A 144,179-nucleotide genomic window follows, 5' to 3' on the forward strand; every position below is an offset into this window, starting at 1 on the left:
CCTTTTTTTTTTGCATTTCGGGTACACACCTGGTTTTGTTTGTTGCTAAAACAGTCCCCGAGCACTCTAAAGCCACTAATGATAACCCTCTATTTAAATATTGTTAAGACGAGAACACTGAATTCACTAGTCTGAGCCTCCCCCTATGCCCAAATCACATAGAAAATACGTTACCACTTTAGTCGCTAAAAGATTCATGATAGAAACGAAGAGAAACACTTACTGAAACTAAGCGAGCACTAACCTTGTGTGAAAATGAAGGAAAATAAATGGATTAGGGAAAAATCAAGAAGAAGAAAAAGAAGAGAAAGATGGAAAAACTTAGAGAATTTTAGCAAGAGGAGAGGGAGAAGAATAAACGGCAAATAAAATCCTAATAACTCCCAAAATCGCTTAATCTTCTCCCCTAATTCCCACTACACATCCATTACTCATAATCCCCCTATTACATAACTCTATCCAAAATCTGAGCAAAAAAAAACATAATACCCTTGTCTACATAAGGATTCAAACACAAGACCTCTACTATAATAACACACCATTTAACCAGTAGACTAGTAGGCCCATTCTAATGTAATTTACCCAACAATCAAATAAAAGCCTACTCAACAAAAGTAAGGCCTAATTCATTCAAAATACCAAAATTTTCCCAAGCAAAAGCTTGAACTTGGGACCTCCAAACACTCCCAGAACACATAACTACTAAGCTAAAAGATATTTGTGTCATATTTTCACAATAATGAAATTAGAAATTTTGGGGCGTTACATTATTACTTGATTCAACTCTTGCACAAATCGCATATCATTTCACACATGACAGTGCTCAATTGAACCCTTTAAGATATGAAATCGAGCAAACTCAATTAATGGCTTTAATCAACCCACCAAGAAATAATCATTGGCAAATTGAAGGATGATGAATGAATTCCCATGACTCCTTAAAAAATTTGATAAGAAAACTACTTTTAAAAATCACAATAAAAAAATCTTGCACAAAGAAACTAACTCTCAGAGTTGGTAATTTTAGTAATAAACAAAACAATTGCGTCTCTAATGAACATGAAGGGCCTTTACATAGGCTAGATAAGTACATCCAAATAAAATTGTCAAGTATCTTGAAACTTTAATTAATGTAAGCAAGAAGTAATTTTAAACTAAAATAGTCATAATTTCCGTAATAATCCCGTCCAAAAATTCTGCTCACATAGTCATCATTAAAACTGTCATCATTTGAGCTCTTGAACTCAAAATTGAGTGAATAAAAGTGCGTTTCGAAGTTAAGTGATAGATCTTAGAACTCTATGTAGACATATCAATCGAAAAATGTCTGGATCCCATCCAAAAAGTCACCGCAAGTTAACTAATTTTTCAAGATTAAAATTTGGCAGCTTCGGTGAATGGAATTTAATAAAGTTCACTCCATCCATTCATGTATCAACTTGCATTGGTAACAAGTAAAAAGAAAAAAATCTGTAGAGAAAATAGTTGAAGAATTTATGATAATTTATTCAGATCTCCTTTTCTTCTAGTCTTTGCAAGCTTGAAGTTTCACTTGGTGTGAGAGAGTTGTTCCTTACCCTCTAAGTGATTTTTTTCTTTTCCTTTCTCTTCGATCTCGTCACCTATGGGTGTTCAAACAATTGATTCAGTTAATACCTGAACAATACTATCATTAACTGAAATTTTGAAACCCTTAATCGTTAATCAGACCAATTTTTTTAAACTATTAGCCAGCCGGATTGATTTCGGTTAATTTGAGCGGTTAACCAGAAATTATACATCGTTTATTTTTGTTCAAACAATTTTAAAACAAAGAACAATCCATGACAATTGTTTCCTTGTTTTTTATTGAAAAAATTAAAAGAATTAAAAAAATAACATAATAACAACACTAAATTAAAAACATAATAGCATTCATTACATTACAAAGCATATATATATATATATATATATATTTACTTTTCTTCACTTTTAGTTTAATTTTATTTTTTTCAAATATTTTTAGTTTTCATATTTTGTTAAGCTTATTATAAGAAAACTTATAAATCCATTAGTTTTTATATATTTGGTTTGTATAATGTATTGGACTTATCTCTAATATATTTGGCCTATAATATACTTTTATTGATTTCGGTTAATTAGTTGATTTCAAACTAAACTAATTGGAAAATAAAATCTTCAAAAACCTTTAACCAACTCCCAACTAAATTAGATTTGATTGCTTAATCAAATTAATTAGGTTTGATAAACTAATTCGTTAAAACCAAAAAATGCACACCCTTATCATCACCTTTATTTTTAGGGATTTTAATCATGTTGCTCCACCTGATGCAGAAGTTGAGGTGGAACGAACTGCTTGCTACCAAAATTTATGAATTATAGAGCATGCTCCACCGTATTGAATCAAATTCAGTGGAGTGGAAGACTTTTCTTCACTACTTTATGCTCTATGCTCCAAGTCTTCTATTCTTTTTCAGAGACCTACAATGGGAAAATAAAAAATAAGAAACAAGTCTGAATTAACTTTGAAAATTAGAAATTTTCAACAAAATTGAAATAAAATATAATTAATCCATAAAAACTATAAAATGCAATAAAAACAAACCTAAATACTAAAATTACCTCCTAAAATGCTATGGAAACTATACTAAAATAACTCTAAATATGATAGTTATCAGAAGCGACTTGAATAAGCCAATCGAGTAGATGATTTCAACTATTGCAAATAGCATCAGTCGATTAACCATCCTCTTGAGAAGATCATAGAGTTGAAAGAAAAAATCATACAATTCCATGAAGAAGAAAAAATCATGTTTGAAAAAGAAGTGGCATTATCAAACTTGACATCAATGCTTTGGTTTCTCAATACAATATTATGGACTGATTCATCAAATTTGGCTCTTTCAATCCTATTACACTAGCTCTAAGTAGAAGTAAGATGGTGAATTTCGAAGGGATTGGGGGCAATCATCTATTTTTGGAATATCAGAATGGTCATGATTGGACTCAAAGAAGCCAATGAAAAGCATCTCTCCTAGGTATAAGCTTATATTGTCACATTGCTCCTAAGCATGAGCTTAAATTGTTCATCCTAAATGATGATGCTCCTAAGCATGAGCTTAAACTGTTCATCTAATGCTCCTAGAAGGAGCCTAAACTATTCAACCCAAACGATCATGCTTTAAGCACAATCTTAAACTATTCATAAAAAATAAATGATGATCCAATGAAACACGAGCTTACACTATTCATACGAAATAAATGATGACCTCCTAAGCATGAATTTAAATTGTTCATACATAATAAATGATGATACTCCTAAACATGAGCTTAAATTGCAGTCCAAAAAAAATTGAACAACATTATAACTTTATCTTTTAAAAATGAAGGTACGTAGATAGCCTGGTTTCATTGCCAAGTTCAGTCATTGAAACAAATTCTTGAAAGTAGGAAGCAAATAAAATTTCAAGACTTGTCCCCTTTCTACGCCCAACAAAATTCAGAATTCATCATTTGTTGTTACTGTTTATCTCTAACTAAATTAATGAAAAGAGAAATCAAGAAATTAAATCTTTTTAGAACTCTCTTATAAAGAAATCATATTCTTTAAGGATTACTTTATCTCTAATTAATTAAATTAATAAGATATGAATAATAATAATAATAGAGTTTAAAATCTTATAGAACACTCAAATGAAAATGTTAAATTCTACAAGAACTCTCTTATATTGAAGTGATTGACACTCAAATCAGTTTAATCAGTCTTTGGAGCTATTAACTGACTTTTCACCATTGATTTGAAAATCATAACCCATCAATTCACTTTAAATGAAACGAGATCCACGAGTGTTTGGTGTTATATTTTAAAATGTATTTACATGATTGTTTATTAATTTTATTTGTTTATATTTAAATCAAATGTAATAAATTGTTGAATTTATATACTTCTTCTTACAACAATATATGGACTATCTTCCTACTTCTCTTTTAATTTAATTTTTGTAACTCTTCACAATTTATTTTGAAAACATTAAAAAACCTAAATGATTAAATTAAGGCTCAACTTTTCACTAACCTTAGTTTATTTAGTCTAACTTTTCACAATTTAATATACTCATTTCATGTTTCATACCAACAACTTTTCTTTTTGCTGAAAAGAAAAAGCAACTATACTTTCTTTAATCCCAAAATTAAGGCTTTATGAATGAAAATAATATTATATTAACTATGATAATTAAGTTTTATTTTTAATATGATTAATATTGTATATAATAACTTTAAATATGCTTCCACTAATGAGATATACTAAAGAAAAGAGTAACTTTCTTTTTAGGATAACTAATTTCAATTAATCTATCACTAAGTAATTAATTAAGTTAATGTCACAAGTGAATCGTACATCATATACCAACTCAATTGGAAAATGTCTTTAAATTATTTTTAAATTGTAACAAATATTATTATTAAGATGTTTTTCTTTTATATTTTCTATAAAATATATTAAAAACAATTAGAATAATTTTAAGAGAAAAAACTCATACACGGTAGAATTTAATCTAAAGATATCAAAGTTTTAAAGCCTCAACTTTAACCTTTCAACCGAAATTCCATTAGTATATAAATATTTTATAAATATAGATTTTATATAAAAAAGTTTATGTAAACTTTGTTTTAACCCGCATCACAAGTATACCATATTTAGAGATATTCATAGCTAGGCAGTCCACTTTGGGTCAAGAAGTTTGTAGTTAGGCAGCCCACTTTGGGTCAAGAAGTTTGTAGTTAGGCAGCCCACTTTGGGACAGGATTCAGCTTACGTTTTTAATCTTGGGCTTTAAAAATAATGTTCTATTAATATTTATAAATTTTATAAATTTAAATTTAATTATATTTTTTAAACAGTAAAATCAACCATTTATATGGGCTAAATTGAGTTAAGTTCGGTTTGCATCAAGCCTTAACTTTGACCAAATCCAACTAAAAACACCTCTAACCATAATCTACTATTGTTTTTATGCATTGAATTTTAACTTGTAATTTTCAATTTTATTACAAAATTTCTTTGCCTACAATAAGAAAATAACATATTTGTAACTTCTCCAATCCGGCGTAAACGTTCAGTCTGAATTCGAAAGATTACATTAGCTATAATGATGGCCTAGTAGGGTTATCGAAGTTTTTGAAAATAGACATCTTTAAAACATTTGTTTAATTTAGTAAAAAACTTATTTAATTTCTAAATTATTTATTACTTGAAATCTTAATTACACTTTAAAAGCAGGAAGTGGTAACTATTTATTTTTAATAAAAATTGGGGTTCATGTATAATTGATTAATAACCATAATTCGAAAACAATAAAACTTAAATTAAATGTCATGCAAAATAAAACAAGCTTAAATCTAAATCTCATGCCACAATTCAATATAATTTATTGTAGTCTTCGAAAATAAAATAAATCATATAATCAACCTAAAATAAGTTTTGTAATTTAACAATGTGTCGAGACCTTCCAAATGTCACGCCCGCGTCCTATCCTGGTGGGTTATCTGTAAGGATGAAAACCTTCCAGTCTTGGCGCTTCTGGCAACAACCATGGCGAAGGCCTAGGCGATTTTGGGGAGGGGTTGAGGTTTGATAGAATTTTGTTTGATTTTTTTTAGAGGAAAGGAGAAAATGAAGGATTTAAAATTTTTTTTGGCTTTTATAGCATTAAGAAACGGCACCGTTTTGATCTTAGGGTTCAGAGGCCAAAATGACGTCATTTTAACCTCTAACCCGTGACCCGTGACCCGACCCAGCAGCCCACGGGATCCGCATGTTTTTGAGGTGAATGGGCTATTTCCGGGCAGGGTCCCTCAGCTTTTGCGCCGTGATGCAATCTGGTCCCTTCGTTTCTTTTATTTTGGCCCCATAAATTTTATACTTGTTTCATTTTGGTCCGCGCTGAAACGTTGTGCTTTAGGGCTGGGAATATTGCCAGTCAATCCCTAATTTCTTAAGTGCTTTCCACTTCAGTCCCTAGCCACCCCCTTTTTATTTATTTGCAATTTAAGCCTTTAATTTTGGGGTCTATTTTCAAATTAGTCCTTAGCCTGTTTAATTCTAATTTTTTTATTTAAAAAAAATAGATTTGTCTAATATTTCACTTAATAGTTATTTATTTACTTATTTTCAATTATAAATCAAACTTACATTAGTATTTATTTATTTATCTATCTATCTGTTTATTTATTTATTTATTGGCTTGTTCATCTTATTTGTGCCATTATTATTACTATCATTCCATCATCTATTTATGTGCTAATTTTCAAATATTTTCAAAATTTAGATTCATTAGTATTATATTTATTGTTGTTGTTATTATCGTTATTGTTGTATTGTTACTTGCACTATTATTATTCATGCATGTTAACATTAAGATTTATTAGTATCAATGCTATATGTGTATTTTATGATGCATAGTATGTCATGATTATTTTAAATGCATATCGTATTATCGTTATTAGTCATGTACGACTCCTCTTTTTAAAAACGATTTCTTTTCGAATATAATCAAAGTTGCATGCGTACTATTTTTAAATATTCTATTAGTGCTCACTTAAATTCAAAAAAAAAATCAAAGAGAGGCGATACTTTGCATTTTGGCAATTTGAGAAACTGTACCCTAACTTACGGGGGTTCGGCTTTCTCGTTAAACCTAAATAGCAAAATATCCTTTTAAAACTGCAAAATACGAATTTTCAATAAAAATTAAAGACGAGTTTATTCTCTAAGGTTCTAAATATCGTGTCCTAACTTACGTGACGTGGTATTTCGTTACCTTGGGACGAGTGGATCTTTAACTCTCTTCTCGATTTATTCATGCAATTTTTAATGGCATTAATAAAAAAGGATCGTATTTTAAATTTCCCTTCGAATTTTTAACTTTCAACATTAAGACATTAAGTAATCAACTAGGTGCCGATTTTGGGCGTATTGAGGGTGCTAATCCTTCCTCGTGTGTAACCGACTCCCGAACCCATTTTCTGGATTTTTGTCAACCGAAAAATTTTGTTTTAGTAAATCAAACCTTTTATTTAAAAAAATTCAATTACGAGGTGATCAAATCACACCTCACAAAAAAAAAGATTGGTGGCGACTCCTGTGTTCGTTTTCATTTACAAAATTAAAGTCGACAAAAAAAATAGTTTCGACACTACGGATATGAACCTTCAAGCTTTTGTGGATAATGTTACAGAAGGTTGTTGCAAAAAATATTCTTTTATTCTTTTATGTGGCATGCCACATTATCATATTATCATGTGACAACTTCGGGTGATTTCTATCCGTAACCGTTTTTGTTAAATGAAGAGGTCAATTGATTTTTTTGGAATCATTGAGTACTCAATTGGTGCACTTTTTTCATAAAGGCTAAATTAATTTGTTACTGTTGAGGGCTATAGCAATAAAAAAATTTGAGGTAAAATGAAAAAAATGTTAGAGCTAAATTTGTCATTATGCCTAAAATGTAAAACCAAAATTTTTTGAAAATGAAAAAAAAAATTGGAAAATCACAAATTCTATCACTTATGTTTGCTTAAAATTATAGTTTTAGTCACCAATCTTTTAAAGTAAATATATGATCACCAATATAATCCATTTGTTACTTTGTAATAACTCACCTTAAAGTTATACCCGACGACGAAAGGATTAAATGACATTGGGATATAATAAAACTTGTATCTTTTTATTCATCCAATGTCATTTCAACATTTTCATTTAAAAAATTGACATATCATTTTGGATTTGATCTTTTCATGATGAAACTATTGAAATGATGTTAAATTATTGGAAAGTGATACAAGTTTAATCTTATCTATCTAAGAAAGCTGATGTAACACACTAATGACATCATTTCAAACAAAGTTTTAGGTCCAATTGTTCATCTAGTCCTTGTAATTGCTTTTAGGTGAATTTCACTATTATTCTTTTATTTTCTTTGGCTTAAATACACATTTACCCTTAATTTTTCACATTCTCCTTAATTGGTATTTATGGTTTAAAAATTTTACAAATATATATTTTTAAGAAATTATAAGAAGATTACAAAATTCCAAAAAATATAAAAAGCTAAGAAAAACCTTGAAATTCAAAAAAAAATCATGTTTTTACAAATTAGGAAATACCTAAATTTGTTTTCATCAATTAAGAAATTAAAAAATTGTTGAGAAATATCTTTTAGAAATATCATAATTGCATTTAAGACCTCATGATTATCTTTTATAATTTCAGGGTTATCAACTATTTTGAAAACAAAGACAAAAACAAAAACGTCGACATATCACTTTAGCATTGACTTACTTTTCTACAGTTAGTCTTCTCCAACAAGATAAATATTTCAATTTTAACAACATTGACAGGTCTTGGGGGTAGGGTCGAGCAAAACTCAATAGAAACAGATGATATAGTTTAAGTTGGCCCGGTCAAGCCGATGTCCTGGTAAAATCAATTTTAAAATTAATTATAATAGTTTAAGCGAATTGATTATTAAGTAATGAAATACTTAATTCAACCAATTGATGTAATCAAATTATAATAAATATATATTTACTTTTATGATACCCTTCGTCTTCTTTTTAGAGTTTGTGGCAATATTTTTTATGCTTCAAATTTATATTTTTTATTTATGAGTACAATGTGTCTTACAATTACATCTGCAATTTATATTTTTATTTGAAAACATATATTATAATATATGAAAACATATATATAACCAGATTTTGTCACACCCATTTTATGTTAAAAATATTTTCATTTAAATTGAGTATAGGTTGGGTGGTAATGTACTTATATTTTAATACTAGTAAATACGTGTTCAATCTTTAGATTTATAATTTATAATTCTTTTAATTAAAGATGATATACAAGTATGAAAAGACAAAAGTGACATAGTAATAATATTAATTATTAATTTTATAATTTCATAATTGAATTGATGGCATGGTTGAAGGTGACACTAACTCTAAAACACTTAAATATAATAATAGCTTAAAAATGAGGGGCTTTTGGTAAATACAAGACTGAGTTGGTGACCTGATTGAGGGTCACACCAACTCAATAAAACTCTTAAATATTGACTACAAATCCTATCACACACTTATGTGTCTAAAAACCACAAATTTAGAACACAAAGATGTGTTTAAAATTAACATACAATAAAGAATGAAATTTATGGTTTGAAACAAATCCTATCACACACTTATGTGTCTAAAACCACAAATTTAGAACACAAAGATGTGTTTAAAATTAACATACAATAAAGAATGAAATTTATGGTTTGAAACTAATTAGTAATAACACATGAAATATGTATGATATCAAAATGAAAAAAAAAAGAGAATAAATTGTGCATAAAACAAAATTTTATCCTATTAAATCAATAAAGTTATATTTATTACCCTCGCCAATTATCTGTCATTAAGAACATTAAAGTATCCTTGAATGATATAACTTATTCTAAATAGAGTTGATGTATGGTTGGCTTGGGATACCAACTCGATCGGGGCTTAAGATTATTAAAATATTCTTATTTTAAAGGAAATTAATATTATTATAAGTGTATTTTCACCTTTTCATACTTTGATATAATCTTCAAGTAAAACGATTGAAAAATATTATTTGAGAACACAAGACTAAAAAAATTCATATAGAAAACGCTTACCACTCCACTAATAATCATTTGTCAATGTATTTTTGGTAAAAGACCTCTCAATCCCTCTTAATTTAACAATTGCACAAATTAGTCCCTCTCAAAAAATTGGAGTAATTTAATTCCTATCAATTTTGAAAGCGAGTAACTAAGGATAATTAATTATGGTGTTAAATTCTTCCATCAATTGTACATAATTTTGATTGGTATAGTAATAAATTTAGCCTGCAATGTTTATATATTTTGTCATTTTGGTCTTAATTTTAAAAAATTTCAAGAAATTCAACCTCAACATTTACATATTTACACAAACATTGCGGGATAATTTTGTTAAAGTAAAACCGCTAATAAATTTATTATTATACCAAACAAAATCATGTACATTTTATGGAAAATTAACATCTGATTAATTATTCTTAGTTACTCATTTTCAAAATTAATAGGGACTAAATTGCTCTGTTTTTTGGGTGACCAATTTCCTCAATTTGGAAATTGAGAGAGACTATTGAGATCTTTTACATATTTTTTATAAATATACTTTTTAATATAAAATATATTTGTTCACACATCGTGAGTATGATAAAATATGTTTATGGTTGATTGAGTTGGTGTCAAAATTAACTTGACACAAACTCAAGATTAATAATAACAATATGATAAATAATTTATTTATTTAATATTCTTAATTTAAGATATTGATGTAAATTTTAAGAGATGCATGTCTTGTAGAATTGTAATTATACTTTTTGAGTATTGACTCAGTTTTCCACAATTGTGGGTCTCTATTTGAGCAAAACAATTTAAGCATTTCTTCATCTCGCTTAATCCAAATGCATTTAGGATGTTCTTATATCACTGTTTCAAAAACGGTAAAAAAAAAACCGTCAACATTGAATTTGCTGTTTCACATTCACTTTTTGGAGAAGTAGAATTTTCTAACTTATTTTCCATCAACTTCACTTCAATTATCAGTCACAATCAATTGCATTCAAGAGCACCACATCTTTTTGGATGAAACGAAGCTCTCAATTTTAAGATAAACGGGTCTTTAGGGTTATTAATTGAGGGCCTTTTCCACAATTGCCATCGTTATTTGCGGGTGATTGGGTTACGACAATGGTTTGAAGTGAAGCTGTTTCAAATGAATATGAATACTCTACCAGTAAGTCATAATTTAAAATTCAGGTTATGTTTCATTTCAACTAAGTTAAATGTTAAGATTGAAGTTAAACCTTTTAGAGGTTGCTCACAAAAGGATCAAACCTTTATAAAAGTGCTTAAATGAATGCCAAATTTTTTAAAATAGACAAATAAGGCCCTAACCTTTTAAAAGGTGTTCAAATAAGGGCTTCTCAAATGTTGTATATCAGGTTATGTGTTTTACTCTAAACATATCAGTATTTACTATTTTTTCTACAAATTGGGTTGAAGTGCATGAAAAATTTTATTTTAGCACTTTTGTAAAGGTTAAACTCTTATTTGACAATTTTGAAAGGTTTGATCCTTATGTGAGCAACCTTTAAAAGATTGAGCACTAATTTAACAAGTTGAGAAATACCTAAATTTGTTTTCATGAATCAAGAAATTAAAAAAAAACATGTTGAGAAATATTTTAGAGATTCTTAGCCTTGACAAGTTCCCTCCACCATCTCCCTGCCTCCAGTCCCACCTCTTCTCTTATGCTCCTTCCAGGTTCTTGCTTTTTGTGTGTTGAAAATTCGACGGAACAAAATATCAACCTACATCATAAGGCACGAAGGCCAGAACTTTACTTTCTAGCCCGTCCGATCCAATGAAAGAAGAACAAAGAGTCTTGATATCTGACAACTTTATTTCATTTTCATTTTCTTTGTTATTTTCTATGTTTCATGTCAAATACAATGGAAGAAGAACATAGAAAAATGTTGCCTATTTATTTCCCAATCATCATGAAATTACTTGCCATAGACTTAGAATTTTCTCACCAATTTTCAAGCAATCTGACATGATTTCTCAATCACAATTAATTGAATTCAAGATCTTTTTGGATGACACAAACATTTCAATTTTAACACAAACCAATATTTAGGTTATACTTCAGTGCTTGACAAGCACTTTCACATTTGTGGGATAATAACTCTAGCATTTTAGGATCACAATTAATTCAATTGCATTTAAGACCTCATGATTTTATTCTATAATTTGAGTCTTATCAACCTTTTGGGAAATAATAAAACATCGACATTAAACATTGTTGTTGATGCATTCAATTTGATTTTTTGAGGGGTCGTTGGAGTTGTATGTGAATTTAGCATTGATTGACTTTTTTAGAATTAATCTTTTATACCAATTTAATAACATCGACATGTTTTTGGGTAGGGTCGAGCAAAACCCAATTAAAACCGATGATATTGGTTTAGTTGACTCGGTCAAGTCCATTAGATGGAGAAAATCAATTTTAAAATCAGTTATAATGGATTAAGGTAATTAATTATTGAGTTATGAAATACATAATCAAATCAATTGATTTTGTTAGAAACTAAAAGAAAATGGGATAAGCTGAAAACTGATTGCCCTTTATTAAAATTAAGGAATTCGCCTTTTACATGTTAGATAATATGAACATCCCATATATAATAAGAAAAATTACGTACGATTATTTGTTATCATAAATGGTTAGTTTAAATTTCAAGTAATCTAAAATGTGTATTGAACTTCAACTATTACATAAAGTATAAGCTAAATATGTATAAATATTCTAGAAACCATTTCTAACGGATGATAGGCTAATTCGAATTAAGATTAATATATAAAACTTCGATAGTAAGGTTATAGTCCTCAAACTACAACTAATTTAATAACATTTATAGTTTTTGTTAATTTGGTCCTTACTCTTTAAAATTACATAAAAATTGCAAAAATATTTTAAAAATTAAATTTTTTCGTATTTTTAATAACATTTATAGTTTTTTTTGTGGTTTGGTAACTTATCAACTCGACTCTTAATTGTAACCAACTTTTCTGACTTTTTTCGTACCCTTAACCTAAGTCTCGTTACAACTTTCTAAAGACCACTTGATTGGTGTATCATCTTGATTTGTTTTTATAGTGGTGGAGATTTGGTTTTCAAGCAAGCCTATGATAATCACATTTTTCGTTCAACCGTTGAGCACACAGTACTTGAACCTTAAACACTTTGAGTGCTTTGAGTGAATCTTAGTTAGGGTATTGATTATTGTTGAGTTTGAATTTCAGGTAATTATTGAGATAGAGGAGACGCCTATGTTTTTTGTGCGTTTCAAATTTCTACTTAGATTGCTTTTATTCTTTCGTGTCATGCTAGTTTCAATTTCCAATGCATGATAATCTTTAGAGTATTCATAAGGCATGTCGGTGAAAACACTAAATTGAGGGAGATTAACTTGAATAAGGGTTGAGAATTTTGCTTAGGGACAAACAAATGCTTAAGTGTGGGGATATTTGATAAGTGCTAAAATTGATATGTTTTAACATCATTCTTAATGTGTTTTTGGTTGATTATTCGATGTTAATTATGCTCTTAATCCTTACAATTCGTGTTTTTATGCTTAATAGAACATTTGGGAGGAAAATGAGCGAAAAATGAACGAAAGCCTAAAAATGTGGGCAAACTATAGGACACGGGTTGGCCTATTCCACATGACCGTGTGACCCACACGGTGATGTGGCAGGTTGTGTCAATTTCGTAGATTTGCACTCTGAACTGCAAAAAAAATGCAAATTTTAGATTTTTCGAGAATTTTAATACGTATATATATGAAAAAAAAAGAAGATAAGAGAGAACCTTCCTAGAATATTTAAGAAAACAACTCCAAAAACACTATTGAAGTCGTCTCTGAAGCAGATTTTCATCAAGTTTGAAGATTCCCAGTTGATTTCTTAAGAGATTATCATGAGTTTCTTTATTTCTTTCGGTTATACTACCCTTTGGATGTTTTTATTTTTAAGCATGAACTAATTTTCTAAATACCTAAGAGAGATGAACCCTATGATAGATTGTGACACCCCAAACCAAACCGGGATAGACCAGCCCGAATTCGAAGCATTACATTAGCCACCTAAGTGACTCTCCAGCTAACGACCACCCAAGACACACCTCGACCTTATAACACCTCAATCTTATCTAATTACTAGTTATTTATTAATGAAAAAGTAAATTATGAGCCAATTTTAAACTTTTCCTAGGTAATTTAACCTAAGGGTATTTTTGTTATTTTACCACCTAATGTAAAACAAACCCGATTTTAGATCTAAGTGTTTACCAACCTTCTTTTAGTCAAATTATACAAGCCTAAAATTTTCAACTTAATTTGAGTCTGTTTACTATGTCTAATTCAAGTTTTATTATTAAGGACTAAATTGTAACTTAAACAAATTAAAATACCAATTTAAAGAGACAAAAATTCAAAACCCCAAAACCCACACAGGCATGTGGGTAAGTGACAAGGGCGTGTGGAGACTAGAGCTATCACACACTGGCGTGTGGGATTGAAAAATATGAAATAAATTACTCCACTCAATTTTCCAACAACCATACTATACTACCAAACCAAAAAAAAGGCTTGAAGTTTTGAATAGGGGTGAATCTAAAAAAAAATTTAGAAGAATTAGAATTAAATTATAAAATTTTGAGAAGTTAAAATATAATTTTATCATATATTAAATTATTATTTTTTAAAGGGTCCTAATATAATTTTTTCCCATTTTGGTTGGGCCAATACCCCTGCATGTGTCTTTAAATTTGCTCCAACCCTAAACCCAATATTCGATTTTGATTAACAACAATATATAGGTTAGTATTTGTGGGAGTTTGACGAATAAAAATTTCTTTTTTAGAGGTTTAAATTATAAATTTTTGAAAGATTAAAATAAATTTGTATTTTTTTATTTACAAAATATAAAAAGAAAAAACATGTTTAGACAAGCCAAGAGACCTTTGGGATCATACGGGTGATTTTGAGATGTTAATGGTTATTTTGGTGGAGAGGGTAAAAAAGAAACAAATGATTCATTATATATAATATAATTATGAAATTCAAGCCATATATTGTATGTTTCATCCATAAAAATTTCATGGAAGGTCCAAAGGTAATTAAATGACTTGTAGGCTTGCTGAATTTCTTTGAAAGGCCCAAAGGCAATTTAACATTCACAAAATAATCTCTAAATACTGTAAAGACAAATCAAATCCACAGTAGCATAAGAGTTGATTAAGCTAAGCATTGGCAAATATTACTTTGATTTTGCATGCAATATTGACAAAACCCCCTCCTACATTAGAAAAACAACATAATCCATGGAACATTGATAGCCCAATACAAATTTATTCGAGAAAAAAGTCTCTTTGTTTTGTAGAACATGATAGTAAAGATGTGGAGTTTCGTTCTTCTTATTGGCCTCCTTTAGTTTTCCTTGATCAACAACCACTAGCCAAAAACACAATTAGATTAGATTATGAATGATACTTTCAACTATGACAATATTAAATACAAACCACTCTAAATAACTTTAAATAAATGGAAAGCGACAAATTACGACCGAGCAAGCTAATTCAATTAAGACCATTGTGTTATACTTGTCTCGAATTGAAAAATTTAGAAGGAAATAAAGAAAAGACTTAGAAAATACTTGAAAACAGATAAAACTTATATGTCATTTAAAATAAAAAAATTCTATTTAAGCCATTTAAAATTTTAAGATTTTAAAATTTTAAAATGAGAAAAGTAAAATTGTACTTTGGCACCCAAAAATGATAAAACTTTGATTTAATTCTTTAGAAATTATAAAAAATATAGGCTATTAAAATGGTGAAATTACATTTTTACTATAGTAAAAATTACAATTTAATTTCACCCCCTAAAAGGATTTTCTGGCTTTGCCACTAATAAAATCTTTGGCAAAAGATTAAAATAAAATTATACCGTAAATGGAAAAAGAAACTAAGAAAATCCAATCTAACAAGGAAAATAACTTGATGTCCAAAAGCTACCATAAATCGTAATTCATGGGAAGGCTTGTTGCTTATTTTATTGGTTTCCATTTTGATTTTGCAAAAGAAGTTTGAATTTTGAAGAGAGCCTACTACGTGAGAGCAAAAGAAAAAAAATAGTTTATATGATTAAATTCCAGAATAGATGAAAAATGTTGAATAAAAGATAAAATTAAGTGTGAATTAATAACCACAATCTTTACTCACCATCTCTGTTAACAATGTTGGATGTTGTTTACCAACCTTTGTTTGATTTTCTTCAGCTCAACCACAACATCTGCAATTTCTATCGCTCCTTTAGGCAATGAACTTTCCATCCAATGCCTTATAGTCTCTTCTTCAACAAAAACATTATCAGTTGGCTTTTTCTTTGTGAAAGTTTCTATAAGGACGATCCCATAACTATAGACGTCAGATTTTATAGAAACAATTCCTGCTGATCCAAATTCTGCATTTCAAGTATAATTATAACATCATTCATCCTCAATTATTTCTAAAATGCTTATTGAAATATATATCCACATACACATGAAACAAAAATATAATGTAAATTAGGAAAATAATCATACAAAAATAAAAAAGAATTCACATGGTGCCATATACCCGATAGTTGCAAGAGTCAAGGTTTGCTTCATTACTTCACCTTCTCCCAACAATTTGGCAACGCCAAAATCTCCAACATGTGCAACCATGTCTTCATCTAGTAAAATATTGCTTGGTTTTATGTCACAGTGAATTATAGGTGTTGGATGTCCATTGTGGAGATGTTCTATAGCTACCGCAACATCTATCATTATGTCGACCCTTTGTATGATATCAAGGAAACAATTTTCAGAATGTAACCATTTCTCAAGGTTTCCATTAGACATGTAATCAAGCACCAAGGCTTTGAAGTCAACACTTGAGCTGCAAGTAATGACCTTCACAATATTACGATGAACTATATTACGCATAGCATCACATTCAATGTCAAAACTCCTAAATGCTCCCTCTATTTGCAAATTGAAAACTTTTATTGCAACTTCCATTCCATCTGAAAGCCTCCCTTTATATACATATCCAAAACTCCCTGAACCAAGCATATTGCTTTCCTCAAATCCATTAGTTGCTCGTGAAAGTTCAGCATGTGAAATTCTTCTCGGTGTCTTCAAAGACAACAAATCATCTTTAATTGGTAGAGCTGTACGCCTTCTTTGGCATCTTCTATACATAATAGTTAAGACTATTAGTACTACGACAATGCCAATTGTCGGTAAACCAATATAATCATTTGGGAGTTTTTGTGGAGGTCGTTTTTACAAGGTGGGACTAGCAATCTAGGTGGACCACAAAGTGCATAATTCTTCATGAATGATGTGCTAGAAAAGTTTGAAAAACATCCTTTGCTAGGAATTTCCCCTTCAAGTCTATTGAAAGACACATTAAAATACTTTAGATGTAGAAGCTTTTCCAAAGATTTGGGAATGACTCCAGAGAGATTGTTATTGCATAAATCCAAGAATTCCAGACTAATCAACCTATCAAATGATTCAGGGATATGACCATGTCGTATATTATTTGATAAATCTAATGAAACCAATGTTTGAAGACCCCCAAATGTGGATAAGATATCGCCCGTGAGAAGATTCCTTGATAAATTTAGTTTCAGTAGACTCCTCAAATTTCCAACATCAATAGCATGAGAATTGTGAAGATGGTTTGATGATAAATCTATTTCTAAGATATCTTTAAGATTCCACAAAGTTGAGGGTATTGTAGAACTCAATTTGTTGGATTCTAAGCAAAGATATCTCAAAGCAGAAATATTACCTAAACAAGAGGGTATGGATCCATGCAGCTTATTCAACCCTAAACACATCTCGTATAGTCTCTCCAAACCACAGAGGCTTTCTGAGATAGGCCCTCCTAATTTATTACTGTAAAAAGTTAGACTTTGGAGATTTCTCATTCCTCCTATTGATGCTGGAATCAATCCACTTAATTTATTATTGCCAAGTTGTAAAAGCAATAGGCTGGTTAAGTTACCTATTTCCATAGGAATAATGCCTTGAAGCTCACACTTACCGGCATAAAAGAATTGAAGAGATTTTGAAAGGTTCCCGATAGAAGTAGGAAGAACGCCACTCAATGGATTTCCTGAAACTGATATGGTTTTCAAATTCTTACAATTCGTCAAAGAAGAAAGAAAGCTCCACTCATGATCAGTAGCAGATCCCGTGATCAAATTATTGTCAAAGATTTTGAGCACTTCAAGGTGTTTTAAGCTGCCAAGCATTTTAGGGATTGGGCCAGAGAATAAGTTTTGTGACAATTCTAGTTGCTTAAGCATGGAAGCATTGGAGATAGAGTTGGGAATGTTTCCGCAAAGTTTATTTCCCCACAATAAAAGAATCTCAAGCTTTGGAGCATTGGTGATGGGTGGTAAATTACCTGTAAAATAGCATCTTTTAATATACATATTCATTGAATACCAAATTCACAAAATATATAATACATTAAAATAAAAACTGTAAAACTTTAAATCAATTAAGAATAAAATTTTGGCATGGAAAAATGTGATTTGTAAATCAATTAAGAATAAAGTTGAGACATAATAAGAAGTTTTGAGTAGTAATTAGTCCTTGTGATTTCTATAGAAAAACATATAATATACTAATAATTTTTAAAATATTGTAAAACTTGAAATAAAATAAAAATAAAAGTTTGGCATGAGATTGTTAAATCCTTTATTTTCCCTAAATAATTAGTTATGCTTTGGGAAACAAAATGTTAAATCCTTTATTATATTATTTGGTTGTGCAACTTTTCTCTATCTTTTAAGTAATATGTATTGAAAATTAAAAAGAATTTTATATTGTAAACATCTAAAAGTAAATAAAAATGCTCAATAAAAAAAAAAGGAGAAAGGAAAACACCAGAGGTGGAAATACGATGTAAGTTCGGACACTCAAACTGCACCAACACTATCCATATGTGATACGTATAAGCCATTGTTTTTAATGTAAACTGGTATGATTTTTATCTATTGGGTTAATTATTTATTTTTATTAAATCATAGTGTAAAATTTAAAGATAAATTATATGTGTCTAGACCAATATCTTAAGAACTATTGTTTCATGTTTAATTATTCTAAAGAATTGTCGATTGAGTCTTAGTTTAATTGGCATGTGTATTGTTGCCAATGTGAGAGAATGCTAGTTCAAGTATGCTGAAGTGCATTATTCTCCTATTTTTGATTTGAGGAGCTGGTAAAGTACTAAATTTTGATATATTTTAAAATATTAAAATATTATTAAAATATTTTTTATAAAAATTGATTGTACCACAATATACAATTTTAATATCAAAATTTTAATTTTTTAATTATTAGGAATATATACTTTATTTCAAGTCACACAATTTTTACTAGTTTTAAACTTTTTTAAAAAAATTTATCGTCTTTTATAATTTCTAATAATTTCTAATAATTTTTACAATATTTAACAATTTCTAACAATTTTAATAATTTTATTATTTATTACAAAATTAAAATTAACAAATTTTATTTTTTCAAACAAGTATATATTTATAATGTAGTTATTTTTATAATTTTATTTGAAATTTTAAAGATTTTTAGGTCTTTTTTTCTAGATGATGATGCCATCATATGCCACATGGCAATTTATGATTAGTTGGATATCTCAATCTATTCTTTTAATGTCCAATGAACGAAACCAAGAACACCCGATAATGTTAGAGACTAAAATGTTAGAGACTACACTAGAAATGTTTGATAATATTAGGTATTACAGTAGGCAAAAAAACATTAAGGACCAAAGTACAAAAAAAAAACATAAACTGTGCATTAAGCCATTAAAAATATATCTATAATATATATAAATGCATAGATTTTGAGCAGCTTTTGAACTGATAATTATATAGTCTTTCTTGTTTACTATACTATTGAATTTATTATTTTAATTTTTATTACTTTTAAGATTTATCTTATGTATGGATAAGAATTTTGGTTTTACTAAAATATTTGGTTAAATAAATTCACTTCATAAGAAAATTTAGCATCCTTATAAATAACAATTTTGATTCTATTAAAAATTATTTAAAAAATATATAATAAAAATTTAAAATTTATATTGGATTACTTTATACTTCAATTATTATTAGAAACTTTTTCATACACATATGTCTATGAGAACCACATATTTAGAACATAAATTTGTGTTTTAAAATAACTTATGATAAATAATGAAATGTATAATTTGAAACTATTTAATAATAACACATGGCACAGCTACCATATTAAAATAAAAATAGATTAAATTGTAAGTAAAACATAATTTAAACATATGAATACATCAAATTAAGAATAATAAATGAATAAAGTTATTTATGATGATGTTGTTGCCAATTCCTAAGTTGGTGTTGAGTTAATTTGTGACATCATAAATTTAAGTGAAAAATTTAAGGTTTTATGTATTGATGTGGATTCAAATATCACCATAATTTTTTAAATAAAAAACTAAAGTACCCTCAAATAATATAACTTATATTAAATACGAAAGGGTATTCTTGTAATTTCTCTAACCGAGCTGGTACCCGATTGACTCATGACACGACCTCAATCAAAAGCTTCAATAATAATATAGATATTCACGTTAAAGAAACAAAAAAAAAGAGTACTTTAGTTCCAAATAATTATATAACAAGTAAATTTATAATTGATGAATAAATTTATAAAAATATATTTATATGATCTAATATATTATATTTATATGAATTATATATCATCTACAAACTTTGAAGATCAATTTATTAAGTAAAAATGAAATTGAATTAACACTAAATCAATTTTTAGATTTTGTACAGATGATTTAATGATGATAAAACATTATTAGCACTATTTTTGAATTAACAAAAATTAGTGATATATTTTAATTATATTTATTATTTATTATTTTTAATAATTTTTTAATTATATGAAGTAAAATTATATTGTATACTAAATATGGTACATATACTCTAATTATAACTTGAAATTTTATTATATAAATTAATATAAATTTGAATAACAAAATAAAAAAACTAATTAGAATATTTTTAAAAAACATTATTTAAAAGTAGTTAAAAATCACGTGCAACAAGTGAGATTAATGGTCTTTAGAGAAGAAATGTTGAAGATCGAGGTTGGAATCTGGCCTATAAGGCCTTTAATTGCTTTAATATTAAGCAGTTCCAAACCAAGAAGATTAGCGATTTCCTCAGGAATTTGACCTGCACACATGGTCGAAAAATGAAGGTGTCAAACTACCTATTTTATTAGCATAAGTCAAAGAGGTTTTCTTTTCTGTTCTACATAAATTGCAGATGTTAGATTTTAATATTTTTAAGCATATTTGTTTTCATCAAATTAACTATCTTGAACTATTTTGCCTTGAATGAAATAAAATGCTCTTACTTTTGTTATCTATTACTAATCAAAATCTTTTATAAAAAGAAAAAAATACTTTAAACTAAAGAAACCAAGAAAATTCAATACCTTCTAGGTTATTCAACCCCAAATATAATTCTTTGAGTCGTGTCAGATTTCCAATACATTTTGGAATGATCCCCGTCAATTGATTATAGGAAAATGCCAAAATTTTAAGGTTGTTGCATTTGCTTATACTTGACGGAATGTTACCAGATAATTCATTCTAACTAAAGTAAAGCCCTTCAAGCTTGGGAAGATGTTGACACATATCATTAGGCAAACTACCTGATAGGCTATTGTTGGAGAGATCAATGGTCTTCACAGAAGAAATGTTGAAGATCGAAGTTGGAATCTGACCTGTAAGGCCTTTAATTGCTTTAATATTAAGCAGTTCCAAACCAAGAAGATTATCGATTTCCTCAGGAATTTGACCTGCACACATGGTCAAAAAATCAACGTGTCAAACTACCAATTTTGTTAGCATAAGTCAAAGAGGTTTTCTTTTCTGTTCTATAGTAATTTGGAGATGTTAGATTAATTTAATATATTTCAGCACATGTTTTTCATCAAATGAAATAAAAAGTTCTTCCTTTTGTTATCTATTACAAATCAAGTTCTTTTATAAAAAAAATACTTTAAATTCAAGAAATCAAGAAAATTGATTACCTTCTAAATTATTAAACCCCAAATATAATTCTTGGGGTCATGTTAGATTTCCAATACTTCTTGGAATGATCCCCATAAATTGATTATGGGAAAACAACAAATTTTTAAGGTTGTTGCATTTGCCCATACTTGACGGAATGTTACCGGATAACTCATTACTATGCAAGTAAAGCCCTTCAAGCTTGGGAAGATGTTGACACATATCATTAGGCAAACTAACTAATAGGCTATTCCTAGAGAGAGCAATAGTCTTGAGAGAAGAAATGTTGAAGATCGAAGTTGGAATCTGACCTGTAAGGCTTTTAATTGCTTGAATATTAAGCATTTCCAAACTAAAAAGATTACCGATTTCTTCAGGAATTTGACCTGCAGACATAGTCGAAACATCAAGGTGTTAAATTACCTATTTTGTTAGTGTAAATCAAAGAGGCTTTTATTTTTTTCGTTATGAAATAATATGGATATGTTAGATTCTAATCATATTTAAGTATGTATTAGTTCTTGAAAGAAAGAGTTCTTATTTTTGGTATTTATATTGCAAATATTTTTTTAATTTAAAAAGGGGGGTAAATGTGTTTAAACTAAAGACATCAAGGAAAAGGCATACCTTCTAGGTTATTTAACCCCAAGTATAATTGTTTAAGTTGTGCCAAATTACCAATGCTTTTTGGAATGATCCCACTAAATTGATTAATAGACAATTCCAAAATTTGAAGGTTGCAGCATTTGTCTATACTTGATGGAATAGAACTTGATAATTCATTTATACTCAAGTAAAGCTCTTTAAGCTTGGGAAGATGGAGACACAGATCATCGGGCAAGCCACCAGAAAGACTATTATCACGAAAATGAATCCTTTTCAAAGAAGAAATGTTAAAGATGGAAGATGGAACTTGGCCAGATAATTCATTGACTCCCAAGTTTAAGATCTCTAGATTGGACATGTTGACAAGTGTTTGAGGGATTGTGCTTGTGAAGTTATTATTTTTCATTTGTGTGAGTTTTTGCCAAATTTTATATTTTCGGAATGCATAACTAAGTTGATTTTTAATTAGTTTTTCAAACGAGTCAATGTAATTCCTCAAAAATCTAGTCAAAGCGTCTAGGCTGGGTTTGGGGGTGTTTGTTAGAATTGTGTGACCCAAATTTTAAGAGATTACTTGCAAGTCAAGTTAAACAAAAATATATTTTCTTTCTAGAAGATTTAGCATTTATTAGTATAATATATTTAGCATTTATTAGTATAGTTTATTTGACTTACTAATTTAGCCTATAAATAGGCTCTTTTACAATCTTAGAAATTAGACGCACCCATTAGATTAGAACTCATAACACATTCAGAGAATTTTGTGTTTATATTTTGAGGGTTCTTTGTTTTTCGGGTTTTCGGGGTTTAGTTTTTATCTCCATCTTTTGTACTCTTCCTTCTTCTGCCATTATAGTAAAATTATCTTTGCCCGTGATTTTTTATCCTCTTTGGAGGGATTTTTCCACGTTAAATTTGTGTGTTCATCTTCTCAATTTCTTCTACTTTTTTACTTGTTTGTTGCTTAATTGGGACGATCATAGCAAGTGGTATCAGAGCTAGTTTAATTTTTATAAATCATCCCGTTCAGAGATGGCAACAACAAGGTTTGAAATTGAGAAGTTTGATGGTGAGACAAATTTCAATCTGTGGCAAGTTCGAATGATGGCAATTCTAGTTCAAAACGGCTTGAAAAAGGTTATTCTGGGAAAAGCACGAGAATCTAAATCAAATGAATGGGAAGAGCTTGATGAAAAGGCCTTGTCTGGAATCCAGTTGTGCCTCGCGAATACAGTATTGCAGGAGGTATTGATGGAGAAGACCCCATTCGCCTTGTGGAAAAGGTTAGAAACTCTTTATACGACTAAGTCTCTGGGTAACCGTTTAGTGTTGAAACAACTTCTATTTACGTTTCGCATGAACGAAGGTGAGCTTCTTAGAGATCACATCAGTCAATTTGTTACTCTTTTAAATGATTTAAATTATAACCTTCCCTATGAGTCAAATTTTGGAGACAACATTCTTGAAATGAGCAACCACAAACCCCGATTATGAACCATAAAACGAGCATGAAAAGTACCCAAAAAACACATTTATTATCAAAATAGTAATCCATCTAAGGATTAAATTAACAAAATTCACCATCCAACCGTGTAGACTATTATAAATAAATATACTATATTTATTCTTCATGCAAATGTTTATTATATTTAAAATTAAAATATATGGTTGATTGAGTTTTAGTTGTGTTAATATTGATATTATTGTCAAGTGCAAAAGAACATGAGTTCAATCATGTTTAAATACGTTTTATACTCCAATTTAGGAGTTGGAGAGGATTCTCAATAATTAAATTATATCAGTTTTGTCTATTTAAAATGATTTATAAATAATATAAGTAGAAAATTTTTAAAAATACATATTCATATTGATCGGCTTTTTCATTATTAGACTTTTTTCCTATAGGTAAAAGTATTTATCAATTCAAATTTTGGGTTTTAAATAAGGGTTTTTTGGATTTTTTTTAAACATTTGTGTGAGTTTTTGCCAAATTTTATATTTTCGGAACAAATAACTAAGTTGATTTTTAATTAGTTTTTCAAACAAGCCGATGTAATTCCTCAAAAATCTAGTCAAAGAGTCTAGGCTGGGTTTGGAGGTGTTACACTAACATTACTAAAGTTAATCTTAATCTATTTAGTCTAGATCTAAACATTAATATTCTCTTCCAAGAAAAATTAAGATTATCAAATTATTACAACTGTAGCCGGACAATCATATTAGATAAGCATAAAACTTAATAAATAATTAGCGAAGATTGAAACAATCAAAGAAAAAAAATTAACTAAGAAATAAGGATCCATTATTGTTTCAAGAAAACAGAGTCTAGTTCATATTGAGTTGAGAAAACCAAAAAGGAGATTCAAAACAAACTTGTGATAAGGGGAACAATGTCAATAGATCATATTCAAGTTGTTCGACTCGAGAAAGAAATATTCAGATCTGACCTGAAAAGAAGAACCAAACATATTTAGGAAAACAAGAAAAAACAAAGAAAAAAAAACTAAAATGAGAAATTTAAGAATAAATATTAAATATTAAAAATAATAAAGAAATAAAGAAATTATAGAATAAAAAGTGGCAGATGGAATGAAGAAATGATGGATATAAATAAAAGATGGATATGACATATAGATGAATAAGTGTTTGATAACTCTTGAAAAGAGTTATATTTCATGCCTTTAGACCTGGCTAACTGCTTATACTTAAGTATATTTTGTTGTTTTTTAAGACATTTTAGTGAGCATTTTTAATATTGTATTAGGACTTAGATTGAGTTGGAATTAGGTGCTTTTAATCGCTTGTGGTGGAGTTTTTTGTGTGTTGGTATGGCAGGAACAGGTTTTAGAACGGGGAAATAAATGAATGAAGTTTTGTTAGGGCAAAAGTGCATACAGTTTGCCAACAAGGATGTCGTGGCAATGCCGAGAAGACCAAGTTCATATTTTTTGTGCAATAGTCCTAGTTCAAATTCAAACTTGTATGAGATAAATCCCCCTAAAAGAGGAGAAGATAATTATATTGATGTTAGTTGACCCTAGCCTAATCTATCTATTAAATCCAATGAAAGGGATCTCACAAATGGTAGAAAAAAGTGAGAGAGATCCTTAGGGGTGAATAAGGGTTTGGCTGCGCAAAGGAAAAGAAGTCAAAGGCAATCATTCTTAGCCTTAAGAGGATGTTGTGTTGCCAAAGTGTGGGCTGGGCAAGTGAAAGTTGTTTCCCAAAGTTCTTTTGTTATTTCTATCAGTGTTCCTTCGAAAGATTGAATTGAAGTAGTTGAACACAATGTCAGATAATATTTTGGTTTGAAATTTTATTTCCCAGCTTATGAGCTAAATCTCATAAGGTTATGATTACTTTCGATGAAACCTTAAATTTTTTTTATGGATGCAATATATATCTAATTTACATTACAGCTTCATTTGATTATTCATATTTCTTAATTAAAATGCAAATGATCTCTAGACATAGAAGACTATTCGCATACTTATAAACTGATTATAATTCTAAAAGGGTTGGATTAAAATTAAATGAAATGAGCAAGTATTTGATAGACACTTGTAGCCGACTCTAGACATAGAGTCATGATCATACATAAGGAACCCATGCAAGATATCTGAAAAGCCTTTAGACACAGGCAAGGCAACTTGAGGTTTTTCTCTCACACGAGGCAGACTATTTTAGAACTCTGCTGTGTTGTAAAATAGATACGATTTTGCCAAGGCATTATTTACAATAAGGGTTGATTCTGGGTAATCCCGACCTTCCAAATCCACATCGTATATCCTTCATTATTTTCCATAATATCTTTGCCACATCATTATTAGTTATTTATTTGTTCATTTACATAATATTCCCATAGTAATTCTCATAATTGCCATTACATTTCTACTCTCGATTTGCCATAGTATTACCAAATATTCATTAATTCCACATATTGATTACATCATTATTCTACTCATTGCCATTGCATATTTATCATTGACTTTGTCATAGCATTAATTTTATTTTATTATCATAACTTGATCAATTTTGTGCCTCAATCCGATCATCATGGGAACGATACTCACTCATCACTTTATTACTTGATTCAACATGTATACTTGCACAAATCGCATATCATTTCACATGCGACAATGTCCAATTGAACCCTTTAAGATATAAACTCGAACAAACTCAATTAATGGCTTTAATCAACCCACCAAGAAATAATCCTTGGCAAATTGAAGGATGAAGACTGAATTCCCATGACTTCTTAAAGAAAATTGAGAAGAAAACTGCTTCTAAAAATTACAAGAAACAATCTTGCACAAAGAAACTAACCTTAAGAGTTGGAAATTTTAGTAACGAAAAAAAACAATTGTGTCTAATTAAAGTTTTAGCATTCATTACATTACAAATCCTTTTTTTTTTAAGTACATCCAAATAAAATTTTGAAGTATCCTAAAACTTTAATTAATGTAAGCAAAAAGTAATTTTCAACTAAAATAGTCATAATTTCCGTAATAATCCCGTCTAGAAATTCTGCTCACACAGTCATCACTAAAATAGTCATAATTTGAGCTATTGAACTCAAAATTGAGTGAATAAAAGTGTGTTTGATAGATCTTAGAACTCCATCAAGACATATCAATCGAAAAATATCTGGATCCCATCCCAAAAGTCATTGTAAGTTAACTGATTTTCCAAACTTGAAAATTGACATCTTCGGTGAATGGAATTTAATAAAGTTTACCCCATCTGCTCATGTATAAACTTGCAATGGTAAAAAGTAAAAAGAAATAATCTATAGAGAAAATAGTTGAAGAATTTATGACAATTTATTCAGACCTTTTTTTCCTCTAGCCTTTGCAAGCTTGAAGTTTCCCTTGGTGTGTGAGAGTTGTTCCTTACCCTCTAAGTTACCTTTTTTTCTTTTCCTTCTTTTTCTTTCTCTTCGATCTCGTCACCTAAGGGTGTTCAAATGACTGATTCAGTTAATACCCGAACAAAGCTATCATTAAATGAAATTTTGAAACCCTTAATTGTTAATGAAACCAATTTTTTGTTGAAACCTATTAACCGGCCGGATTGATTTCGGTTAATTCGTGCGGGTAACCAGAATTTATACATTGTTTGTTTTTGTTCAAACAATTTTAAAACAGAATAATCCATGACAACTTTTTCCTTGTTTTTTAGTCAAAAATTATTAAAAGAACTAAAAAAATAACATAATAACAACACTAAATTAAAAACATAATAGCATTCATTACATTACAAATCCTTTTTTTTTACTTTTGTTGGCTTTTTAGTTTAATTTTAGTTTTTTTTCAAAAATTTTAGTTTTCATATTTTTGTTAAGCTTATTATAAGAAAACTTATAAATCCATTAGTTTTTATCTATTAGATTTGTATAATGTATTGGACCTATCTCTATAATATATTTTTATTGATTTGGTTAATCAATTAATTTGGTTAATTAGTCGATTTCAAACGAAACTAATCGATAAACAAAATCTTCAAAAACATTTAACCAACTCCCAACCAAATTAGATTCGTTGATCAGCTGCTTAATCAAATTAATCATATGGTAAAATGGAATATTTTTGGAATGGTTTTTTTGGCATTATTGGTATAGGTTTAAGTTATGATCTTGAGATGTTGAGTTGAATTAAGTTTGATATGTATATTGTGATGCCTTCATTGGCATATTGGTTAAATATTAAAGGATGGTTGATTTGGTATGTTTTTGAAATGGTTGTTGGTATGTTTGATCTAAGTTGATTAAATGAACTTGCAATGTTGAATGGTATAATATTTGTTGGTACATTAGTTAGTCTTATAGGTTGATGGAATTGGTATGTTTTGATTATTAAATGTTTCTGGAAATGGTGTGTCTTGGTGTACAAGATTTGAAATTGAAATGGCTTGATTTAGAAGCAACTTATGTCGTACACCGCCTGGGACACGGTTTGTCACATGGTTGTGTGTCATTATTGTTTTAGGCACAGGTTTCACACAATCTAAGACTCGGCTCACGACATAGCTATGTATCACCAGTCAGTATGTAACACGGTTTGGTACATGGCCTGCGACATGACTGTGTGTCCAGACTTCGAATGTCCACACGGTCTGGGCTATGTCACACGGCTTGGCCACATGGCTGTGTGACCCTTGTTTTCAGGATTTCTAAAGTTTTCTATTTTATTTCAAATTGATCCTAGAATAATCTCAAACTGTTTTTAGGGCCCGTAGGTTCGAATTAAGGCCCGTAAGTGTATGTTTGCTATAATTAAGTTGTGTTAATTAATGTTACTAATTAAATGGGATGAATATTTTATTGTAAGTTAAATGTTTTAATTTGTACTATAATGCTCCGTAACTCTAATCTGGCAACGGAGATAGGTTTGGGGTGTTACAATTTTGGACTGTAAATTTGTTTTGGGGCTTTGTTATTTGGTTCTTGCGATGTTTGTTGGATTTTAGTGTTTTAACATTAAACTGCAAAATTGTCTGATTTAACAAACTAAAAATTAGGTTTTCAAAATTAAAACTCTAGAAGTTTCTATTGCAAAGATTAAGTAATCACTTAAGTGTTTTCTCATAAATAATTAAATGGTTTTTAACAAATGTTTTCCTTAGTTTTGGAAATGATCTGCCAACATTAGTACTTTTAAAATACATGATTTCAAATTCAAATTCTTGGTTTTAAATAAGGGTTTTCAAACTTTGATTTTTTTTTAACATTTGTGAGAGGTTTTTGCCAAATTTTATGTTTTCAGAACGTGTAACTAAGTTGATTTTTAATTATTTTTTCAAACGAGTCAATGTAATTCCTCAAAAATCCAGTCATAGCATCTAGGTCGGGTTTGGGTTGTTACTTAAAGTTAATTTTAATCTATTTAGTCTAGATCTAAGCATTAGTATTCTCTTCCAAGAAAAATCAAGATTATCAAATTATTACAACTTGGTAGGCCGACAATCATATCAAATATGCATAAAAGTAAATAAATAATTAGTGAAGATTGAAACAGTCAAACAAAAAATAAATTAATTAACTAAGAAATAAGATCCATTATTGTTTCATAAAATTAGAGTTTAGTTCATATTGAGTTGAGAAAACCAAAAGGGAGATTCAAAACAAACTTGTGATAAGGGGAACAATGTCAATAGATTATATTCATGTTGTTCGACTCAGGAAAGAAATATTCGGATCTAACCTGAAAAGAAGAAACCAAACAGATTTAGAAAAACAAGAAAAAACAAAGAAAAGAACTAAAATGAGAAATTTAAGAATAAATAATAAATATTAAAAATGATAAAAAATAAAAAATTATAGAATAAATAATGGAAGATGGAATGAATAAATGACGAATATGACATATAGATGGATAAGTGTCTGATAATTCTTGAAAAGAGTTATATTTCATACCTTTAGACCTAACTAATAGCTTGTACTTAAGTACATTTTGTTGCACTTTAGGACATTTTAGTTAGTATTTGTAATATTGCATTATGACTTAGATTGTGTTGGAATTAGGTGTTTTTAATCACTTGTGGTGGAGTTTTTGGTGTGTTGGTATGGCAGGAGCATTTTTTAGAATGAGGAAATAAATTGGTGAAGTTTTGTCAGGGCAAAAGTGCAGATAGTTTGCCAACACGTATGCCGTTGCAATGCCGGGAAGACCAAGTCAACATTTTTTTTGCGCAACAGTCCCAGTTCAAATTCAAACTTGTACTAGATAAATCTCCTTACAAGAGGAGAAGATAATCACAAGTTGTTGGCCGACCCTAGCCTAATCTATCTATAAAAGCCAATGATGGGGATCTCACAAATGGCAGAAAAAAGTGGGAGGATCCTTAGGTGTGAATAACGGTTCAGCTGCACAAAGGAAAGGAAGTCGAAAGCAATCCTTTTTAGCCATCACAAGACGTTGTGATGCCAAGTGTGGACTAGACAAGTGAAAGTTGTTTCCCAAAGTTCTTTCGTTATTTCCATCAGTGTTCCTTCAAAATATTGAAGTAGTTGAACACAATGTTGGATAATATTTTGGTTTAGAATTTTAATTCCCAGCCCATGAGCTCAATCTCATAGGGTTGGGATTACTTTTGATGAAACCTTAAACTGTTTTTATGGATGCAATATATATCTAATTTACTTTACTGTTTCATTTTATTGTTCTTATTTCTTAATTAAAATGCAAATGATCTCTAGACATAGAAGACTGTTCGTATACTTATAAACTGGTTCTAATTCTGAAAGGGTTGGATTGGTTGGATTAAAATTAAATGAAATGAGCAAGCATTCGATGGACACTTGTAGTAGACTCTAGACATAGAGTCACGCTCATATAGAAGGAACCCATGCAAGATATCTAAAAAGCCTTTAGACACAGGCAAGGTAACTTGAGGTTTTGCTCTCACGAGAGGCAGACCATTTTAGTACTCTTTTGTGCTTTAAAGTAGATACGATTTTGCCAAGGCATTATTGACAATAAAGGTCTATTATGGGTAGTCCCAACCCTCCAAATCCACATCGTATATCCTTTATTCTTTTCCATAGTATATTTGCCACATCATTATTAGTTATTTATTTGTTCATTTACATAATATTTCCGTTGTAATTCTCATAATTGTCATTACATTTCTACTCTCGATTTGCCACAACATTACTAGTCATTTATTAATTCCACGTATTGCTTACATCATTGCTCTACTAATTGCCACTGTATATTTACCATTGACTTTGCCATAGCATTAATCGTATTTTATTATAATAACTTGACCAATTTTGTGCCTCAATCCGATCCTCATGGGAATGCTACTCACTCATCACTTTATTTGTAACACCCCAAACCCGACCTAGACGTTATGGCCGAATCTGGCGATGTCACATGGAAAGGGATTTGAAGACAAGATTGTTGAGCTTAAAAACTGTTACAGTAAGTTAGCTTTTATTTAATTCGGAAAAAAAACTGATTGATTTGCTTTAAAACTTGTCTCTTAGCGGAAGCTTTTGTAACCAATTAATTTAGGAAAAATCATTTCTATTTACCAAAACACTTAGTTTTTAGGAAAAAACTATGTTTTGTGGAGTTGTAGTTTTTTTTTAAAAACCCATAAAAAATAGTATAAAGTCCCAAATTTAAAACCAATCAGTCCATAGTCCAGAAGATACATCAAAAACTCAAAATAAGTAATAAATTCTAGGCATTAACGGAAATCAGTCTAAAATTTACGTGTGGCCACCATCGAGTCCTTTGCTACACCGATCTGTCAAGTCTAGGGATTACCTATACAAATTAAACAGAGAAAGGGTGAGTTGTCGCAAACTTAGTGTGTAATCCCCACAAAAAACATGCATACAGGTAATTAACAGAATTTAGTTAGATATAGTTTGGGGCCTGTGCCCATCACAGAATTAGTTTGGGCCTTAGCCCATTCAGATATTGTCTTAGAAATACATTAGAGCCTTGACCCATATCAGATACAGAATGCAGATACAATAAATCAGAATTCTACCCACTAGTCTCTACACACCATCTCCGTCCAACCCTACACACCATGTGGGGATTAAATCAACCAAACCATCCCTACACACCATGCTGTACTGAAATGCGGCACATAATCAGAAGGTTACAGCTGGGCTGCCACATAACATAAGTCAGGCTCGGTATAGAAATCAGATAGACATATCACACATATAGGGGTCTAAGTAAAGCTTACCGACCCTACAGTAGGTCCACAGTCAACTTGGGTGACCCTATAAAATTACAGAACTTTTTAGAAAAATGGGCTCACACGCCCATTCGGCCCAAATTGGCCTTGACCACGTGATCCATTTTTAATGTAACCCGTGCTAGTTAATTACTCATATATGTTTTCACTATTTACTTATATGTTCCTTTAAAGCTATCTACTTGAGTCACTATTACTAAATTATTTATATCTTCAGCTATAGAATTTCAAATTAGGATCCACTTGATGTCTTTGAAATTAGACTCAAATACCTTTCTACCATAAAATTTTTATAATTTTTGGTTGAGCCAACAAGTACAGTAAAATCTTCAAACCTTCCCCAATTCAGCTATCTGACAACTTCAACCCTTCTTTGCTAAGAATTAATTATCTCTTAGTACAAGATTTGGATGATGTTTACATTTTTTTCTATTGAAAATAGACTTATTAATAATTTAAAAATATAAATTTTAAACCCCTAATTATTTTTCTCCAATTTTTGATGATTTTTCAAAGTCAAAACTGGGGAACCCGAATTCATTCTGACGTTGTCTCACGAAGTTTATTATACCTCGCGATTTCCAATTCCATTACTTACATCGTTTCTTCTATGAGAAACTAGACTCAATAATATTTAATTCCATTTTTTTTCATTCTCTAATTTGATTTCTTCAATTTATGGCAATTTTTCAAATTTAGCCTACTGCTGTTGTCCAAAAAGCAAGCAATTTTGGCTTTTCTCCAAATCCCTTTTTTTTTGCATTTTTGGGTACACACTTGGTTTTGTTTGATGCTAAAACAATCCCCGAGCACTCTAAAGCCACCAACGATAACACTTTATTTAAATATTGTTAAGACAAGAACACTGAATTCACTAGTCCGAGCCTCCCCCTATGCTCAAATCGCAGAGAAAATATGTTACCACTTTAGTCGCTAAAAGATTCATGATAGAAACGAAGAGAAACACTTACCGAAACTAAGCGAGCACTAACTATGTGTGAAAATGAAGGAAAATAAATGGATTAGGGAAAAATCAAGAAGAAGAAAAAGAAGAGAAAGATGGAAAAACTCAGAGAATTTCAACAAGAGGAGAAGGAGAAGAATAGACGGAAAATAAAATCCTGATAACCCCCAAAATCCCTTAATCTTCTCCCCTAATTCCCACTACACATCCACTACTCATAATCCCCCTATTACATAACTCTATCCGAAATCTGAGCAAAATAAATCATAATACCCTTGCCTGCATAGGGATTCAAACACAAGACCTCTACTATAATAGCACACCATTTAACCACCAGAGTAGCAGGCCCATTCTGATGTAATTTACCCAACAATCAAATAAAAGCCTACTCAACAAGAGTAAGGCCTAATTCATTCAAAATACTAAAATTTTCCCAAGTGAAAGCTTCAACTTGGGACCTCCCAAACACTCCCAGAACACATAACTACTAAAGCTAACAGATATTTGTGTCATATTTTCACAATAATGAAATTAGAAATTTTGGGGCGTTACATTATTACTTGATTCAACTCTTGCACAAATCGCATATCATTTCACACACGACAACACTCAATTGAACCCTTTAATATATGAAATCGAACAAACTCAATTAATGGCTTTAATCAACCCATCAAGAAATAGTCATTGGCAAATTGAAGGATGAAGAATGAATTCCCATGACTCCTTAAAAAAATTGATAAGAAAACTACTTTTAAAAATTACAAGAAACAAATCTTGCACAAAGAAACTAACTCTCAAAGTTGGTAATTTTAGTAATAAACAAAAACAATTGCGTCTCTAATGAACATGAAGGGGCCTTTACATAGGCTAGATAAGTAGATCCAAATAAAATTTTCAAGTATCTTGAAACTTTAATTAATGTAAGCAAGAAGTAATTTTAAACTAAAATATTCATAATTTTTGTAATAATCCCGTCCAAAAATTCTGCTCACATAGTCATCATTAAAACAGTCATAATTTGAGCTCTTGAACTCAAAATTGAGTGAATAAAAGTGCGTTTCGAAGTTAAGTGATAGATCTTAGAACTCTATGCAGAAATATCATGCAAAAAATGTCTGGATCCCATCCAAAAAGTCACCGCAAGTTAACTAATTTTTCAAACTTAAAATTTGGCAGCTTCGGTGAAAGGAATTTAATAAAGTTCACTCCATCCATTCATGTATCAACTTGCATTGGTAACAAGTAAAAAAAAAAATCTATAGAGAAAATAGTTGAAGAATTTATGACAATTTATTCAGATCTCTTTTTCTTCTAGTCTTTGCAAGCTTGAAGTTTCCCTTGGTGTGAGAGAGTTGTTCCTTACCCTCTAAGTGATTTTTTTTTTTCTTTCTCTTCAATCTCGTCACCTATGGGTGTTCAAACAATTGTTTCAGTTAATATCCGAACAAAACTATCATTAACTGAAATTTTGAAACCCTTAATCGTGAATCAAACCAATTTTTTTAAACCTATTAACCAACCGAATTGATTTCGGTTAATTTGAGCGGTTAACGAATTTATACATTGTTTGTTTTTGTTCAAACAATTTTAAAACAATGAACAATCCATGACAATTTTTTCCTTGTTTTTTATTGAAAAGATTAGAAGAATTAAAAAAATAACATAATAACAACACTAAATTAAAAACATAATAGCATTCATTACATTACAAAGCATATATATATATATATTTACTTTTCTTCACTTTTTAGTTTTATTTTATTTTTTCAAATATTTTTAGTTTTCATATTTTTGTTAAGCTTATTATAAGAAAACTTATAAATCCATTAGTTTTTATATATTGGGTTTGTATAATGTATTGGACTTATCTCTAATATATTTGGCCTATAATATATTTTTATTGATTTCGGTTAATCAATTAATTCAGTTAATTAGTCGATTTCAAACACTAAATTAAAAACATAATAGCATTCATTACATTACAAAGCATATATATATATATATATATTTACTTTTCTTCACTTTTTAGTTTAATTTTATTTTTTCAAATATTTTTAGTTTTCATATTTTTGTTAAGCTTATTATAAGAAAACTTATAAATCCATTAGTTTTTATATATTGGGTTTGTATAATGTATTGGACTTATCTCTAATATATTTGGCCTATAATATATTTTTATTGATTTCGGTTAATCAATTAATTCAGTTAATTAGTCGATTTCAAACTAAACTATTTGGTAAACAAAATCTTCAAAAACCTTTAACCAACTCCCAACCAAATTAGATTCGTTGATTGACTACTTAATCAAATTAATTAGGTTTGATAAATTAATTCGTTAAAACCGAAAAATGCACATCCCTATCATCACCTTTGTTTTTAGGGATTTTAATCATCTTGCTCCACCTGATGTAGAAGTTGAGGTGGAACGAACTACTTGCTACCAAAATATATGAATTATAGAGCATGCTCCACCACAGTGAAGCAAATTCAGTGGAGTGGGAGACTTTTCTTCACTACTTTATGCTCTATGCTCCAAGTCTTCTATTCTTCTTCTGAGACCTACAATAGAAAAATAAAAAATAAGAAACAAGTCTGAACTAACTTTGAAAATTAGAAATTTTCAACAAAATTGAAATAAAATATAATTAATCAATAAAAACTATAAAATGCAATAAAAACGAACCTATATACTAAAATTACCTCCTAAAATGCCATGGAAACTATACTAAAATAACTCTAAATATGATAGTTATCAGAAGCGACCTGAAGAAGCCAATCGAGTAGATGATTTCAACTATTGCAATAATATCGGTCGATTAGCCATCCTCTTGAGAAGATCATAGAGTTGAAAGAAAAAAATCATACAACTCCATGAAGAAGAAAAAACCATGTTTGAAAAAGAAGTGGCATTATCAAACTTGACATCAATGCTTTGGTTTCTCAATACAATATTATGGACAGATTCATCAAATTTGGCTCTTTCAATCCTATTACACTAGCTCTAAGTAGAAGTAAGATGGTGAATTTCGAAGGGATTGGGGGCAATCATCTATTTTTGGAATATCAGAATGGTCATGATTGGACTCAAAGAAGCCAATGAAAAGCATCTCTCCTAGGTATAAGCTTATATTGTCACATTGATCCTAAGCACAAGCATAAATTGTTCATCCAAAATGATGATGCTCCTAAGCATGAGCTTAAACTGTTCATCTAATGCTCCTAAGAAGGAGCCTAAACTATTCAACCCAAACGGTCATGCTTTAAGCACAATCTTAAACTATTCATAAAAAATAAATGATGATCCAATGAAACTCGAGCTTAAACTATTCATACGAAATAAATGATGACCTCCTAAGCATGAATTTAAATTGTTCATACATAATAAATGATGATACTCCTAAGCACGAGCTTAAATTGCAGTCCAAAAAAATTTAAACAACATTATAACTTTATCTTTTAAAAATGAAGGTACATAGATAGCCTGGTTTCATTGCCAAGTTCAGTCATTGAAACAAATTCTTGAAAGTAGGAAGCAAATAAAATTTCAAGACTTGTCCCCTTTCTACGCCCAACAAAATTCAGAATTCATCATTTGTTATTACTGTTTATCTCTAACTAAATTAATGAAAAGATAAATCAAGAAATTAAATCTTTTTAGAACTCTCTTGCAAAGAAATCATATTCTTTAAGGATTACTTTATCTCTAATTAATTAAATTAATAAGATATGAATAATAATAATAATAATAGAGTTTAAATTCTTATAGAACACTCAAATGAAAATGTTAAATTCTACAAGAACTCTCTTATATTAAAGTGATTGACACTATAAAAATGGGTCACCTCCAAGTCATTCTACACATTCAGAAGTTCAAGAAGTTCAAAAATTCTTTACAAAAATATTTGAAGAAACTAAAGAAGTAGAAGAAATTTTGATGAACATCATATCAATTGAGAGGGGGATGTCAACGGAAGAGAAGAATCAAAGGAGTTTTGTTTGTAAAGATATTCAAAACTTGTACACTCTTCAAAATTATAAATAAAATTTGACCCAAAATTTTCAAGTTAATTTTCAACTTGAAATTTGTGTGTACAATATATATGGGAAAGAATCCATTTACATGATACAAAACTAGTGTATGTATAATACAAAAATATTTAATACATTATCAATAAAGTTTTTAAACTATGCACCTGTGATTAAAACCAAAATAATAATAATAATAATAACAACCAATCACTTTATTTGACTAACTTTTCCCTACAAGTCTTTGGTATGGAGACAAATCAGTTTAATCAGTCTTTGGAGCTATTAACTGACTTTTCCACCATTGATTTGAAAATCATAACCCATCAATTCACTTTAAATGAAACGAGATCCACGAGTGTTTGGTGTTATATTTTTAAAATGTATTTACATGATTGTTTATTAATTTTATTTGTTTATATTTAAATCAAATGTAATAAATTGTTGAATTTATATACTTCTTATTATAACAATATATGGACTATCTTCCTACTTCTCTTTTTAATTTAATTTTTTGTAACTCTTCACAATTTATTTTGAACAACATTGAAAAAACTAAATGATTAAATTAAGGCTCAACTTTTCACTAACCTTAGTTTATTTAGTCTCACTTTTCACAAATTATTCTACTCATTTCATGTTTCATACCAACAACTTTTCTTTTGCTGAAAAGAAAAACAACTATACTTTCTTTAATCCCAAAATTAAGGCTTTATGAATGAAAATAATATTATATTAACTATGATAATTAAGTTTTTATTTTAATATGATTAATATTATATATAATAACTTTAAATATGCTTCCACTAATGAGATATACTAAAGAAAAGAGTAACTTTCTTTTAGGATAACTAATTTCCAATTATGTATTTTAATCTATCACTAAGTAATTAATTAAGTTAATGTCACGAGTGAATCGCACATCATATACCAACTCAATTGGAAATTATTTTAAATTGTAACAAATATTATTAATAAGATGTTTTCCTTTTATATTTTTTATAAAATATATTAAAAATAATTAGAATAATTTTACGAGAAAAAACTCATATACGGTAGAATTTAATCTAAAGATATCAAAGTTTTAAAGCCTCAACTTTAACCTTTCAACCGAAATTCCATTAGTCTATAAATATTTTATAAATATAGATTTTATATAAAAAGTTTATGTAAACTTTGTTTTAACCCGCGTCACAAGTATACCATATTTAGAGATATTCATAGCTAGGCGGTCCACTTTGGGTCAAGAAGTTTGTAGTTAGGCAGCCCACTTTGGGACAGGATTCAGCTTACGTTTTTAATCTTGGGCTCTAAAAATAATAAAAATATAAAAATAATGTTCTATTAATATTTATAAATTTTATAAATTTAAATTTAATTATATTTTTAAACAGTAAAATCAACCATTTATATGGGCTAAATTGAGTTAAGTTCGGTTTGCATCAAGCCTTAACTTGACCAAATCCAACTAAAAACACCTCTAACCATAATCTAGTATTGTTTTTATGAATTGAATTTTAACTTGTAATTTTCAATTTTATTACAAAATTTCTTTGCCTACGATAAGAAAATAACATATTTGTAACTTCTCCAAACAGGAGTAAACGTTCAGTCTGAATTCGGAAGATTACATCAGCTATAAAGATGGCCTAGTAGGGTTATCGGAGTTTTTGAAAATAGACATCTTTAAAACGTTTGTTTAATTTAGTAAAAAACTTATTTAATTTCTAAATTATTTATTACTTGAAATCTTAATTAAACTTTAAAAGCAGGAAGTTGTAACTATTTATTTTTAATAAAAATCGGGGTTCATGTATAATTGATTAATAACCATAATTCGAAAACAATAAAACTTAAATTAAATGTCATGCAAAATAAAACAAGCTTAAATCTAAATCCCATGCCACAGTTCAATATAATTTACTGTAGTCTTCGAAAATAAAATAAATCATATAATCAATCTAAAATAATTTTTGTAATTTAACAATGTGTCGAGACCTTCCAGATGTCACTCCCACGTCCTAACCTGGAGGGTTATCATGAGAGATGAAAACCTTCAGTCTTGGCCTTCTGGCGGGCCATGGCCGAAGACCTAGGCCAGATTTTGGGGAGGGGTTGAGGTTTGAGAGAATTTTGTTTGATTTTTTTAGAGGAAAGGAGAAAATGAAGGATTTAAAAAAAAATTGGCTTTTATAGCATTAAGAAACGACGCCATTTTGATCTTAGGGTTCAGAGGCCAAAATGACGTCGTTTTAACCTCTGACCCGTCACCCGACCCAGCAGCCCACGAGATCCTAGTGTTTTTGCGGTGAATGGGCTATTTTCGCGCAGGGTCCCTCAACTGTTGCGCCGTGATGCAATCTGGTTCCTTCGTTTCTTTTATTTTGGCCCTATAAATTTTATACTTGTTTCATTTTCGTCTGTGCTGAAACATTGTGCTTTAGGGCTGGGAATATTGCCCAGTCAGTCCCTAATTTCTTAAGCGTGTTCCACTTCAGTCCTTAGCCACCCCCTTTTTATTTATTTGCGATTTAAGCCCCAAATTTTGGGGTCCGTTTTCAAATTAGTCCTTAGCCGGTTTAATTTTAATTTTTTATTTAAAAAAAGTAGATTTGTCTAATATTTCACTTAATAGTTATTTATTTACTTATTTTCAATTATAAATCAAACTTACATTAGTATTTATTTATTTATCTATCTATCTATCTGTTTATTTATTTATTCATTGGCTTGTTCTTCTTATTTGTGCCATTATTATTACTATCATTCCATGTTTATGTGCTAATTTTCAAATAGTTTCAAAATTTAGATTCATTAGTATTATATTTATTGTTGTTGTTATTATCGTTATTGTTATATTGTTACTTGCATTATTATTATTCATGCATGTTAACATTAAGATTTATTAGTATCAATGCTATATGTGTTTTTATGATGCATAGTATGTCATGATTATTTTAAATGCATATCGTATTATCGTTATTAGTTATGTACGACTCCTCTTTTTAAAAATGATTTCTTTTCGAATATAATCAAAGTTGCACGCATACTATTTTTAAATATTCTACTAGTGCTCACTTAAATTCCAAAAAAAAAAAATCAAAGAAAGGCAATACTTTGCATTTTGAATTTGAGAAACCGTACCCTATCTTACGAGGTTTCGGCTTTCTCGTTAAACCTAAATAGCAAAATATCCTTTTAAAACTTCAATATATGAATTTTCAATAAAAATTAAAGACAAGTTTGTTCTCTAAGGTTCTAAATATCGTGTCCTAACTTACGGGACGTGGTATTTCGTTACCTTGGGATGAGTGGATCTTTAACTCTCTTTTCGATTTATTCATGAAATTTTTAATGGCATTAATAAAAAGGGATCGTATTTTAAATTTCCCTTCGAATTTTTAACTTTCAACATTAAGACATTAAGTAATCAACTAGGCACCGATTTTGGGTGTATTGAGGGTGCTAATCCTTGTGCGTAACCGACTCCCAAACCCATTTTCTGGATTTTTGTGGACCGAAAAATTTTGTTTTAGTAAATCAAACCGTTTATTTAAAACAATTGAATTACTAGGTGATCCAATCACACCTCACAAAAAAAAAGATTGGTGGCGACTCCTGTGTTCATTTTCATTTACAAAATTAAAGTCGACCCTCCTTTTTAAAAAAATAGTTTCGACACTACGGATATGAACCTTCAAGCTTTTGTGGATAATGTTACAGAAGGTTGTTGCAAAAAGTATTTTTTATTCTTTTATGTGGCATGCCATATTATCATATTATCATGTGACAACTTCTGGTGATTTCTGTCCGTAACAGTTTTTGTTAAATGAAGAGGTCAATTGATTTTTTTGGAATCATTGAGTACTCAATTGGTGCACTTTTTTCATAAAGGCTAAATTAATTTTTTAATTTGTTATTGTTGAGGGCTATAGCAATAAAAAAATTTGAGGTAAAATGAAAAAAATGTTAGAGCTAAATTTGTCATTATGCCTAAAATGTAAAACCAAAATTTTTTGAAAATGAAAAAAAATGGAAAATCACAAATTCTGTCACTTATGTTTGCTTAAAATTATAGTTTTGGTCACCAATCTTTTGAAGTAAATATATGGTCACCAATATAATCCATTTGTTACTTTGTAATAACTCACCTTAAAGTTATACCCCTGCGCAAGAAAGGATTAAATGACATTGGGATACCATAAAACTTGTATCTTTTTTTATTCATCCAATGCCATTTCAACATTTTCATTTAAAAAATCGACATATCATTTTGGATTTGATCTTTTCATGATGAAACTATTGAAATGATGTTAAATTATTGGAAAGAGATACAAGTTTAATCTTATCTATCTAAGAAAGCTGATGTAACACACTAATGACATCATTTCAAACAAAGTTTTAGGTCCAATAATTGTTCATCTAGTCCTTGTAATTGCTTTTAGGTGAATTTCACTATTATTCTTTTATTTTCTTTGGCTTAAATACACATTTACCCTTAATTTTATCACATTCTCCTTAATTGGTATTTATGGTTTAGAAAATTTTACAAATATATTATTTTTAAGAAATTATAAGAAGATTACAAAATTCCAAAATTATATAAAAAGCTAAGAAAAACCTAGAAATTAAAAAAATAATGTTTTTACAAATTGGGAAATACCTAAATTTGTTTTCACCAATTAAGAAATTAAAAAATTATTGAGAAATATCTTTTAGAAATATCATAATTGCATTTAAGACCTCATGATTATCTTTTATAATTTCAGGCTTATCAACTATTTTGAAAACAAAGACAAAGAAAAAAAAAAACAAAAACGTCGACATATCACTTTAGCATTGACTTACGTTTCTACAGTTAGTCTTCTCCAACAAGATAAATATTTCAATTTTAACAACATTGACAGGTCTTTGGGGTAGGGTCGAGCAAAAGTCAATAGAAACAGATGATATAAGTTGAGTTGGCTCGGTCAAGCCCATGTCCCTAACTATACGCCCCAGGTAAAATCAATTTTAAAATTAATTATAATAGTTTAAGCGAATTGATTATTAAGTAAAAATACTAAATTCAAACAATATGATGTAATCAAATTATAATAAATATATATTTACTTTTATGGGATCCTTCATCTCCTTTTTAGAGTTTGTGGCAATTTTTTTTTAAGCTTCAAATTTATATTTTTTATTTATGAATACAATGTGTCTTACAATTACATCTACAGTTTATATTTTTATTTGAAAACATATATTATAATATATGAAAAACATATGTATAACCAAATCTTGTAACACCCATTTTATGTTAAAATATTTTCTTTTAAATTGAGTATAGGTTGGGTGGTAAAGTACTTATATTTTAATGCTAGTAAATACATGTTCAATCTTTAGATTTATAATTTATAATTCTTTTAATTAAAGATGATATACAAGTATGAAAAGACAAAAGTGACATAGTAATAATATTAATTATCAATTTTATAATTTCATAATTGAGTTGATGGTGTGGTTGAAGGTGGATCTAACTCTAAAACACTTAAATATAATAATAGCTTAAAAATGAGGGGCTTTTGGTAAATACATTTCTGAGTCCTGATTGAGGGTTACACCAACTCAATAAAACTCTTAAATATTGACTACAAATGCTATCACACACTTATGTGTATGAAAACCACAAATTTAGAATACAAAGATGTGTTTAAAATTAATATACTATAAAGAATGAAATTTATGGTTTGAAAGTAATTAGTAATAACACATGAAATATGTATGATATTAAAATAAAAAAAGAGATTCAATTGTGCATAAAACAAAATTTTATCCTATTACATCAATAAAGTTATATTTATTACTCTCGCCAATTATTTGTCATTAAGAACATTAAAGTATCCTTGAATGATATAACTTATTCTAAATAGAATTGATGTATGGTTGGCTTGGGATACCAACTCGATCGAGGGCTTAAAATTATTAAAATATTCTTATTTTAAAGGAAATTAATATTATTATAAGTGTATTTTCACCTTTTCATACTTTGATATAATCTTCAAGTAAAACGATTGAAAAATATTATTTGAGAACACAAGACTAAAAAATTCATATAGAAAACACTTACCACTCCACTAATAATTGTTTGTCAATGTATTTTTGGTAAAAGACCTCTCAATCCCTCTTAATTTCACAATTACGAAAATTAGTCCTTCTCAAAAAATTGGAGCAATTTAATCCTGTCAATTTTGAAAGTGAGTAACTAAGGATAATTAATTATGGTGTTAAATTCTTCCATCAATTATACATAATTTTGATTGGTATAGTAATAAATTTAGCCTTCAATGTTTATATATTTTGTCATTTTGGCCTTAATTTTAAAAATTTCAAGAAATTAATACTCAACATTTACATATTTACACAAACGTTGCAGGAAAATTTGTTAAAGTAAAACCAGTTAAATTTATTATTATACCAAATAAAATCATGTACATTTTATGGAAAATTAACATCCTGATTAATTATTCTTAGTTGCTTACTTTCAAAATTAATAGGACTAAATTGCTCTGATTTTTTAGGGTGACAATTTCCTCAATTTGGAAATTGAGAGAGACTATTGAGATCTTTTACATATTTTTTATAAATATACTTTTTAATATAAAATATATTTGTTCACACACATCGTGAGTATGATAAAATATTTTTATTGTTGATTGAGTTGGTGTCAAAAATTAACTTGACACAAACTCAAGATTAATGATAACAATATGATAAATAATTTATTTATTTAATATTCTTAATTTAAGATATTGATGTAAATTTTAAGACATGCATGTCTTGTAGAATTGTAATTATACTTTTTGAGTATTGACTCAGTTTTCCACAATTGTGGGTCTCTATTTGAGCAAAACAATTTCAACATTTCTTCATCACGCTTAATCCAAATGCATTTAGGATTTTCTTATATCATTGCTTCAAACGCTTAATCCAAAGGCACGAAGGCCAGAACTCTACTTTCTAGCCAGTCCGATCCAATGAAAGAAGAACAAAGAGTCTTGAGATCTGAAAACTTTATTTCATTTTCATTTTCTTTGTTATTTTCTATGTTTCATGTCAAATACAATGAAAGAAGAACATAGAAAAATGTTGCCTATTTATTTCCCAATCATCACGAAATTACTTGCCATAGACTTAGAATTTTCTCACCAATTTTCAAGCAATCTGACATGATTTCTCAATCACAATTAATTGAATTCAAGATCTTTTTGGATGACACAAACATTTCAATTTTAACACAAACCAATATTTAGGTTATACTTCAGTGCTTGACAAGCACTTTCACATTTGCGGGATAATAACTCTAGCATTTTAGGATCACAATTAATTCAATTGCATTTAAGACCTCATGATTTTATTCTATAATTTGAGTCTTATCAACCTTTTGGGAAATAATAAAACATCGACATTAAACTTGTTGTTGATGCATTCAATTTGATTTTTTGAGGGGTCGTTGGAGTTATATGTGACTTTAGCATTGATTAACTTTTTTAGAATTAATCTTTTATACCAATTTAATAACATCAACACGTTTTTTGGTAGTGTCGAGCAAAACCCAATTAAAACCGATGATATTGGTTTAGTTGACTTGGTCAAGTCCATTAGATGGATAAAATCAATTTTAAAATCAGTTATAATGGATTAAGTTAATTAATTATCGAGTAATGAAATACATAATCAAATCAATTGCTTTTTGTTAGAAACTAAAAGAAAATGGGATGAGCTGAAAACTGATTGCCCTTTATTAAAATTAAGGAATTCGCCTTTTACATGTTAGATAATATGAACATCCCATATATAATAAGCAAAATTATGTACGATTATTTATTATCATAAATGGTTAGTTTAAATTTAAAGTAATTTAATATGTGTATTGAACTTCAACTATTACATAAAGTATAAGCTAAATATGTATAAATATTCTAGAAACCATTTCTAACGATGATAGGTTAATTGAATTAAGATTAATATATAAAAACTAGATAGTAGGGTTATAGTCCTCAAACTACACCTAATTTAATAACATTTCTAGTTTTTTTAGCCTTAAACATTTATAGTTTTTTGTTAATTTGGTCCTTACTCTTTAAAATTACATAAAAATTGCAAAAATATTTTAAAAATAGATTTTTTTCGTATTTTTAATAACATTTATAGTTTTTTTTGTGGTTTGGTAACTTATCAACTCGACTATTAATTGTAACCAACTTTTTTGACTTTTTCGTACCCTTAACCAAAGTCCCGTTACAACTTTCTAAAGACCTCTTGACTGGTGTATCATCTCGATTTGTTTTTATAGTGTGGAGATTTGGTTTTCAAGCAAGCCTATGATAATCACATTTTTCGTTCAACTGTTGAGCACACAATACTTGAACCTTAAACACTTTGAGTGCTTTGAGTGAATCTTAGTTAGGGTATTGATTATTGTTGAGTTTGAATTTCAGGTAATTATTGAGATAGAGGAGACACCTATGTTTTTTGTGCTTTACAAATTTCTGCTTAGATTGCTTTTATTCTTTAGTGTCATGCTAGTTTCAATTTCTAGTGCATGATTATCTGTAGATTATTCATAAGGCATTGTCGGTGAAAACAATAAACTGAGGGAGATTAACTTGAATAAGGGTTGAGAATTTTGCTTAAGGACAAACAAATGCTTAAGTGTGGGGAGATTTGATAAGTGCTAAAATTGAAATGTTTTAACATCATTCTTAATGTGTTTTTGGTTGATTATTCAATGTTAATTATGCTCCTAATCCTTACAATTCGTGTTTTTATGTTTAATAGAACATTTGGGAAGAAAACGAGCGAAAAATGAACGAAAACCTGAAAATGGGAGCAAACATTGTATGAATAAAAGTGAAAGAAGATGAAAGCAAGTGTTGTAGTTCATGATTGCAAGACGAAATAAGCCAGGAAAAGAAAAAGTAGGAAAAGGGAAGTTGAATTGATGAAGAAATACCCAGCCAACATGCTTAAATAGGCTTCAACCCTTGCACACTTCTCATACATAAAGTTCACTGCCATTACAACAAGAAAACTCCTATCTCCATTCATACCTATCCATACTTTATTTGACTAACTTTTCCCTAACAAGCGTTCAGTAAGGAGACAAATCACTTTGGAGCTGTTCACCGACTTCTCCAACCTTGGTTTCAAACTCCTATCCCATCAATTCACTTTAATTGAAACGATATACACGAGTCTTTCGGCTTATATTTTTAAAATGTATTTAAATGATTTTTTATTAATTTTATTTGTTTATATCTAAATCAAATATTAAAATTTTTATTTGATACAGATTTAAATCGTATTATCTTATCCCTTACTATTGTATCAAAAAAAATCAAATATAGTAAATTCTTGAATTTTGTAATATAAGGACTATGTATGCTTTTTATCATAACGCCTGGACAATCTAGACATTTTAACTTGCTACTTCCCTTTTTAATTTAATTTTTGTTACTTTTCATACTATTTTTTGAGAAACCCAAAAATTCCATTCTGATTTTTTTTTTATTGCCACGTCTATCTCCTGGGTAAGTCCGCCGTTAGGCAGCCCACTTTGGGGCTAGGATTGTAATTTTAATTCTACCCGACTCATTTTACTATTTAGAAATATAAAAGTAATGTTATATTAATTTTTATATTTTTATAATTTTAATTTTAATTTTAAATTTTAAACAATAAAACGAGTCATTTGTATTTTCCTAGGCTAAATTGAATCAAGAGTGAAAAGTTTTTAATCATAATCTACTATTATTTTAATTAATTAAATTTTAACCTACTACAACCAGTAGTTGCAAAAAAAATGTCATTCATTTAGAAAAATGAGAACTTATGACAAAATTGGAAAATCCCAATAATATTATTAGAGTAAAACCTAAGATCTATCTAAACAAGATATAGAAGAATTTGATATTCAAATTAAGGTTAGAAATCATGCGAAAAAAAAAGCTAGTATAGTCATTAATTATAAAGATTAAATCAAAATATTATTTTTTCTAGTTACTTTAATTAATCAGACTAAACAAGTAAAATATTTTAGTAAATTTGAATGTAAATCAGGATTCTTGCAAATCATGCTAACAGAAAAGTCCAAACCTTTTAACGACTCTTAGTGCACCCAATAGACATTACTAATAGAAAGCGATGTCATTTCAATTATGTGATGCACCACAAATCTTCCAAAGACAAATGGATTTTATATTTAATAAATATAAAAAATTCTATGTAGTTTACATAGATGATATTTTGATATTTTCAGATACACTAGAATTACATAAGAAACATTTAAATATTATTTCTTAATAATCCATAAAATATAGAATCATATTAAACCCTAAAAATATAGAGTTAAAAAAAAGAGAGAGAGAATTTTTATAATAGTGGAAATAAAAAATTGTCCTCAAAAGATTGAAGAAAAAAAGAACTTCCAACAATTTCTAATATATTCCTCCCAAATTTTCAGTTTCAATTTTATTACAGAATTTCTTTGCCGGCAATAAGAAAAGAGCATATTCACATTTTCGTCGCAATTTCAACTAACACCCAATCTCTTTCCTACTTTTCATTTTCGGCCAATTTCAAACGTAGCTGTTTTTCTATTTTTCCTCTTTATTTCATTAATAAAAATAGACAAATAAGGCCCTAACCTTTTAAAAAGTGTTCAAATAAGGGCTTCTCAAATGTTGTATATCAGGTTATGTGTTTTACTCTAAACATATCAGCATTTCCTATTTTTTCTACAAATTGGGTTGAAGTGCATGAAAAATCTTTATTTTAGCACTTTTGTAAAGGTTAAACTCTTATTTGACAATTTTGAAAGGTTTGATCCTTATGTGAGCAACCTTTAAAAGATTGAGCACTAATTTAAAAGAAATACCTAAATTTGTTTTCATGAATCAAGAAATTAAAAAAAAAAAACATGCTGAGAAACATTAGAGATTCTTAGCCTTGACAAGTTCCCTCCACCATCTCCCTGCCTCCAGTCCCACCTCTTCTCTTATGCTCCTTCCAGGTTCTTGCTTTTTGTGTGTTGAAAATTCAAAGGAACAAAATATCAACCTATATCATAAGGCACGAAGGCCAGAACTCTACTTTCTAGCCCGTCCGATCCAATGAAAGAAGAACAAAGAGTCTTGAGATCTGACAACTTTATGTCATTTTCATTTTCATTTTCTTTGTTATTTCCTATATTTCATGTCAAAAACAATGGAAGAAGAACATAGAAAAATGTTGCATATTTTTTTCCCAATCATCATGAAATTACTTGCCATAGACTTAGAATTTTCTCACCAATTTTCAGGCAATCTGACATGATTTCTCAATCACAATTAACTGAATTCAAGATCTTTTTGGATGACCCAAACATTTGAATTTTAACACAAACCAATATTTAGGTTATACTTCAGTGCTTGACAAGCACTTTCACATTTGTGGGATAATAACTCTAGCATTTTAGGATCACATTTAATTCAATTGCATTTAAGACCTCATGATTTTATTCTATAATTTGAGTCTTACAAACCTTTTGGGAAATAATAAAACATCGACATTAAACTTCTTGTTGATGCATTCAATTTGATTTTTTGAGGGGTCGTTGGAATTATATGTGAATTTAGCATTGATTGACTTTTTTAGAATTAATCTTTTATACCAATTTAATAACATCGACATGTTTTTGGGTAGGGTCGAGCAAAACCCAATTAAAACCGATGATATTGGTTTAGTTGACTCGGTCAAGTCCATTAGATGGATAAAATCAATTTTAAAATCAGTAATAATGGATTAAGGTAATTAATTATCGAGTAATGAAATACATAATCAAATCAATTGATTTTGTTAGAAACTAAAAGAAGATGGGATAAGTTGAAAACTGATTGCCCTTTATTAAAATTAAGGAATTCGCCTTTTACATGTTAGATAATATGAACATCCCATATATAATAAGAAAAATTACGTATGATTATTTATTTTCAAAATGGTTAGTTTAAATTTAAAGTAATCTAACATGTGTATTGAACTTCAACTATTACATAATGTATAAGCTAAATATGTATAAATATTCTAGAAACCATTTCTAACTAATGATAGGCTAATTGAAATTAAGATTAATATATAAAAACTAGATAGTAGGGTTATAGTCCTCAAAGTACACCTAATTTAATAACATTTATAGTTTTTAGCCTTAAACATTTATAGTTTTTGTTAGTTTGGTCCTTGCTCTTTAAAATTGTCAAAATTTTACAAAAATAGTCATGGGATAAAGTTTATATGTTTAGAATACTTAGTAAATCTATTTTCAAGAGAATCAAATGGAAACAATATCCGAATCTTGTACAATGAGATAATTAATTTTTAGTGAAGAGAGGTCAGAACTGTCTAGTAGTGAAACAGGGGAAAATTTAAAGAATAAACTGTACTATTTGGCTAAACCAAAAATTCTGAAAATTTTATGGTAAGAAAATATGTGAATCTAGTTTTGGGAAAAATTTATGGCTCTTAATTTGGAGTTCTGTAGCTCCGGGTAAAAATAATTTAGTGACTCTGACTCGAATAGATATCTTTGAATATACATGTAAGTGAATAGTGAAATTGTGGTTAATGTTGTTTAAGTGTATTATACACATTAAGGATGTGGAATGGAGAGGAGGAGGAGGAAAATTGGAAGAATTATGAATGATTTGTGTATAATTGGACATATGCTCGATTATAATCGATAAACGATTGAAAATAAATGATGTTTATAATTGTACATTATTAGTTATAGTTAAAGTTCATGTGAGAAAATAAAGTTTCATAGTATGTGTATGTGGTATACTTGGTATATGATTTGGTATGTAGCAATGTCAGAAATGGTTTATGAATTAACTCATGTTGATAAATTTGATACATAAATAATTGTGGTGCTTATCCATGCTTATAATGCTTATAATGCTTATACTATATGTTTATTTGGCTAGCATGTTTGGTGTGTATGCTTAGGCTTTGGCCAAGTTGTGGCTGGATTACGCCACATTAAATTTATAAAATTATGCATTGAGATGGTAAATGTCTAGATGGAAATATGCTTGTGATCATAAAAGGGTGGTTAGGTTTAAAGTTTGTAATCTTTATTAAAATGGTTTATCACGTGGTTAGTCTTCAAAAAGACTAGCCTGCGACTATGGTTGAGTGTAATGTTTATATCTTGTGTGATATGCATAGGAAACAGGAGTGGAAAGGAAATGAAATACTAGGTTCATGCTTGAAGTGTAAAATGATGCAAAAAGGGGACGTTAAATTAATCGATAATATGTATTAGTATTGAACTTAATGAAATTGAATTGTACGTGAATTAAATAGAAATTACAAATGATATGATTTGAATTAAATGAATTATTATGGTATTGAAATGTATATTGGATTGAGAAATTGAATTGAATCGTGAACATGAGAATCGTGAATTAAATGAAATGGAAATGAAGTATTAAATTGCATGAGCATGCATTGGGTCTCAAAAGCCCTATTTGCTAAAAATATAGTATTTTGAAGTTATAACGTGAAGATTTATAAAAGCATGTTAAAAATTTGAAGAGTTTAAATTTGAATGAAATTTTATAACTCGGTTTAACATGTTTATAAGTGTATGTGTTCTGGTAATGCATAGTACCCTATTCCGACGTCGAATACGAGTAAGGGGTGTTACAATGTGACATTGCTAGATTCGGTCATAATGTTTAGACCGGATTTAGGGTGTTACAGCTGAGTTCCCGGAGTACCCTGAAATACTTCCTACTCACCGGCTGGCCGTAAATTCTGATCATGAGGAGTTATTCGTAGGCCAAATATTCGAAAGTAAAGAAGAGTGCGTATTTGCTATTAAACGGTATAGCATGAACATATCAGTGGATTATAAAGTCGTAGTGTCTAAATCGACAGTATATATTGGGGAGTGTTGGAAGGCAGCGGAAGGCTACAATTGGCGGGTACAAGCTGCATTCATTCAAAATTTGCAGATATGGGAGATACGAAAATTTGTTGGGCCTCATACATGCACATCAACACGTATGACAGAAGATCATCGAAAACTTGATTCCAAAACTATCTGTATGTGTATCATGCCAATGGTCAATGACATGCCAACCATTAAAGTTTCGGTACTGATTGCCAAAATGTAAGTACAATTCCAGTATCGAGTATCATATCGAAAGGCGTGGATAGCTAAACAGATGGCAATATAGCAATTGTATGGGGATTATGATTTGTTGTATACTGAGCTACAAGAATGGATAGCTACTATGCGGGAGTACATACCGGAGACTGTGATTGGGTTACAGACAAGACCTTATTACGACCGGGATGACCAATTACAGCCGGGGAAAAGAATTATCCAAAATGAAGCCATTTAACCTTAAATTCAGCTTTAATATAATGCAAAAAGGGAAGAAAAGTTTCGTACTAAGCATACCTAAAATTGATCTAATTAAAGTTATACAAAAAAGTACAAACTTTGTAAGATAAAAGAAATACAAACTAGAGTAATATCAAAATCGCAAGAAACCCCTAAAATTGATGGTTTAATGGTGTGGTCCTAGGGGTATACCTCTGCAGAGGTCAACGTTCACGTTGTGGGTGATCGCGACGACCAACATCCTCTTTAGGTGCAGGTGGGGGTGTACTAAACATGGAATAAAAAGCATATGGCTCGAATGGCATCGATAAACTTGAACCAGAAGAAGTGCCATGATGCTGTGGATACGACCCAGGGGGACTGATATACTGCAGTGGATATGGGCCAGGAATGTTGTACTGCAGTGGGTACGATCTAAAGATATCAAACTCGTAATGGTATCTGCCCCCTGAAAAGCTCGGGAAATAGTCATTGCCCGCCAAATCTAGATGATAAGAATGTGATTCCGAATGTGAATGTGATTACTCAGGATCTAACTTGGGCTCTGACTCGGGCTCCGGTACGGGATCAGGCTCGGGATCAGGATCTGTTACTAACTCCGCCTCCATATCAGCCACTGGCTCGTATACCCCAGGTTACTGCATGTGCGGGGGGACTACAGTCGACTGCCCTCCAAGTAGATATGGCTTTGCCAAACTAGAGTACCATTGTATGTACTCTACTCATGGTTATAAATCGAAAGCCATAACCATCTGAGGTATTTGAGTCATCCGATTATTCCATAACGTAACAAATCTCCGGTGCTTAACCCCCCAATTCAAGTATGGTTTCCCCCTCTTATTGATGTCGTGAACCACCCCCACCTCGCATGGCGAATCTGGGATATATTGGACGCAACCAAACTGTCGTAGCACTTGATCCCCATGGTACCACTTGACTACATTGAAATTTATAATTGGTGCGTTAGTACACCACATATGAGAATGAACGTAGGCAGATGAGGGTATAATAGCTACAATTTCCAGTCTACAATATGGCATCCATATAAACTGCATAATTAATAACATGGTTATAATTTAACACGGTGTGAGTAAGATATAGAAAGTAACATGTCACGAATATTAGAATAGCTTACCCCTTCCCCGGCATGGTTATAATTTAATGTTTTATTATTTATGTTATGTACATACTATGTCTTATTATTTTATTATTTATGTTATTATTTATGTTTTATTATTTATGTTATGTACATTCTATGTTTTATTATTTTATTTAATTTATTTGTTAAGTGGGTTTTATGTTGATTAGATATATTTTTTATGAAATTTATTTACCGTCTGATGATCGAACAGCATGCCGGGGAAGAGGTAAGCTATTCTAATATTCGTGACACGTTTCTATCTATATCTTACTCACACCGTGTAAAATTATAACCATGTTATTAATCATGCAGTTTATATAGATGCCATATCGTAAACCAGAAATTACAGTTATTATACCCTCGTCTGCCTACGTTCATTCTCATATGTGGTGCACTAATGCACCAATTATAAATTTCAATGTAGTTGAGTGGTACCATGGGGATCGAGTGCTACGATAGTTTGGTTGCGTCCAATATATCCCGGATTCACCATGTGAGGTGGGGGTGGTTCACGACATCAACAAGAGAGGGAAACCACAATTGAATTGGGGGTTAAGCACCAGAGATTTGTTGCGTTGTGGAATAATCGGATGACTCAAATACCTTAGATGGTTATGGCTTTCGATTTCTAGCCATCAGTAGAGTACATAGAATGGTACTCTAGTTTGGCAAAGCTATATCTACTTGGAGGGCAGTCGACTGTAGTCTTCCTGCATATGCAGCGACCTGGGGCATACGAGCCAGTGGCTGATATAGAGGCAGTGCCACCTACAGATCTTGATCCCGTATCGGAGCCCAAGTCGGAGTCCGGGCTAGATCCCGAGCAATCACATTCACATTCGAAATCACATTCTTATCATCCATATTTGGCGGGCAATGACTATTTTGTCAAGGGGCGGATACCATTATGGGTTTGATATATTTGGATCGTACCTACCATAGTACAGCACTCCCGACCCGTATCCATTACAGTACATCAGTCCTCCTGGGTCGTATCCACAGTATCATGGCACTCCTTCCAGCTCAAGTTCATCGATGCCATTCGAGCCACATAATTTTTTTTCCATGTTTAGCACACCCTCACCTGCGCCTAAAGAGGATGTTAGTCATCGCGATCACCCACAACGTGAACGTCGACCTCCGCAGAGGTATACCCCTAGGACCACACCATCGAACCATCAATTTTAGGGGTTTCTTGCGGTTTTGATATCACTCTAGTTTGTATTTTTTTTATATTACAAAGTTTGTACTTTTTTGTATAAATTTAATTAGATCAATTTTAGGTATGCTTAGTATGAAAATTTTCTTCCCTTTTTGCATTATATTAAAGCTAAATTTAAGATTAAGTGGCTCCATTTTGGATAATTCTTTTCCCCTGCTGTAATTGGTCATCCAGGCCATAATAAGATCTTGTATGTAACTCAATCACAGTCCCCGGTACGTACTCTCGCATAGTAGCTATCCATCCTTGTAGCTCGTTATACGGCAAATCATAATCCCAATACAATTGCTCTATTGCCATCTGTTTAGCTATCCACGCCTTTCGATATGATACTCAATACTGGAATCGTGCTTGCATTTTGGTAACCAGTACCGAAACTTTAATGGTTGGCATGTCCTTTACCATTGGCATGATACACGTACATATAATTTTGGAATCAAGTTTTCGATGATCTTCTGCCATACGTGTTGATGTGCATGTATGAGGCCCAACGAATTTTCGTATCTCCCTCATCTACGAATTTTGAATGAATGCAACTCGTACCTGCCAATTGTAGCCTTTCGCTGCCTTCTAACACTCCCTAATATATAATGTCAGTTTAGACACTACGACTTTATAATCCACTAATATGTTCATGCTATACCGTTTCATAGCAAATACACACTCTTCTTTACTTTCGAATCTCTGGCCTACGAATAACTCCTCATGATCAGAATTTACGGCTAGCCGGTAAGCAGGGAGTATTTCAGGGTACTACGAGAACTCAGCTACATGCACTGTGTCGGGGTTTATGAGCAACATGTGTGGCCCAATATTATTGTGTATCACAATACGTCGCATCTAGTTCCCGACTGAAGACGCGTTAATATTTCCATTGTTATTCACATGTTCATTGTCAATATCATCAGATACATCGTCCACATCAGGATCACTGTCACTATCGACCTCTTGATCATAATGATTGCTACCATTGTATCCATCATCACCAACAACATCAATATCGAGTGTAATATTGAGATCGATACCGATCCCACCTATAGTCGATTCACTATCAACGTACGATATTGGAGCCACCATGCACGGTTCTTGAGCTACAAGTTCTTCACCATATGCATTGACATCTTTATTTTTCTTCATACCGGCTAACTCAGCAAATAAGTGAATCGGTGCATTTTTGTCACTCCCATTCCCATAGTAAAGAGTGATCATTGTCTCCACGTCTTCCTCGTCTACAAGTTCCATTTCGGTGTATTTGATCGGATCTGTCGAAATTGGAAACTTGTAGAAAATTTTTGATATCCTTCTCCCACAACGTCTAACAATTTTTGCATTAATCCTTCCCTTCATATCATCCAATGAGATATTTCTATTAAATCTCATTGCTATTTGTTACCGACATTTTAATATACATCCAACAGTTATTGTCAATATGATTCCATCGAAATAAACGCATACAAAACACTTATCATCCATCTTCAATATTCAATCATTAAAAATAAACAAAATTTTAAAAACCAATTTCGAACAAGAAATAAATTACTTAAATAAAAAATTAATGTTTCAATATGCAATTTTTCATTCATAAGCTCATACTATTTCAGTTATCATTTTGTACATGAACAACATTTAACCACTAATCCTAATAACTAACACAATAATTAATAATAATAATAGTTTTTCACTAAAATAATACTAACTAACAATAATAATTAGGATTTTACTAAAAATAATAACTAACAATAATATAATGTAAAAGCTAAGCATCATACTAACTAAAATAATAATTAGGGTTTCTACTAATCCTAATAACTAACCATAATAATAATATTAGTTTTTACTAACAATAATATTAAGTAACAATAATTATTAATAACTAAACCCTAAAACTAACAATAATTATACTAACTAAAATAATAATTAGGGTTTTTATTAATCCTAATAACTAACAATAATAACTAAACTAAAAACAAAAACAATAAAAATATACAAAAAATTAATAACGAGATAATCCATTATTTTTTTAAAAATACCTTTTTTTTCTTTTTTTTTTCTTCTCTTTCTTTCTCATTTCTCTATTCTCTTTCTCTCGTTTTCTTTTCTTTTTCTGGCACCGCCCTCTCTTTTTCCTTCTTCTCATTCTCTTCTTCTTCTTCTTCTTCTCCTTTTCTTTTCTTTCTTCCCTTTCGTGTAGCTGAAGTGAAAGTGAAATTGAGGACCATTATAAGGTCCCCAAAAGGCAGGAAAGCATGGCACAGGTGTCGCATGTGGCAGTGGCACATTGGGTGCCACCTCTGCCACTGGCACCTTTGGTTCCACCTATGGTAGATCCTCGACTAGGGTCCTGTCACTTTCATCAGTTTTTTTTACTGTTTGTACCATTTTGGTACATAATAAAATGGTTGTATTATTTTAATATTATTTTAATTTTTTTGTATTATTTATGTTTAAAAACCTTGGAAATTCGTTCAACTCCTTTATGGGTAAACTACAAAAATAGTCATTTTTGTTTGTCTCAAATTACATTTTAGTCACTTATGTTTGAAATGTTGTGTTTTAGTTACTTACGTTATGGTTTTGTTACGGAGTGGTCATTCTACCTTTAAGCTCTGTTATCTCCCTGACGGCGGCCCTATGTGGCAGTCTAAATGGGTTTTAAAAGCCAACTTAGATGTCCTACGTGACAATCTAAATTAAATTTATTTAATTAAAAACCTATTTTCATCGCAGCAACTAGACATCTAAGTTGGTATTTAAAACACATTTGGACTGCCACATAAGACTGCCGTTAGGGAGGTACAGAATTTAGCGGTAGGGTGACCACTTCATAACAAAATGATAATATAAGTAACTAAAATGTAACATTTTAACTATTTTTATAGTTTACTCATTCATTTTTAAAATACTCTTAAATGATTTCATAGTCACTTAAGTGCTTTGATTGGACATAAAGGAATTAAATCTCTATCCATTTATGTAAAACGCCAGAAATATTAGCGGTGTTTAAAGAAACTCATTGAGTTATTTTTTATAAAATTATAATCAATTCATTATTTTTATTAATTTCTTTAAAAAGTAATGTATGGAAATGATTTTTAGAGAGTAAAATAATTGTTTACATTTGAAGTCATAAAAAGTAGATTGAAGAAAAAAGGTTTACTACTACAAGTATGTTTTAAGTGTCCAAAAAGAAAAGAAGAGTCGCAAGTGAAGAGTCGCAGCTTCCAACACAGTTAGCGAGAGCAAAGCTCCCAGCAGTCACATTAAGGCTCGTAGGTGAAGAACCACAACCTCCAAAATAGTTAGTACGAGCTTAAGCTCCCAACTGTAATCTTAAAGCTCGCCGGTTTAATATCGCGACCTTTAAAACAGCTTGAGGACCTACGTTCTCGACTCATATTATAGAGGTTAGCTAGTTTAAAATTGCAACATTCTATTATTTGAGTTAGTTGATTTAAGACTACAGCTTCACATAGCTCACTGATTTAAGATCGTAACTGTCATATCAAATTCGCAGGTTAAATACCGCAACCTTTGAAACAGTTGGCCCGAACTCAAGCTCCCAGCTGTCATCCTAAGCTAGTAGGTTCAACAACACAACCTCTAAAATAGTTAGTACGATCTTAAGCTCCCAGCTGTAATCTTAGGCTTGCAAGTCCAACACCGTAGCCTCCAACATAGTTAGCGTGAACTCAAGCTTCTAGCTGCAATCTTAAGGCTTGCCGATTTAATATTGCGACCTCCAAAATAGCTCGTGGACCTACTTTCCAGCTGATATTCTAAAGGCTCGCCGGTTTAATATCGCAACATCCAAAACAACTTGCGGACCTACGTTCCCAGCTCATATTATAGAGGTTAGCCGATTTAAAATCGCAACCTTCAATTATTTGAGTTAGTTGATTTAAGATCACAGTTTCATGCAGCTCATTGATTTAAGATTGTAGCCTCCGAACAGCTCGCTGATTTAAGATCAAATTTGATATTGAATAATTTTCTATGAGTTGGTTGGTTTACAAAATTTTTCTTATAGGAAACACAGTTCATAATATTCTGCATTACAATTCTTGACTCCTATTCCACACTATCAGACAACAAAATTTGTTCAATAAAGTTTCAAGTTAAAGCTTATATAGTACACCCCAAATTAAACATGCTATCTGTGTAAGTTTGTCTTAGAAGAATCACTTTATAACTCTTCTTCAACAAGATGAGGGACAATTTGTTATATAATTATAATAAAATAAAAATGACTCGATCCAGAGTCTAACCTGGTATGATAAAAGGAAACCCTAAACCCCAAAGTAAGAGGACTCCTTCTTCTACCTCTATTTTTTTCTCTAAAGAGGAGACCATTTTCTCTCATCTGGGGCCTCTATTTCTATTTTTGTTGATTCTTTGTATCAACAAATTTGATACGTAAAGCATCTTTGATTGCATCCCTCCACTTCAATATCCGACCCTCAATGACTTGCTCCAGGCGTAGATTACTCATCTCTTTGATAGAAGTATAGAACATAACAGATAGCTTTAACAATACTCAGATTCATCCATTGGGTTCATCTTACTATTGTAGAAACATCACCGTAGACATTAATTATGTTTTTTACAACCAGAAATAGAGCCAATGGGAAACTATGTTTTTTGCACTTAAAAATGTAAAACATCAAATAAGATATGTGATCTAAATATAATCGATTTAACCCTATTCTTTTTTATACAATTGTAATTAAAATTCAAGTTATTTTTAATGAATATCTGTTAGGATATTATTATGAGATATATTATATATTATTGTATATCTTTTAAGCATATTTTTAAGAATATATTATATATCTTTTTATTTCTATGTGACTATTGCTGCATAAATATTATGTACATTCTTGAGATAAATCAATAAGATTAAAACATATTAATCTATTTTTGTCAAAACAAAAGATAGATATTGATTATTTGTGACTATTTGTGAAAGGATAATGATATTGAATGACAAAACATATTATTATATAAACCTCTTGAAAATGGAAAAGTTTTTTACATTGCGATTTTGCCTGTACTTGAAATCACTGTCTTGGAGGTGGAGTAAGTTTAGGTCTACCACTACCACCTCCAGTTTTCGTTGGGCATGAAACTTGGGGTGATTCGACTTTGATTCATCATTTAGAGACTCTCCAATTAAAGCAGATCAATTGATTTCCACAAATTAGATTCATTTGCAACCATTTAACAATATCATTTATGAAGCTCAAAATTATTCTCATTAATTTTAGATCAATCTGATGCAAAACATAAATTTATAATTGAACCATCATTAATATAAAATACAAAATTTGATATCCAAGTTTTGACATTTTTTAAAATATGATACTTGTGTAATTTTTGGTTTAATATGGTACTGACAAAAGTTATTTATTTTGGTACTTGAAAATAACAATGTTAATTTTGTAGTGTTTAATTTGAGTTTGAGTTGAGTTGATGAAAATTTTTAATCAATTAATAAAATTAGCAACTAAATGTCATCAAATCAACCCTAGAACCCAAATTAAATCACATCAATTAAATTATATTTGACAAATTAAACATATAAAACTATTTATTCTTGTTAGGATTTGGCAACCGCTAGCCCAAATGACCTAATAGGTTCCAGGTTTTCGACCAGAATAGACCCGATCCAAAAGAAGAATGTTCACTGTAAAGATAGTTCGCTGGGGACCCCGTTGGGATGCTGGATGTTCGTAAAGATAGCTCGCGGGGAGAGCTTGCGAGGGACCCCGCTAGGGTGCTCGTAAAGATAGCTCACATAAGCCTCGTAGGAATAGGGTCACAAGCTATATCCACAGAAGGGATCACGAGCGCTACAAGGGATCTCCACTTGTAACTAGCGGGTATGGTGTTTGTTGGAGGTGTCAGTCCCAGGATTAGAAAGGACCAGTTGGCCCAAGATTTTGGCCTTCATCATTCGGCCTCTGTACCATAGTAGAGAACCCAACTCGGCGCTGGCCCAAATCGTGCCCTAGGTCACGCCCAGTTGGTTGGTCATATGGACCATGCGAAATAATTGGGCCACCAGCAGACCCATGAAAGACGCCATATGGTCCATCAGCAAGACCAAAATCACGCCCAGCTCAAGTAGGTGTAGGATAAACAAAGGTATGAGCAACCCTATGTTGCAGCTGTTAATAGCCAAAATCTTGTGGCCATCTCCCCCACGAGGCGCCTCCAGGATCTTGCGCCAAAACGGGCACTGTACGTAGCCCAGGGCCACCAGAACTAGCGGATCGGCCATAAACGTCACCGTGCAGCCCTTGGCCATCACCAGTAGAGAAAAATTACGCCGTGGTTGAAGCGTTCGAACCACCATAGTCGTGATTGAATTGATAGAAACATCACTGTGCCAAGCGACTGTATCTGCCGCAAATTTGACATTGTGTTCGAGGATGAAACCCACGACCACTGCGTGACCCAGCTGTGGAATGCGCACCACGCGGATTTGAGTCGGCCGCCGCAACCAAAAGAGAACCATGTGAGCAAGCATCGGAACATCATGCGCCACTCTCGTCTGTCGATTTTCAAATTCCAATAGAATGTCAACTAATTTCTGGAAAGGCAACGTCTCAGACAAAAATGAGGCCAACGTGAGCACCGTGTCAAAGTCAATGGAGAGGCCGACTAGGAGAACCTCCACCTTTTCAGCCTCCAAAACAGCAGAACTAAAAGCCACAAGTAACGCACAAATATCTTGAATTTTGGTAATGTATTCTTTTACAGTTAAATCACCTTTCTTGATAGAATGTAGGCCATGGCGAACACGAGACACCTTCACACCAGTGGAAGCTGCAAAAAGATGATTCGCAGTGCTCTAGATATCACAAGTAGATTTAGCAGTGATAAAATAGGATAACAAAGACGTACTAATCTTAGATAGGAGCCAAGAGGCCAACAACTTATCTTGTTGAGTAAACAAAGATGCATTTGTATTCGGAGTAAGACTACCATCAGAAGACGCCACAAATCTAGGCAGAGCAGTTAACGTGCCCTCCAGAAACCCTTGCAACTCATATCCTTCTATAATGAGTCGAACATGATGCTGCCATTGAACAAAGTTTCCCTCATCTAGCTTCACTGTATCATGATGAGGAAACGATTGAACCAATCGTGCACTGGAAAAAGATGAACTGGTTGGATCAGCAACAGCAGAATCTGTGGAATAAGCCATGAATCGACTACGGAAGCTTGCACCAGGAACTAGGCGACTGATACCATGTTAGGTACTACACTATTACAAGAATAGATTTTAGAGAGAATTTTTCTGAGAAATTGCATAGTATTATTATCTGCTTTAATCAATACACTGTCAACGTTTATATACTTCAATATGTGTAACTGCTCCTAACCAACTATACCAGACTAATCAACTGAATGATAACAAACTAACAAATCTTATGTTAACAATCTCTATTCTTCTAACATTGTCTATTTATGCTTTTGAAATGCTGACTTGTACTGCTATTTCCAACCTTCTTTTCCTCTATTTTTTCAAGCCTTATACTATCCCTAATCATCCCTTAAATTTCCCTCCTTGTGCCGCCCAAAGCAGCCCTCGTGTGTGCCATCCATGGTAATGTGTCGCCATTTTAAACACCACTTTGGGGTTGCTGTTTTTCTCTCTTTAGTCGTATCTTTCCAGAAAATAAAAATTGTTGTTCCACTCCTCTAATCAATATTTAATTTTGTTGTTTTCAGGTGTATTCGATTCCCTTCGTTCAATGATTTCGAAATAGTTAAAGGGTAGTGTAAGTGTGGAAGCTAGTGAGATTTAGTACCGTATTAATTTCGTTTAAATATGCTGATTTGGCCGATTATTCTAAGGAGTTATTAATTGTTTTAGCTACTAGTTTTTGATATAAAATTATCGTAGGTGCTGATTGTAACATCCTGATTCAACAGTAAGCCGAAACCTATTTGCACTCTCGCTTGCTCATTTTTTAAATTATTAGAGATAATTTGCTCCATTTTTTTTAGAGGAACCAATTGATGGAGAAGCACATAGAAGTGTTTTTACTAATAAAATCTAAATATAAAAGTATACATTTCGATAACACAAACACTTGCATACTTAACCCTATTTTCATAAAACATGGACAAAAATCATATACCCATAAATAATTTAAAGCATTCAAGGTTGATCTTTTAGGAATTAAGACTAAATTAACAATATATATATATATTAATTATCTCTACATTATATATATTTTAAATAATATATTAAAATTTAACAATTTCAGTAAATTTTATAATTTTTTGAATGTTTTATAATATTTTTGAAAATTTAATAAATTTTATTTATATATTTCAAAATTTTCATTTATAATTTTTTTAGAATTAAAGTCAAATTTACACCATGTATAAATGTTGAAGGTTGAATTTAAAAAAAACAAATAGAACTAAATAAACAAAATGGGTGAATGTTAAAGACTAAATTTGTTATTATTCCAATATTTCATTTGGAGATCAAAGGTATTTTAATAGTAGGATGACTATAAATTGTAATTGATCTAATGGGAGTGACTAAAATAATAATAAATTTTTTTTGTGACCAATACAAAAATACCTTAAAATTTGGGTGACTATAAGGAAAGTTTACCCAAAATAAAACATTGTAAGCTTTTACAAATTCGGACGTCTTCTACGGGCGTGATTGTTCCTTGACTTACGGGTCGGGAGTTGTCGAGCCATTGAAGTTTTTCAACTACGAGACCACCTTAAGCAAATATGTCAATAAATAAATAATCTAACTCCATCCAATCAGAGACTTCAAACTCTTACTGCCCACCTCTTATTACATCGCTTGAAAGAGGAAATTCAACGGTTCAAAGTTGAGAATGGAAAGTTGAAAGCACGACTTGGATTGCTACTCTTTAATGCGCAATTCCAAGCAGCAGCTCAACAGAGACAGGATGGTTACATTACCCAGTCAACCGGCAAGCAGCTTCACCCTCAAACTGTTACTGTCCATGGAACAAACTGTGAAGCTGTTGACAAGGTATGGCATATTAATTGTTCTACATGTTTGAAAAATCTAATGCTTGAACTGGAATTTATGTTTGGATTTCGATACCTTGGATTAAACCATATTAAGTTTCTCATAAAGATTCAAATTCTGGAATCCTGATTTGTTTTCCCTCACAATTCATTGTCTCGGCTCTGCAATTTGGAGATGAATGAGATACAAAATCTGCAGGGAACAGCTCCTGTAAATGTAGTTGATTGTAATGACGGTATAGCAAAAAATCAGACGAGTTCTGAAGTTGAAACATGCAGTAATAATGAAGCAGCCATAACTGAAATTCTTATGAAACTTGAAGCTGATGACGAGAGCAGAGTGAAGTTCTCTGACTTCACTGGCTTACATGGTGAGCGCATATCAGTAGGAAAATATAGTTTCCCACCAGCCCTACATCCGATTGTGAACAACATTATCGAAGTCTACGGTGATGGTTCAGCAACAAGTAAGATGAACCCAAGTATTGCCGAGACCGTTTATATCATGTTCTGTGCATCTGTCAAAGAGATGAGCAATCTACGGCTGGAGCACGTCACCGAGGATCTGATATTGAAGTGGAGGGATGCAATCAAAGATGCTTTACGCATCAATTTCAAGGTGGATTTCGCCATGGAACATTTGAAGAAAATTGCTTGTGCATACATCGGTTTAATGGAACGTCAAAAGCTGGATGGTGCGGGCTTGAGGATATCCAAGTTAGAGGCTGAGTTGAGTACTGCGAAAGAGGAGCATGCAAAGATATGCGAGCAGTCCAAGGTGTTTATAGATGCTGCAGAAGAGTTCAACGATAAGCCTGTCAGCTCTGGTATGTTCAAAAGACCTGGCCAGATGAACATTGAGCTAGAGCTAACAAATGAATGAGAATTATGCTTAGCTATCAAGTCCAATCGAGTTTTTGTTGTTAATATATATGTTTTCATTTTTGTTTGAAACTAAAATTTGAGTTTAAATAATTGAATGAGAATTATGCTCATTTTAATAAGGTAAATTGACCTCAAACATTAAAAGTGAAAGTTGATAGAGCTAGACCGAGCTTGACCAAGCTTCTAAACTCTTCTACAGCATCCATAAACACCTTGGACCGTTCACATATCTTAGTATGCTCTTCTTTCCCAGGATTCAACTCAGACTCAATTGGATATCCTCAAAGCCATATTATCCAGCTTTCGACACTCCATTAAACCGATGTAAGCGCAAGCAATTTTCTTCAAATGTTCTACGGTGAAATCCACCTTGAAATTGATGCCTACAGCATCCTTTGTTGCATCCCTCCACTTCAATATCCGACACTCAGTGAAGCATAGAACGTGATATAGATCGCCTCGAAAATACTTGGGCTCATCTTACTTGTTGCTGAAACACCTCCATAGAAATCAATGATGTCGTCTACATTGGATGTAGAGACGGTGGGAAACTACCGTCAACTACCACATCGGCCTTTTATAGTAGAAAATGTGTGAATAAAAACAGAGGAAGAAATTCATATGTTACGAAGAATCAGATTTTGGTTTTCTTACAGTTTTCCTTGCGATAACACCCAAGTTAGTCGTACGCTTTGTATCTTTTGGTTGTTTTGTGTTTTTCTTGTTCACATTGTAAAAGTCAACAATCCCGTGAGTAGAAGTCGCACGGAAAAGTGCAACCGCTTCTTTAGTTACAATAACCATAAATATAAATAAATGGGTAAATTTAATTATGCTTCTTTAGTATCTTATAGAGGTAATAATGGGCGGGCTAGGTTCGGTAAAAATTTAAGCCCGTTTGTTAGATTTAGGCCTGACATGAAAATGAGCCTAAAAATTTACCCAAATTTAGTCCGAATAAAAATATTAAAATTTGGACCCAATTCGGCCCACCCATATTAATTTTTATATTATTTTATTTTTACATAATTTTTAAATATATATAATATATCAAAATATTAAAAACATAAAATAAATATTTTGAACAAATTGAAAATAAATTTTAAACAATATGTATACTTAAATAATATTAAGATAGATGCAACTTAACAAGAAAAAATCTTTAAAATAATAACAAAATTAATAATAAAACAAGTATTATATAATATCCAAACAATGATAACAATATAGTAGTAATATGATAGTGAAATAGTAGCAAAATAGGGAGAAAACAATAAGAAAATATCATTAAAATAACAAAAAAAATAGTAATTTTTTTTGGCATTTAGTGAATTCGGGCCGGGCTCAGGCAAAAATGTCTTACCCAAGGCTTGACCCATTTTTAAAATAAACATTATTTTTTTGTACAAGCCCATTTTTCGGACCTATATTTTTATCCAAACCCTTCAATTTTTCAAGCGGGCCTCTGGGCTAGGTGACCCAACCTATGAGTAGATCTAGTATCTTAGGACTTTTTTTGTCAGTTTCAAAATAGCCACCCAGCCAGTTTGTTTTCTTTTATCTATTTCTGTTAAATATTTAACAGAAAGGTGAGATGACAGTTCAAATATTAATATAAAACAAATTTAGTATACAATTTTTACATATTATGTGACAAAAGTTATATATTAATAATAAACAATCCATGTATTGAATTCCTACTAGCAACAATGGACTCCATTGCTAGATATAAAAGCGGTTATTCAGAAAGCAGTTGAGGGCCGCTTAAGGAACTTTTAGGAACATTGCGATAGTTTTTATCTAAGGTCACTATGCAAACACAGCTTTATGCAAATTAATGAAGAGTGATTTAGACTCTTCTCAAGTCCACAATTACTACGTTTTGTAGTATCTGAGAATTCAATTGGTGACATGTAGTCGCTTTCATGACTTAATTTTAGTAAAGGGAAATATAATTTTTTGCTTATTTTAAATAGATATTATTTTTTACAAGAGTTATTACTCATATTTTTAATTTCAAGTTTAAATTTGTGTTATATATTGTTTATTTTATGTCTGACTATTATAATACATACTTTTTAGATAAGTTTTTTCATCATTCTCAACAATCATACACGCTGGGGGGCAACAAAGAAATCATTTTAAGGATCCTCATGTATAGCACCCCATTATTCGACTCAATCACCGGGTTCAAGCAACGGGATATCACATTCGTTGCCGGAGCAACTGACATAGTTCATATTATAAAAAAAATTTAATCACGTCATGATTAATATATCAATGTCTCAACTATTAACCTGTTTATTTATTTCATTTCATGCATCTTCTAATCCAGCTATATATAAATATCGATTCACATCCCAAGCATAATAACCTTATCTAAAAACTCGCATAGCAACATCAACACCGAACCTATACATATTATAAACCATTATCAACTATCATACATGCCAATTTATAAAACATCTCGAATTATGAAATAATTTTTCCAACTAAGCTTAATATAACATAAAAATCCTATATGTACATGCCGACGAGACTAACAAAATCCTATATCAGTTTGCTTTCCCTTTGATGCGGAAACCCAGGTCCCAGACAAGTAAACAAAGAAAATTGGAATTTAAGTGATGAAATAAAGATGTAAAATGAAAAAGAAGGGATGAGACTGTTGCGTTGAATTGAATACAAGTCCAAACTGAATGGATTCAATTTTGGAAAATTAGACTAAATTAATTTTAGGAAAATGATTTCAATGATTTTCTAAAATATTGGTATTTTCAATATTTGGATTATTCAAGCTAAAATATTTTTAGCTGTTTGGTAAATTTTGTTAGAATTTTAATTAATTTGACACTTAATTGATTATTTTCTTTGTAGATACAATTATTATCTAATGTGTGTCAATAAACAAATGGATATGTGATTTGTACAATTTAATTCCGATCTCTTTTAAAAAAATTTTGACTTCGCACCTTCTTATTAAGTTTTATCTTATTATCAGTGTGAACTGGTTCATTAAAATTATGTGCGAACTGACCTTTTATGGTGTGTATGTACATGCTCTTCGTAAAGTAATTACGTGCGAGCTCCTTGTAAAGTGTCTAAGTGCGAGCTAGTCTATAAAGTAGTAAAATGTGTGTTATGTAATCTATGAGTTGTATTGACATGCGAACTATGTTAATACGCGAGCTGCGTCAACTTGTTAGCAAAAGTACAAGATATATATTGTGGTAGTAGTTATAACTCGGGTCCGGCAACTGGACCAGGTGAGGGGTGTTACACAAGATACAAAACCTCAACACAAAAATAATACCATCTTTTGAGAGTTCCGTCAACACAATAAATGAAATTTAAATGCATACTTTTTTTAATGAAAGTAAATATCATATTAATTAAAGAAAAGCAACTAAAAATCCAATAATAAAATCCTTAGCAAAGATTGAAAACACAATTATATTGTAAATGAAGTAAGAAACTAAGAAAATCCAATCTAATAAAGAAAATAACTTGATGCCCCAAAGCTACCATAAAACTAAATCATGGTAAGGCCTGCTGCTCGTTTTATTGGTTTCCATGCATCTTTTTTTTGCAAAAGAAGTTTGAATTCCGAATAGAGCCTAGTACATGGGAGCAAAAGAAAGAAAATTAGTATATTAATTTCCACGATTTTTAAAACAAACTTCATGGAAACGAATATTGACATATTAGATATCTACGATTATAATGCTAAAATAGACTAAAATTATTAAATTAATGGTAGAATTAAGAGTGAATAAATAACCACAAGCGTACTCATTACTTACCATATTTGTTAAACATGTTTGATGTTGTTTAGCAACCTTTGTTTGATTTTCTTTAGCTCAACCACAACATCTTTCATGTCTTTTCTTTCTTCTGGTAACTCAGCTGAACAATTCAGAGCCAACTCCATGATGGCTGAAATACAATTTGCTTTAACAACAAAGTACTCATCCTCTTTTCTTAATAAATCAGCATCTGCAATTTCTATTGCTCCTTTCGGCAATGAACATTCCATCCAATGCCTTATGGTCACTTCTTCAGCAAAAAGATTATCAGTTGGCTTTTTCTTTGTGAAAGTTTCTATAAGGATGATCCCGTAACTATATACATCACATTTTATAGAAACAATTCCAGTTGATCCAAATTCTGCATTTCAAGTATAAGTAGAGCATCATTAATCCTTAATTATTTCTAAAATGCTTATTCAAATATATATCCACAGACGCATGAAGCAAAAATATAAAATGCAAATCAAGAAAATAATCATACAAATATAAAAAAATTCACCTGGTGCCATATACCCGATAGTTGCAAGAGTCATGGTTTGCTTCTTTACTTCACCCTCTCCCAACAATTTGGCAACGCCAAAATCTCCAACATGTGCAACCATGTCTTCATCTAGTAAAATATTGCTTGGTTTTATGTCACAATGAATTATTGGTGTTCGATGTCCATTGTGGAGGTGTTCTATAGCTACCGCAACATCTATCATTATGTCGACCCTTTGTATGATATCAGGGAAACAATTTTCAGAATGTAACCATTTCTCAAGGTTTCCATTAGACATGTAATCAAGCACCAAGGCTTTGAAGTCAACACTTGAACAGCAAGTAATAACCTTCACAATATTACGATGAACTATATTACGCATAGCATCACATTCAATGTCAAAACTCCTAAATGCTCCCTCTGTTTGCAAATTGAAAACTTTTATTGCAACTTCCATTCCATCTGAAAGCCTCCCTTTATATACATATCCAAAACTCCCTGAACCAAGCATATTGCTTTCCTCAAATCCATTAGTTGCTCGTGAAAGTTCAGCATGTGAAATTCTTCTCGGTGTTTTCAAAGACAGCAAATCATCTTTAATTGGTAGAGTTGTACTCCTTCGCCGGCATCTTCTATACATAATAGTTTAAGACTATTAGTACTATGACAATACCAATTGTTGGTAAACCATACCTAAAAGCATGCAATATAATCATTTGGGAGTTTTTGTGGATGTCGTTTTTACAAGGTGGGACTAGCAATCTAGGGGGACCACAAAGTGCATAATTCTTCATGAATGATGTGCTAGGAAAGTTTGAAAAACATCCTTCGCTGGGAATTTCCCCTTCAAGTCTATTGAAAGACACATTAAAATACTTTAGATATAAAAGCTTTTCCAAAGATTTGGGAATGACTCCAGAGAGATTGTTATTGCATAAATCCAAGAATTCCAAACTAATCAACTCGTCAAATGATTCAGGGATTTGACCATATAGTATGTTATTTGATAAATCTAATGAAACCAAAGTTATAAGACCCCCAAATGTGGATAAGATATCGCCCGTGAGAAGATTCCTTGATAAATTTAGTTTCAGTAGACTCCTCAAATTTCCAACATCAATAGCATGTGAATTGTGAAGATGGTTTGATGATAAATCTATTTCTAAGATATCTTTAAGATTCCACAAAGTTGAGGGTATTGTAGAACTCAATTTGTTGGAATCTAAGTGAAGATATCCCAAAGAAGTAATATTACCCAAACAAGAGGGTATGGATCCATGCAGCTTATTCAACCCTAAATACATCTCGTATAGTCTCTCCAAACCACAGAGGCTTTCTGAGATAGGCCCTCCTAATTTATTAGAGGAAAGACCTAGACTTTGGAGATTTCGCAGTCCTCCTATTGATGTTGGAATGAACCCACTTAATTTATTATAGCCAAGCTGTACAAGCAATAGGTTGGTTAAGTTACCTATTTCCATAGGAATAATGCCTTGAAGCTCACAATTAGAGGCATAAAAGTATTGAAGGGATTTTGAAAGGTTCCTGATATAAGTAGGAAGAACGCCACTCAATGGATTTCCTGAAACTGCTATGGTTTTCAAATTCCTACAATTCGTCAAAGAAGAAAAAAAGCTCCACTCATGATCAGTAGCAGATCCTGTGATCAAATTATTGACAAAGATATTGAGCACTTCAAGGTGTTTTAAGCTGCCCAGCATTTTAGGGATTGGACCAGAGAATAAGTTTTGTGACAATTCCAGTTGCTTAAGCATGGAAGCATTGGAGATAGAGTTAGGAATGTTTCCGTTAAGTTTATTTCCCCACAATACAAGAATCTCAAGCTTTGGAGCATTGGTGATGGGTGGTAAATTACCTATAAAATAGCATCTTTTAGTATTCATATTCATTGAATGCCAAATTCACAAAATATATAATACATTAAAATAAAAACTGCAAAACTTTAAATCAATTAAGAATAAAATTTTGGCATGGAAAAATGTGATGAAATCAATTAGAAAGTTGAGACATAATAAGAAGTTTTGAGTAGTAATTAGTCCTTGTGATTTGTATAGACAAAACATATAATACACTAATAATTTTTAAAATATTGTAAAACTTCAAATAAAATAAAAATAAAAGTTTGGCATGAGAATGTGGCATCTAATCAATTTTAAAAATGAGTCTGGCACTGAATAATAATTAGTTATGATTTGGGAAACAAAATGTTAAAGCCATTGGTTTTAATGTAAATTGATATGATTTTTATCTATTGGGCTAATTATTTATTTTATGAAATCATAGTGTAAAATTTAAAGATTATTATTTGCTCAAAATTTTTGTATTTTTCAGATATTTAAAATTTAATCTTTATATTTTTATTTTATGTGATTTAGTCTCATTAACATTGTTAAATTATTTGCGTCTAGACCAATATCTTAAGAACTATTGTTGCATGTTTAATTATTTTAAAGAATTGTCTATTGTGTCTTAGCTTGATTGGCATTTGCATTGTTGCCAATGTAGGAGAAGGTGCGTTCAAGTATGTTGAAGTGCAATATCCTCCTGAATTGGGGAGTTGGTAAAGTACTAAATTTTGATATATTTTAAAATATTAAAATATTTTTATAAAATTTGATTGTATCACAATATACAATTTTAATATCAAATTTTAATTTTTTAAAAATATTAGCAAATATATACTTTATTTCAAGTTACACAATTTTTCTAGTTTTTAAATTTTTTTAATTTTAATCGTCTTTTATAATTTCTATTAACTTTTTATAATTTTTTACAATAGTTAACAATTTCTAACAATTTTAATAATTTTATTATTTATTAAAATTTAAAATTTAAAATTTTATTTTTTAAAACAATTATATATATATATATAATGTAGTTATTTTTTTATAATTTTATTTGAAATTTTAAAAAAATTGGTTTTTTTAGTTGATGATGCCATCATTATGTCATCATTTGCCACTTGACAATTTATGATTAGTTGAAAATCTCAATCAATGTTTTAATGTTAGAGGCTACACTAGGAATGTTTGATGATATTAGGTACTAAAGTGGGCAAAAAAACATTAAGAGCCAAAGTACAAAAAAAAAGAAAAAGAAAAAAAGAGCAATCTGCTGTAGGGAATAAACTGTGCATTAGCCATTACAAATATATAAATGCATGGATTTTGAGAAACTTTTGAACTGATAATTATATAGTCTTTGTTGTTTACTATATTATTGAAATTTTTATTTTAAATATATATATTTTTTACTTTTAAGATTTATATAAGAATTTTGGTTTTACTAAAATATTTGGTTAAGTAAATTCACTTCATAAGAAAATTTATATTGAATTACTTTATACCTCAATTATTATTAGAATTTATTACACACATACGTGTATGAGAACCACATATTTAGAACATAAATTTGTATTTTAAAATAACTTATGATAAATAATGAAATGTATAATTTAAAACTATTTAATAATAAAATAGATTAAATTGTATTTTTAAAATAAAAACTAAAATACCCTCAAATAATATAACTTATTTTAAATATAAAAATATTCTATTCAACCCTAAATCAATTTTTAGATTTTGTACACATGATTTAATGATGATAAAAACATTATTAGCGCTATTTTTGAATTAAAAAAAGCTTGTGATATATTTTAATTATATGTTTTATTTTTATTTTTATTTTATAACTAAATATGGTACATATACTTTAATTATAACTTGAAAGTTTATTATATAAATTAATATATTTTAAATATATTCAACCATTTGAATAATAAAATTAAAAAAAACTAATTAGAATAATTTAAAAAACATTACTTAAAAGCTAGTTAAAAATCACGTGCAACAGGTGATATGAGAATCTATGTATATAAATGTATCCGTATATATATCGTTGTTTCATTTTCTTAAATAAATATATTTTCCACATTGGTTTCTTTTATTCTACAGACAAGGATTTCTAATGATTTTAAATTTTTTTTTACTTATATAGAACAGATTAGTTTATGCAATAAAAAATTATTTTTGAAAGTTTAATGGAAATTAAAAATTTAAAAATAAATCAATTCATATAAATCTTATTGTTTATTATCAGATTAAAATAGAAACAAATTCAACACAATGTTTTTTGGAGTTCGAAAAATATTAAACTGAAAAACATATCTTCTAATTTGTTGTTAAATAGATCTATTTCTTCGAGCGTAGTTGAATTAAAAATATTTGATGGAATCTGACCTGCACACATAGTCGAAAATTGAAGTGAAAAACGTACCTTCTAAACTGTTCAACTAAAAATATTTTAAGCATATTTTTTAAGGTTGTTGCATTTGCCCATGCCAAATGGAATGTTACCAGATAATTCATTCTGACTCAGGTAAAGCATTTCAAGCTTGGGAAGATGTTGACACATATCATTAGGCAAACTACCTGATAGGCTATTGTTGGAGAGAACAATGGTCTTCAGAGAAGAAATGTTAAAGATCGAAGTTGGAATCCGACCTGTAAGGCCTTTAATTGCTTGAATATTAAGCAATTCCAAACCAAGAAGATTACCGATTTCCTCAAGAATTTGACCTGCACACATAGTCGAAAAATCAAGGTGTCAAACTACCTATTTTGTTAGCATAAGTCAAAAAGGTTTTCTTTTCTGTTCTATAGTAATTTGGAGATGTTAGATTCTCATATATTTTAGCATATGTTTTTCATCAATTTAAATAAAAAGTTTTTCCTTTTGTTATCTATTACAAATCAAACGCTTTTATAAAAAAAAAACTTAAAATTCAAGAAATCAAGGAAATTGATTACCTTCTAGATTATTAAACCCCAAATATAATTCTTTGAGTTGTGTCAGATTTCCAATACTTCTTGGAATGATCCCCGTCAATTGATTCAAGGACAAGGACAAATTTTTAAGGTTGCTGCATTTGCTCATACTTGACGGAATGTTACCAGATAACTCATTGCTATGCAAATAAAGCAGTTCAAGCTTGGGAAGATATTGACACATATCAGTAGGCAAACTCCCTGAGAGGCTATTGTTGGAGAGAACAATGGTCTTCAGAGAAGAAATATTGAAGATTGAAGTTGGAATCTGACCTGTAAGGCATTTAATTGCTTGAATATCAAGCATTTCCAAACCAAGAAGATTACCGATTTCCTCAGGAATTTGACCTGCACGCATAGTAAAAAAATCAATGTGTCAAACTATCTATTTTGTTAGTAAAAGTCAAAGAGGTTTTCTTTTTTGTTCTATAGTAATTTGGAGATGTTAGATTCTCATATATTTTAGCATATGTTTTTCATCAATTTAAATAAAAAGTTTTTCCTTTTGTTATCTATTACAAATCAAACTCTTTTATAAAAAAATAGTTAAAATTCAAGAAATCAAGGAAATTGATTACCTTCTAGATTATTAAACCCCAAATATAATTCTTTGAGTTGTGTCAGATTTCCAATACTTCTTGGAATGATCCCCGTCAATTGATTCAAGTACAAGGACAAATTTTTAAGGTTGCTACATTTGCCCATACTTGACGGAATGTTACCAGATAGCTCATTGCTACGCAAGTAAAACACTTCAAGCTTGGGAAGATGTTGACACATATCATTTGGCAAACTACCTGATAGGCTATTATTGGAGAGAATAATAATCTTCAGAGAAGATATCTTGAAGATGGAAGATGGAACCTGACCAGATAATTGATTGAGTCCCAAGTTCAAGATCTCTAGATTAGATATGTTAACAAGTGTTTCAGGGATTCTGCCTGTAAAGTAATTATTTTTCATTTGCAGCCTTCGAACTCTCTGTAAGTTCCCAAGCCATGAGGGAATTTCCCCATTCAGACGGTTGTAGCTTAATTGAAGGATCCTCAAATGATGCAATTGGCCCAATTCTTTAGGGAGATGGCCATAAAAATGGTTGCTACTCAAGTCGAGAGAGAGTAGAAATGAAAGATTTCCAAGGTGTGGAGGGATAGTACCCCTAAGATTCATGCTTGTAAGATTCAAAGCTATAACTCTTTTATGGAGGATGCCACAAGAAACACCAATCCAATTGCAAACAGAGGTTGAGGCCGCCCAATTGTCTGCCAAGACATTTTGAGGACCGGCAATGCGATCCTTAAACTCGAGAAGTGCAAACTGATCAGAGTTGAGATTCCTGACTGTCATAGCCAAGCAAAGTACGGAACGTGGTATGAATAAAGCTAAGAGAAGATGAAAGCAAGTTTTGTAGTTCATGATTGCAAGACGGAATAAGGCAAGAAAATAAAAAAAGTAGGAAAAGGGAAGTTGAGTTGATAAAATAGTTTGGATGATGAAGAAAAGCCCAGAGAGCATGCTTTAATATGTTTCACACTTGATAAACTTGATAAAAATATTTTGATCTAATAAATGTAAAAAACTTTTTAAACAAAATAAGGTTGAAATAATCTATTTGTCCTTATACTTTGATAAAATTTGAGATTTAGTCCTTATACTTAAAAGGATAAAAGTGTTGTAGTTCTTATTGTTTTTATTTAAAATCTTAGTCCTATTGTTAATTTTTGGTCAAAATTTGTCAACTTTACATATTAATTAGGTTTCCTTATATGTCATTGTATATGACTAACACAAAATAAGCAAGTTGACAAATTCTAACAAAAAAATCAAAGATGATAATAATTTGAATAAAATTTTAAATTGAATTAATAACCTTTAACATATAAGGAATGGATATCAAATATTTATAGGAAAATAGAGACTAACAACATATTGATAACTTTGAAATCTCCTTCGATCATCCTTTTCTACGTAGAAAAAGAAAATTAATTAGCATCTAAAGTGTCAATTAATGAAACCTTCAAAAGAAAATGTGAAAGTGATTTACCAAACAATAATATTCTAACTTATAATATATTTAATTACATTTAGTAATTTATCAATCAAAACTTAATTAACATCCATCAATACTTCATACATAAGTAAATTTACCATTTAACTCAGATTTAACTTTGCAAGTAAACTTGAAATTTTATTTTTGTCACTAAATTTAATTTGTTCAATATAGATTTTGGTGACTTAAAACAAAATTAATAAAAATTATTCTTTCAGACATCTTTTCATGTTTAATAATAAGTTAATTTATAAAATATACTTTCGTTGGACACAAGCCTCCAAGGCGGTGAACCACTGATCAAATTAATTTGGAGATATCTTTTTTCCAAATAAAGTGAATTCTGAGTTTTATTTTTAAAATATTTTTAATATTTTGTGGATATCAAGCGATACCAAAAATTATTTCACTAAGAAATTTTAATTCACTCGAAAAGTTAGTGTTTTATTTCAGGGGTCATAATTAATCATTAGATTTCTCAATTATAAATTTTGAATTTTTTGACAATTGCGTAATTAATAAGTACCAATTTTGAGTGTTTGTAGGGCTAGTACAATCTCCCTTACACATAACTGACTCTTGAACCTACTCTTTTCTTTAGAATTCAACGCAGACCTCAAATTTATCTTTTGAAAAGAATTTTAAAATCTTTGTATAAAAGGTGTAAAAATAAATATTTTATTAATTACTATATATTCTTTTATTTTCAGAATAATAAATTGTTTAAAATATGCTATTAGTCCCTATAATTTAAAAGTATTTGGGATCTTGAGTGCATCAAATTCCTCCTTTTATTATTATATGTTTTATTTTAGTTACTCTAATTAAATATATCCAAATTGTAATAGAGTTAACATTTATTATATAAAAAATATTTTAAATTTTTTCAATTGCGTTTAATTCTAGTAGAAATATTTCATTTATAAAATCATAAAACTTTAAAATATTAACTTTTTAAATAAAAATGATTTTTTAAAAAGTAAATGTTGACTTTATTAACACAAATGGGTCTTTAGGGTTAAACTTCATAAATTGACGAGCTCTTCACAAACTGTGGATGATTTGGGGATAAGAACTTTAATAATTATGGAGTTAAAGTGTAAATTTATCACTATATTATAAGTAAATATTGAAATTTATCACTATATTTTAATTGATACTTGTTATTACACTTTAAAAATATACGTAAATTTACCATTTAACTCATATGTGATTGAACTTTGCAAGTAGACTTAAAATTTTATTTAATCTTGTCACTAAATTTGATCTATTTAATTAAATTTACAACTCAATATAGATTTTGGTGACTTAAAACAAAATTAATAAAAACTATTCTTTCAGATAATTTTAATGTTTACTAATAAGTTGATTAATTTATAAAATATACTTTCATTGGACACAAGCATCCAAGGCTGATATCAACAGATACCAAAATTATTTCACTAAGGAATTAATTAGTATTTTATTTTAAGGGTTCACAATTAAACATTAGATTTTTCATTTTCAAATTTTGAATTTTTTGACAATGCGTAATTAACAAGTTGAGTTAATATCGATATCATGTTTAAACACGTTTTATCTTCCAATTTAGGAGTTGGAAAGGATTCTCAATAGTTAAATTATATAAGTTTTGTCTATTTAAAATTGATTTATAAATAATATAAATAAAAATATTTAAAATATATATATTCATATTGATTGGCTTTTTCATTATTAGACTTTTTTCCCTACAGGTAAAAGTATTTATGGACAGGATGATGTAAAATTATGACCTGAATAATTTTAAACCTTTCATCACTGCAAAAATGAAAATAATAGAAATGAAAGACTAGCCATTGTATGAAATTTAAAATTAAACTGTCAACAATAGAAAATTGCCAGAGTGACTTGGGATAAGAGGTTGAACATTTCTGGATCACATTACATTTAAGATGGGTCTTTAAGGTTATGCTTTAGCTATTGAGAACACTTTCCACAATTTCCCATCGTTATTTGTGGGGATTCTTCCAACTAGTCCAAGAATAGAAAATTAAACTGACTTTTCTATAACTAGTCCTTGGTTTACTTTGGGTGGATTCTTCCAACTAGTCCAAGAATTATTGTACAATTACAATTAATCTTTTTAAATGAGACAAACATTTCAAATTTGTCATTACTATTTGTGAGTGATTTAGGGGTAAGAAGTTTAACACTTCTGGATGACTTATAGAATTGTGATTATACTTTTTGAGTATTGACTCAGTTTTTCACAATTGTGGGTCTCTATTTGAGCAAAACAATTTGAACAATTCTTCATCTCGTTTAATCCAAATGCATTTATGCATTTATTATAGCATTGAATTTGCTATTTCACATTCAATTTTTGGACAAGTAGAACTTTCTAACCTATTTTCCATCAACTTCACTTGAATTTTCAATCACAATCAATTGCATTCAAGAGCACCACATCTTTCTGGATGAAACAAAACTTTCAATATTAAGATAAACGGGTCTTTAGGGTTATACTTCATTTATTGAGGACCTTTTCCACAATTGCCATCATTATTTGCGGGTGATTTGGGGATAATAACTTGAACATTTTGGATCACATTTAATTCAATTTTTAAATTTTAGAGAGATATTTGGGTTACAACAATTGCCATCATTTTGCTTAATAGAACCTTTGGGAGGAAAAGGAGCAAAAAAAATGAGCAAAAACCAAAAAATGAGGGCAAACTATAGGAACCACACAGGCTGACCTATTCCACACGACTGTGTGACCCATACGGTCGTGTGGCAAGCCATGTCAATTTCGTAAATTTGCACTCTGAACTCCAAAAAATACAAATTTTAGGTTTTTCGGGCATTCTAAGACATATATATGACAAAAATAAGAAGATAGGAGAGAACCTTCCTAGAATATTCAAGAAAACAACTCCAAAGACACCACTGAAGCCGACTCTAAAGTAGATTTTCATTAAGATTGAAGATTCCTAATTGATTTCTTTGGAGATTATCATGAGTTCCTTTATTTCTTTCAGTTATACTACCCTTTGGATTTTTTATTTCTAAGCATGAACTAATTTTCTAAATAACTAAGAGAGATGAACCCTAAGATAGATTGTGACACCCCAAAGCCGACAGGGATAGACCGGCCCAAATTCAAAGCATTACATTAGCCACCTAAGTAACTCTTCAGCTAACGACCACCCAAGACACACCTCGACCTTATAACACCTCAATCTTATCTAATTATTAGTTATTTATTAATGCTGAAGTAAATTATGAGCCAATTTTAAACTTTTCCTAGGTAATTTAACCTAAGGGCATTTATGTCATTTTACCACATATGGTAAAACTAACCTGATTTTAGATATCACTGTTCAAATCCATGAGTTTTGTTTTCATTTTGTAAAAAAGATATCAAGAGATACCAAAAATTATTTTACTAAGAAATTTTAATTCACTCAAAAAGCAAGTGTTTTATTTTAAGGGATCACAATTAAACATTAGATTTCTCATTTTAATTTTTTTAATAACTACGTAATTAACGAGTACCAATTTTGGGTGTTGTAGGGGTGCTATAACTTTCCCTATACGTAATCGACTCTTGAACCCACCTTTTTTTTTCTATAGAATTCAATCTTTTTAAAAGAATTTTAAAATCTCTTTATAAAAGATTATTTTTTTAGGTGACCAATCACACTTAACAAAAAAAATCGGCGGCAACTCCTTTCCGATAAATGTAAAAAACTTTTTGAACAAAATAAGGTTGAAATAATCTAGTTGTCTTTATACTTTGATAAAATTTGGGATTTAGTCCTTATACTTAAAAGGTTAAAAATCAAGTCTTGTTTTTATTTAAAAATCTTAGTCCTATCGTGGTATATGACTAACATAAAATAAACAAGTTGACAAGTTCGACAAAAAAATCAAAGATGATAATAATTTAATTAAAATTTTAAATTAAAAAATAAGGAATTAAATTTATAACTTTCAAAGTATAAAGAATGAACTTATTGAAATACAAGAACTAACAACATATTTCAAAATATTACTAGTAAATTATATATCTACAACAAGAATTGTAACCTCTTATATTATATTCTTGTATCTATTTTGCATCTTTCATTATAATCTATTAATTTTAATATTTTTATACAATAATATGCTTTAAATTATTTTTGTATCATTTATAAAATTATAATAAACTTACAAAATGATTTAATGATATTTAATTATTAACAGAAAAAATGATATCATATATATTCTGTATATATTAAGATTCTAAATCACTAATTATATATCTACACATTATAATAAATTCATCTTTCAAAATTTTCCTTATAATTAAAGCATAAATTATCTTTATAATATTATAAATATATTATATCATAAATATTCTTTCAAATATTTTTTAATGTTTAATAATAAGTTAATTTACAAAATATTCTTTAAATAAATTAATGTGATGAGATCGTTAGGTGCTTGGATTTGGTGAAGGGGGATGAAGAGAAAAGGGATGGAAGTGAGGAAAAATGTTGAGAAATGGAAAGGGTTAGCGAGGGAAGCCGCCATGAAAGGTGGTTCAATGGATATGAACCTTCAAGCTTTTGTGGATGATGTTACTCAAGGTTGTTGCAAGTAAATTTAAAAATGTTTTTTAAAATTATTTTTTTGTTAAAAAACATTTTTTATTTTTTATGTGGCATGTCACATTATCGTACTATCATGTGACAACTTCTAGTGATTTCTGTCCGTAACATTAGTCAAATCAACGGTTAAATCGTTCAACTCACAGTTTTTGTTAAATGAAGAGGTCAATTGGTTTTTTTGGAATCATTGAGTACTCAATTGGTGCACTTTTTTTTATAAAGGCTAAATTAATTTTTTAATTTGTTACTGTTGAGGGCTATAGCAATAAAAAATTTGAGGTAAAATGAAAAAAATGTTAGAGCTAAATTTGTCATTATGCCTAAAATGTAAAACCAAAATTTTTTGGAAATGAAAAAAATGGAAAATCACAAATTCTGTCGCTTATGTTTGCTTAAAATTATAGTTTTGGTCACCAATCTTTTGAAGTAAGTATGTGGTCACCAATATTATCCATTTGTTACTTTGTAATAACTCACCTTAAAGTTATACCCCTACGCACAAAATGATTAAATGACATTGGGATACCATTAAAATTGTATCTTTTTTTATTCATCTAATGCCATTTCAACCTTTTCATTTAAAAAATTGACATATCATTTTGAATTTGATCTTTTCAAGATGAAACTATTGAAATGATGTTAAATTATTGGAAAGAGATACAAGTTTCATGGTATCTCATATTCATTTAATTTTAGGTCAAATTAATGACACATTAATGACATCATTTCAAACAAAGTTTTAGGTCAAATTGTTCATCTAGCCCTTGTAATTGTTTTTAGGTGAATTTCATTATTATTCTTTTATTTTCTTAGGCTTAAATACACATTTACCCTAATTTTATCACATTCTCCTTAATTGGTATTTATGGTTTAGTAAATTTTACAAATATATTATTTTTAAGAAATTATAAGAAGATTACAAAATTCCAAAATAATATAAAAAAGCTAAGGAAAACCTAGAAATTCAAAAAAAAAAAAAAACGTCGACATTCAATTTGCTGTTTCTCATTCAATTTTTGGAGAAGTGGAATTTTCTAACTTATTTTCCATCAACTTCACTTCAATTTTCAATCACAATCAATTGCATTCAAGAGCACCACATCTTTTTGGATGAAACAAACCTCTCAATTTTAAGATAAACGGAATCTATTGCATTCAAGAGCACCACATCTTTTTGGATGAAACAAAGCTCTCAATTTTAAGATAAACGGAATCTATTGCATTCAAGAGCACCACATCTTTTTGGATGAAACAAAGCTCTCAATTTTAAGATAAACGGGTCTTTAGGGTTATAAATTGAGGGCCTTTTCCACAATTGCGGATGATTCGTTGATAATAACCTCAACATTTCTGTATCACATTTAATTCAATTCCACATTCAATTTTTAATTTTTAGAGAGATGATTGGGTTACAACAATGGTTTGAAGTGAAGATATTTCAAAAGAAATGAATACTCTACCAATAGTCATAATTTAAAATTCAGGTTATGTTTCATTTCAGCTAAGTTAAATGTTAAGATTGAGGTTAAACCTTTTAGAGGTTGCTTACAAAAGGATCAAACCTTTATAAAATTGCTTAAATGAAGGCCGAACCTTTTAAAATAGACAAATAAGGGCCTAACCTTTTAAAAGGTGTTCAAATAAGGGTTTCTCAAACGTTGTATATCAGGTTATGTATTTTACTCTAAACACATCGACATTTACCTATTTTTTCCATAAATTGGGTTGAAGTGCATGAAAAACCCTTATTTGAGCACTTCTGTAAAGGTTAAACTATTATTTGACCAGTTTAAAAAGTTTGATCCTTATATAAGCAACCTCTAAAAGATTAAGTTCTAATTTGACAAGTTTGAGAAATACCTAAATTTGTTTTCATGAATCAAGAAATTAAAAAAGAAATGTTGAGAAATATTTTAGAGATTTTTAGCTTTGACAAGTTCCCTCCACCATCTCCCTGCCACCAGTCCCACCTCTTCTCTTATGCTCCTTCCAGCTTCTTGCTTTTTGTGTGTTGAAAATTCAAAGGAACAAAATATCAACCTGCATCATAAGGCACGATTGCCAGTACTTTACTTTCTAGCCTGTCGATCCGATCCAATGAAAGAAGAACAAAAAGTCTTAAGATCTGTCAACTTTATTTCATTTTCATTTTCTTTGTCATTTTCTATGTTTCATGTCGAATACAATGAAAGAACATAGAAAAATGTTGCCTATTTATTTCGCAATCATCATGAAATTACTTGCCATAGACTTAGAATTTTCTTACCAATTTTCAAGCAATCTGACATGATTTCTCAATCACAATTAATTGAATTCAAGATCTTTTTAGATGACACAAACATTTCAATTTTAACACAAACCAATATTTAGGTTATACTTCAGTGCTTGACAAGCACTTTTACATTTGTGGGATAAGAACTCTTAACATTTTAGGATGACATTTTATTCAATTGCATTTAAGACCTCATGATTTTATTCTATAATTTCAGTCTTATCAGCCTTTTCGGAAACAATAAAACGTCGACATTAAATTTGTTGTTGATGCATTCAATTTTTTGAGGCGTCTTTGGAGTTATATGTGACTTTAGCATTGACTGACTTTTTTATAATTTATATTTTATAATAAGGTAAATATATCAATTTTAATAACATTGACATGTTTTTTGAGTAGGGTCGAGCAAAACCCAATTAAAACCGATGATATTGGCTTAGTTGACTCGGTCAAGTCCATTAGATTGATAAAATCAATTTTAAAATCAGTTATAATGGATTAAGGTAATTAATCAATTGATTTTGTTAGAAACTAAAAGAAAAAGGGATAAGCTGAAAACTGATTGGCCTTTATTAAAATTAACGAATCCGCCTTTTACATATTAGATAATATGAACATCGCATATATAATAAGAAAAATTATGTACGATTATTTATTATCATAGAAGGTTAGTTTAAATTTAAAGTAATCTAATATGTTTATTGAACTTCAACTATTAAATAAAGTATAAGCTAAATAAGTATAAATATTCTAGAAACCATTTCTAACCGATGATAGGCTAATTCGATTAATTTATAAAAACTAGATAGTAGGGTTATAGTCCTCAAACTACACCTAATTTAATAACATTTATATTTTTTTAGCCTTAAACATTTATAGTTTTTGTTAATTTGGTCCTTACTCTTTAAAATTACATAAAATTGCAAAAAAAATTTTAAAATAATTTTTTCATAATTTTAATAACATTTATATATATATATATATATATATTTTTTTGTGGTTTAGTAACTTATCAACTTGACTCTTACTTGTAACCAACTTTTCTAACCTTTTTCGTACCCTTAACCTAAGTCCCGTTACAACTTTCTAAAGACCTCTTGATTGGTGTATCATCTCGATTTGTTTTTATAGTGGTGGAGATTTGTTTTTTGTAGTGGCACGATTGCCAGAACTTTACTTTCTAGCCTGTCGTTCCGATCCAATGAAAGAAGAACAAAGAGTCTTAAGATCTGTCAACTTTATTTCATTTTCATTTTCTTTGTCATTTTCTATGTTTCTTGTCACATACAATGAAAGAAGAACATAGAAAAATGTTGCCTATTTATTTCCCAATCATCATTCTAACAAGCCCAATTATCCTAGGCCCAAACATTAATAAAATGTCCAGATTACAAAATAACCAACCAAAAATTAAAAGCCTAAAATAATAAAATAAAACCCATTACATTAACACAAAACTCCAGCTCAATTACATTGAAGCCCAAAAAAACAGTTTTTAGAAACCCCTAGGGTTTCTGAAACAATCCGCACCGCTCCTCCGTTCGCTTCTCCACGCACGCTGCACCTTTCCACGTGTGCCTCCAGCTGGCTGTGTACCTCCAACGCAACAAACAAAGCAACAAGCAGCAAAAGAAACGGAAAAATAGCAAAAAAAAAAAAGAAATGAGCAACAATGTATAACAGATTGATAGCAAATAATAGAAAAAAAATAGCAGTAAATAGGAAAAAATGTAAAAAATAATAAGGGTAATTTCATTTTTTTTCTCTATTTCGGCTATAAAGAGAGCCGATCAAAATCTGTAAAGGGGGATTCAGAAATCAATCAGAAAACAAGTATTTTGTACCAACAATTAGAGAAAAAAATACGAAAATAGGGATTGAAGGTTTTTTTCTTTCGTTTCGATTTATTTTAAAATAGCATAGAAAATAAAAATAAAAAGTGAAAAAGAAGGCTTACCTTGAGACGCCTTCAGATCCGCTTGAAAAGGGGCTAAAAGGCCCTATGTGGCGCAGATTCGACCACCGTTCACGGTGGAACCGCGGTGGAGGCGCAGAGGATTGGCATCAATTTAGGCAAGGTTTGAAACCCTAGCAGAGAAAAAATTAGGGTTGATAGATTTTTTTTTTTAAAAATGGCAAAATGTTGTTTTAAAAAAAATTTGTTGCTTTTATAAAGGGTGTAAAACGGCATCGTTTAGGACATGTTTCGGTGGCCCCAAAACGGCGCCGTATAAGGCAACCCCCACGCGACCCGACCCGCTCCATGGGGGATCCGCGTGGTTTTTGTTAAATAGGTTATGTCTAACCCTGGCCCTTCTACTTTTTATACTTGTTTTAATTTGATCATCTTTTTTATTTATTTTTATTTCTTTAAATTAAGCCTGATAAATTTTTTTTTCCATTACATTTTAATCCTTAATGAAACGGCGCGTTTTAGAGGAGAAGGGAAAATTACCCTTCTAGTCCCTCCTTGTTATTCGCGCGTTCAGAAGGGTCCTCCTTTTTTGTTTATTTTTTATTTGCCCCAAAATTTTATTTTAAAGCTTAATTTAGCCCTATTTTGTTATTTTAGCTATTTTATTATTAGATTAATTAATTTAATATTATTATTGCTGTTATTATTTTACCCTATTATTTATATATTTATTATTATAACTATATCATTAAATCAATTAGTTTTTACATTATTATTTCCTTTATGTTTTTATTTACTTACTTAAATACTTTAAATGCATTTATTTTATTTTATTTCTTATTTTTTATGAAATTTCAAAACTTTAGACTTTTTTTACTATAACCCTAATTTCATTCATTTTATAATAGTTTTTTAATATTTCTTAGATTAATTCCCTCGATGTTATTTTGTATATTTATTTATCTTTTAAATTTTTGATATTGTCTTATTGTATTATTGTTGTTACTATCATTATTCATTATTATTATTGTTGATTTTATTGTTCTTTGATTAATGTTAATGTTAGAGTATTGTAGTCATTTGTCAGCTTAATATTTTGAGTAACATTTTAAATATTACATTAATTTTGACCCAAATGCATAATTTTTAATAAGTAATATTTCGTATTTTAGAATTTGAGAGATCATTCTCTAACTTATGGGGTCTCAATTTTTTGATAAATCCTAATATACGAACTATTTTCAAAAAATACGTTTTAAAATCATCTCAGGAATTTAAAAAGGAGCGTGTTCTAACTTACGGAATATGATCTTTTTTTAAAAACCGAGATAATCAAATATCTTTCAAATAAATAAATTTTTGGTGTTTATTCTCGTTTCAGGATTTAAGATATTGTGTCCTAACTTATGGGACACAATTCTTTTTCTCGATTAACGTGAAATACGCCCTTCTAATTTTATTTTTTTAAGTGATTTTAACAAAGGATCGTATTTTAAATTTCTTCAAAATTTTCAATTTTTCGACATTGAGACATTAACTAATCAATTAGGTACAAATTTTGGGCGTTACGAGGGTGCTAACCCTTCCTTATACGTAACAGACTCCTGAACCTTTTTTTTTAATATTATAGGCCAAAATTGTTTTAACAAATTAAACCCTTAAGAGGTGACTCGATCACACCTCATAAAAACTATCGGTGGCGACCCTTGTTTTAAAAAAGGTGGTTTCAATAGCTTGGTCCACTGAGGACAAAAATAAGAGAGTCAAGCCACGAGTTGATTATTTCTTATCTTTTTGTCAGAAATTGTGAATTCGATTTAAATTTATGATATTTTCATTGCATTTTATGGTCTGCATCATTTTTATATGCTTGCTTTACTAGTTCGAGTTTTTTAATCTTCGCATATTGCTTTGCATAACCGTTCGGTTATACCCTTTTAAGTGGGTGTGAGAAATTATTCCTTCGTGAGGTTTTCACCTTCATATAGGATAGTGGATTACTTTCGGGATACATCCGTACCTATGTCTTTGTGAGATTTTCATCTCCGTGTAGTCATAGGGAAATGTATTCCCCTGAACTGAACTCGGTCCGTATGAGCCAATAATGGGTGAGGAATGAGGAATCTGATGGTTCAGGTACCCTTTCTTTAGAACTAAACCGCATGTAGTGAGTCCTAAGAGCATACCCTAGGTAGAACCACTCCAAACCTCTAGTGGTCACTCAAATAGGTGCTCTATTTATTTTTGCTTGCTTGTTTTTGCCTTGTACTAACCTGTTTTGTTTTGGTTATGATTGCATTGCATTTTCATCATAAAAAAGATGTGTTGATTCATGTTTAGTTTCTAAATAGAGAGCTTGTCATGGAAAATGAATTTCTTGATAAAGTGGAAGACAATACGGTTGTCCGAATATGGTCCGAGAAAATGTGAAAAAAAAGGGTGATAGTCTAATGGATGACTACACAACCTTGCTTCGTTGCCCGAGGATTCAAGTTGACAAAGATTATTCAAGAGTCCTCAATGTCCCAACCTTTTTAAAGAAGCTAACAAGTGTCACGAGGATGAGCAAATAATGAGTTGCGGGCCGAATCAAGCAAAAAAGAGATAGAGGAAACACCTCTTTTGAAGAGTTCACGAGATTTATCTTAACATCCAGATGAAGAAAAAAATCAATTTCTTTGTCTGGAGTATGAGAGCGAAGCCGTATATATACCCGCTTTATGTAAATAAATTTGTTTTCTAGTAAAGTTTTTCTAATAGAATTGAATCAGAATCAACGTCTCTTTTTGCATTCATTCCATTCATCTGCATTGCATTTTATTGTATCCAGAATTTCACAAAAGGAGCCTAATTAATTGAAATTGTTATAGTTACCCTGAAAACTAACGAAAACCCACCAATTAAGTATTCCTATGGTACCCATCACAAAACTAAAGTAATGGATCAAAGATTAGAAAGATTAGAACAAATGCTGAAGGATAAGCATAACCGTTTTGGCTTAGGGTACAAGCCAGATACAAGACAAAGAAGGAAGGAGTTAGAGAAGAAATAGGAAAGGAGAGCACGTTTGAGCGGGGATGAGGTTAAATGGGAGGGATTATTCATCCCGGGCAAAGAATGCCAAGAGAAGAAAATATTGAAAAAATGTTGAGAAACGTTCACATCAATGCTATATACGAAGAAGCAATTGAAGGAGGGACCTTGTTAGATATCTGTCCTTATGAACCTGGGAGTGTGCTAAACAATTAGACTGCAGAAGAAATTCCTGTAGTGTTTAGTGCTTACTCAAAGTAATGTTCAGAACACACTTGTTGCTTTTAGCCTAGAAGTGATAAGAATCCCTCTATGAAATAGGCTCATGTATAAATATCATTATTTTAATGAAGTACATCTTTGCATTCATTTTGAGCAAATATTCTTTTATTCTTTCCATACGAGTAATTATTTTGGATTCTTTCATTCTTTTGGGATTTTCTTCCAAAATCATTCTTTTATTACATTCATAATCATACTGTACAAATAATTATTCTTAAATTCATACATTCTTTGTATATTCTTTTGTACCTACAATAGGTCCCTAGATATCAACAACATGAGTGACGCTACTACAGACTTAGAATTTCCTTTTAAACAAGACATGTGTTTAGAGGGATCCCATGGCTTTGAAGATGACGTAAACTGTGGCTTATCTCCGAACTTGTTGAGGATGGTAAAATAAGAGAAGAAGCAAATCCTACCTCACAAGGAATCAATGGAAATTGTGAGCTTAGAAGGGGGAAAAGAGTTGAAGATTGGGACTAACATTGCCATAAAGACAAAGCGAGACCTCGTTGAGTTACTCCAAGAATTCAAAGATGTCTTCACATGGTCATACCAGGATACGCCCGGGTTAAGTACTGACATTGTAGTACACTGCCTTCCTATAAAAGAAGATTGCAAGCCAGTTCAGTAGAAACTCTAGAGGATGAGGCCTGATATTGTGCTAAAAATAAAAGAAGAAGTCAAAAAGCAATTTGATGTTGGGTTCTTACAAGTGGTTAAATATTCAGAATGGGTAGCCAACATCGTCTCAGTCTCTAAAAAAGATGGAAAAGTATGAATGTGCATGGATTACAGAGACATGAACAAGGCCAGCTAAAAAGACAATTTCACATTGCCTCACATTGACACTTTGGTGGATAATACAGTAGGCTACTCATTGTTTTCCTTCATGGATGGCTTCTCTGGATACAATCAGATAAAGATGCATTCCAAAAACATGGGAAAGACTACATTCGTGACCCTTTGGAGGAAAGTTTTGCTATAAAATAATGTCATTCGGATTAAAGAATGCGGGAGTGACGTATCAAAGGGCCATGGTAACCTTGTTTCATGACATGATGTACAAGGAAATCGAGGTTTATGTTAACGATATGATTGCAAAATCCAGAACAGAAGAGGAACATGTGCAAGCCCTAAGAAAATTATTTTTAAGACTGAGAAAGTTCTAGCTCAAGCTTTCCAACGAAATGCACTTTTGGAGCTAGGTTGGGAAAGCTGTTAAGCTTCATAGTCAGTGAAAAAGGAATCGAGATCAACCCAGACAAAGCCAAGGTGATACGAGATTTACATCCACCATGCACTCAGAAGGAAGCTCGAGGTTTCCTAGGAAGACTGAATTACATTACTCGATTCATTTCACAACTAACCGAAAAATGTGACCCCATATTTCGTCCTTTAAAGAAACATAATCCAAGTGTATAGGGTGAAGAATGTCAAGAAGCTTCTGATAGGATAAAGCAGTACTTATCCAATACTCTAGTGCTATCACCACCTAGCCCGAATAGGCCACTGATATTGTATTTAACAATGTTTGATAATTCCATGAGATGCATGCTAGGCCAACATTATGAGACAGGAAGGAAAGAAATAGTGATATACTATCTCAGTAAGAAATTCACTGATTGTGAAATGAGATACTCGCCTATTGAGAAATTATGTTGTGCCTTGATCTGGATAACTCGGAGGCTAATGCAGTACATATTGTACCATATGACTTGACTAATTTAAAAGTTAGACCCTTTAAAGTATATGATGGAGTCAACTATTTTGAATGGGAGGATGGCCAGATGGCAGATTTTGCTTTCGGAATTTAACATACTTTATGTGAGCCAGAAGGCTATAAAATAGAGTACAATAGTGGATTTTCTAGCTAGCAGAGCCTTGAAGGATTATGAGCCTTTAAATTTTAATTTTCCGAACGAGGACTTAATGTATGTGGCAACCACTGAAGAAAATGCCCAAGTGGATCGCATTTGGAAGTTAAACTTTGACGGAGCCTCAAATGCTATAGACAATGAAATTGAGGCAATCTTGGTATCCCCGAGTGGAGATCATTATCCTATTGCTAGCAAATTGGATTTTGATTGCTGAAACAATATGGCAGAATATGAAGCGTTCATCATAGGCATTCGTGTAGCCAAACAATGTAAAATCAAAGTGCTAAAGGTATATGGGGATTCTGCATTGGTGATATACCAGCTCAAAGAAGGATGGGAGACAAGAGGCCCCAAATTGATTAATTATCGAAAGCTAATTCTCGAATTGATTGATGAGTTTAATGACAGTACTTTCTGCTATCTCCCACTAGATGAAAACCAAATGGTTGACGCGTTGGCTACTCTAGCTTTCATGAACAAAGTAAACAAATGAGAATACATGAAGCCTATCCAGATGAGCATTTATGAGACTCTGGCTCATTGCTACAGTATCGAGGAAGAGGAAAAGGATGATCATCCTTGGTACTTAGATCTACTGCAATATGTAAAGAATCGTGAGTACCCTATCAGGCAACGAAGAATGATAAGAGGACATTGAGAAGACTAGCCATTGACTATGTCTTAGATGGAGAGATTTTATACAAAAAGGGAAATGATCAGGTACTATTAAGATGTGTGGATGCTGTAGAAGATTAGAAAATCTTAGAGGAAGTCCATGAAGGTATCTTTGGAATGCATGCCAATGGTTTCACAATGGCAAGACAGATTATAAGATTCAAGTACTACTGGTCCACCATGGAAGGAGATTACATCAATTATGCTAAGAAGTGCCATAAATGCCAAATTTATGGAGACAAAATGCACGCGCGTTCTTCACCTCTTAACGCTATGACTTCTCAATGGCCTTTTTCCATATAGGGTATGGATGTCATTCGGCCAATATCGCCGAAGGCTTCTAATGGGCATCGCTTCATCTTTATGGTCGTTGATTACTTCACTAAATAGGTGGAAGCTAATTCATATGCTAATGTCAAGAAGTTCTTAAAAAGGGAGATCATATGTCGATATGGAATGCCTGAAAGAATCATATCTGACAATACATTGAATTTAAAAAATAGCACAATAGCGGAGGTCTACAATCAATTCAAGATCACATACCATAGTTTGTCATCATATTGCCTAAAAATAAACGGAGCAGTGGAGGCGGCCAATAATAATGTCAAGAAAATTATGAGGAAAATGACTGAGACTCACAAAGATTGGCATGAGAAATTACCATTTACCCTCTTTCTTTATCGAACATCAATCAGGACTTCCGCAGGGGCAACGCCTTTCTCTCTGGTTTATGGGATGGAGGCAGTTTTACCCATTGAATTTGAAATCCCTTCTCTCTGCGTATTGGCTGAGCTAAAGTTGGATGAAGTTGAATGGATCCAGTCTCGATATGATCAGTTGAACCTAATAGAAAGAAAAAGGCTAAAAGCTATTCACCACGGTTAGATGTACGAAAAACGAATTATGCGAGCCTAAAACAAAAAAGTTCATCCCAGAGAATTCCATGAGGGGTCCTAATGTTGAAAAGGATTTTTCCTCTACAAAAGGATTTTAGAGGAAAATGGATTCCAAATTGGAAAGGACCTTATGTTGTAAAGAAGACATTTTCTGGAGGAGTATTGATTTTGAGTGAGATGGATGGTAAAAACTTGTCTAATCCTATAAACTCAGATTCAGTCAAGAAATACTTCACCTAAAGAAGGAGAAGGGACCAATGTGAAAAATCGCAAAGAGCGCTTTGAGTCCTAAAAAAAAGAGACCAAGATGAAAACCCGCAAAGGGCATCTTGAGTCCTACAAAAAAAAAGAGGCCAAGGTGAAAACTCGCAAAGGGCGCCTTGAGACCAAAGGGGATTTGAGTTGAAAGCCCAAAAAGGACGGCTCAAATATTGATCAAAATGGGGCATGCAGTGATCCTGCTGTACCTAAATTAATAGGAAAGGGGTATGTGACATCTTGGGGCATCGACAAAGTACTATAGATCTCCTAAACACATGTCAAACTCAAAATGATCTTCAGGAAGTTTGTACAGAGAAATTCAAGTTGCAATATCTAGGGCACCTAGTCTTCATACTATTTATATTAAATTTGTTATTCTTGGAATACTTTATTCTTTTCAAGATATGTGTTCCCAATCAACTCCCTTTTTATTCTTCTTTATCCTTGATAATTTATTCATTTCGGTCTATGCTCCAAATCAATTCTATTCCTATCCATTGTTATGATCTTTTGCAAGCATGTTGCATTAGAATAATGATTAATGGACTAATAATATTTTCACAAAGGAAGTGTTGTATATTACTCTAAAAGTTTTTATATAATACAAGAACCTGAAACAGGACTATTGTTTAGAAAGCACTGGGTTTAAAGGTTAGAAATATCTGAGAATGAAGAGTCTAAATTAAGACTATCCTTTCAAATTTTGTTGTCAAAATATTGATTGAACAAAATGACAAGATATCGTGTTGGTGAACAAACAAGCAATGATCACCAGGTGATAAAATGAGGTTATTTTGGAAAAGAAAATTTTACATTGGTACGACACCTTGGGAATGCTGTAAGAGACCAAAGAGGTTTACATCTTGTATCCTTGAATTATAGTAGGAGAGGATTGAGAAAGAGCCAGATATTATACTCCTGAATTATAGTGGGAGGAAAATGGTACAAATTTTATGTACCAAAAGTACAGTGGATTGAACCTTAAAGATTACAGTAGGGGCAATCAGATTAAGTAAAATATGAAGTGTTTCTTTGGAGATACCAGCCGAACAAGATGGCATTATGACGTGTCGGTGATAGAGCCTTAATGAACAATAAGCAATAACAACTCAAGCATTAAAGGATCATTTTCATGACATTCTACATTCATTCATACACATCTAGTTAGGAGATTTTGATTCATTTCGATTATAACATTCAAACACTAGGCATAAATAGACCCATGAAATGGATTCTACAGGTCATGTTCCCCAAAGAACAGATCGGTGGAACCACAAATCCTATACCGCTGAAGTTGCAGTAGGATGGATTGAAGTCATTACGGCAAGTCTTATCTCCCTGAAGTTACAATAAAGCAGATTAAATCGAGTAATCCTATCTCCCTGAAGTTGCAGTGGAGCGGATTGAAGTTACAAGTCTTACCCCCCTGAAGTTGCAGTAGAGCAGATTGAAGATAGTGAATCTTATTTCCTTGAAGCTGCAGTAGAACAGATTGAAGCTATAAATTACAGATCTTATCTCTCTGAAGTTGCAGTAGAGAAGATCATATCAAACCTTATCTCCCTGAAGTTGTAGTGGAGCAGGTTGAAGATACCAATCTTATATCTCTGAAGTTATAGTGGAACAGATTAAAACGATGAATCCTATACCTCTAAAGTTATAGTAGGTCGGATTAAATCTACCATTATAAGTCTTATCTCCCTGAAGTTGCAGTAGAGCAGACTGAAGATAGTGAATCTTATTTCTCTAAAGTTACGGTGGAATAGATTGAAGCTATAAATTACAGATCTTATCTCTCAGAAGTTGCAGTAGAGCAGATCATAGAAAACCTTATCTCCTTGAACTTCCATTGGAGCAGGTTGAAGTTACAAGTCTTATCTCCCTGAAGTTGCAGTGGAATAGATTGAAGATAGTGAATCTTATTTCCCTGAAGTTGCACTGGAACGGATTGAAGCTATAAATTATAGATCTTATCTCTTTGAAGTTGCAGTAGAGTAGATCATAGCAAAACTTATCTCCCTGAAGTTGTAGTGGAGCAGGTTGAAGTCTTATCTCCCTGAAGTTGTAGCAGAGCAGACTGAAGACAGCAAATTTTATTTCCCTGGTGTTGCAGTGGAACAGATTAAAGCTACAAATTATGGTGAATCTTATCTTCCTGAAGTTACACTGGAGCAGATTGAAGCCACCAGACTTATCTCCTTAAAGTTGCAGCAGAGCAGACTGAAGACAGCGAATCTTATTTCCCTAGCGTTGCAGTGGAACAGATTAAAGCTACAAATTATGACGGATCTTATTTTCCTGAAGTTGCAGTGGAGCAGATTGAATCCACCAGCCTTATCTCCCTGAAGTTGCAGCGGAACAGACTAAAGACAGCGAATCTTATTTCTCTGGCGTTGCAGTGGAACAGATTAAAGTTACAAATTATGGCGGATCATATATTCCTGAAGTTGCAGTGGAGCAGATTGAAGCCACTAGCCTTATCTCCCTGAAGTTATAGCAGAGTAGACTGAAGACAGTGAATTTTACTTCCATAGCGTTACAGTGGAACAGGTTAAAGCTACAAATTATAGCGGATCTTATCTTCCTGAAGTTGTAGTGGAGCAGATTGAAGCCACCAGCCTTATCTCCCAGAAGTTGCAGTAGAGCAGACTGAATACAGTGAATCTTATTTCCCTGGCATTGCAGTGGAACAAATTAAAGCTATAAATTATGGCGGATATTATCTTCCTGAAGTTGCAGTGGAGCAGATTGAAGCCACCAGCCTTATCTCCTTTAAGTTATAGCAGAGTAGACTAAAGACAGCAAATCTTGTTTCCCTGGCGTTGCAGTGGAATAGATTAAAGCTACAAATTATGGCGGATCTTATCTTCCTGAAGTTGCAGTGGAGCAAATTGAAGCTACCAACCTTATCTCCCTGAAGTTACAGTAGAGCAGACTGAAGACAGTGAATCTTATTTCCCTGGCGTTGCAGTGGAACAGATTAAAGCCACAAGTTATGGCGGATCTTATCTTCCTGAAGTTGCAATGGAGCAGATTGAAGCCACCAGCCTTGTCTCCCTGAAGTTACAGTGGAGCAGATTGAAAGTAGTGAATCTTATATCCCCAAAGTTATAGTGGGTTAGAAAGAGGTAACTTGAAGAAGACGAGTACCGAGAAGTCAAAACTTGGCAAGACTGGGCAAAATTGGCCCTTCTTAGTCTTTGCTCTATTCCCGTTACACGAAAACAAGCAAAGAGGGGCAGCTATAACAAGCCCACTTAGCTCGGGCCCAAACATTAATAAAATGTCCAGATTACAAAATAACCAACCAAAAATTAAAAGCCCAAAATAATAAAATTAAACCCATTACATTAACCCAAAACCCCAGCACAATTTCATTGAAGCCTAAAAAATAGTTTTCAGAAACCCGTAGGGTTTCTAGAACAGTCCACGCTGCTCCTCCATCCGCTTCTCCATGCACGCCGCACCTTCCCACGTGCTCCTCCAGCTGGCTATGCACCTCCAACTCAACAAACAAAGCAACAAGCAGCAAAAGAAACAGAATAACAACAAAAAAAGAAAGGAGCACCAATGTATAACAGATTGACAGAAAATAATAGAAAAAATAGCAGTAAATAGGAAAAAATGTAAAAAATAATGAAGATAATTTCATTTTTTCTCTGTTTCGGCTATAAAGAGAACCGATCAAAATCTGTAAAGGGGGATTCAGAAATCAATCAAAAAATAAATATTTTGTACCAACAACCAGAGAAAAAATACGAAAATAGGGTTGAAGGTTTTTTTCTTTCGTTTAGATTTATTTTAAAATAGCACAGAAAATAAGAAGAAAAAGTGAAAAAGAAGGCTTACCTTGCGACGCTTTCAGATCTGCTCGAAAAGGGGCTAAAAGGCCCTCTGTGGCGCAGCTCCGACCACCGTTCACGGTGGAACTGCAACGGAGGCATGGAGGATTGGCATCAATTTAGGCAGGGTTTGAAACCCTGGCAGAGAAAAAAATTAGGGTTGATAGTTTTTTTTAAAATGGCAGAATGTTGTTTTAAAAAAATTTTGTTGCTTTTATAAAGGGTATAAAACGGCGTCATTTAGGGCATGTTTCGGTGGCCCCAAAATGGCGCCGTATAAGGCAACCTTCGCGCGACCCGACTAGCTCCATGAGGGATCCGCGTGTTTTTTGTTAAATGGGTTATTTATAACCCTGGCCCTTCTACTTTTTATACTTTTGTTAATTTGATTCTTTTTTATTTATTTTTGTTTCTTTAAATTAAGTCTGATAATTTTGTTTCCATTACATTTTAATCCCTAATGAAACGGCGCGTTTTCAAAGAGAAGGGAAAATTACCCTTTTAGTCCATCCTTGTTAATTGCGTGTTCAGAAGGGCCCTCCTTTTTTTGTTTATTTTTTATTTACCCCAAAATTTTGTTTTAAAGCTTAATTTAGTCCTATTTTTTTATTTTAGCTTTTTTATTATTAGATTAATTAATTTAATATTATTATTACTGTTGTTATTTTACCCTTATTATTTATATATTTATTATTATAACTATATCATTAAATCAATTAGTTTTTACATTATTATTTCCATTATGTTTTTATTTACTTACTTAAATACTTTAAATGCATTTATTTTATTTTATTTCCTTTTTTATGAAATTTCAAAACTTTAGACTATTTATTTATTTTTATTATTATTATTATTATTATTATTATTATTATTATTATTATTATTATTATTATTATTACTACTACTATAACCCTAATTTCATACATTTTATAATAGTCTTTCTTAATATTTCTTAGATTAATTCCCTCGATGTTATTTTGTATATCTATTTATCTTTTTAAATTTTCGATATTGTCTTGTTATGTTTTGTATTATTGTTGTTTCCATCATTATTCATTATTATTATTGTTGATTTTATTGTTCTTTGATTAATGTTTATGTTAGAGTAATAGGTGTTATGTGATCATTGTTATTATATGTTATAATTTGTTTACACTCGTATTGTAGTCATCCGTCGACAATATTTTGAGTAACATTTTAAATATTACATTAATTTTGACCCAAATGCATAAATTTTTAATAAGTAATATTTCGTATTTTGGAATTTGAGAGATAGTTCCCTAACTTACGGGGTCTCGATTTTTCAGATAAATCTGAATATCTGAACTATTTTTAAAAAATAGTTTTAAAATCATCTCGGGAATTTAAAAAGGAGCGTGTTCTAACTTATGGAATTTTTAAAAAAAAAACCAAGATAATCAAATATCTTTCAAATAAATAAATTTTCGGTGTTTATTCTCGTTTTGGGATTTAAGATATTGTGTCCTAACTCACGGAATACAATTCTTTTTCTCGATTAACATGAAATACGCCCTTTTTAATTTTATTTTTAAGTGATTTTAACAAAAGAATCGTATTTTAAATCTCTTCAAAAAATTTTAATTTTTCGACATTGAGACATTAACTAATCAATTAGGTACTAATTTTGGGCGTTACGAGGGTGCTAACCCTTCCTCGTACGTAACCGACTCCCAAACCTTTTTTTTTTAATATCGTAGGCCAAAATTGTTTTAATAAATTAAACCGTTAAGAGGTGACCCGATCACACCTCATAAAAATGATCCGTAGTGACTCTTGTTTTCGTTTTTGTTTTCAAAATAAAGGTAGACCCCTTGTTTAAAAAAGGTGGTTTCGACAATCATGAAATTACTTGCCATAGACTTAGTATTTTCTCACCAATTTTCAAGCAATCTGACATGATTTCTCAATCACGATTAATTGAATTCAAGATCTTTTTGGATGACACAAACATTTCAATTTTAACACAAACCAATATTTAGGTTATACTTCAGTGCTTGACAAGCACTTTCACATTTGTGGGATAAGAACTCTAACATTTTAGGATCACATTTAATTCAATTGCATTTAAGACCTCATGATTTTATTCTATAATTTCAGTCTTATTAGCCTTTTCGAAAACAATAAAACATCGACATTAAAGCATGATTTTATGCTTTGAGTGAATCTTAGTTAGGGTATTGATTATTGTTGAGTTTGAATTTCAAGAAATTATTGAGATAGAGGAAACGCCTATATTTTTTGTGCTTTACAAATTTCTGCTTAGATTGCTTTTATTCTTTAGTGTCATGCTAGTTTCAATTTACAGTGCATGATTATATGTAGATTATTCCTAAGGCATTGTCGGTGAAAACAATAAATTGAGGGAGATTAACTTGAATAAGGGTTGAGAATTTTTCTTAAGGACAAACAAATGCTTAAGTGTGGGGATATTTGATAAGTGCTAAAATTGATATGTTTTAACGTCATTCTTAATGTGTTTTTGGTTGATTATTCGATGTTAATTATGCTCCTATTCCTTACAATTTGTGTTTTTATGCTTAATAGAACATTTAGGAGGAAAATGAGTGAAAATCGGAAAATGGGGGCAAACTATAGGACACGAGTTGACCTATTCCACATGACCATGTGACCCACACGGTCATGTGGTAGGCCGTTTCGATTTTGTAGATTTACACTCTGAACTACGAAAAAATGCAAATTTTAGGTTTTTTGAGCATTTTCATTCGTATTTATGAAAAAAAAATAAAAATATAGGAGAGAACCTTCCTAGAATATTGAAGTCGAGTCTAAAGCAGATTTTCATCAAGATTGAAGATTCCCAGTTGATTTCTTAAGAGATTATCATGAATTTCTTTAAGTCTTAGGTTATACTGCCCTTTTGATGTTTTTATTTTTGAGCATGAACTAATTTTCTAAATACCTAAGAGAGATGAACCATATGATAGATTGTGGCACCCCAAACCCGATCGGGATAGATCGGCCCGAATTTGAAGCACATTAGCCACCTAAGTGACTCTCCAGCTAACGACCACCCAAGACACACCCCGACCTTATAACACATCAATCTTATTTAATTATTAGTTCTTTATTAATGCAGAAGTAAATTATGAGCCAATTTTAAACTTTTTCTAGGTAATTTAACCTAAGGGCAATTTCATCATTTTATCACCTATTGTAAAACTAACCCGATTTTAGATCTAAGTCTTTACCAACCTTCTTTTAGTCAAATTATGCAAGCCTAAAATTTTTAGCTTAATTTGAGTTCGTTTACTATGTCTAATTCAAGTTTTACTATTAGGGACTAAATTGTAACTTGAAAAAATTAAAATATCAATTTAAAGAGACAAAAATTCAAAACCCCAAAACCCACACGGGCATGTGGGTAAGTGACACGGGCGTGTGGAGACTGGAGCTATCACACACGGGTGAGTGGGATTGAAATATATGAAATAAAGTTAATCCACTTAATTTTTCCAACAACCATTCTGTACTACCAAACCAAATAACACTTGAAGCTTTGAATAGGGGCGAATTTAAAAAAAAATAGAAGAACTAGAATTAAATTATAAAATTTTGAGAAGTTAAAATATAATTTTATCATGTATTAGTTTATTGTTTTAAAGGGTCTTAATAGAAATTTTTTTTCCCCATTTTTGTTGGGCCAATACCCCTATCTGCCTCTTTTAATTTGCTTCAACGCTAAACCCAATATTCGGTTTGGATTAACAACAATATATAAGTTAGCATTTGTGGAAGTTTGACGAATAAAAATTTCTTTTTTAGAGGTTTAAATTATAAACTTTTGAAAGATTAAAATCAATTTGTATTTTTTATTAACAAAATATAAAAGAAAAAAAACATGTTTAGACAAGCCAAGAGACTTTTGGGATCATACGGGTGATTTTGATGATGTTAATGGTTATTTTGGTGAAGAGGTGAAAAAGAAACAAATGATTCATTATATATAATATAATTATGAAATTCAAGCCATATATTGTATGTTTCATCCATAAAAATTTCATGGAAGGTCCAAAGGTAATTAAATGACTTGTAGGCTTGCTAAATTTCTTTGAAAGGCCCAAAGGCAATTTAACATTCACAAAATAATCTCCAAATACTGTAAAGACAAATCAAATCCACAGCAGCATTAGAGTTGATTAAGCTAAGCATTGGCAAATATTACTTTGATTTTGCATGCAATATTGGCAGAACCCCCTCCTACATTAGAAAAACAACATAATTCATGTAACATTGATAGCCCAATACAAATTTCATCAAGAAAAAAGTCTCTTTGTTTATTTGTAAAACATGATAGTAAAGATATGGAGTTTCGTTCTTCTTGTTGTCCTCATTTAGTTTTCCTTGATCAACAACTGGCCACTAGCCAAAAACTCAATTAGATTAGATTATGAATGATACTTTCAACTATGAAAATATTAAATACAAAACACTCTAAATAACTCTAAATAAATGGAAAGCAGCAAATTACCTGACAAGGCAAGCTAGCTCAATTAAGACCATTGTGTTATACTTGTCTTTGAATTGAAAATTTTATAAGAAAATAAAGATAAAAAGTTAGAAAATACTTGAAAACAGATAAAACTTATATGTCATTGATTGGATAAACTACAATCACCCATAATAGACCTTGTACTTGACTTTTGTTGAGGGAGATCGACTCCTTTAGGAGAAGTCTTTGAGTGTTGTTTGCTAGGCAATCGGTGCTGCCCTCAACAACTAATGGTAGTGTCCCTATGTCGGGATTTTATCCCCAGCTTCTGCGGAATAATTATTGAGGATATGTGCGTAGGGATTCAAACTACCAACCAATGCATGTGTAGCCTTTACCTTGCAACCATCTCCATGAACCCATAGGGCTCTTAGCGGAATCAAGAGACAAAACCCTAACATGATAACAATACCATTTGTTGAGGGCTTTGTTAATAGGGCCATCCCTAGGGAGTTGGCAGGGGTCCCGACCCCCCTTAAAATGAAAAATTTTCTATTTAGGCCCTTTAAAATTTTAAATTAATAAACGTAAAAGTGTACTTTGGCCCCCCAAAAAATGATAAAACTTTAATTTAATCCTTTAAAATTTATAAAAATATAGGCTATTAAAAATGGTGAAATTGTATTTTCTCGTGAAAATTACAATTTAATTTCACCCCCTAAAAAGATTTCCTGGCTTCGCCCCTAATAAAATCTTTGGCAAAAGATTAAAATAAAATTATACCGTAAATGAAAAAAGAAACTAAGAAAATCCAATCTAACCAAGAAAATAACTTTGTTTATTAATTTTTACGAATACCGACATATTATATATATGATTAAAATTCCAGAATAGATTAAAAATGTTGAACTAAAGATAATTTAGTGTGAATTAGTAACCACAAGTGTACTCATTACTCACCATCTCTGTTGAAAATGTTGGATGTTGTTTAGCAACCTTTGTTTGATTTTCTTCAGCTCAACCACAACATCTTTCATATCTTTTCTTTCTTCTGGTAACTCAGCTGAACAATTCAAAGCCAACTCCATGATAGATGAAATACAATTTGCTTTAACAACAATGTACTCATCCTCTCTTCTCAATAAATCAACATCTGCAATTTCTATCGCTCATTTAGGCAATGAACTTCCCATCCAATGCCTTATAGTCTCTTCTTCAACAAAAACATTATTAGTTGGCTTTTTCTTTGTGAAAGTTTCTATTAGGACGATCCCATAACTATAGACGTCAGATTTTATAGAAATAATTCCTGCTGATCCAAATTCTGCATTTCAAGTATAATTAGAACATCATTCACCCTCAGTTATTTCTAAAATGCTTATTCAAATATATATCCACATCCACATGAAACAAAAATATAAAATGCAAATTAGGAAAATAATCATACAAAAATAAAAAAGAATTCACTTAGTGCCATATACCCGACAGTTGCAAGAGTCATGGTTTGCTTCATTACTGCACCTTCTCCCAACAATTTGGCAACGCCAAAATCTCCAACATATGCAACCATGTCTTCATCTAGTAAAATATTGCTCGGTTTTATGTCACAATGAATTATAGGTGTTGGATGTCCATTGTGGAGGTGTCCTTTGTATGATATAAGGAAACAATTTTCAGAATGTAACCATTGCTCAAGGTTTCCATTAGACATGTAATCAAGCACCAAGGCATGTAATATAATCATTTGGAATTGTTTGTGGATGTCGTTTTTGCAATGTGGGACTAGCAATCTAGGTGGACCGCAAAGTGCATAATTCTTCATGAATGATATGCTAGAAAAGTTTGAAAAACATCATTTGCTAGGAATTTCCCCCTCAAGTCTATTGACAGACACATTAAAATATTTTAGATGTAAAAGCTTTTCCAAAGATTTGGGAATGACTCTAGAGAGATTGTTATTGCATAAATTCAAGAATTTCAAACTAATCAACCCATCAAATGATTCAGGGATATGCCCATGTAGTATATTATTTGATAAATCTAATGAAACCTGTTGCGCGGAAGCGTGTAAAAGAGTAAAATTATTGTACTAAAATATCACACTAAGTTCAATTCCCAGGAAAGAGAGGTGGATCACAAAGATCGCTTAAGTACCAGATCTTTCCTAGCTAGAATATCCCTCTATCGTAATTTAATAGCACAATAAATCACTACAATCACACTTGCAAAATATGCAGAATAAACAATAAAGAACACAAGAATTTTAACGAGGTTCAGCAAATTTTGCCTACGTCCTCGGGCACTACCAAATATATTTCACTCCAAAATACAAGTGAAAATTTACAAATAAGGAGAGAGAACAATTGCCTTAAGTAGAGAATGGCAAATGTGGGATGTTGAAAATGAAAAATAGATAGGCCTATTTATAGTTGAAGCTTAAAGATCACCTTGCAAAGTCCCTATACAATTAGGGACCAAAATTGAATTATCCCAAGCCAAATTTCAAACCAAAAATCTATGCCTTAAATGCTTAGATTTTCGGTGCCAAATTTCTAACACCATCCATCTTTGAAAAGTCAAAGATTGTAGGTTGCCAATAATCTCCACCTTGAAGATTTGATTAGGATAATCTTATCTTCACACAATTCTTTCTGCCTTCGACAACAATACTTGATAGTGCCTTCTTCAACTGTTAAACTTGCCAAATATTGATCAAGTTCAAACAATGTTCGAACTTGATTGTTGTTACCACCTTGGTCATCATATCTGCGGGATTATCTGCAGTCTTGATCTTCTGAAGACGAATTTTCCCCTCATCAATAATTTTTCGCAAAAAATGGAATCGTACGTCAATATGCTTTGTACGTGCATGATAGACTTGATTCTTTACTAAATGAATAGCACTTTGACTATCACAATACACGTTAATATGCTCCTGAACCAATCCCAAGGTTTTAACCATACCTTGTAACCAAATAGCTTCCTATACAGCCTCTGTTACAGCCATGTATTCGGCTTCTGTGGTTGACAACGCAACTGTAGACTGCAGTGTAGACTTCCAACTTATTGGTCCTCCAGCAAGTGTAAACACATAACCGGTGGTTGATCTTCGTTTGTCCAAATCACCAGCATAGTCAGAATCAACATACCCAATAACACCTTTACCAAGTGTAGTATCTGGCTTGAACAGTAATCCAACATCCACGGCCTTCAGAATATACCGTAGAATCCATTTCACAGCTTGTCAATATCCTTTTCCAGGATTATGCATATACCTGCTCGCTATACTAACTGCCTGTGAAATGTCAAGTCTTGTACACACCATTGCATACATCAAGCTACCCACTGCATTAGAATACGGAACTTGTAACATGTATTCTCGTTCCATATTCGTCGAAGGAGATAGTTGTGCAGAAAGCTTGAAATGAGAAGCCAACGGTGTACTTACAGGTTTTGTCTGCTCGTTCATGCCAAATTGTTGTAGTACTTTCTTCAAATACTGGTTCTGAGACAAACTAACTCTACCTTGAGCTCTATCTCTACATATTTCCATGCCAAGAATCTTATTAGCTTCACCTAAATCTTTCATCTCAAACTCAAGATTGAGTTGAGTCTTCAATCTCTCAATCTCAACTTTGCTCTTAGATGCTATTAGCATATCACCAACATATAAGAGCAAGTATATGAAAGTTCCTACTTGTAGCTTCTGAAAATACACACAATGATCAAATTTACTTCTTGTGTACCTTTGCCCTTTCATGAACTGATCAAATCACTTGTACCACTGCCTCGGAGATTGTTTCAATCCATAAAGTGACTTCTTTAGTTTGCAAACCCAATTTTCTTTATCAGCAACATTGAATCCATCAAGCTGAGTCATATAGATTTCCTCTTCCAAATCACCATGTAAAAATGCCGTCTTCACATCAAGCTGAACTAGTTCAAGGTCATATATCGCAACCAAGGCTAGCAAAATCTGAATAGACGAATGCTTCACGACTGGAGGAAACACTTCATTGTAGTCTATTCCTTCTTTCTGAGCGTAAACCTTTGCTACCAATCTAGCCTTGTATCAAATTTCATTTTTACCGGGAAATCCTTTCTTCTTTGCATATACCCATTTGCATCCAATTGCCTTCTTTCCCTTGGGCAGTGTCACCAACTCCCAAGTCCTATTTTTATGAAGAGACTGCATTTCTTCATTCATAGCTTGCTTCCACTTTACACCATCAGGGTTACTTATTGCTTCTGTGTAAGTATAAGGAACATCCTCATCTGAATTGGAAGTGCATAGGCCACTATTTCATCAAAGCGAGCAGGCTTACGAATCTCTCTTCTTGGCCTCCTATATGCAATTGAATCTTGTTGCTATTGAAGTTCTTGGGTCGAAACTTCTTCATCATTTGTTCCTTCAATATTAGCTGGATCATCATTAACCTTTTCAAGCTCCACCTACTGCAAAGTGCCACTAGTTTTGTCGTCCTTTTGTGAATCCTTGTTCTTCATCATGGTTGATTCATCAAAAGTCACATCTCTACTGAAAACAATATTCCTTGTATCAGGACACCAGAGACGATATCCTTTTACTCCACCAGTTATACCCATGAATAATGCTTTCTTTGCTCTTGGGTCTAACTTAGATTCTTTTACATGATAATATGCAGTGGAACCAAAAACATGTAAAGAATCATAATCAATAGCAGGTTTACCAGTCCACATCTCCATAAGAGTTTTTCCATTTATTACAGTTGATGGCAACTGGTTAATCAGATGGCACGCATATGTAACTGCCTCAGCCCAAAATTCCTTACCCAATCCAGCATTGGACAACATACATCGAACTTTCTCCAGTATAGTCCGATTCATACGTTCTGCCACCCCATTCTGTTGTGGTGTATCCCGAATAGTGAAGTGTCGCACAATGCCCTCATCTTGACATACTTGAAGAAATGAATCATTTTTGTACTCAGTACCATTATCTGATCGAAGTCGTTTGACCTTTCGACTAGTCTGAGTCTCCACCATCTTCTTCCATTTCAGAAATGCATCCAAAACTTCACTTTTTCTTTTCATTAGATACACCCATACTTTTCTTGAATAATCATCAACAAAAGTAACAAAATAGTGCATACCTCTCAAAGAAGCCACTTTGGTAGAAGAATCGTTTCAAGTACTCATCTATCCTTTTTTTCCCCTTCTTAATTTTGCTTTTTAGGGTCTGAAATTTCTTAAAACTTTGTTCAATTTAGTTGAATCTGAACTGCACTATGGATGCTTATCTGTATGCAAATCTTGTGAATCGTCATAGGACCTCGGGTTCAACTACATAATACAAATTCCACCTCTGCACTTCATTTTTCCTTCAAAATAAAGCTTCGATTTGATCTCTTTTAGTGAGACAAATGGCTGAAAATCTTATGCATGCTTTACAATATAACAGCTATGGCGGAGGCGCTGCTGCTTTGAAGGTAAAAATCTACTATTTTGCTTTTCTTTTTCTTTTTTTTGTACTGTTTATCTTCATAATCTGCTACTGAAAATATTATGCATGATTTATTTTGCTTTTCTTTTTCTTTTTTTGTACTGTTTTTCTTCATATAATTTTGTACTGTTTTGCAGAGACGGAGAGGTTGATACTTTACAGTGAAGTGTTTAAATTTTTTATATGGACCTGCTTGACATAAACTTGAAAAATAATGGGCAGGGACTTGATTTTATAACGCTGTGAATTTTTGTGCTTTTTACAGCATGTTGAAGTTCCGATCCCAACTCCAAATAAAGGTGAAATTTTGTTTAAATTGGATTGTAGATTGGTTTGTAGACTGGTTTGTATACTCTTTTATAATTTAACCAACAAAATAATAGACTGGTTTGTAGATCTCTTAATTCAAAATGGATAGCCTTTCAATTGCTTCGAGTTTTGTTTCTACTTATTGTTTTAAGCTGGAAAGGTTGGTTTTCTTTTTAAAGGAAAGTTTATTCTCCCTTAATTCTTAGATTTCCAGAACTGTGATGTGTTCTGTTTCTTTGTGTGTGTTTGGTTTATTAACAAATCTGGTTTTTTTGGGTGTTCAATTTTACTGATGAAAAATAAAGATTCCTCAAAATATTGCTTGTCATTTTCTATGACAATTTTTTCATGAAATAGCAATTTGGCTTTGTGTTTTACGCCTCTCTAATTGGCAGTGGGACGACCATCCTGCAATCATGGTTGTAGGTGTTGTAGATGGAACTTCAGAAGCCATTTTCCAGACACTAATGTCTCTTGGACCCTCAAGATCAGAGTAAGCTGCTAAGTACTTTGTATTTTTGTTAGCTCTTGTACCCTTTTCCAGAGCCATGGCTTGATTTAATGGTACTTCAGTTCTATGCATATTTGTAATCATAGTAAATCTAGCATTGTGATTCAATGGAACAGATTGGATTGTAATTGTTATTTTCTCAGTTGGCAACTTTTTATGTGCCATTAAAGCTGGTCTTATTGAAGTTGTAACGGAGTGAAAATGTGAACTTCAGTTTGATGCATGATAGAAACTGAAACCATGTAATCTTTGCCATTTTAATGTGAACTTCCAGTCTATGTAGAAACTGAGTATACTAAGTTTAATAGTACACAAAAAACCAGAAGTCTAAATTTCGAAGATGATATCCTGCACAGATGTGGCATCTGTATTTGGTGCCCAATCCGATTCATCTATTTGAATTATGATTACTGCTTTGGTGTTCTCTTGTGCATTGTAAAGTCGTGCAAAATTATAATTCTGTTCAACTAGCAGTGTATTTTGCATTTTATGAAATTCCTCATTTTTCTAAAACAAAGTGTAACTTTGCAAATTGTCTTGCAGATGGGACTTCTGTTTCTACAAGGGTAGTGTGGTCGAACATCTTGATGGTCATACTGATATTGTTCTCAAGCAGCTATATAGTGATTGGTTACCTTGGTCAGATCCAAACTTCTTATTTAGACATGATGCTTTGCAAGGCAAATGTTTCTGTTTATATATTTTCACTAATTAATTATACTTGCAGGGGAATGAAAAGAAGGGATCTCTTGTTGCGGCGCTATTGGAGAAGAGAAGATGATGGAACATATGGTAGTAATTACTCTTAGGAAATTCTTAAAGTTCTATTCAGAAGTCAGAACCTGGTTGAATTGTAAACTCACTTCTTTTGGTTGATATTATCACAGTTATTCTCTACCACTTAGTGGTTCACAAGAAATGTTCCCCACAGAAAAGCTATGTCTGTGCCAGCCTTAAAAGTAATGTATGCCTGAAATTTATGCATAAAAAGAGATCTTTCTAAGTTCTCTAAATATGATGTACATATTACAAGATGCATGAGCTGTTTTTAGTTTAATTTATCATGCAAGAGTTTTTTTCCTTGGTATCCCTTGTGTGCACGAACACATGCAGATAGACTGGTACTTGTGTGTGTGTTTGAATGCGGAAGCATCCTTTGGCCTCTCAGCTTGAACACTGCTGATAACTGCTTATCGCATTGCTTTTATTTTGATTTGATCGGTTTTATCATTGTCCTGATATATGCACCAACACATTTGTGAGATGTGGCATATGATGCACACTTAATATCCTTTTTAAGTAAAGGGAATGATATTGATATTAAAAACAAATAAATAAAAAGTTAATCTACAAGGTTAATGTTTGGCATTTCTTGCAGGTGCTGGATATGTCATATCTCCAGTGACTGAAGGAAAACACTCTGTTGTGAAGCTGTAATTATTGATTTTACATTCAAATGGATTTTTGGGTAAAATTGCTTCATATCTCATAGAGGATGTGATATACTGCAGGTGCTTGCTATGAGCAGCAAAGTATGAATGAATGTGATTATCAACTTTACAAATATACATAGTAAAGTTTAAAGTATGAATCGAATTGCTATGAGCAGCAAATTTAGGGATAAAACAACGTCACCCCAAATTGCTGGTGGAGTTTTTACAGCGTTGAAATGCTATCATGTGTCCTAAAAAAATTAAAAAAAAAATTAAAACAAGCATGTGCCATGAACTAAATCTTTGTTTTAGCAGGTAAGTCCATGGAACAATTTTTTATCCTTGTAGTTCATGTTTTATTTTGATTTTTCTGTGATTAAACTCTAGTACTCAGGGCAGTAGTTGTTGGGATGTAAAATCTGTTGTCTATCTGCCTAAATATATGACAAAAGGCAGAAGTACATATTGGAGATACTCTCACATGCACATTCATTCGTTTGAAACACGATATCTAGTTATTTGTCTTTGAACTGAGTTGGATTTTTCCATGCTTATGTAGGAACACATGCCCTATGCCCTATTTTCGTTTAAGGACCGCCAAGGAAATTCTGAAACTGAAAGCTGATTGATCGGATGTGTATGCCGGCTTTTATCGACTACTTTCGAGGCCTTACTAGGAATTGAAATGGTGTGCAAAGAGATTGCTTCTTTTGATCTGATTTTTTGATATAAATATTGGACAAAGTATGGATATTTTACTGCTGTTAGTAAAATAGGATTCTCTTCTTAGGATCTTAGTTTCTTCACTTGTATTAGACTCAACAATGACTTGCATTGCATTGGTGTTGATTTTACCAAACTTTCGAGGTTTACAATTTTTAATTTTTATTAATTATTTACGTTTTCTCACTTTTATCAATTATTATTATTATTTAAGCTTCCTTTATTTGTCTTCTTTTATCATTTTCATAGAAAATTTTATTTAAATAATATTTTTTATTTATCCTTAAAAGTAAATTTAAAAAATAAAACATAATATAATATTTATCATAAAAATAAATATTAAAATAATTTTTTTGTATGATATGTTTTTAGCGGCGTTTTCGCGAGCTAAAGATTTGTTCTATAGCGGCGTTTGTGGGAACAGCGCCGCTAAAGGTCATGGTCTTTAGCAGCGTTTGTGGGAACAGCGTCGCTAAAGGTCATGGTCTTTAACGGCGTTTCTGGGAAAAGCGCCGCTAAAGGTCGTGGTCTTTACCGGCGTTTGTGGAAAAAGCGCTGCTAAAGGTCGTGGTCTATAGCGGCATTTGTGGGAAAAGCGCGGCTAAAGGTCGTGGTCTATAGCGGCGTTTATTTCCAAAAACGCCATAAAAGTTAGCGACGCATTCAATAGCAGCGTTTTTTGCGGCGCTTGTCAAAGGGCCGCAAATACTTTTAGCGGCACTAAAAAGTGCCGCTAAAGGCCTAAAAAAGCGCCGCTAAAAGCCTGTTTTGGTGTAGCGGCGCTTTATCCACAAACGCCACTAAAGAACATGACATTTAGCGGCTCTTTATCCACAAACGCCGCTAAAGAACATGACCTTTAGCGACGCTTTACCCACAAACGCAGCTAAATGTACCGTTCTTTAGCAGTGCTTATGAAAAAAACGCCACTAACTTTGGCAGATTTGTAACATTCAATTTTCATCCATATACAACCCTTCCTATAGCATGAAATCTAACCAAAAACCGTAAATCTAAATTATACTTCAAATTCAACAAAAGATATATGATATAAATTGATAATTGGAGTATAATTCAAAATATTCTTACAATAATATTAAAAGTTACAATGTTAAAAATATTCTTACAATAAGAAAACAAATGTCTAAGATGACGAACATTTTTCATACACCAAGGGGTTTTCTTCACTAATGAAGAAGACTTTGCCAAATTTGTCCAATGTCATTCGCATAATAACTTCTTCAATCCCAGCAGCCACAGAAATCTAATTCAAAACTGACCGTTAGTCTAAAAGGAAGTACCCATGCTAACTATAGCAAAAGGATGTTAAAGATGTTGATAGTTTGAGGCAGAAATCGCATATCAAACAGGTACTTTAATAATGTACAGAAAAATAATGATGATATCCAGAATTAGTGCACTTAAATTTAGCAGTTTCAATTTTTCATACTTATCAAGTGAATCAATTCTCTTATTCAGCTTGAAAACCAAAGGTTCCATGTTATAGACAGCCATATCTGACGGACTATATTCAACTTAAAGAGCGCTCTTTCTTATTGTCGGCAAAGAAATTCTGTAATAAAATTGAAACTGAAAATTTGGGAGGAATATATTAGAAATTGTTGGAAGTTCTTTTTTTCTTCAATCTTTATTTCCACTATTATAAAAATTCTCTCTCTCTTTTTTCTAACTCTATATTTTTAGGGTTTAAGATGATTCTATATTTTTGAATTCTTAAGAAATAATATTTAAATGTTTCTTATGTAATTCTAGTGTATCTGAAAATATAAAAAATATCATCTATGTAGACTACATAGAAATTTTTTATATTTATTAAATATAAAATCCATTCGTCTTTGGAAGATTTGTGGTGCATCACATAATTGAAATGACATCACTTTCCATTGGTAATGTCCATTGGGTGCACTAAAAGCCGTTAAATGTTTGGACTTCTCTGTTATCATGATTTGCTAGAATCCTAATTTGTAGTCAAATTTACTAAAATATTTTGTTTGTTTAGCCTGATTAATTCAAGTAACTATAAAAAAAATATATTTTGATTTAATCTTTTATAATTAATGACCATACTACCTTTTTTTTTCTTTTTTCTTTTTTTTTTATTTCGCATGATTTCTAACCTTAATTTGTATATCAAATTCTTCTATATCTTGTTTAGATAGATCATAGATTTTACTCTAATAATATTATTGAGATTTTCTAATTTAATACTATAATATCAAGGGTTATATTGTCATAATTTTAATGATTCTTCACTGAAATTATTATCTAATATTTTAAACAACTAATGACTTGTTTCAAGTTGTTTAATTTGTCCCTTTCTTGGTGGTGAACTTTTTTGCCACACACAAATTTATGATTTTCTACTAATAATATTTCTATAAATACTTTTTCTACAGATAACATAATTAAACTTCTATCAAAAGAAAATAACAAATTTTATATATAAAATTATTTCCTAATAAAATATCTCCATATATTTATGGAAAATATAATAATTTAGGTATCACAAATCTTACATTATTTATATAGATTGGTACATTTTTAGCTTTATATTGAATTATGATTTTGTTACCATTTATTCCAATAACTCTTATTGAATGCTTCATAAGTTCTCATTTTTCTAAAGGATTCTCATTTTATTGCAACTACTAGTTGTAGTAGGTTAAAACTTAATTAATTAAAATAATAGTAAATTATGATTAAAATTTTTTGACTCCTGATTCAATTTAGACTAGGCAAATACAAATGACTCGTTTTATTGTTTAAAAATTATAATTAAAATTAAATTTATAAAAATATAAAAAATAATATAATATTACTTTTATATTTCTAAATAGTAAAATGAGTCGGATAGAATTACAATTACAATCCTGCTCCCAAAGTGGGCTGCCTAACCACAGACTTACCCAGGAGATAGACGTGGCAATGAAGAAATTTCAGACTGGAATATTTGGATTTCTCAAAAAATAAATTAAAAAGAGAAGTAGTAAATTAAAAATATAAGCCGAAAGTCTCGTGTATATCGTTTCAATTAAAGTGAACTGATGGGCTAGGAGTTTGAAACTAAGGTTGGAGAAGTCAGTGAATAGCTCCAAACTGATTTGTCTCCTTACTGAACACTTGTTAGGGAAAAGTTAGTCAAATAAAGTATGGATAGGTATGAATGGAGATATGAGTTTTCTTGTTGTAATGGCAGTGAACTTTATGTATGAGAAGTGTGCAAGGGTTGAAGCCTATTTAAGCATGTTGGCTGGGTATTTCTTCATAAATTCAACTTCCCTTTTCCTACTTTTTCTTTTCTTGGCTTATTTCGTCTTGCTATCATGAACTACAACACTTGCTTTCATCTTCTTTCACTTTTATTCATACAATGTTCTATTGTTTCCTTGGCTATGACAGTCCGGAATCTCAACTCTGATCAGTTTGCACTCTTTGAGTTTAAAGATCGCATTGTCGATCCTCAAAATGTGTTGGCAAACAATTGGACGAACTCTACCTCTGTTTGTAAGTGGGTTGGTGTTTCTTGTGGCATCATCCATGAAACAGTTGTAGCTTTGAATCTTACAAACATGAATCTTAGGGGTACTAACCCTCCACACCTTGGAAATCCTTCATTTCTATTTTCTATCGACTTGAGCAACAACAATTTCTACGGCCATCTGCCTAAAGAATTTGGCCAATTGCATCATTTGAGGATCATTCGATTAAGCTACAACCGTCTTAATGGGGAAATTCCATCATGGCTTAGGAACTTGCACAGAGTTCAAAGGTTGGAAATGAGAAATAATAACTTCACAGGCACAATCAAACACTTGTCCACATGTCCAATCTAGAGATCTTGAACTTGGGATTCAATCAATTATCTGGCCAGGTTCCATCTTCCATCTTTAACATTTCTTCTTTGAAAAGGATTCATTTTCGTGATAATAGTCTTTCTGGTGGCTTGCCCGATGATCTGTGTGTCCATCTTCCCAAGCTTAAAGAGCTTTACTTGAGTAGAAATGAATTATCAAGTTCTATTCCATCAAGTATAAACAAATGCTGCAACCTTCAAATTTTGGAATTGTCTATTAATCAATTTAATGGGATCATTCCAAAAAGCATTAGGAATTTGACACAAGTTAAACAATTATACTTGGGGTTGAATAACCTAGAAGGTATGCCTTTTCCTTGATGTCTTTAGTTTAAACACATTTACCCCACCCCTTTCTTTTAAATTTAAAAAAAATATATTTGCAATATAAATACCAAAAATAAGAACTCTTTCTTTCAAGAACTAATATATACTTAAATATGATTAGAATCTAACATATCCATATTATTTCATAACGAAAAAAATAAAAAGCCTCTTTGATTTACACTAACAAAATAGGTAATTTAACACCTTGATGTTTCGACTATGTCTGCAGGTCAAATTCCTGAAGAAATCGGTAATCTTTTTAGTTTGGAAATGCTTAATATTCAAGCAATTAAAGGCCTTACAGGTCAGATTCCGACTTCGATCTTCAACATTTCTTCTCTCAAGACTATTGCTCTCTCCAGGAATAGCCTATTAGGTAGTTTGTCTAATGATATGTGTCAACATCTTCCCGAGCTTGAAGGGCTTTACTTGCATAGCAATGAGTTATCTGGTAACATTCCGTCAAGTATAGGCAAATGCAACAACCTTAAAAATTTGTTGTTGTCTCATAATCAATTTATGGGGATCATTCCAAGAAGTATTGGAAATCTAACACGACTCCAGGAATTATATTTGGGGTTTAATAATTTAGAAGGTAATTAATTTCCTTGATTTCTTGAATTTAAAGTATTTTTTTAATAAACGAGCTTGATTTGTAATAGATAACAAAAGGAAAAACTTCTTATTTCATTTGATGAAAAAGATGTGCTGAATTATATTAAAATCTAACATCTCCAAATTACTGTAGAACAGAAAAGAAAACCTCTTTGACTTATGCTAACAAAATAGGTAGTTTGACATATTGATTTTTCGACCATGTGTGCAGGTCAAATTCCTGAGGAAATCGGTAATCTTCTTGGTTTGGAACTGCTTACTATTAAAGCAATTAAAGGCCTTATGATTCCAACTTCGATCTTCAACATTTCTTCTCTGAAGACCATTGATCTTTCCAACAATAGCCTATCAGGTAGTTTGCCTAATGATATGTGTCAACATCTTCCCAAGCTTGAAGGGCTTTACTTGAGTCGGAATGAATTATCTGGTAACATCCCGTCAAGTATAAGCAAATGCAACAACCTTAAAATTTTGGCATTTTCCTATAATCAATTGACGGGGATCATTCCAAGAAGTATTGGAAATCTGACACGACTCAAAGAATTATATTTGGGGTTGAATAACCTAGAAGGTATTGAATTTTCTTGGTTTCTTTAGTTTAAAGTATTTTTCTTATAAAAGAGTTTGATTAGTAATAGATAACAAAAGTAAGAGCATTTTATTTCATTCTAGGCAAAATAGTTCAAAATAGTTAATTTGATGAAAACAAATATGCTTAAAAATATTAAAATCTAACATCTGCAATTTATGTAGAATAGAAAAGAAAACCTCTTTGACTTATGCTAACGAAATAGGTAGTTTGACACCTTGATTTTTCGACCATGTGTGCAGAAAATCGGTAATCTTCCTAGTTTGGAACTGCTTAATATTAAAGCAATTAAAGGCCTTATAGGCCAGATTCCAACTTCGATCTTCAATATTTCTTCTCTAAAGACCATTGATCTCTCCTGTTGCACTTGATTTTTAACTACTTTTAAATAATGTTTTTTAAAATTATTCTAATTAGTTTTTTTTATTTTGTTATTCAAATTTATATTAATTTATATAATAAAATTTCAAGTTATAATTAGAGTATATGTACCATATTTAGTATACAATATAATTTTACTTCATATAATTAAAAATATTATTAAAAATAATAAATAATAAATATAATTAAAATATATCACTAATTTTTGTTAATTCAAAAATAGTGTTAATAATGTTTTATCATCACTAAATCATCTATAAAAATCTAAAAAGTGATTTAGTGTTAATTCAATTTCATTTTTACTTAATAAATTGATCTTCAAAGTTTGTAGATGATATATAATTAATATAAATATAATATATTAGATCATATAAATATATTATCTATAAATTTATTCATCAATTGGGTTTAAAGATCGCATTGTCGATCCTCAAAATGTGTTGGCAAACAATTGGACGAACTCTACCTCTGTTTGTAAGTGGGTTGGTGTTTCTTGTGGCATCATCCATGAAAGAGTTGTAGCTTTGAATCTTACAAACATGAATCTTAGGGGTACTATCCCTCCACACCTTGGAAATTTTTCATTTCTATTTTCTCTCGACCTGAGCAACAACAATTTCTATGGCCATCTGCCTAAAGAATTGGACCAATTGCATCGTTTGAGGATCATTCGATTAAGCTACAACCGTCTTAATGGGGAAATTCCATCATGGCTTGGGAACTTGCACAGAGTTCAAAGGCTGGAAATGAGAAATAATAACTTCACAGGCACAATCCCTCAAACACTTGTCAACTTGTCCAATCTAGAGATCTTGAACTTGGGATTCAATCAATTATCTGGCCTGGTTCCATCTTCCATCTTTAACATTTCTTCTTTGAAAAGGATTCATTTTCATGATAATAGTCTTTCTGGTGGCTTACCCGATGATCTGTGTGTCCATCTTCCCAAGCTTAAAGAGCTTTACTTGAGTCGAAATGAATTATCAAGTTCTATTCCATCAAGTATAGAGAAATGCTGCAACCTTCAAATTTTGGAATTGTCTATTAATCAATTTAGTGGGATCATTCCAAAAAGCATTGGGAATTTGACACAACTTAAACAATTATACTTGGGGTTAAATAACCTAGAAGGTATGCCTTTTCCTTGATCTCTTTAGTTTAAACACATTTGCCCCCCCCTTTTTTAAATTTTAAAAAAAATATTTGCAATATAAATACTAAGAACTCTTTCCTTCAAGAACTAATATATACTTAAATATGATTAGAATCTAACATATCCATATTATTTCATAACGAGAAAAATAAAAATCCTCTTTGATTTACACTAACAAAATAGGTAATTTAACACCTTGATGTTTCGACTATGTCTGCAGGTCAAATTCTTGAAGAAATCAGTAATCTTTTTAGTTTGGAAATGCTTGGTATTCAAGCAATTAAAGGCCTTACAGGTCAGATTCCAACTTCGATCTTCAACATTTATTCTCTCAAGACTATTGCTCTCTCCAGCAATAGCCTATTAGGTAATTTGCCTAATGATATGTGTTAACATCTTCCCAAGCTTGAAGGGCTTTAGTTGAATAAAAATGAATTATCTGGTAACATTCCGTCAAGTATGGGCAAATGCAGCAACCTTCAAATTTTGGCATTTTCCTATAATCAATTGAGGGGGATCATTCCAAGAAGTATTGGAAAGACTCAAAGAATTATATTTGGAGCTGAATAACTTAGAAGGTACTGAATTTTCTTGGTTTCTTTAGTTTAAAGTATTTTTTTATAAAAGAGTTTGATTAGTAATAGATAACAAAAGTAAGAGCATTTTATTTCATTCAAGGCAAAATAGTTCAAAATAGTTAATTTGATGAAAACAAATATGCTTAAAAATATTAAAATCTAACATCTGCAATTTATGTAGAACAGAAAAGAAAACATCTTTGATTTATGCTAACAAAATAGGTAGTTTCACATCTTGATTTTTCGACTATGTGTGCATATGAAATTTCTGAGGAAACCGGTAATCTTCTTGGTTTCGAACTGCTTAATATTAGAGCAATTAAAGGCCTTACAGGTCAGATTCCAATTCGATCTTCAACATTTCTTCTCTGAAGGCCATTGATCTCTCAAACAACAACCTATCAGGTAGTTTGCCTAATGATATGTGTCAACATCTTCTCAAGCTTGAAGGGCTTTACTAGAATAAAAATGAATTATATGGTAACATTCCGTCAAGTATGGGTTTATCGTATACTTTTATCATTTTAATCTGATAATAAACAATAAGATTTATATGAATTGATTTTTTTAGTTTTTAATTTCTATTAAACTTTAAAAAGAAATTATTTTATTGCATAAACTAATCTATTTTGTATAAGTAATTTTTTTAAAATCATTAGAAATCCTTTGTTTGTAGAAGAAAAGAAACCAATGTGGAAAATATATTTATTTTAAATTTTATTTAAAAAAATTGGTGATATTTGAATCCACATCAATACATAAAACCTTAAATTTATCACTTAAATTTATGATGTCACAAATTAATTTGACACCAACTTAGGAATTGATGACAACATCATCATAAATAACTGTATTCATTTAGTATTCTTCATTTAATGTATTCATATGTTTAAATTATGTTTTACTTACAATTTAAGCTATTTTTATTTTAATATGGTAGATATGCCATGTGTTATTATTAAATAGTTTCAAATTATACATTTCATTATTTATCATAAGTTATTTTAAAACACAAATTTATGTTCTAAATATGTGGTTCTCATAGTCATAGACATATGTGTATTGTAATCGGCCCAATTTGCCCGGGCCCGATTGAAATAAAAAACCAGAACAATAAACAATGTCCAGTTTTTACAAACCCAAAATCAATACGGCCCAATTAGCCTAAACCCAATTAGCCTAAGCCCAATACCCTAGCCCAACTAGCCTAAACCAGAAGTCAGAAACCCTAACAGCTGTTGCGCCGCAATCGAACACAGGCTCTGCCCTCGTGCGTGCGCCACTGCCAAGTAGCTGGTCACACCTGCAGCAAACAACAAACAAAGCAACAAAAAGATGGAGGAAAAGAGGGGCAACAAGGACAACAAAAAATATAGCGAATAGGATAGAGAAAAAAGATAAAATTCTTTGTAATTTTTGGCTATATAAAGCTGATTTTAAATCTATAATGAGGTGAGGCACACTCACAGAATCAATACAAAAAAGAAATCAAAATTGAAAGGAGGTGATTTGATTTTCTTTCTTTTGTCCTTGGCATCTTTCATTTTTTCTTTCGGTTTTTCTTTTCTGTTCTTTCATTTTTTAATCATATACATATACATAAAAAAAGAGTTAAAGGAGAAGTCGTTTACCTGGCTTTGCCCGCTCCGTCGCCATTGGAGATCGGGCAAAGATGGAAGGCCCTAGAGTGGCCTGGTTGTTGGCGGCGGCCTGGGGAACTGGGTTCAAAACCCTAGCAGAGGAGAAAAAGGGGCGGCCTCCCTCTGGCCTAGACTTAGGACTGAAACATTTTGTTTCAAATTTTGGGGTGCTTAAGTAGATGTATAAAATGACGCCTTTTGAGGCTGGTTTTCATAGCTTCAAAACGGCATCGTTTTGGCCGTTCAGTGACCATGACCCGCGTTGTGACCCGACCCGGGGAAGGATCCGCTCGTTTTTTTGTGCAGGGGAAATTTTCGTAAATGGTTCCTTGATTATTATAGCGTGTTCAAATAGATCTTTTTATTTCCTTTAAATTTTGCCCCGCATTTGATTATTTTGTTTTTAATTAAGTCATCATAAAACGCTGCGTTTTGGAAGGGAGGGGATATTTTCTCATGTGGCCCTCCATGTAATTCGCGCATTGTATTTTAGTCATTTATTCTATTTTATTTTATTTTATTTTATTAATTTTTTTTATTTCAATTTACTCCTTTTTGTTTGGATAATTGCTCCTATTGGACTTTGTTAATCCATTCCTTTTATATATATATATGTCCATTCTTTATTCTGTTTACATTTAAATTTAATAACAAACATTATTGTACACATCTATTATTTATTTTATTGATCTTAAAAAATACATATTTTAAATTTAACATTATTTCAATACTTAAATTCAATATCATTCGAATTCCTTTCATATTATTATAACTATTGACCTTTTATTTATTTTCATTTTTATATATTATTATATGTTATTAAACATTTATATTATTATATATACTATTATTTAAATTATTATTAAACTTTTCATTTTATATATATTACTTATTTAGATTAATGTATGTACATTATTTGGTATACTATATATTTTTCTTATATATTTGCTTTAAAATTTATTTTGATATTATAATTTCACATAGTATTTCTTTTATTTTCCTTTAAATCTATTGCAAACTCGTATATATACATTGTTATGATGAAATTTTATGCATGTAATTTACCGTATATTGATAATTTTAAATTTTCTCCTTTGCATGCTATTTTTTTTTACTTTTATTTTATTTTAAAACTTATTATACTTTGTTTGTATTAATTTGCTTGATATTCCTTATAATTCATTAGCTTTTAATGTTAGTATTTGCATAATATGTGATGTAAGATTATTGCTCTTATGCGTATTGTATTGCTTATTTGTATTTATTGATTCTTTATCGCTCATTAGTGTACATTTTAGTTTCCGATTCACCATATCGCGTTGTACATTATTATTCCATTGTTTTTGTTTGGTCAAAAGATTACGTTAAATATCATTCAAGTATCGAGAACATTTTTATTCAAAAAGTTTTCAAAAATAATGCGACACTCGAAATTTGGGATCCTCGAGAAGATTGTGTCCTAACTTATTGGATTCCAATTTTCCTCGTTGAATCTAAGAAATCGAGTATCTTTTTTTTAATTAAAACACACAAATAAAAAAACTCATTCTCGGGAATTCAATATGTTGTGTCCTAACTCATTGGATATGACATTATTTTCTCGAGACGAGGATTCTTCTAACAAATAAAAATAAAGGCAATATTCGATATTTAGGGATTTTGTGAAATCGAACCCTATCTTACTGGGTTTTGATTTTCTCATTTGACCCAAATAATCAGATATCCTTCTCAAAATGCATAGGTTTTAAAAGTCAAAAGATAAACTTAATTTTGAGGATTTAAAATGTTGCACTCTAACTTACTGAGTGTGACAATTTATTTCTTTGAAATAAGTGAGTCTCATCATCTAATTCATTTTATTCAAATTTTCTTTTCAAAGGATCATATTTTAAAATCTTTTCAAATTCTTGACACTTAAGACATTAAACAATCAATTCAGTACCAATTTTGGGCTTTACAAGGGTGCTAACCCTTCCTTGTGCGTAACCGACTCCCGAACCTATTTTTTCAAAATTCATAGACCTAAAATAGTTTTCAAGGCGATCCGATCACACCTCATTAAAAGATCGGTGGCGACTCCAATTTTCGTTTTTAAGTAGACAAGCAAATTTTTTATTTTCAAAAAATGGTTTCGACATGTATGATAAAGTTTCTAATAATAATTTAAGTATAAAGTAATTCAATATAAATTTTAAATTTTTATTATATATTTTTAAAAATAATATTTTAATAGAATCAAAATTGTTATTTATAAGGATGCTAAATTTTCTTATGAAGTGAATTTATTTAACCAAATATTTTAGTAAAACCAAAATTCTTATATAAATCTTAAAAGTAATAAAAATATTTAAAATAACAAATTCAATAATATAATAAATAACAAAGACTATATAATTATCAATTCAAAAGTTTCTCAAAATCCATGCATTTATATATATTATAGATATATTTTAATGGCTTAATGCACAGTTTATTTCCTACAGCATATTGCTCTTTCTTTTTCTTTTTATTTTTACTTTGGTCTTTAATGTTTTTTGCCCACTTTAGTACCTAATATTATCAAACATTCCTAGTGTAGTCTCTAACATTATAGGTACTCTTAGTTTAGTCTATTGGACGTTAAAAAATAGATTGAGATATCCAACTAATCATAAATTGCCATGTGGCATATGATGGCATCATGATAACATCATCATCTAGAAAAAAACCAAAAAATCTTTAAAATTTCAAATAAAATTATATAAAAAGTAACTACACTATAAATATATAATTGTTTAAAAATAAAATTTGTTAATTTTAAATTTGCAATAAATAATAAAATTATTAAAATTGTTAGAAATTGTTAAATATTGTAAAAATTATAAAAATTTATTAGAAATTATAAAAGGCGATAATTTTTTTAAAAAGTTAAAAACTAGTAAAATTGTGTAACTTGAAATAAAGTATATATTCACTAATATTTTAAAAAAATTAAAAATTTGATATTAAAATTGTATATTGTGGTACAATCAATTTTTATAAAAAATATTTTAATAAATTTTTAATTTTTTAAAAATATCAAAATTTAGTACTTTACCAACTTCTCAATTCATTAACGGGAGGATAATGTACTTCAGCATACTTGAACCCACATTCTCCTACATTGGCAACAATGCACATGCCAATCAAGCTAAGACTCAATCAACAATTCTTTAGAATAATTATAGTTCTTAAGATATTGGTCTAGACACAAATAATTTATCTTGAAATAGTAAAACAATATTTGGAATAATTAAAACATAGATATCAAGTTTATTTTATTTTTCAAAGTGCCATACTAGCACAAAAACTTTTTAACAGTGTTAATGAATGAACCTGAAATTTTCAGTTCAAAAGTAGAGAGACTAAATCATAGAAAATAAAAATATAAAGATTAAATTTCAAATATACGAAAAATACAAAATTTTGAGCAAATAATAATCTTTAAATTTTACACTATAATTTAATAAAATTTAATAATTAACCCAATAGATAAAAATAATGCTTTAACATTTTTGTTTCCCAAATCATAACTAATTATTATTCAGTGACGGTCTCATTTTTAAGATTGATTAGATGCCACATTCTCATGCCAAACTTTTATTTTTATTTTATTTCAAGTTTTACAATATTTTAAAAAATTATTAGATGCTATTTTACAGGTAATTTACCACCCATCACTAATGCTCCAAAGCTTGAGATTCTTTTATTGTGGGCAAATAAACTAAGCGGAAACATTGCCAACTCTATCTCCAATGCTTCCATGCTTAAGGAACTAGACTTGGGAGATAACTTATTCTCTGGCCCAATCCCTAAAACGCTTGGCAACTTAAGACACCTTGAACGGTTCCAAATCGTAAACAATAATTTGATCACAGGATCTACTATTGATCATGAGTGGAGCTTTCTTTCTTCTTTGACGAATTGTAGGAATTTGAGCACAATAGATGTTTCAGGAAATCCATTGAGTGGCGTTCTTCCTACTTATATCGGGAACCTTTCAAAATCCCTTCAGTACTTTCGTGCCAAAAAGTGTGAGGTTAAAGGAAATATTCCTATGGAAATAGGTAACTTAACCAACATGTTGGTTTTAGAACTTGGTTATAATAAATTAAGTGGATTCATTCCAACATCAATAGGACTGCAAAATCTCCAAAGTCTAGGTCTTTCCTCTAATAAATTAGGAGGGCCCATCCCAGAAAGCCTTTGTGATTTGGAGAGATTATACAAGTTGAATTTAGGGTTGAATAAGCTGCATGGATCCATACCCTCTTGTTTGGGTAATATTACTTCTTTGAGATATCTTTACTTAGATTCCAATAAATTGAGTTCTGCAGTACCCTTAACTTTGTGGAATCTTAAAGATATCTTAGAAATAGTTTTATCATCAAACCATCTTCACAATTCACATGCTACTGATGCTGGAAATTTGAGGAGTCTACTGACACTAAATTTATCAAAGAATCTTCTCACGGGCGAGATCTTATCCTCATTTGGGGGTCTTCAAACTTTGGTTTTATTGGCAACCTACAATCTTTGACTTTTCAAAGATGGATGGTGTCAGAAATTTGGCACCGAAAATCTAAGCATTTAAGGCATAGATTTTTGGTTTGAAATTTGGCTTGGGATAATTACAATTTTGGTCCCTAATGTATAGGGACTTTGCAAGGTGATCCTTGAGCTTCAACTATAAATAGGCCTATCTATTTCTCATTTTCAACATCCCACATTTGACATTCTCTATTTAAGGCAATTGTTCTCTCTCCTTATTTGTAAATTTTCACTTGTATTTTGGAGTGAAATATATTTGGTAGTGCCCGAAGACGTAGGCAAAAGTTGCTAAACCTCGTTAAACTTCTTGTGTTCTTTATTGTTTATTCTGCATATTTTGCAAGTGTGATTGTAGTGATTTATTGTGCTATTAAATTACGATAGAGGGATATTCTGGCTAGGAAAGATCTGGTACTTAAGTGATCCTCGTGATCCACCTCTCTTTCCTGGGAATTGAACTTAGTTTGATTTTTTAGTACAATAATTTTACTCTTTTACACGCTTCCGCGCAACAATTGGTATCAGAGCTAGATTCGTACTTGGGGAATACGCCCGTTTATGATACTATTTACGTATATGGTATTGTTCATCCACGGTACTATTCACGTAGACGGTACTGTTCACGTATACAGTAGTTGGGATTGAGAAGAAAAATGGCAGAGGCATCGTCATCAACAAAGACTACCGTGACCAATGCAAAATTTGAAGTAGAGAAATTTGATGGTACCAATAATTTTGGTATGTGGCAATGTGAGATCCTGGATGTCTTATGTCAGCAAGAGTTGGATATAGCCCTTGAAGAAAAACCTGACAAGATGAATGACAAGGAGTGGGCCAAGATCAATAGACAGGCGTGTGGTACAATCCGCCAATGTTTGGCCAAAGAGCAGAAGTACTCTGTCATGAGGGAGACATCGACGAAGAAGTTGTGGGACACACTAGAAGAAAAGTTTCTTTTGAAAAGTCTTGAAAATAGGCTTTATAAAAAAAACTTTTTCGGTTCACGTATGCACCCGGCATGTCGATGAATGACCATGTGAACTCATTCAATAAAATTTTAGCAGACTTGCTAAATTTGGATGAGAAGTTTGAAGATGAAGACAAGGCATTATTGTTGTTGAATTCTCTTCCCGATGAATATGATCATCTTATCACCATATTGCTTCATTGGAAGGATACGATCACATTTGATGCAGTCTGCAGTGCGTTGTACAGATCTGAGACTCGAAAAAAGATAAAAGAGATCACAGAGATACAACTGCAGAAGTCTTAATAGTAAGAGGTCGTTCACACAGCAACAAACCTGGTAGAAGGGGCAAGTCCAAAGGGAGACCCGCCAAAGATGAATGTGCTTTTTGTCGTGAGAAAGGGCACTGGAAAAAGAATTGTCCTAAGTTACAAAAGGGCAAAGCTATTTCTGATGCATGTGTAGCAGAGCATGATGAGGAGTCAGACTTTAGCTTGGTTGGCATGGCAATGACATGTCATACGGATGAGTGGATCTTGGATTCGGGATGTACTTACCATATGTGTCCTAATAAGGACTGGTTTTCTAGTCTTGAAGAACTAGAAGGTGGAGTTGTTTTTATGTGCAATGACAGTGCTTGTAAGACAATGGGAGTAGGTACAATCAAAATGAAAAATCACGACGGCTCAATCCAAGTCTTGACAGATGTTCGTTATGTACCTAGCTTGAAGAAAAATCTCATCTCATTAGGGGCCCTAGAATCTAAAGGGCTCACAATCACTTTGAGAGATGGATTACTAAAGGTAGTAGCTAGGGTATTGACAGTGATAAAAGGCACTAGAAGAAATAACTTGTACTATTTAAATGGAAGTACAGTTATTGGATCAACATCAACAGTTTCTATGAAAGATGAAGATTTAGAGGCTACCAGGTTATGGCATATGCGATTGGGACATGCTGGTGAAAAAGCTTTACAGACTTTGGCGAAGCAAGGCTTGTTGAAAGGTGTAAATTCTTGCAAATTGGAATTCTGTGAACATTGTGTTCTGGGCAAGCAGACGAGGGTAAAATTTGGTTCAGCAATTCACAATACGAAAGGAAAATCGTCGGAAGCGACGACGCCTTCGCCGAAGATCTCCGGTGTGTCAACATCGTCGACTTCCATGGCTGAACCTTGGTCGTCTGGGTCCGTCACGAATTCCATCGACATCGGCCTCATCTTTCCCCCCTTTTCTTTAGGCTTCTAGGGATTTCTTTAGTTGGTTTAATATTAATTATTTTTGTTGAAATATCAAGCTGAGGTTATATAGGGTCAAATAAGTCAGTATAATTCATTATGGATTTTGTGGTGTTTTTAGCATAAATTATACCTATATAACCTCAGCTTGTATATTTTAATAAGAAAACAAATGATAAAATGGTTGTAATTAATTATTAAGTTATAATTATCCAAATTAAATAATTACCTATATATCCATATCATTTTTATTTCATTTTATTTTTGTATTTTTTTCTTATAATTTGGTCCTCTCCAAAATAAATAATTATACCTAAATATCCATATCAATCTATTACTTTTTTAACTTATTTATTAATTTTATTTAAACTAATATTTAAATATATCAAATGGTTTAGATTAATTTTTAAAATATAAAAGCATTAATTAATTGTATAAAATTTTATTATTTAACAAATCTCAAGTAAACCTTAATCTTAAACCCTAAATTAACCATTCAATACATATAAAGTCTATCTATTATATATCTCTTAAATAATTTAAACTATATCCTCATAATTTCAATATATTTGATTTATTATTATCTCTTTTACAATTATATAAGAACATATTTAAAATATAAATTAAAAATAATTAATCTAAACTCAAAACCTTAACCCGACCCCTGAATCCCTAAACCTTAAATCCCTAACTCTTAAACCCTAAACCTTAAACCCCTAACCCCTAAACCTTAAATCCCAACCCTTAAACCATAATCACAAATCCATGCTCCCTAAACCTTAAAATATGAACTCCTAAATCGACCTTAAATCTTAAATTAATCATATACCCTAAACTAAAAACCCTAAACAAATTTATTATTATCTCTTTTACAATTATATAAGAACATATTTAAAATATAAATTAAAAAATAATTAATCTAAACCCAAAACCCTAACTCGGCCCCTAAATCCCTAACTTTTAACCCCTAACACGTCTAACCCCTAAACCCCTAACCTTCTAACCCCTAAACCTTAAATCCCAGCCCTTAAACCATAATCCCTAAACCCATACTCCCTAAACTAAAAACCCTAAACTATAGTGATAATTAATTCAATATTTTAAAATTAATACTATTTCTTTTACGATTATATAAGAAAATTTTTAATATATAAACTAAAAAACAATTAGTAATCATGTACCCAAAAAACTTTAAAATCATTTTAAATAATAGTATTTTAATTTTTCTCTGTGTTTTATTTCAAATTATTTCTACGTGTCATTATTTTTTTTGAAGATTTTAAATATTCAATTAGAAATAAATTGAATTTTATTTAATATAAATAAACCAATTAAGATAAATTGTTTTTAGCGGCGCTTCTTCAAAAACGCCGCTAAAGACCAGAGCATTAGCGGCGCTTATTCAAAAACGCCGCTAAAGACCAGAGCATTAGCGGCGCTTATTCAACGCCACTAAAGACCAGAGCATTAGTGGCGCTTCTTAAAAAATGCCGCTAAATCCCCAAAAACTCACGAAAACGACGACATTAAGTTTAGGTTTTTGCGGCGCTTTTTGGAAAACGCTGCTAATGCTCATTTTTAGCGGCGTTTTCAGAAAAGCGCCGGTAATACTCGATCTTTAGCGGCGTTTTTTAGGTAGCGCGCTAATGATTGATTTTTAGCGGCTTTTTTTATCCAAACGCCACTAAAAACACCGCTAAAAGTCTGTTTTGGTGTAATTAGCGGCGTTTGTGGATAAAGCGTCACTAAAGAACGTGACCTTTAGCGGCGTTTTTTCACATAAACGCCACAAAATTTAGCGGCTTTGTCTATAGCGACGTTTTTTGCGGCGCTTGTGAAAGGCCGCAAATAGTTTTAGTAGCGCTTTTAGGCCTAAAAAAGGGCCGCTAAAAGCCTGTTTTGCTGTAGTGAGCATATTTACATTTTCGTCGCAATTTCAACTAACACCCCATCTATTTCCCACTTCCCTTTTTCGGCCAATTTCAACTAACACCTTCATTTCAAACGTAACTGTTTTTCGATTTTTCTTCTTTATTTCATTACTCAAATTATCAATCTATTTTTTTTAAATATATAATTTTATTAATATTTTAATTATAATATAAGAGTTTTTGTTTATTTATAGTTTTATTACATTATTTACTCTCTTTTTCTATCAAGTTTTTAAATTATAATATAAGATTTATTTTATCAAATTGTGGCTTATCGAGTATTCATCTATTTTAATAATAACTTGAGTTCCAATCATTATCATACCAGAAAGAGTTCCATTTATTCTTTATCGTAAATTTTATAAAAAATTTATATTTTATTATAATACTATATGTGTTAGGAATAATATTTTATTGTGGATGCCCATAATTTTCAAAGTTGTAACCTCTAATGTAGTAACCTTAATGAAATTATGAGGCTTTTATATTGTAATCAAGCCTCTATTTATTCTTTGTAACTTAAACAGAAGCATATTTTCTATTATATTGATATTTTTAATAGAGATATATACATAAGGAATAAAATAAAAGTTATTTACCTTTCTATTATATTGATATTTTCTATTTGATTTGTTCTTTTCTTTCATTATTCCATAATATATTATCAAGACGATTTTAATCAAGAGTAACATTTTATTAGATTGTGTCAAAATTTTGTTGGACTCCAAGTATTGGAATTTAATTGTTTAGGTTAAGAATCATTAGAATCAATGGCTATTTGAGATATGCTTGAGGATGATCTCATTCTCTTCATCACAAAGGTGGAGGTTAGAAAATCTTTATGTTCAAACATTTATAGCTTCAAAGTTATTTTAACCTCTTATTGTGACTGTCGAAACCATCTTTTGGAAAACAAAATTTTTAGGTTGTCGACTTCAAAAAATGAAAATTGGGAGTCGCCACCAATCTTTTATTGAGGTGTGATTGGATCACCTAAAAAAACGGCTTTGGTCTACAAGTTTTAGAAAAACGGATCCAGGAGTCGGTTACGTACGAGGAAGGATTAGCACCCTCGTACGCCCAAAATTGGTACCTAGTTAATTAATTAATGTCTTAATGTCGAAAATTTGAAGAAATATAATCCTTAGAAAAAACTTTAAAACGTTACGTATTAAAACCTTTATCATTTCAGAGAAAGAAAATGCCACACCCAATACGTTAGGGCACGACATTCTAATTTTCCCCAAAAATGAATTAGGCCAAATTACTAGTGCAATAAAAATTTAAAAGAATATCCATTTATTCAAGATTTAAGAAATCGCGGCCCAATACGTTAGGGCACAATTCCTTTAGAATCTCAAACTCGGAATATTTCCTTTATTATTTTTTTAAAAATATTCATTTCGAGAAATCAATGCGTCACATCCAATACGTTAGGACACAACGTGTTGAATTCCCAATAATGAGTTCTTTATTTTTTTATTAAAGAGAAATGCTCGATTGTTAGATTTAACGAAGAAAATCGGAACCCAATACGTTAGGGCTCAATTTCCTTGAAAATCCTAAATACGAGCATTATCTCAATTTTGAAAAGTTTGAAATCGAGTAAAAAAATGATGTGATGCTACATTAAATATACCATGCAATAATAAATATTACAGCGTCGTAGAAATAATATAAATAAATGAATAAATAGAATCAATATACATAATAAAAAATAATCACATACAAAATATCAAATGAATGATCAAAATAAAAAAATGAATTTTAACATATAAACAAAAACATGAATTAATAATCGAATGAAGAAAATAAGCAAAATATAAAGAATAAAAGGCACATAGTATATATGCATTGAAATTAAAAGTCATACACATAATTTACATATGAAATCTTGGGCTATGAAACTTATACATACATGATGCATTTATGAAAATAAAGGAAAAAAATTATAAAGTATATAAGAAAGTATATTTGCATTTTTAAAAATAAATATGTTCATATATATAAAATTAGTTAAAAATATTAATATGTGTACATACATGTGTATAATAAAATAAATATATACATATAGATAAAAAATAATTACATATAAATAAATAAATAATCATTATATTATACTACAAAAATAAATATGTGATATGAAAAATATATATACATATATTTTTTTTAAAATAACTAAATATAAAAAAGAATAAAAAACTAATTAATAAAAATAAAGAAAATGAAAAAGACTAATTTGAACTGTAAATAAAAACTCGAGGCAAATCTATACATAAATGGAAATGAAGGACCAAATTGAACGCGCATATTACATGGAGGGACCGGAAGGGAAATTTACCCTATTTCCCTAAACGGCGTCGTCCAATCAGGATCGAATTGAAATTGAAAATAAATAAAGGGGTAAATTTAAAAATTAAAAAAAACTTAATTACAAAAATATTAAAAGGCGGAGGGGCTAAATAAAATAAATAAATAAAATTTGCAGTGGTATCACCTTCTCCCTTTTTTAAAATCGTAAATAAGTAAAAAATAATCGAAAGAAAAAAAAATAGTAAGCCACCTTTAAAAAACTGCCAATCGTTCTCTTTTTTTATTCCTCCATCTTTTTTTACAATGAAGGAGAGGCCTCTATTTATAGTTGAGCCTCCCAAATCCAACAGTATGATCAATTACATCAACTAATGAGATTAAAGGGTATCTACAAATTAAATCTCTAAGATTACAAAATCATATCTTCTAAGATTGCATATCATATCTAAGATTATATATCATATCTAAGATTGCATATCATATCTAAGATTATATATTATACCTAAGATTGCATATCATATCTAAGATTGCATATCCCTGAAGATTATGTTTCCATAAGCTTATAGATGGACCTTCAACCTTTTCAAGTAATAGGCAATTCCGATCGGGCCAAATGATATTACTTTGGGTTTTTTTTTTTGTGAGCCCGAGCTAAAATTGGGTATTACAGCTGCCCCTCTTTGCTCATTGTCGTGTAACAAGAACGGAGCAAAGACTTTAGAAATGGCCAATTTTTGCCCAGTCACGCTGGATCTTAGTGCTCTTCTTCTTCAAGACCACCACATTCCATCCTCATCGCATCTTCAAATGTATAAGAATTGGTGCTTCAATCTACTCCACTGCAATATCAAGGAGATAGGACTTACAATCTTCAACCTATTCCATCACGACCAAGGAGATATGATTATCGGCTTCAATGTACTCCACTTGTAACCACGGGAGGTAAAATCCGCCATCTTCGATCCGCTCCACTCTCGCTAGGGAGATAAGATATGAAATCTTCAATCTATTCCACTGTTGTCCGGGAAGTAAAATTATCGGCTTCAATGTACTCCACTGTAACCACGGGAGGTAAAATTGTCGTCTTCGATCTCGCTCCACTCTCGCTTAGGAGATAAGATCTGAAATCTTCAATCTATTCCATTGTTACCTGTGGAAGTAGAATTATCGGCTTCAATGTACTCCACTGTAACCACGGGAGGTAAAATCCGTCATCTTCGATCTGCTCCACTCTCGCTTAGGGAGACAAGACACGAAATCTTCAATCTATTCCACTGTTGTCCGTGGAAGTAGAATTATCGGCTTCAATGTACTCCACTTGTAACCACGGGGAGGTAAAATCCGCCATCTTCGATCTGCTCCACTACCGCTTAGGGAGATAAGACACGAAATCTTCAATCTATTCCATCGTTGTCCGTGGAAGTAGAATTATCGGCTTGAATGTACTCCACTATAACCACGGGGAGGTAAAATCCGCCATCTTCGATCTGCTCCACTATCGCTTAAGGAGATAAGATCCAAATCTTCAATCTATTCCATCGTTGTTCGGGAAGTAAAATTATCGGCTTCAATGTACTTCATTGTAACCACAGGGAGGTAAATCGCCATCTTCGATCTGCTCCACTCATCGCTAGGAGATAAGATCTGAAATCTTCAATTTATTCCACTGTTGTCTAGGGAAGTAGAATTACTGGCTTCAATGTACTCCATTGTAACCACAGGGAGGTAAAATCCGCCATCTTCGATCTGCTTCACTGTCAATGCAGGAAGGCAATATCTGCTATCCTTAACCTGCTCCACTACAACCGAGGAAGGCAAGGCTTTGTTTTTTATCTGCTTCACTATCGATGCAGGAAGGCAAGATCTGCTATTTTCACTGATCTATTCTCTGGGGAATATGACCTGTATAATGAACCTAATTATGCCTAATGATTAGGATGGCATGATCAAAATGCATCAAATGCTCCTAACTAGACATGTGTGAATGGTGTTTGCATGAATGCAAAATTTTATTTTTCCGAGAATAATCCCGCTTAGGTTGTCATTACTCGAAGTTTATTAAGGCTTTGTGACTGGCGTGCTACAACGCCTTCTTGCTTGACTGGCTTTTCTGAAGAAACATTTAGCCAGGTTGCCCCCCATTGTGAACCTCCAAGTTTAATCCATTGGGGCGCAAAAATTCATACCATCATTCTCCCACTGTAACCCAAGAGTATATGGCTTTTCTTCAATCCTCTCCTATCACAATTCAAGGATACAGGATCTAAATCTTTCTAGTCTCTTACACCATTCCCAGGGTGTCGTACCAAAGGCTCATATGCAAACGAATGCTCTCTTCCCGAGGCAACCTCTTTCTATTGCTTGGTGATCATTACTTGCTTGTTGATTTAGGCTTTGTCATCAACACGACATCTTATTATTTTGTTCAACCAATGTTTTTGACAACAAAATCCAAAGCGAAAGTCTTAGTTTAGACTCTTCCTTTTCAGATTTCCAACCTTTAAACCTGGTGCGTTCTAAATAATAGTTATGTTTCAGGCTCCTGTATTATTTAGAAACTTCTAGAGCAATATGCAAAACTTCCCTTATGAAAGTTTTATTAGTCTATTAATCATTATTCCAATGCAACATGCTTGCAAAAAGGGTATAACAATGGATAAGAATACAATTGGTTCTAAGCATAGCTCGAAAGGAATAGATTATCAAAAATAAGGATAACAAATAAATTGATTGAGAATGTGTATCTTGGAAAAGAATGAGGTATTCCAAGAACAACAAATTCAATATAAATAGTATGGAAATTGGGTGCCCCAGATATCGCAGCTTGAACTTCTCTGCACAAACTTTTTGAGGACCATTATGAGTTTGACATGTGTTTAGGAGATCTACAATGCTTTGTCGATGCCCCAAGATGTCGCCTACCCTTTCCTGTTGATTCAAGTATAGCAAGATCATCACATGCCCTTATCTGATCAAAATTTGAACTACTCTGATCACCTCATGCCCCATTCTGATCAATATTTGAGCCGCCCTTTTCGGGTTTTCAACTCAAATCCCCTTTGGTCTCAATGCGTCCTTGCGGATTTTCACTTTGGCCTCTCCTTTTTCTTTTTTTATTTTTTCTTTCTTTTTTTTGCCTTTTTTTATTGAATCTGAACTCATAGAATTAGGCATGTCCTTATTATCCCTTCTGATCAATGCTTTTCCAGATGAAGTCTTCCACATAAGGTCCTTCCTAACTTGGGATGAAGTTCTTTTTGCATGGGAAATATATTCTTCAATACCAGGTCTCTCTCGAGGAATTCTCTAGGGCAGACCTTTTGTGAGCTCGCATCATTTTCTTTTTGCGCATTTGACCATGATGGACAACATTGAAAACTCCTCTTCAAACAGAATTGGATCCAGAACTCAGAAAGAAAGAATATTTTCTTCCATAGGCAAAACTGTGATAGGCCTAAGAGAAATGCATTGCCCTGGCAGATGGCATTAATCGTGAACAGACTGCAAACTTTTGATATTATTCTATTGTTCAAATTTAGTAGATTGTCAGATATTATCCTTTTGGCGTTCCATATTGACATATGATTCTTCTCGAATTTGCTAATTGCCGACTTTGTGACATTAGCATATGAAGCAACTTCTACAAAGATGAATCGATGACCGTCAGACTCTTTTGATGAGATCAAATGACCTTCATGCCCCACATAAGGAGAATTCATGTATCCCAATGATTCTTTGTAGGGTAAAATCCGTTTCTCGACTTGTTCTACCATCCTTAACAGGTCCGAAAATAGGCTACAATCTATGTCATCTTCAAAATCATGAGATCCTTCTAAACATATGTCTCGCTCAAAAGGAGATTCTGAGTCTGCAGCGGCGTCACTCATGTCATTGATATCTAGGGACCCATAGTAAGTTCCAAAGAATATACAAAGAATGTGCAAATTTATGAATAATTATTTGTACAATGTAATTATGAATGAGAGAATAATGTGGAAGAAAAATCAAAAGAATGAAAGAATAAAAAGAATAAAAAAGTATTAATGCAAAGATGTATTTTATTAGAATAATGACGTTCAGACATGAGCCTATTTCGCAAAGGAATTTTTATCATTTTTAGGCTAAAAACAACAAAATTGTTCTGAACATTACTCTAAATAAACTCTAAAAACTACAGAGATTTCTTCCGCAGTTCAATTACTTAGAACACCTCCAAGTTGATAAGGGCGAATATCTTTAAGGTTCCTTGTAAATTGTGTCTTCAAATATGGCATTGATGTGTACGCCTCTCAACACTTCTTCATACATCACATTCACCCCCATTATCAAATGTGATTGGGTAGCAGATTTCCTTCACTAGATGAGTCATCAAACTTGACAACACCCAGGTTGATGAGTCTTTCAACTAGCTTTTTGAAGGTAGTGCAATTCTCTATTGAATGCCCCGTAACTCCCGCATGATAATCGCATTGTACACTTGCGTCGTACCATTTGGGATACGGAGGCTGTGGTGGCTTCACATGAAAAGGAGAAACAACATGTACATCAAACAATTTTTTATACAGCTCCTTATACGACATTGGAATTGGCGTGAACTGGAGCTTCTCAGTGTCTTGCTTCAAACCTGATTCTTATCTTAATGAACCCTGTTGATTAGTAACCACCTTTCTTGGTTGATTTACCGTAATCGATTTGCTATACGTATTCACGTTGTTCACCTCATTTTCTTTTTCCTTTGAGACTTGCCTTCTGTTATTTCCTCCAGCATCAATCTTTCCACTTCTGATAGCATTTTCTACCATTTCACCATCCATGATTATGTCAGAAAAGCTTTTTTGGTGCTTCCCAACATATGTGTGATGAATGGAGCATTCAATGTGTTAACGAAAAGCATTGCCATTTCCTTTTCCAAGAGCGGTGGCTGAACTTGGATGGCGACATGCCTCCACCTCTTGCGTACTGCCTAAAACTTTCACCCGACTTCTTTTCCATGTTCTGCAGAGTGATTCTATCAGATACCATGTCAGTTACATGGCTGTATTGCTTTATGAATGCCTGTGCTAAATCTCTCCATGAATTAATCTAGGTACAGGTCAATCGATTGTACCACTTAGATGCTGCCCCTGTGAGGCTATCTTGAAAGCAATGTATTAGCAGTTGGTCGTTATTAACATACCCAGTCATCCGTTTGCAAAACATAGTAATATGAGCTTCGGGGCTACTAGTTCTGTTGTACTTCTCAAACTCAGGCATTTTGAATTTATAAGGGAGTAGTAAATCCGGAACCAAGCTCAATTCTTTAGCGTCAATTCCATGGTAGCCCTCAGTACTTTCCATCGCTCTAATTTTTTCCTCTAGCCATTTGTACTTTTCTTCGAGGTATTTTGGCAATTCACCATTCATTTTCTCAACTGTCTCATTGAAGTCAGGGATAGCGAGATTAGCAAGGTTGTCTCCAGGGTCAGAGCCTGATCTAGCTTGAAAGTTCATTGGTGTTATAGCACCGCCCTGAGGGTTCATAGTAATGGAGGATTTGCGCGGATATACCTCTGCTTGTTGAGAGGTAAGTTCTGAGGAATAAACAGGTCCCTCATTGTCTCCTTCTTTAATATTGAGCACAGAGCCTTTTCCTTTATCAGTTCCTTTGTTGAACCATTGAGTTAACTAAGCCATCATACTCCCTTGAGATTCCATCATTTTGTCTATCATTTTTTGCTGCTCATTCATTTGCTTTTGAAGCTGCTCCTGCATTTCCTTTTGAGATTGTTCTAGTCTTTCCATCCTTTGGTCCATGTCCCTAGTTTTTGATCGAGTACCGTAGCGGTGTATGGTGGGTTGGTTGGTTTCCAGATTAACTGAGGAATGATTTAGATCAATTAGAGTCTTTTAGTGGACTTTAATGCTATGATATCATGTAATGCGAATGCATGAAATGAATGCATAAAGAGACGTTGATTCTGATTCAATTCCATTTAGAGAACTTTACTAGAAAACAAATCTCTTTACATAAAATGAATATTTATACGGCCTTGCCCTCATAGGCGAAGACATTCGATCCTCTTCTTCATTCGAGCGTTAAGATAAATCTCACGAACTTTTCAAAAAGGACGTTTCTTCTATCTCCTTTTTGCTCGATCCAGGCCGTAACTCATTGCTCACTATCCTCGTGATGCTCGTTGGCTTCTCTTTAAGAAAGTTTAGCGGCTCTCGAATAATCTTTGTCATCTTGAATCTTTGGGCAACAGAGCCAGAATCGTGTAGTCCTTCATTAAATTATCATCCTTCTCTTATCATGTGTTCTTGGACCATATTCGGACAACCATATTATCATCCACTTTATCTAGAAACTCATTTCCTTATGACAAGCTCTCTATTTAGCAACTAAACGTGAATCAACACCTCTTTTTTTATGATGAAATGAAATGTCATGTCGTGCAACCAAAATACAACACAAAAAGTCAGTATCATCAAATATAATCAAGAAATAGTAAAACAGCTAATCGGATATCTACTAGGGTTCAGTATAGTTCTACCTAAGGTGGATTCCTAAGGTTCATTATATGAGGTTTGGCTTCTAGAGCAAGGGTACCCAAACTAGCAGATTCCTCAATCCTCACCCATTATAGGCTCATATGGACTGAGTTTAGTTCAGGGGAATACATTTCCCTATGGCTACACGGAGATGAAAATCTCACGAAGACATAGGTATGGATGTATCCCGGAAGCAATCCACTATCTTGCACGGAGGTGAAAACCTCACGAATGACTAGTTTCTCGCTCCCACTTAAAGGGTAAAATCATTCAACTCATGTAATGTGTAGTGCAAACAATACTTAAATACATTAAGCAAGAAGATAATGAATGCAAAAAAAATATCATGAATTTTTAAAAAATACTTTCTCGACCATAAGACAAAAATTAATCAACTTTGTGGCTCGACTCTCTTTTTTTTTTTTAAAAGTCCCCAGCGGAGTTGCCAAGCTGTCGAAACCATCTTTTGAAAAACAAAATTTTTAGGTTGTCGACTTCAAAAAATGAAAATTGGGAGTCGCCACCAATCTTTTATTGAGGTGTGATTGGATCACCTAAAAAAACGGCTTTGGTCTACGAGTTTTAGAAAAACGGATCCAGGAGTCGGTTACGTACGAGGAAGGATTAGCACCCTCGTACGCCCAAAATTGGTACCTAGTTAATTAATTAATGTCTTAATGTCGAAAATTTGAAGAAATATAATCCTTAGAAAAAACTTTAAAACGTTACGTATTAAAACCTTTATCATTTCAGAGAAAGAAAATGCCACGCCCAATACGTTAGGGCACGACATTCTAATTTTCCCCAAAAATGAATTAGGCCAAATTACTAGTGCAATAAAATTTAAAAGAATATCCATTTATTCAAGATTTAAGAAATCGCATTGTACGTTAGGGCACAATTCCTTTAGAATCTCAAACTCGAATATTTCCTTTATTATTTTTTAAAATATTTATTTCGAGAAATCAATGCGTCACATCCAATATGTTAGGACACAACGTGTTGAATTCCCAATAATGAGTTCTTTATTTTTTTTATTAAAGAGAAATGCTCGATTGTTAGATTTAACGAAGAAAATCGGAACCCAATACGTTAGGGCTCAATTTCCTTGAAAATCCTAAATACGAGCATTATCTCAATTTTGAAAAGTTTGAAATCGAGTAAAAAAAATGATGTGATGCTACATTAAATATACCATGCAATAATAAATATTACAGTCGAGAAATAATATAAATAAATGAATAAATAGAATCAATATACATAATAAAAATAATCACATACAAAATATCAAATGAATGATCAAAATAAAAAATGAATTGTAACATATAAACGAAAACATGAATTAATAATCGAATGAAGAAAATAAACCAAATATAAAGAATAAAAGGCACATAGTATATATGCATTGAAATTAAAAGTCATACACATAATTTACATATGAAATCTTGGGCTATGAAACTTATACATACATGATGCATTTATGAAAATAAAGGAAAAAAATTTATAAAGTATATAAAAATATATTTGCATTTTTAAAAATAAATATGTTCATATATATATATAAATTAGTTAAAAATATTAATATGTGTACATACATGTGTATACTAAAATAAATATATACATATAGATAAAAAATAATTACATACAAATAAATAAAATAATTATTATATTATACTGCAAAAAATAAATATACGTATATGAAAAATATATATACATATATTTTTTTAAAATAACTAAATATAAAAAAGAATAAAAACTAATTAATAAAAATAAAAAAATGAAAAAGACTAATTTGAACTGTAAATAAAAACTCGAGGCAAATCTATACATAAATGGAAATCAAGGACCAAATTGAACGCAGATATTACATGGAGGGACCGGAAGGAAATTTTCCTATTTCCTAAACGGCGTCGTCAATCAGATCAATTGAAATCGAAAATAAATAAAGGGTAAATTTAAAATTAAAAAAAAACTTAATTACAAAAACCTTAAAAGGCGGAGGGGCTAAATAAAATAAATAAATAAAATTTGCAGTGGTATCACCTTCTCCCTTTTTTAAAATCGTAAATAAGTAAAAAATAATCGAAAAAAACAAAAAATAGTAAGCCACCTTTAAAAAACTGCCAATCGTTCTCTTTTTTTATTCCTCCATCTTTTTTTACAATGAAGGGAGAGGCCTCTATTTATAGTTGAGCCTCCCCAAATCCAACGGTACAAATCAATTACATCAACGGCTGAGATTAAAGGGTATCTACAAATTAAATCTCTAAGATTACAAAATCATATCTTCTAAGATTGCATAACATATCTAAGATTATATATCATATCTAAGATTGCATATCATATCTAAGATTATATATTATATCTAAGATTGCATATCATATCTAAGATTGCATATCCCTGAAGATTATGTTTCCATAAGCTTGTAGATGGACCTTCAACCTTTTCAAGTAATGGGCAATTCCGATCGGGCCAAATGATATTACTTTGGGTTTTTTTTTTGTGAGTCCAGGCTAAAATTGGGTATTACAGTGACCTTATAATATTTTGTAATTTTTTGTGTTATGGTATATAAAAAGATATCTAACCATAGTGATTGATTAGTAATACTGAATTTGTTTTTGTTATGTTTAATATATATTTTATTTATATTTATTCATTTTATTTTATATGAGTAAATGAAGTGTTTGAAGATTCAAATTTTATCATCCATGTTGAAAATAAATGCAAAAGTATATATTATTTAAAATAAATTATGCATTCATTAATGTTATATGATAAAATCATTACATGTTCAAGAACGATATTGCATCAAACGTAAAAGCTCTTGAAAAGTTAATATTTTACCTCCTTGTGATGCAAAATCTTATAAAATATGATATTATTTTTCAAATCGAGAAGATATATGTTGAAGGAAATCTTTATGTGTTTTATATTAAAACCATGGCTAGAAATGACATGAGATACTCATGTATTTGTATTATAAATATTCCTTGAAGGAATACACTTCACTTGTATGATTGACATATGAGATAGTGGCAAGAAGTTCATAGTGTTGGTATGGCCGGCTAGACCATCTCAAGTCAATAATGGTGCAAAATAATTTGAAGAGATCTTATATGATTCTATTGAAGAATGAGAAGTTATTTTCATTTTGATAATTGTCAACAATACTAGTTCTTTGGAAAAAAGTTAGAGGTTGGTTGCATTTTTTGATGATATCCAAATAATATATGAGCTCGTGTATCACATGTATGCAACCCAAAGTTTACACTATTATTTCTTGAAATAATTTGATTCTAGACAATCTCTATAGTATGCAATTTGTACTAACAACGCTAGTGCATTATATCCTAAGCTTGATTTTCATAGTTTTAGCTGAGATAATATTAAGTTGTCTATGCTCAGATTTTTATACTTAATGGTTAGCAAAATTATGCCTCCATTTAATTGCTTAACCATTAATATAATAATAGCTTTAAAATAAGCATGTAATTTTATTTGCATTGAGCCAACATGTAAGAAACATTTGTCCCATGAGAATTGGCTTTCATTTATAAGCCAATAGGTTTCATTTATGATTATTTGGATGTAAAATATCTATTTTATATTCCACCATAATGCACTAATATGGACCATCAAGTATGAAGTTGAGAAAATTTAGAATTTTTATTTGATGGTAAAAGTTGAAAAGAGATATATATTTATAATTTTGAAAAAATAGTCATGTTGTAAATTTTCTCAATATTATGGGGAGACAAGTTGGACAAATAAGTATAATTATGTCATCACTTTTTGTGGTCCCTTACTAATATTATGTGCACAAAGTTTGAAGGAAAAAAGTATTTGCTAGACATGTTTAGTGATGACATTTAGAGATTGTATATACTAGATGATACATATACCAGCTAAAATGTTCCAAATAATTATGAGTCCTAGAAGGACAAAGTGATAAAAATAATTTTTGGGCACGCTAGAAGGATGAAAAACTAGTTGGTTCTATAAATAAAAAAATTCTTGAAAGAAAAGAGTAAGAAATGAAGATGGCCACACGTTAAAGGAGACGAGTACTCATGAAGAGACCCGAGGCATAACTTTTAATAAAACCCCAAAAGAGGTTCAATACATGAAATTATGAATATAATAAGATATCTCGATTAGTTATGTCATAACTAAAGATGATGGAGTTGATAAAAGGAAATTGTTGTTAACAACGATAATCTACGTAGAACATTTCAATATTATGGAAAAATGAGTATTTTCAATGAAAATATACTTGAAAGCATTGAGATGGGAACAACTCATCAAAATAAATAGACGTTTCTATTATAACTTATGAAATATGTCTCAGACATTAAGTCTAAACATCCGACAGGTGTAAAGCCAAGTGGAGTATACGTTAGCATAATAGCAAAAAAATACAAATCATAATATATAGAATTGACTTGTAATACAGACTTTCACAAGACACTTGATTTTGATTATGAAAAATGACTAATTTATGATCTTATCAATTCAACATACTTCGTATAATCAACGAATTATCAATTAACCTCATTTAACCAATTTCCTTCAACACATTTCAAATCAAATTAATGTGTTGACCACGCCCGTAACCCTTTTTCTTGATTCATTGCATAGTTTATTTCCAAGTACCATAATCATCAACATTTCAATATATAAAGTCATAACACAATGAATCATAGTTAGAATTTTTTTTTACCCTATTAACCAAGTATGGAACAAAAATAAAAACCTAATTTTTCAAGCTCATTCAATCAGCTTATATTTTATAAGAAGAGCCTGAGTACAATTTCTATACATGATTTCAAATTCGACTATTTGTATTTGAGATTGAATTTAAAATTCGTACTGAAATTATCAAATTAACTCGCAAGCTACTCAAGTTAAACATTAAGGTACCCGAATTCAAGTGGCTCTTTTAGCTTGTAAAACTATTTCTAAGGGTCAGCCCAGAATCATGGTTGAGCCCAAAATCTGGTGACAAAAATTTAATTGTGCCATCGGCCTAAAACGAAAAAGGCTTAAAAGGTTGGCACCCGAACTATCAAAGATAAACACCGCCATACGCCACTCCCCGAATTCGATATATACAAAAACGCCCTTTACCAATTTTGTTTCTCTCCTTTTCTTTAACCTCAATTTGGAAGGTACCCTTTCTCTCTTTAGTGCTTTCTAGGGTTTGGGTTTTAAGAATCCTCAGAGATGCAATTCATGGATCCCACTAAGAAACGCAAGCTTGATGAAAATGGTATTATTTCCGCGGTATCGGAACCTGACCCAATCACCAAACTAACCCCACAAGATGGCCGCAAGCTAATCGAGCGATTCACCGTCGATCAACTCCTTGACATCCTCCAAGACGCCGTTTGTCGTCACTTTGATGTTCTTTCCGCCGTACGCTCTATTGCCGATCAAGATCCATCTCAAAGGAAGCTCTTCATCCGTGGGTTGGGTTGGGATACTACAACCGACGGCCTTCGTTCACTTTTTTCGGTCTATGGGGAACTCGAAGAAGCGGTCGTTATCCTCGACAAGGCTACTGGGAAATCCAAAGGGTATGGATTCGTTACCTTTAAGCACGTCGATGGTGCTTTGCTTGCTCTTAAAGAACCCAGTAAGAAAATCGACGGTAGAGTCACGGTGACTCAGCTGGCGGCAGCGGGGAACTCGGGGACGAATACTAACCCTGTGGATGTTCATATGAGGAAGATTTATGTAGCCAATGTGCCGTACGACATGCCAGCGGATAAGTTATTGGGTCATTTTGCACAGTATGGGGAAATTGAAGAGGGTCCTTTGGGCTTCGATAAGCAGACCGGAAAATCAAAGGGATTTGCTCTTTTTGTTTATAAGACGGCAGAAGGGGCTCAGTCGGCGTTGGTGGAGCCGGTGAAGAATATTGATGGGAGACAATTGAATTGTAAGCTTGCTATTGAAGGGAAAAAAGGGAAGCCGGGACAAGATGGGATGATGCAAAGTGGAGTTGGGGCTGCAGGAAATACAGAGATGGGGGTTGGAGGACACGGTGGTGGTTACGGTGGCCATGTGGGGCCTGGTGGACCAGGTGGCATGGGTGGTTATGGTGGGTTTCCTGGTGGGTTGCAAGGGCCGCCCGGCCCAATGGGTCATCCTCATCACTTGAATTCTTCAGGAGTTGGGGTTGGGGCATTGAGTGGGAGTGGAGGCGCCGCTGGTGGTGGTTATGGTTCTGGTCTTAGTGGGCCGTATGGTGGTTATGGTGGACCAGGTTCAACTGGCTATGGTGGGTTGACTGGTGCTGGTGCAGGGGTTGGTTTGAGTGGTGCAGCTTTAGGGTCTTCTTTATATAGAATGCCACCGAACTCTGTTGGGATGCCATCTGGGGGATATCCGGAGACTGCTCATTACAGCTTGTCTTCCGCAGCTGCTTTCCCCAGTCAGCATCACCAAGGAGCTGGGACGTCCCCTGTGCCGAGAGTTCCACCTGGTGGAATGTATCCCAACGGACCACCTTTCTACTGAGGTAGTTCTCCTTGTTTTGGTATTCTGTAAATTCATTTATGCTACACTAGGTGTTATTCGTTTTTTACTCTCTGCTGATTGGTGACTTGATTTCTGTCTTTGTGCTTGCTTGCTTGCTTGTTTTGTTGTACATATTTGTTCCTTGTGTGCGATTGCTTGAAACTTTTTGGCTTTTCCAGCTTTTTTCTGAGTTGTGTTACTTCTGTGCTATATACTTGCTTAATTGTCTGTAAGTGGTTTTTCCTTTGTTGAAGATACCATATATTGCTGCATTTTGTTGCATTTTCAAATGGATTTTTTCTGTTGCAGATTAGCTTTTAAATCTTCTATTATATACCCAAAATTTCGAAATTTTATGCCCATATATTGAGACATGAGTATAAATAAACTTATCTAGCCTCTTATTGTTTTTGTCATGAATCAAGTGACTGACACCACTTGTTAGTGAATTGTTTTTTTTAAAAAAGCATGTTAAATCTTAGTAAATATAAGAAATACTTTATATACCTTTTAACTTCAGGTGTTGAAAGGCATGTTATGATCTTAGGTTTAATCATGTGTAGAGAACTGTCTTCTGCAGATTTTGGGTTTTAGTGAATGGATATTGTCTTGATGAGAACAAGCTCTCTTCTAAATTCTGTGAGATTGAAATGTTTCTAACAGTGAGCACGCATACAGTTCTTTTTGGTAAACATTTTTAACTAAGATGCATACAAGTCCTTTGTGTACACATTTTTAACTAGCTGGGTTGATTTTATTTTACCAATGTCCATTATTTAAATGATGTTGAGATAAAATGATATGTCCATCTGTAGTAAGTTTTCCAAATATAATAGCAGTTTTCTTGTGTTTGAGTTTTCTGTCTCCTTTTATGTTTATGGAGTTTTGTGAATCTCTCTCTTGGTAGAATTATTTAACATTCTAAATTGTACTCCAGAATGCACACTTCATTTGATTCGTAGCAAGGGGCAAAAATAGAATAGCTAATTTCAATGTAAAATGCTTCTTCCTACTTAGCTGATATTTCCTGTTCAACTTGCCTTAACATGCCAGCTTTGCATGGCATATTATAATTTTGATATTCTTCTTTCTTTGCTTTTTATAATCTAGTGAGGTGGTCAGACTGTGTGCAGAAGCCAAGATATCCTTTATGCAGCCTTAATCTTTCTAATTGTTGATTCCCATTTGCTATGTATCAAAAAGAAAAATCTTTGTTTGCTTCTTATAATCTAGTGTATTTTTTTTAGTTGATTACCTAATTTCTAACTACTCTGAGGGAATATTATCCTCAAATGGAATCTAGCTTTGCATTATTTCATGTTTCAAAATGTTTTTGATCACTGTGGAGTTGTATGACTTTTTTTTTCCTGTTGTATTGCGTGATGGTCTGTGCTGCCGTTTAAAAATTTCTATTTATTTGACTGGACATGATTGCTGCAATTGCTTTGCTTCTGTTTGATCTTTTGTTTGTTTGAAAGTTTGAGCTGATCCATTCAAGTAAGTGCAGTGTTTGTTTCTATTCCACTAATTTTGCTTTATACACTGCTTTTCGATTAGCTTTGACATTTGTTTTGCTTGGTGATGTGGAATGATGAATTGAGTTGTCAATGGGTTTGATTCAGGTTTATGACAGCTTGTTGGGCGCAGATGCTTTTTGTGGTTCTGGTGATTGCGTGAATGCAAGACTATATATACTCTGGCTTGATGAATGTATTTGCTTGGCTCTTACAGCCACTTCTCTTGATCTGCACCTATAAGATGTTTATTTCTGATTGCTGGTTGGCAAAACATGTGACATAGACTAGCTTTTCTATGTTAGGAACTTCTGTTCCAGTGGCTCTTTTAATCATTAGTATAGTTTTTAATAATAAAAGTAGTGAGTTAATGTTTTTTCCCCTATTCTTGCTAATATCTACAGTTGCTACCGCATCTCCCTTACTTGGAAGTTTGTTTCTTTGTTGGTTGATGTTGCTATAATTTTGTCTTATCTATCTTGTACGCATATTCAAGTTGAATGTAGTTCTTTATTTTTCCATGTAAAATATTTGGGGTGTAATGAACCTACACTGGGAAGTTGTTACTATGTTGTTAAATAAATGATTTCTTTTAGCACTTAGCTAAACAAAGCCATTTTCTAATGTAATTTATTGTGTTCCTTAACTACTTTGATGTACCCAGTATATCTAAATGACAAAGTTTCCACCCTAAGATGTCTTCAAGACTTTTGTGTTTTTGCATTTTATTATTTAGTTGCTAGAGTTTTGGTTGCCTTCTTGTGATACTTGCCTATATTCCTTTTATTGAGGAGAGGTAATTCTGGTTTCCTGAATGTGTTCAAATTTGTACCCTCATAACATGGACCTTTTGAGTGGGTTCTTGTTTCACTGAAGAATCTAATAATGTGAATGTAGCAAGTACTTATAAGTGTATGTGCTGCTGCCAGTTTTTGATGTTGTGGTGCTTGTATAATCTGTGTGGCTGTCGTTGGGTTCTGTTGGATTTGTAACTGAGCACATGCTGTGTATCAATTTATTGGTGACAATGTATCTTTTTCTCCCATGTGCTGCAACTGTCTCTGGCAGTCATCTTTGTTGGTTGACTACTGTTTTGTGCACAGTGGAGTAATGGACTGTTGTCTGTGCGGTTAAGTGTCTTGTAGGTTTTGCAGGAAACCATTTGAAAGGCTAGTGTTTAATTTCCCTTTATCTTTCCTGGTGGTGGCAGTTCCTGCAGCTAATAATGATATTCTATGCATTATAAAATTTTTTTAGTCTACTTGCTGAAACCAAGGTCAATATCCTGTTGGAATGGGGTTGTTCATTCCATGGATCTAAATATGATATTCTATGCATTATGAAATTTTTTTAGTCTACTTGCTGAAACCAAGGTCAATATCCTGTTGGAATGGAGTTGTTCATTCCATGGATCTAAATATGCCTTTCTCCAAGACGAAATATACGCATCTTAGGGCTGTTTTTGGTTAATGGAGTGAGACTAAGAAGGCTTTTCCCTAGTCTTTCCATCGAGCTTCAGTTGGCAACTTTTCACATTAATGTATGATGATATTCTTGGATGCATAACATGCAAGATCTCTCTCTAGATGAATTTTTGAAAGAATTTCCCTGTGTGATATGCTTGAGGTAGCCGATTTTGATACTTGCACCTCTTAAGATATCTTGGCTTGTTTCTCTAAAGAGGGGTTCATGTTATGAATGATGCGTATCGTTTTAAGGGGTTAGAAACCATTTGATCGTGATTTGTTTTTGCTTGCCAAATTTGCAGACAGAATTGTGTCAAGT

At 31.4% G+C, this 144,179-nt stretch overlaps 7 protein-coding genes and 3 long non-coding RNA genes across 33 annotated transcripts in view; 6 read left to right on the forward strand and 4 right to left on the reverse strand.

Moving 5' to 3' along the window:
* Positions 1–15,483: 15,483 nt before the first annotated feature.
* On the reverse strand, positions 15,484–16,907 carry LOC105766330 (receptor kinase-like protein Xa21). Its single transcript, XM_052630019.1, has 2 exons — positions 16,300–16,907; positions 15,484–16,144 (listed from the first exon to the last, which is right to left on the reverse strand). Exons 1-2 carry the CDS (start codon positions 16,905–16,907, stop codon positions 16,108–16,110), a joined length of 645 nt encoding a protein of 214 aa, XP_052485979.1. The 3' UTR covers positions 15,484–16,107.
* Positions 16,908–16,912: 5 nt separating this feature from the next.
* On the reverse strand, positions 16,913–74,524 carry LOC105767156 (LRR receptor-like serine/threonine-protein kinase GSO1). 5 transcript variants are annotated; one of them, XM_052630016.1, is made up of 5 exons: positions 73,557–74,517; positions 72,961–73,326; positions 72,583–72,729; positions 69,603–70,007; positions 68,705–68,760 (listed from the first exon to the last, which is right to left on the reverse strand). In XM_052630016.1, exons 1-5 carry the CDS (start codon positions 74,491–74,493, stop codon positions 68,708–68,710), a joined length of 1,908 nt encoding a protein of 635 aa, XP_052485976.1. In that variant the 5' UTR covers positions 74,494–74,517; the 3' UTR covers positions 68,705–68,707. The 5 variants fall into 5 exon arrangements, with proteins under 5 accessions (XP_052485973.1, XP_052485976.1, XP_052485975.1 ...); XM_052630015.1 differs by having other exon boundaries at positions 68,705–68,763; XM_052630013.1 differs by lacking the exons at positions 68,705–68,760; positions 69,603–70,007 and adding an exon at positions 16,913–18,126 and having other exon boundaries at positions 73,557–74,524.
* LOC105766378 (uncharacterized) lies at positions 33,928–37,207 on the reverse strand. The gene is made up of 3 exons (XR_008195718.1): positions 36,943–37,207; positions 35,469–35,659; positions 33,928–34,506 (listed from the first exon to the last, which is right to left on the reverse strand). It is a non-coding gene; the product is annotated as an uncharacterized LOC105766378 (long non-coding RNA).
* LOC128040952 (uncharacterized) lies at positions 60,054–61,926 on the forward strand. The gene is made up of 2 exons (XR_008195715.1): positions 60,054–61,182; positions 61,658–61,926. It is a non-coding gene; the product is annotated as an uncharacterized LOC128040952 (long non-coding RNA).
* LOC128040953 (uncharacterized) lies at positions 62,377–63,177 on the reverse strand. Of its 2 annotated transcripts, none has more exons than XR_008195716.1 (2): positions 63,033–63,177; positions 62,377–62,946 (listed from the first exon to the last, which is right to left on the reverse strand). It is a non-coding gene; the product is annotated as an uncharacterized LOC128040953 (long non-coding RNA). The 2 variants fall into 2 exon arrangements; XR_008195717.1 differs by having other exon boundaries at positions 62,377–62,922; positions 63,033–63,171.
* On the forward strand, positions 62,816–64,680 carry LOC105766372 (uncharacterized). Its single transcript, XM_052630018.1, has 3 exons — positions 62,816–62,957; positions 63,132–63,783; positions 64,095–64,680. The coding sequence occupies exons 2-3, from the start codon at positions 63,132–63,134 to the stop codon at positions 64,157–64,159; spliced, it is 717 nt and encodes a 238-aa protein (XP_052485978.1). The 5' UTR covers positions 62,816–62,957; the 3' UTR covers positions 64,160–64,680.
* Positions 74,525–104,148: 29,624 nt separating the features above from the next.
* On the forward strand, positions 104,149–107,842 carry LOC105766379 (protein ENHANCED DISEASE RESISTANCE 2). 18 transcript variants are annotated; one of them, XM_052630021.1, is made up of 9 exons: positions 104,149–104,362; positions 104,501–104,660; positions 104,940–104,973; positions 105,410–105,476; positions 106,038–106,133; positions 106,222–106,286; positions 106,382–106,453; positions 106,873–106,927; positions 107,487–107,842. In XM_052630021.1, the coding sequence occupies exons 2-9, from the start codon at positions 104,595–104,597 to the stop codon at positions 107,554–107,556; spliced, it is 525 nt and encodes a 174-aa protein (XP_052485981.1). In that variant the 5' UTR covers positions 104,149–104,362; positions 104,501–104,594; the 3' UTR covers positions 107,557–107,842. The 18 variants fall into 18 exon arrangements, 12 of the variants coding, with proteins under 12 accessions (XP_052485981.1, XP_052485983.1, XP_052485982.1 ...); XM_052630023.1 differs by lacking the exon at positions 104,149–104,362 and adding an exon at positions 104,812–104,835 and having other exon boundaries at positions 104,369–104,660; positions 105,379–105,476; XR_008195723.1 differs by lacking the exon at positions 104,149–104,362 and having other exon boundaries at positions 104,369–104,660; positions 106,382–106,458; positions 106,873–107,026.
* A 2,994-nt stretch (positions 107,843–110,836) lies between these two features.
* On the forward strand, positions 110,837–117,236 carry LOC105767157 (LRR receptor-like serine/threonine-protein kinase RGI5). Of its 2 annotated transcripts, none has more exons than XM_052630903.1 (4): positions 110,837–111,828; positions 112,081–112,446; positions 112,678–113,037; positions 114,810–117,236. In XM_052630903.1, the coding sequence occupies exons 1-4, from the start codon at positions 111,492–111,494 to the stop codon at positions 114,980–114,982; spliced, it is 1,236 nt and encodes a 411-aa protein (XP_052486863.1). In that variant the 5' UTR covers positions 110,837–111,491; the 3' UTR covers positions 114,983–117,236. The 2 variants fall into 2 exon arrangements, with proteins under 2 accessions (XP_052486863.1, XP_052486864.1); XM_052630904.1 differs by having other exon boundaries at positions 112,081–112,155.
* On the forward strand, positions 115,417–121,365 carry LOC128041108 (receptor kinase-like protein Xa21). The gene is made up of 2 exons (XM_052630446.1): positions 115,417–115,501; positions 120,488–121,365. The coding sequence occupies exons 1-2, from the start codon at positions 115,417–115,419 to the stop codon at positions 121,363–121,365; spliced, it is 963 nt and encodes a 320-aa protein (XP_052486406.1).
* An 18,068-nt stretch (positions 121,366–139,433) lies between these two features.
* The window catches only part of LOC105766381 (UBP1-associated protein 2C), a 5,590-nt gene continuing 844 nt past the window's right edge, over positions 139,434–144,179 (forward strand). The window contains exons 1-2 of the mRNA XM_012585816.2: positions 139,434–140,881; positions 142,503–144,179. The exon at positions 142,503–144,179 is cut by the window's right edge and continues 844 nt beyond it. Of these exons, the coding sequence (XP_012441270.1) occupies positions 139,582–140,880 (1,299 nt within the window). The 5' untranslated portion in view covers positions 139,434–139,581 and the 3' untranslated portion in view covers position 140,881; positions 142,503–144,179. The remainder of the gene's footprint in view (positions 140,882–142,502) is intronic.

This window comes from Gossypium raimondii, chromosome 5, assembly GCF_025698545.1.
Source record: "Gossypium raimondii isolate GPD5lz chromosome 5, ASM2569854v1, whole genome shotgun sequence".
Taxonomy (NCBI): domain Eukaryota; kingdom Viridiplantae; phylum Streptophyta; class Magnoliopsida; order Malvales; family Malvaceae; genus Gossypium; species Gossypium raimondii.

Excerpts from the sequence above, each read along its gene's own strand:
- LOC105766330 (XM_052630019.1), bottom strand. The coding sequence starts at position 16,907 with ATGTATAGAAGATGCCAAAGAAGGCGTACAGCTCTACCAATTAAAGAT. Across the intron at positions 16,145-16,299 it reads TTGACTCTTGCAACTATCGG|AATTTGGATCAGCAGGAATT; the intron begins GTATATGGCACC and ends CTTGAAATGCAG.
- LOC105766372 (XM_052630018.1), top strand. The coding sequence starts at position 63,132 with ATGAATGAGATACAAAATCTGCAGGGAACAGCTCCTGTAAATGTAGTT. Across the intron at positions 63,784-64,094 it reads CGATAAGCCTGTCAGCTCTG|GATTCAACTCAGACTCAATT; the intron begins GTATGTTCAAAA and ends CTTCTTTCCCAG.
- LOC105767156 (XM_052630012.1), bottom strand. The coding sequence starts at position 74,493 with ATGCTCTCTGGGCTTTTCTTCATCATCCAAACTATTTTATCAACTCAA. Across the intron at positions 72,730-72,960 it reads GGGGTTTAATAATCTAGAAG|GTCAAATTCTTGAGGAAATC; the intron begins GTAATCAATTTC and ends CTATGTGTGCAG. Across the intron at positions 70,008-72,582 it reads CTCCAACAATAGCCTATCAG|GTAATTTACCACCCATCACC; the intron begins GTAGTTTGCCTA and ends GCTATTTTATAG.
- LOC105766379 (XM_052630021.1), top strand. The coding sequence starts at position 104,595 with ATGGCTGAAAATCTTATGCATGCTTTACAATATAACAGCTATGGCGGA. Across the intron at positions 106,287-106,381 it reads AGAAGATGATGGAACATATG|TTATTCTCTACCACTTAGTG; the intron begins GTAGTAATTACT and ends ATATTATCACAG. Across the intron at positions 106,454-106,872 it reads TGTCTGTGCCAGCCTTAAAA|GTGCTGGATATGTCATATCT; the intron begins GTAATGTATGCC and ends CATTTCTTGCAG.
- LOC105767157 (XM_052630903.1), top strand. The coding sequence starts at position 111,492 with ATGTCCAATCTAGAGATCTTGAACTTGGGATTCAATCAATTATCTGGC. Across the intron at positions 111,829-112,080 it reads GGGGTTGAATAACCTAGAAG|GTCAAATTCCTGAAGAAATC; the intron begins GTATGCCTTTTC and ends CTATGTCTGCAG. Across the intron at positions 113,038-114,809 it reads GGGGTTGAATAACCTAGAAG|GTCAAATTCTTGAAGAAATC; the intron begins GTATTGAATTTT and ends CTATGTCTGCAG.
- LOC128041108 (XM_052630446.1), top strand. The coding sequence starts at position 115,417 with ATGTGTGCATATGAAATTTCTGAGGAAACCGGTAATCTTCTTGGTTTC. Across the intron at positions 115,502-120,487 it reads AGCAATTAAAGGCCTTACAG|GTAATTTACCACCCATCACT; the intron begins GTCAGATTCCAA and ends GCTATTTTACAG.